The 102,515-nt window shown below is 45.8% G+C and overlaps 5 protein-coding genes across 11 annotated transcripts; 2 read left to right on the top strand and 3 right to left on the bottom strand.

The window, feature by feature from the left end:
• Positions 1–5,295: 5,295 nt before the first annotated feature.
• Positions 5,296–6,348, bottom strand: arl4ca (ADP-ribosylation factor-like 4Ca). The gene has a single exon (XM_029516930.1). It carries the CDS (start codon positions 6,313–6,315, stop codon positions 5,731–5,733), a length of 585 nt encoding a protein of 194 aa, XP_029372790.1. The 5' UTR covers positions 6,316–6,348; the 3' UTR covers positions 5,296–5,730.
• A 1,378-nt stretch (positions 6,349–7,726) lies between these two features.
• Positions 7,727–16,666, bottom strand: LOC115056931 (NACHT, LRR and PYD domains-containing protein 3-like). 5 transcript variants are annotated; one of them, XM_029523735.1, is made up of 13 exons: positions 16,599–16,666; positions 14,678–14,874; positions 14,391–14,585; positions 14,076–14,177; positions 13,341–13,422; positions 12,947–13,175; positions 11,008–12,799; positions 10,484–10,657; positions 10,212–10,385; positions 9,933–10,106; positions 9,337–9,513; positions 9,054–9,100; positions 7,727–8,913 (listed from the first exon to the last, which is right to left on the bottom strand). In XM_029523735.1, the coding sequence occupies exons 3-13, from the start codon at positions 14,498–14,500 to the stop codon at positions 8,387–8,389; spliced, it is 3,588 nt and encodes a 1,195-aa protein (XP_029379595.1). In that variant the 5' UTR covers positions 14,501–14,585; positions 14,678–14,874; positions 16,599–16,666; the 3' UTR covers positions 7,727–8,386. The 5 variants fall into 5 exon arrangements, with proteins under 5 accessions (XP_029379595.1, XP_029379604.1, XP_029379628.1 ...); XM_029523744.1 differs by having other exon boundaries at positions 14,678–14,838; positions 16,599–16,661; XM_029523768.1 differs by lacking the exon at positions 9,933–10,106.
• An 11,313-nt stretch (positions 16,667–27,979) lies between these two features.
• Positions 27,980–44,975, top strand: anos1a (anosmin 1a). Its single transcript, XM_029524806.1, has 14 exons — positions 27,980–28,165; positions 31,711–31,758; positions 37,726–37,791; positions 38,026–38,248; positions 39,185–39,369; positions 39,465–39,594; positions 40,456–40,673; positions 41,108–41,232; positions 41,957–42,081; positions 43,125–43,213; positions 43,301–43,472; positions 43,796–44,040; positions 44,691–44,832; positions 44,923–44,975. Exons 1-14 carry the CDS (start codon positions 27,980–27,982, stop codon positions 44,973–44,975), a joined length of 2,007 nt encoding a protein of 668 aa, XP_029380666.1.
• A 15,896-nt stretch (positions 44,976–60,871) lies between these two features.
• Positions 60,872–70,456, top strand: sts (steroid sulfatase (microsomal), isozyme S). 3 transcript variants are annotated; one of them, XM_029523788.1, is made up of 10 exons: positions 60,872–60,961; positions 61,627–61,796; positions 62,057–62,178; positions 62,273–62,395; positions 62,926–63,337; positions 63,410–63,546; positions 66,671–66,808; positions 67,657–67,816; positions 68,062–68,183; positions 68,266–70,456. In XM_029523788.1, exons 2-10 carry the CDS (start codon positions 61,645–61,647, stop codon positions 68,625–68,627), a joined length of 1,728 nt encoding a protein of 575 aa, XP_029379648.1. In that variant the 5' UTR covers positions 60,872–60,961; positions 61,627–61,644; the 3' UTR covers positions 68,628–70,456. The 3 variants fall into 3 exon arrangements, with proteins under 3 accessions (XP_029379648.1, XP_029379639.1, XP_029379658.1); XM_029523779.1 differs by lacking the exon at positions 60,872–60,961 and adding an exon at positions 61,026–61,183 and having other exon boundaries at positions 68,266–68,627; XM_029523798.1 differs by lacking the exon at positions 60,872–60,961 and having other exon boundaries at positions 61,661–61,796; positions 61,992–62,178.
• Positions 70,457–70,615: 159 nt separating this feature from the next.
• pnpla4 (patatin-like phospholipase domain containing 4) lies at positions 70,616–75,718 on the bottom strand. The gene is made up of 7 exons (XM_029523809.1): positions 75,481–75,718; positions 74,927–75,115; positions 73,904–73,998; positions 73,487–73,622; positions 73,070–73,135; positions 72,722–72,874; positions 70,616–71,412 (listed from the first exon to the last, which is right to left on the bottom strand). The coding sequence occupies exons 2-7, from the start codon at positions 75,104–75,106 to the stop codon at positions 71,281–71,283; spliced, it is 762 nt and encodes a 253-aa protein (XP_029379669.1). The 5' UTR covers positions 75,107–75,115; positions 75,481–75,718; the 3' UTR covers positions 70,616–71,280.
• Positions 75,719–102,515: the final 26,797 nt, after the last annotated feature.

The raw sequence follows: 102,515 nt of genomic DNA, 5'->3' as shown, positions 1-102,515 counted from the left end.
GCCCTCTTTCGATTTATTTGCCGAGACAAATATGCGCTGAAAGGTCACGGGGTCACGAGGTCATCGTTAGCGTCTTCTGTTTTTCTGATCGGTGTTGTGTTGAAAATGGTCTTTTTCTTTTTCAATCTATTTTACAGCATTGAACAGAAGAGCACTTAGCACATTCGAGTCAGGCTGTGCGTGTAGATGTGCGGCCTGATAAAAGCAGCCTCAGCTCAGCCTGATCTCTGAGTTTGGCCTTCCCTGTCCCTGTTTCATCTCCTCCCAGTTTATTTACTCAGCCTTCGCTCCTCTGGCTCCACCTTTTTTCCCCAGAGGATCGAGTTTCTTGAGCACATTACACCAGGTGTGATTACCGAAGGCCGAAACAAACAAAAAAACAGAAAACCTTTGTATTTCTCATGGGTGGCGTCAATGGAGATTTTTTTCCTTTTCCCGAGTGTTCCCGAACTCGTCCTTCGTCTCGGTGTGTTGGCCCCTGTGATGGGCTGCCAACTGTTGACACAACGCGTTCACTCTGTTTACACAAATCACAGCGTGTTAGGCTGAGATTTACGGCCTAAGACGTAGCAGACGGGTCAAAAGGCGCCGCAGAGCCAAAAATGCAGACACTCCCTGCTTTGGCTACTGAAGTTCAACCACTTTCCAGACTGTTAGCCTCTCCTCCCAGAGAGGCAGAATCGAACCAAGTCAATGTAGCAAGTAACACACACACACAAAAAAAAAAAAAAAAGACGACAAACTGGATCGCGTGATCCTGCTGATTGCCAAATTCCCACATGGCGCTGCCATTTGGTGAGGGAAGGGGTCATGTCATTGTTCTGGATAAACTGGAGGATTAAATGATCGTGTCTGGGCTTTTTGACGCACTCTTTGCCGTCATCTTCCGTCTGTGCAGCAAAAACAAACTCCTCGGATATCTGCATGCTCCCAGGCCTGCAGTGCAGAACATGTTAGGAGGAGGGGAGGGGGCTTCTCTGGGTCGAGGTTATCAGTTAACTATCTTCTGTCATCGGCTGGATTCCAAATAAAACTTCTTTGGAAGTGCCTGTCACTCCTTCTCTTTTCCTCCCTCGCGCAGATGTCATATTTCTTCCTGATGCTTTTTTTTTTTTTTTTTTTTAATCTTTTACTTCATCTCTTTTTAAGGAAATGCAGCTTCAACATCCACCGACCTGACTTTTTTTCCGATGATCTCAGCCGTGCCCCAAGCCACGCCTACCAGTTCCAACATCCAATTGTACATGATTTTATTAAAAAAAAAAAAAAAAAATCATTGGCTGTTTTTCATGAAGTTATTAAGTCATCACCAGTTTCTGAACTGCCATTTTGAAGCATCCAGTTTGGACCACCCTCAGCCATTTTGGTTATTTAGAACCAGACGTAACCATATTTGAAAAAGAAGGTGGAGCTTAGCAGGAGTGAGGGATAGATCTGACCTCCCCCCGTGCCCCCGCCACGTGTGGTCCAGCCACACCCCTTTGGCGCAGCCCCTGCTTTCTGATTCCCCTCGAACATCGTGAACATCGTTTCAATAAGTTAACATGTTTTATTGAAAAAGACTTGCAGACTGAGGACCATAAACTCGTCAGGAAAAGAGGAACTGAGCCACTAAGTGGAGTAAAAAGTGAAACTTCTACGCAGCTTGACTTGCTCCTGCAACCGGTGGAGTCTCCACCCGGCTACACCTTACTGATGTCACTTTTTGGAGACAGTCTACGCTGTCGCTGTGGACGTCAAGCTACATCGGCAAAGTGCAAAATGTGAGACCTTTCAGTCTACAATTTGTAGAGGGACACGCCGATTTTTCACTGGAAACATTGTCAGGCCGTAACCCAGCTGAGGGATGCGTCGAGCCGACGGGCCTGAGGCAGTTTTCAACCGCATTTAATGGGGCTGCGGGAGATAAATTCCCTCTGTAAGTACAGCTCACGTGGGCCAAGTGAGGAAAGTATCACTTGCACTTCCCAACTTTTACTTACATGCCAATTAAACACTCAGAACATGAGGAAGATGCGGCGGGAAAATGTGGAGAGTAATTGGAAAAAGTTGCGGACTTGACCCGAGTCTCACACACACACACACACACAGCTGAATATAATTCAAACCATGTTGCTCAGTATTTAAATACATTATGCTGCAATATTGATGTCTATGTGGTGTTTGAGGCATTACATCAGCAGCCTCATAAACAGAAGGCTAAAAGCCCCCCCCCACCCCGAAGAAACCGAAAAGTCAACTCCAAAGTTGCGTGACTAAAATGACAAAGCTAAAGCCCGAAGCCTGAAAGTGCATTCGATTCATTTTTGGAACAACAGCACGAGCAAGCCGCGGGCCAAGTTTTTGTTCGGGAGTCCATCGCGTCATTATTTACGACCGAAAGCACTCAAATCCGGCAGGAAACACACTCCACCACCACGAGATCGAATGCGAATGAGGGCCTAAATCAAACCCGGCTAGAACGGCGGCACGGGGGTGAAATTAGCATTTTAATGGGAAGAGTTCATTTGTGGAGTGGAAGTGATCGTTTTTTGTTTTTTTGTTTTTTTTTTAAACAGAAGCGAGGACACGTTCAGAGACTGGAAACAGCGTTCAGCACTGAATGACGGCTAGTCGCTCAGAATTGGTTTAATCTCCGGCCGGTCCTGATCAGAGGTCTGATTTGTGGATTTTGTGGTTTCAATCATCTGATTTTGGATTAATGCCAATTTCTGTCTTCCTGTCTGCAGAAGCAGACAAGATCAGCGTTTCGCACAGGCAGGACCTGGATCTTAAAACGACACGAGCTTCAAAACCGCAACACAATCAAGGCCCAAGAGCGCGCACAGCAAGCAGCCATTTAAGCTAAATGCGAACACGTCCCCAATTACAGCGGCGTGCATGATCACGTACAATCACGTGTACCATCAACTCACGGGATCAGTGAATAGAGTCCCGACAACTTCTCACTGGATGATCGGTCCAATCTAAATCCTCTTTTGGCGAACCAAACCGATCTTATCAACTATTACACAACAAACCGGGCTCCTGCAACAACAGATTGTGTCTTGTTTTGTTTTGTTGGAAACAAGAGAGGACAGAATGCCGCCGGAGCTGAACCTGTCCATTCGGTTCTCTTATGACACCGCCAGACTGACGAGTTCGGTTTGTGAACGGCCATTTTGAAGCCAGGTGTAGAAATTGGATGTCGCCATCTTTGCGTTCTGCTGTTGTTTTAAAACCAGAAGAAACTACATTTGGAGGAGAAGGTGGAGCGAATTCATCCCTTACTTTAAAGTCCATTTTCGTCTCGAAATGGAACTATAAAAAAAAAATATATATATATCAACATCATTGCAGAATTTTGCCTCAATAAATCAAGTGAGAAGTCAGGGCGTTTTCCCATAGACTTCAATACAATCTGATTTCTTTATAACCTCGAGCTGCCCTTATTGTTATTGCAAAATTGAAGCTCCAGCAACAACCCCTGCACTCAAGCAGAAACGCGGCGCTCATTGTTTTTGGACGGCTGAGGCGCTTAAGGACTATCTGCCATAACACAAAACTCCCGCTCGCAGCCGACCCACACGGAAAACGCACAGAGGAAGAAGGTAGCTGACAGACGGCCTCAACATACAGAGCTGGGCTCGCGTCAGGCTGTGGAAAAGAAAAAGAGATGAAAAAGAGATGAACCCGGAGTTGAAATGGAACATTAATTTGTGCGTTTTTTTTTTTTTTTTATTTATATTTTTTTCCTCCCCTCTTTGACTTGAACTCGTGACCTTTTGTCCTGAAGCCTTCAGATAAGCTAGATATCCAGATAAATCAACAAACAAGCACGTTTTTCATCTTCCGGACAGTTAACCCCCCCCCAACCACCACCATCTCCTCTGTCCAGTGAAATTACACAACGTTTGTATTTTAACTACGAAGAGGATGCCGTAAATCAGTCAACCAGCAGATTTCAGCATTTATGTTTGCGTTAGAAAAAAAAAGAAACCCAACAACCAACCGTTTCGTTTTCAACTGAAGCGCACTAAATACACTGTAAAACTGCCATTTCCCACAACAAACACAACAACAGACTACAGTTGAGTTCAATTAAAAAGAGTTTAATCCCAAAAATACTTTTTTTTTTTTCCCCCTTCTTCTTCTTCTTCTCCACCCCCACCAACATTTTGGCATGTTAATACATCGTTTGGTCTGCTGCATCTGAGATGACTGAAGGGGGCGGAGTTTTGTTGGAAGTCCAACCACCCCCCTTTTTTATATATATATATATATATATATATATTTTTTTTGCGGAGGTCGTAAGTATGGCATGCGGGATCGTTGGCGCACTTTCCAGCCTTTTGAAAATAAAGATCAGGCTCCATTTCAGACACCAAAGTCAAACTGGTGACCTCAGTGACCTCTGTTAGTTTCATCAGAGAGATACGGGCGCCGTTGCGGCCTAACGTTGAAACAGATTTTTTTTTTTTTTTTTTTGGGGGGGGCGGGGGGGGTTGATCGGCGATCATTTTAAGAGCAGCTGAACAGGTTCCGGCCTGTTTGTTTGCAGGGAAGACGTCGGCACTTTCCGGGTAACTTCATTCCTCACGCTTCGCTCGCAGGCCCTTCAACGCGCCGACGGCGTCTCGCCCTCCGCAGATGACATTATCGGACAGAAATTAACGGCCTCGACAATTTATGGATGGATTACTTTTTTGCGTTTCGTATCCGTGAGTCCCTGAATCCTGAAGGAAATAGGATGCATTTATTTATTTATTTATTTATTTTCAGCTACTGCCCTACAAGTATTTGGACTAAACAGTGCGGCTGCGGATGGTTTCCTGACTCTCTGCACATCCAGCTGTGCAAAAAAAAAAAAAAAAAAAAAGGTAAACTAAGGCCAGGCGGTGCTGAGAGCGATCACAACAAAACAAATTGGATGATGTGGCAGTGAAAGTGGTCAGACTTTCTGCTGAATTCTGAAGATCAGAGTCAGCTGTTTGCAGAGCTGAGGGGGGTGGGGGGGGGGCATTTCCTCAAACCACTGCCACTTTGCTATTCCAAATGAAACACATAAGACATGAGCACCTCTGACGGCCTCTGATCAATTAACGGGGAGCCTTTTGTTGACCCACAACACACACAAAAAAAAAACAAAAAAAACAATGAGGGGTGGGGGGGGGGGGGGGGGTCATCTTTGGTGTCAACACCAAGCCTTGTGCATCCCTCATCACATTTACAACAGTCTCACATCTGTGCACAGCACAACCCCGGGGGAGCTCTCCCGGTCAGATATATATATATATATATACACTTTGTATTTTATTTATTTTTTGTTTGTTTAGAAAACAACCTCCGCCTCATGAACCAGTCAGGTTAATCCTGACACACCAGTTTGTGGAGGCAGTGGCCCTCGTATAGAGGCCTTCAACCATCAGAACCCCCTCACTCGTTGGATTGATCTTGTACATTTCTAGATCTGATGGCGAGCGGGCATTTTGTCCCTCTACAACATTCCGGACTCATGGTGATAATACTGATACTTCGAGCTTGTGTGGCGTCACTACACATGTTTTCCCTTCATATATGGAGAGACTTGCAATGATATTTATGCTCCGTGTTTTTTGTTTTTGTTTTTGTTTTTTTTTCCTTTTTAAATCTGCTACTGTATCACTGTAAAAAATAGAATCCATCCTAGAATAGAAGATTTATCAGAGCTTTGTTTGTTTTTGTTTTTGTTTTTTTTTTCTCTTTCTGGCATCACTGCCTCTTCTTCTTTTGCTTCAGGGACTTCCTCCTCTTCACGATCATCTCATACAGCTTGTCCATGCCCTCATCCAGCCCCTCTCCGATGATGGCGCAGGCCGACTGGACGTGGTACGGGGTGGAGGGGCTCAGCTCGGACAGGGCCAGCTGCCTCTCGATCTCCCCGACGTCCAGGGCCCGGGGCAGGTCCTGCTTGTTGGCGATGACCAGCAGCGGGGTCCCCTGGTTCTCGGAGAAGCGGGTGATCTTGTGCAGCTCGGCCCGGGCCTCCTCCAGCCTCTCGGCGTCCACGGAGTCCACGACGTACACGATCCCGTCGGTGCAGCGGCTGTAGGGCTTCCACAGGGGCCGCAGCTTCTCCTGGCCCCCGACGTCCCAGAAGTGGCAGCTGATGCCCCGGGAGGCCCCCGCGCCGCCCAGCCGGATCTTCTCCGTGTTGAAGCCGATGGTGGGCACCGTGTTGACGAACTCGTTGAATTTCAGCCGGTACAGCACGGTGGTCTTGCCCGCGGAGTCCAGCCCGAGCATGACTATGTGCAGGGACTGGAAGGCGGCCAGGTTGGAGAAACTATTGCCCATCTTTGCAGAGGGAGAGCGAGATCGCGCGCGGGAGATGCTTTATTCGTCCCCTGAGAGATCCATAGCTGCTTCTCCCCCGCTCCTCCCCGGTCAGAGTCAAAGCATGAGGTCGAGGAGAAAAAAAAAAAAAAGCGCAGAGACGCCCGATCCAGATCCAAGATCCAAGATCAGCGGCCGTGGAGGGCGCAGCCCCACGTTGCGCGGCGGCACTCCGGCAGCCAGACGGGCCGCAGCATCCCCGGATTCACTCCTCCAGCATCATCATCATCATCATCATCATCCTCAGGAGAGGCGGCGGCAGCAGCAGCAGCAGCAGCAGCATCGGATCCTCCGTGAGTGAAACCCGAATCATCGCGCAGCCGCTTTTCCAGAGAAGCCAAAATATCAAAACCAAATAAAACAGAAATGACGCGTGGCCAAATGTCACATCGCGTCTCTCCGCATCTGCGCAAAGTGCGCAGCCGCTCAAGTGCTCTCTCTCTCTCACACACACACACACACACACACAGTGACGGTGTGTGACGCGTGGACCGGCCTCTAAACGTCGACGCCAGTAAGTCCGCCTCAAATTACGCCAACTGGGGAAAAAAAAAACAACACCCGGACACACTTTCCGGTTTAGGGCGAGGACATTAAAAAAATAAAAGCCTCATCTGCTCTGATCGAAGAAACGTGTTGAAGGAGTTGAAGGAAAGAGCGTCTTATTTTGAAAAGCTACTCATTCGGACCGTTTCCTCTGCGCACCGAGCGGCTGAAACACTGACACCTAAGGGTGAAAGGCCCCAAGCACAGGGTGAACATTTATTTCTAAAAAAAAAAAAAAAAAAAGATATGAACAGGTAATAGGGACTGTCATAAATAAAATAATCTAATATGTTTAATTTTATTTCCTGTCACTTTTCTTTAATTTGTCGCTCTATATTGATGGCTCTTTCGTTTATTCTGTCATGATTCTATAAAGGGGAACTGTTCTGTTGATACTTTTTTCTTTGCGTCGTCAAATCCAAACAAAAACCTGGAAAAAAAAAAACAAAAAACAAAAAACAAACAAAAAAAAAAAAACAGCTTCACAACACTTGCCTCAAATGTGTTGTGTCATATGTGCTGGTTGTGTACGTGAATGTGCTGCGTTGTAACGAGGTCAATTGACCTTTGAGCCAATAATTTGGAGATATAATCGCCGGATTTTTATGCCCATACTAAAGTACATTGTTCCGTTCTGATGTGAATCATCACATCGAACGATCGTTTGGCTTTTACTGAGACTCTGAAAACATTACAGCGCTTAGTTCCTGTACAGAACCGGAAGTACTGAAATCACACCAACCAGCTCAGCTTCAAAATATACGTCTTTCATTAGGGGTTTCAAAATAATACAAAAAATTATTTGGATGCATTTTTTTTATTGATCTTGTGTAAGAGCTCAGTTTTTTTTTTTTTTTTATACAATTAGACTTTGACATTGATTACAATGCTAGAAAAAGGCAACATAATGATCGTCAGGAGTAAAGAGGATAGCAAACTGTAATTTCCTGACTTCTGTCCGCCTGGCACTGTCCTCAAACTATCTAACGAGGCTAAATATTTAAGACACTATATTACTGATGACTTCTCAGGTGATCGGGACATTTACAGGCAGTGTCGTGCTACATATGCACAAGCGAATACGCTAATTTGAAAGTTTGGTATTGTGCTCTGTACAACTTAAGACTACACTTTTTAAAGCGTAATGCAGCATATGATGACGGGATGAGGCTGCTGCTCAAGGTGCCACGATGGAGCAGTGCAAGCCAATTGTTTGTCAGTGTCTTTGGCGTCTCAGCCTTATGTAAAATATTGTTTGTTGTATCTGTTTGTTCCTTTTTTTAACGCTTGTCCTGTGTGCTATTGGCCATTGTGGCCTTAATAAAGTTAATTAAGTATAAATATTTCTTGTTTCCCTTGGAAAGAATTTTGAAAAATGAACAACATACTGTAAATAAGATGTACACTACAATAATATGACATGTAATCATTTTGCATAGCACTTTGTGAGGAAGTGTTTCTAGCTGGAGGAGACGTCACGCTACGTTCAGCACAGAGACACTGAGCCACCAGACCATGCAGCGAACCCAGGATACAGAGGACCAGTGAAATCGGATGTGAAAGTGTGGAGGTGGAGGAGTGAGTCAGAGGAGACTCTGAAGAAGGACAGAGTGCCGACAGAATAGTCCACATACACTGCCACCCTGTTCGAGAAGGAAGGGGACGAGAGGGAAATATCTCTTCTCGCGTTGTTGTGAAAGACAAAGCAGCTGGCATCAGAATAGTACAGACTCCAGGACTGATCGTTTGCTCCAAAGTGGCAGTCGTTTCTGCTTCCTCTCCGTCGGATTCCTCTGTAACTCACTGATATGTAAACACCTCCTGTCCCCTCCGCCTCCCAGTAACTGCGACCTGCCAGACCATCTTTACACAGAAACTGAGGACACTGCTCGAATCTGTCTGGGTGATTGGGGTACGGCTGATTCTCACTGCAATGTGTTGCCTTCTTGTGGTTTTCAGACAGCTTGAGCTTTCTGTTCACAGTGTTCATGTCGATGGTGAGTTCACAGGAGTCTGATGGGAGAGGGAGAGACACAGCGCAGCTGCAGTTAGTGATCCATCATGTGACCCGTAAGTGACAGTTTGTGCACCAGTTCGGAAATGGCTGACTTTGCAGCTTTGTTTTTCATGAATCAAATTAAAAACAAACTTACAGTTCTTCAGAACTGGTCTCGACCATCGGGCTACAGAGGGCATTATCCTGAAAGGAGGAAGGAGTCAGAGTAGCAGTCTCTTCAGAATGCAAATATGGATAGTCCATTTTTGTCACATGCAGTACAAAGTCTTCACTTTTAAAGAAATGACACAGAAATAACCTTACGCAGAAATTGCTGAGAAACCTTGATAACATCACCGAGATCGAAGCACTCGTGCACAAATCTGTCAACAGCTATGACAGAGAAAGTACTTCCAGCTCTTCCTCTTCCTGAGTCATACCTGAGAATCTCCAGTTTGGACTGCCGGTCTGGATTGCTCAGTTGAGCAGACAGAAGTTTCTCTCCTGAGTCTCCTGGTTGATTGTAGCGCAGGTCCAACTCTCTGAGGTTGCAGGGTTTGCTCAGTGCCGAGGCCAGAAAAACAGAGCCTTCCTCTGTGATCAGACAATCTGACAGCCTGCGGACACACAAAATGTCACACAGAGAACCCCCCGTCAATACTTGATGGGGTGTCCTGTTTGTTTTAGTATCCGCGTATTGCTTTCCACTGATATGATAACAGTTGGAGAGCAAACAGATTTCAATGAAATTATAAAATTATTAGTACAAAAAACAAAACGGAAACGTTTTTAAAAACTTGTTGCGAAATCCAACAGCAACAAAAATAATTAAAACACTTCCTATGGTGGATTTATGATGTTTGTTGGATGTATTATGTTGTGTAAATATCTTTGGTCATAAGAAGAACAAGACGGATGTTCTGAGATTCACATTTATGTGGCTCAAGATTGGGTGGCGTTGAAGAATTCTGATAGATGGTCACAAGAGAAATTTTAAAACATTTACCATTCAAAACAAGTAAAAACTTGACCTGACCTGAGAGTGACCAGGGAACAACACTGACTCCCCAATTCGGCAGACAGGAGTTTCACTCCTGAATCCTGCAGGTTGTTGTTACTCAGGTCCAGATCTCTCAGACTAGAGGACTGGGAGCTGAGGACTGAGGACAGAGCTTCACAGCTTCTCTCTGAGAGGTTACAGCCACTCAGCCTGAAGAGGAAATTAGCAACAAGAAGACATAACATCCCCATTCAATAAAATTCATCTTCATTGCTTTGTCCAGACTTAAAGAAGATCATAAATAACTGATCAGACCTGAGAGTTTCCAGTGAACAGTATTCAGTTTCCATTTCAGCAAATAACATCTTCACTCCTGTATCACGGAGGTTGTTGTTACTCAGGTCCAGATCTCTCAGACTAGAGGACTGGGAGCTGAGGACTGAGGACAGAGCATCACAGCTTCTCTCTGAGAGGTTACAGCCACTCAGCCTGAAGAGGAAATTAGCACCAAGGAGACAAATGACATTTAAATTCAATAAAATTCACCTTTGCATGGACCAAAGGCAGTCCTTCGTAACTGTTCTCACCTGAGAGCTTCCAGTGAACAGTATGGACTTTCCAGTCCAGCATAGAGTATCTTCGCCCCTGAATCCTGCAGGTCGTTGTTACTCAGGTCCAGATCTCTCAGACTAGAAGACTGGGAGCCGAGGACTGAGGACAGAGCTTCACAGCTTTTCTCTGAGAGGTTACAGCCACTTAGTCTGATAGGATTACAAAGAATATGAGAATAAATGACAAAACTGGGACGTAATTTGACTTTTTTTTCCCCCCTATTGGAGCCTATTGCTACATTTTGTGAGAAGTTTGTTTGGAAGAATCTGAAAAAGTATGAAGTCTGAAAGAGTCTGGACAATATCTTCCACTTTAAGAAACTACTTTTTTTGGAGAGATAAGACAACAGCAGAGGTAGGCTGTCCTGAGACTGTCTATGTTTTCTAGAAGTCAGACCTCAACCTTATAATTATCTTTATATTGGATCATATTTTTCCCCATCTGTTGGAATGGTACTGGGGTCTATGCAAGGACTACATTCAAGTATCTAGACACTTACAGAACTTTGTTGGAGGCTTTGACCACTGGCAGCAGCCTCAGAAGAGCCTCCTCTGAAGCAGAGTATTTCTTCAGGTCAAACACGTCCAGATCTTCTCCTGATGACAGTAAGATGAAGTTCAGAGCTGACCATTGAGCAGGAGACAGTTTATCTGTGGAGAGACGTCCTGATCTCAGGGACTGTTGGATCTCCTCCACCAGAGAACCATCATTCAGTTCATTCAGACAGTGAAACAGGTTGATGCTTTTCTCAACAGAGGGAGTCTCTCCAATCCTCTTCTTGATGTACTGGACTGTTTCCTGACTGCTGCCTGGAACACTTTCTGTCTCTTTCAGCAGACCTTGTAGCAGAGCCTGATTGGTCTGCAGTGAAAGACCCAAAAGGAAGCGGAGGAACAGGTCCAGGTGTCCATTAGGACTCTGTAAGGCCTTATCCACAGCACACTGGTAGAATTTAGATTTGTCTCCAAACTGTTTAGCCCACAAGGGGGTTGATTTTTTTTCCGACATCAGATTCATCCCACAGTTGATGAAGGTCAGATGGACATGAAGAGCAGCCAGAAACTCCTGAACACTCAGATGGACGAAGCAGAAGACCTTGTCCTGGTACAGCCCTGTCTCCTCTTTGAAGATCTGTGTGAGCACTCCTGAGTAAACTGATGCTGCTCTGATATCGATGCCACACTCTGTCAGGTCTGATTCATAGAAGATCAGGTTTCCTTTCTGCAGCTGCTCAAAAGCCAGTTTTCCCAGAGACTCAATCATCTTCCTGGTCTCTGGACTCCAGTGTGGATCTGACTCAGCTCCTCCATCGTACTTGACCTTCTTCAGTTTGGCTTGAACCACCAGGAAGTGGATGTACATGTCAGTCAGGGTCTTGGGCAGCTCTCCTCCCTCTCTGGTCTTCAACACCTCCTCCAGAACTGTAGCAGTGATCCAGCAGAAGACTGGGATGTGGCACATGATGTGGAGGCTTCGTGAGGTCTTGATGTGGGAGATGATCCTGCTGGCCTGCTCCTCATATCTGAGCCTCTTCCTGAAGTAGTACTCCTTCTGGGGGTCATTGAACCCTCTGACCTCTGTCACCATGTCAACACACTGAGGAGGGATCTGATTGGCTGCTGCAGGTCGTGTGGTTATCCAGAGGCGAGCAGAGGGAAGCAGTTTCCCCCTGATGAGGTTTGTCAGCAGCACGTCCACTGAGGTGGACTCTGTAGGATCAGTCAGGACCTCAGTGTTGTGGAAGTCCAGAGGAAGTCGACACTCATCCAGACCGTCAAAGATGAACACAACCTGGAACTGATCAAAGCTGCAGATTCCTGCTTCTTTGGTTTCAGTAAAGAAGTGATGAACAAGTTCCACCAAGCTGAACTTCTTCTTTTTCAGCACATTCAGCTCTCTGAAGGTGAAGGGGAATGTGAACTCTATGTCCTGGTTGGCTTTGTCTTCAGCCCAGTCCAGAGTGAACTTCTGTGTTAAGACGGTTTTCCCAATGCCAGCCACTCCCTTTGTCATCACTGTTCTGATTGCTTGGTCTCTTCCAGGTGGGGGTTTAAAGATGTCTTCTTGTCTGATGGTTGTTTCTGCTCTGTCCTGTTTCCTGGATGCTGTTTCAATCTGTCTGACCTCATGTTCCTCATTGACCTCTCCAGTCCCTCCCTCTGTGATGTAGAGCTCTGTGTAGATCTGATTCAGAAGGGTTGGGTTTCCTGCTTTAGAGATCCCCTCAAACACACACTGGAACTTCTTCTTCAGCTCAGACTGAAGTTTACTTTTACAAGCTGCAGGAGTTTCTGCAAACAAATGAAATTAAATGTAACCTTAATTTAACAAATTAAATTTAACCTGATTTATTCATCAAATATTAGGGTTGGGGTTAGGTATGTCAATGTGTTAGCGAATGTGGGTCAGTCATATTTCTCCATTATATTAAATCTTACTCCTCTGCAGACAGTCAGCCAGCTTCTCCTGCTTCATCATCCTCAGGAAATTCACTGTGATCGTCTGAAATGCCTCCCCGTTGATCCTCCTCTGTTCTTCATCCTCACTGTCAAACATCTCCTCATACCTCTTCTGACTCTCTGAGGATTCTGGGTAATCTGCAGTCAGATCATTCCAGATCTTCCTCAGCATGTTCTTCACAAAAGCAACAATCTTCTCCTCCAGCATCTGGAACAGAAAACAATATGAATGACAGGACCAAGCCAAAACCATGGATCGGAACATGAGATCCATACTGGACACAAATCTACTGGTCTAAAAGTGCAAAAGTGAGTTGAATCTGAACAAAACAGATGTTACGTTTTAAAAATTGGTTGTAAAACATAAACAAACCATAAATACAGTGTCCAGGTTTGGCATTTCATGCTGCTTGGCAGACTGACCACTGGGAACATCTGAGCTCTCCTGGTCCATGCTGTGGAAGAATCAGGGACAATGAGCTCACGTTATGTTGATCAACGCATTGTCAGACAAGAAGTCAAGGTCCATAAATCTGAGAATCAGCCAGCTCTTTAGAAGGGTAAAGTTCACTTGTCTCACTGAGAATCGCCAAAATCAGACTGCAGCTGTCTATGGCTTACAGGTCAATGTTTGTCTACACTAATCAACTCCTTCAGTGGAGCTGCTCAGCATCCGATCCTATCAGAAGTGTTAAACCTCTCAGACATCAACCGTTGGTTTCTAGGCTGGAGGTGGAGCTGATGAGGAACGAGGGGTGCATTCTTTATCCAGGCGTTTGAGTCGAGATTTATGCCCCCCCCCTCCACCCCCCCACCTCCCAGACTTCTGGCTCTGTTGGTGACCTTTTTGTTTTAGCTGTAAGCTGCTGTCAAATTAAATGTTGCACTTCCATGCTACAGTTGCTTTTGCTGTTTTCTTAGCGCTTTTCTGCAACTATGAATGTGAGAAAAGTAATCTCCATGTTTAAACCTGTTAAAAATGCCTTCCCCCTCCCCCTGCATCACAACATTTTGAAGGACTTTGATTCCAGACATTGTCAGACAACGCAATGCACAAATGAGCTAATTCCTAAAATAAAATGAATCTTACTGTACAATGACAGCTTACGTTAAAACATCCCATTGGTGGGTATCTTTAAAATCGTTAAAAATCTCCATTGACTGATTGCTTTTGAAAGACTGCCAACTGGAAGGGTTCTCTTGCTTGAACCTGCAAGACAAACAGAACTACTAAATATGCATGTTGGATAAAAACAGCTGAAAAATACGTTTTGTTTCTTCATAAATACAATTAACTCCCGGTGTGTAATATCGAAGATTTTTACCTTCCATCAACATATTCTCCAAAATTACGAGGATAGTTTTTCCATTTTTTTCTGGATAAATAAATAACACTTTAATGTTCATGTTAGTATCAGCATACCTCTTTGTGTCTGGGGACTGTCCATTAAAATCAATGTGGATTCCCTTTGAACAACTGCTATGATAGGACTGGCAGCTGAGGGGATAAGAGGACTGCCCTTTAACGTCCATGATGGGTTCGCTTGATCTTTAAAGATGCACTGAACCACAGCTGGGTTCAGATCCAGTAGATGCTAGAATGTGCTGCTGGTCTGGGCTGCAACACAACACACACATACCACTGAGTTTGCATAAAGACATTCTAGTGACGAGCTCTGATAAGAAAAATGGACAGTTTGAGAGCCTCACCTCTGGACTCTGGTCTGGCTCTCATGTTCTTTGCTCAGGGTTCACCTGGTAAACATGCCAGCTCCCTCTGCTAAATGCAGTCAGATGGCATTGAGAAGACAGAGGGATGAAGCTGTACTTGCTGTATTTCCAACATCAGTCCACTAGATGGAACCATCAAGCTGCAGTGAAGTGAAAAGGCTTATGACAGTTTTTGCCTTGAGAAAGGTAGGAGAAGAAATACAGTACCTTAAGAGAAGTTATTAGATGGCATAAGTGATAACTACAACATTTTATGTTTCTGGTTTATATTCAAACGTTCTGATCGGTTAAGGAATACCCTAACCCCAACAAAACCGACCCAAACCAAACCAAAAGCAACACTGTATATTTATCAAATATATTTGGACAAACTAATCACATATAAGGAATACATAAAATAAAAACTAATAACTGTGCAACTACGTTGGTTACGTCAGCCCCCCCCCCCCCAAAAAAAAAAAAATAAAAAAAAAAAATTAAATATCACCGTCGCAATGGTAAATAAACTCTGAATGTAAACAAGAGGAAATATGCTGAGATTGATTTTGTGAGGAGCAAAACTGTCATTTCAAGGAAATAGCGTGTGCATTGAACTGGTGACAATCAAACTTAACTTGATATTAATAAGTGATTTGAAATGATAAAAGTCCTGGTTCTTAGAGTTGCAATGACTGCTCTTCTTGTTTTGGGTTTTTTCTAAACACACCAATTCAGGAAGGAACAGTTTCAGAAAACAAAGGAGAGGGAGTGTTGCCAAGATTTTGTGGAAGTCCCTCTGATCTGAGGGGAAATGAAGCTGTTTCCTTCTGCCTCATATGCAGGGATATACATACATATATTTCATAAAGACATTTTACTGACGAGCTCTGATAAGAATAAAGGACAGAGCGCCTCAGCTCTGGGCTCTGGTCTGGCTCTCATGTTCTTTGCTCAGAGTTCTTATTCTTATTTCATACAAAACCCAGCAGAAGTCATGAGCATCATCATTATTTAAGACTTCACAACAAGACGAATGTTAACAAGTTAACTTTGAATGCAGGATTGAAATTTGTCACAGATGTTGATCCAGAAGCAAAATACACTACCTCAAGAGAAGTTATTAGATGGCATAAGTGATAACTACAACATTTTATGTTTCTGTTTTATATTAAAACTTTCTGATAGGCCAAGGAATACCCTAACCCAAACAAAACCGAAAGCAACACTGTATATAGATAGGATATAGGAATACATAAAATAAAAATCCCCACTTGATGGCTGTTGCAAATGCTAACACTCCAGAAAATATGCAAAACCGTCGACTGACTTTGCTTCTATTGTAAACAACAACAACAACAACAACAAACGGAGCGGCCATTTATTTGACTCCAGTTACACAAACATTACGACAACACTGCACAACTTCTACTGCAACTTTAACTCTAGCTCAGACAACAACAAGCGCTGACGACTGAAGCATGACAATCTGTTTATATTACTTTTCGGGGAGAGATTTTGTTCCTGTTAAGTGCTGATGTTGGCTAAAATCCCTTCCTGTTATTTTCGGGGCAGGCTGCGTCGTAGTCAGCATACAGGAATTCAGCAAAATTACACGATCGCAATTGAATGACATTTTCTTCTTTTAAGAGGAAATGAAAAAAAAAAACAAAAAACCAAACAAACATAAAAACCAAACGTTGTCCTAAAATATTGGATCACATATTGCTTATCGGTTACAGGATCTCGACATACGGATGCATGCAAACGCAACACACAGACATGTTTAAAGCGCCCCTCACGCGACAAACGACAAACACAAACGTGGGACAATAACACGACACAACTCCTTTCGCAGCGCCTACTATGACTCAAACGACGACAGGTGTTAGCAAAAAAAACCAAGAAAATCTGCTGCCATTACCTTCAGCTTCAGAGAAATTATAACTGCGCAGCAATGTTGTTGAGGATGTGACGTCATGTTACTTCAGCCCCACCCCCAAATAAATAAATAAATAAATAAATAATTAAATATCACCGTCGGAATGGGAAATAAACTCTGAATGTAAACAAGAGGAAATATGCTGAGATTGATTTTGTGTCGTGACACAAACGTTGAGCAACAAACGAGCTGTCAATTCAAGGAAATAGAGTGTGAGTTGAACTGGTGACAGTCAAACTTAACTTGATGTCAAATGAAAAAATTAATGATTTGAAATATTAAAAGTCTCAGTTCTTCTTAGAGTTGCAATGACTGCTTTTCTTGTTTTGGGTTTCTTCTAAACACACCTATTCAGGAAGGAACAGTTTAAGAAAACGAAGGAGAGTGAATAATGCCAAGGTTTTGTGGAAGAAACAGTCAGCAACACACATCCTTTTACTTTTTTCTCCTCCATGGTTGTCAAAGTATTTCAAAAACTCAGTTTGCTCGTAACTCCAACCAAAATGCTTCACTTGAATTTGCATTTCTATGTAGAATATTTCTCCAAAAAGAAATCCGGGCTTCTTTCAGTTGTCATAAAACCTTCTGTTGTCCTGTCATTTGATAGTAGGTCGCTTCATCGACTTGACTGCAACAACAATGAAATTTCTCGGAGGCGCCAGATGCTCAGAGAAACATGGGGTCTGTGCACTTCCTCCATATTTTCGAGACATTAGTTGTTTTAAATGCGACCAACTTCGGTCTCCAGAGAACTCTAACAGGGAATATTTCTCCTAAAATAACAATGACAGACGTTGCCTCATGTGCGTAACGCTGAACAACAAATTAACCAGCACACTTACTGAAACTACCATGAATGAATGTCAACAAACACCACCATCTCACCAGAATTTGGAATTTGCTCTTGGCAAATATAAATTAGACGGATGATTCACTGATAAATACACATTTATCGAATATTAATAGCTGTCTTTGTGGCCTCAGAGGCATTTGAAGGATGACTAAAGTATTTAGAACTGAATAAGACTGCTTGACCTACTAAAACCGGGAGTGATTGCGGGATTGCAGCTCGATGATGTAGACCATCCTCGTTGGTTAGCTGTAATAGGAGCAGAGGGGGGGGGGGGTAAAATTACCAGATTGTCAGGAGAATGGGCCATAACGACCTGCCTCCAGCTGTCACTGATACCTGCATGAAGAAAACAAATAAAATCAAAGATTCTGCGCGCGGATTATAAATCGGGGGGAGATGAACGAGGGAAATTACAGTTTGTTTGATTTGAGCTCCAACATGTGGTTAACATGATTGTTTGAAATCAAGTCAAATTCTGTTTATTTATGTAGCGCTAAAATCATCACAGTCACCTCAAGGCGCTTTACATATAGAGCAGGTCTAGACCAAACTCTTTATAGAATTATTTAAAGTTCCAGACAGACAAACGTCTCCATGAGCAAGCACGGTGGCAAGGAAAGCCTCCGATCGTCAAGAACCAGCCCCTCAAAGCACTTGGTGTGAGGGCAAAGGGAAAGTAAACATTTAGGCTGACTTCTTTGGCACTGGGCAGATTGTGGCTGTTCTTTTAAGGGAGGGCTGCTTGGGCCAGTGAGAGATTTAAAATCCTGTTACAGATGGACGATGGTGGGGGCACATGCTTCGAGCACCCTTGCCCTTGTCGTCCATCTGGGCTTACTGCCAGGAGCACCCTCTTCACGTCGTGCTCCTCCACAGTGAGTGGACGGCTGGGGGACCCCGGCGGGGGCAGGATTTGAGTGGTTTGAGTGTTGCTGCGGTGACTCAAAGTGAGCAAAGACACACTCAGGTGCCCTGGAGTAACAGGTCTGGCTGCAAACAAATAGATTAGTTTCTCTGCATCCTCTTGAGACAGGACGTTGGAAGAAGGACTGAGGGACAAAGGACATGACTCCAAGATTCCTAAGAGTGGAGCTGGAGACCAAAATAGTGTTAGTGGTTAGATGCTCAGATAATGCTTCTCTGCGGCGCTTTAAAGTATGAGAACTTCAGTTTTGCCTGGATTTAGAAGTAAAGGAGTCCAGGCTTTTATGTTTTGATGAATTAAAACAAACAAACAAACAAAAACAATAAACTCAGGGTGCGCGGCCTCACTTTCACTTGAACAATCAGTAACACACAGGATTGCCACACGTCCGGTAGCGGGGGTGATACAGAACGTTTCCGGGAATTTTTTTTTGCCTTGCGCAATTCCTCTGCAAAACATTGGCAGCGTGTTACAGCATGCTTTGGGGTTTTTCAAGAACGGGACGCAGTGTGGAGTGAGCAGGGTATAAACATGAACAGCTGATCTCCACACAGAGAAAGAGAATCAGAACTCCTGCAGGAAATTATTTAATTATGCTTCATTTCATGTTTTCATGGTTTCATCTCAGGGGTTTGTTCCCAGGGAGAAGAATAGAAAAATCCTAAATTGAAATATTATGATTAAATACAGTAGACTTACTCTTTGATAAGCCTCACTTCCCGAAGCCCAGCAAGTCAATGAAGAAGTGGGGAAAGTGCGAGGATCAGCTTCCATGTAGATCTGCACACAGAAAACAGAAACCTATCAGCAAACGCCAATCCACAAGTTTAAAAAGCTGTTCAAGTAAATGAATGACAAACAATAATGATCACAAAGACCAGGTCTAAAACACATTTTTAGTGTATTGGCCTTCAATGAAAAGGAAGAACATAATAAATTTTATTCTCGGCAACTAAAAAGATGATTTCGGCTAATTTCGCTTTAGAAAGGTGGGACTGGTCCAAAAATCTTGCTCTCTGCAACTCACCAAATGGAAATGTAGCTTTGCATTCAAATCTTAACAATTTCATCAACAGCGCTTCAACGAAATGACATTTTTCTAAAAGTTTTTTCAGGGTTTAATCATATTTAACAGCAACCGAGTCCTCTGAAAGAGACAAACTATGAAAGCTTTCCAGCTTGCAGTGCTTCTCCTGATCTTCAGCAGCGGTAAGTCTATTTTATTTATTTATTTATTTATTTTTTTAGCATAATTTCACAGTGGAGAATATAATTTTATCTACAAAATCTTATGGAGTTTAATAAATCTAAAACTACCTCAGTCAAAAAACGATGTATTCTGCTGTGACGAGAACGAACGCAGCATTCAGAGTCTCTCAAGAAGACACAGGAAATGGCCGGAGCGAAGGCAGTCAAGTGATTTACTGACTCCAAATCAAACAAATAGGCTGACAGAAAGGAGAGGGATTCTGGCAAATCAGGCAAATCAGTCTCAAATCCCAAATGATGGGGGGAGACTCCAGAAAAGATTGAAGAAATGAGCTGAGACATAATAATAAAGAAACTGGGACAACTTAAGTGTCTACCCAGCAAGATTTGATTTGGGTTATCAATTACTTTTATTCTTTTTATCAGAATTATTAATGAGCATGTAAGTACAAAATATTCAGCTATTTTCAATATTTAGAATGACTTTAAAGACTTTTATCCTATTATCATTGTGATTAAGATTTTTTTGAAGATCATCTACTCCCATTGAAGAAGAATAGTGAGGAATGTCTTGCTTTTTTTTTTTTTTTTTGTTCCCTCATTCAAATGTGTGTCATTGACTGAGTCTGTTTTCCAGCTGTGGCTCTGAGGTGCAACCACTGCATTCCCAGTTCAAGAGGTGCTTGAGAACGCCATTTTAGAGGCCAAAAAGCACACTCATGTCGTCATGTGTCACAGAGATCTGTGCAACTGAGATGTAGCATCAACGTCACCGTGAACTCTGCTCGTCTTCATCACGCTTTCAAGCAATCCACCAACAGCCACTGTGTTTTCTCTGTGGCCTTTTGGATGATCCCGGAGACAAAAATTATTTCCTGTCTCGACCACTGTTGATTATCTTTATAGCTTGGGATAACACTCCATGCCATTTTTTGCTATCTCTTTGTCCCATGTCTTGCCATGCTTCACTGTCTATTAAAATATTGAAAGCAAGAAACGCTCTAAAAGGTCTCTACTTATTAAAGCTTATCGTGTAGTTGAAAGTAGTAAAACAGAAATACATTACTGGCCTAAATGTTTAGTATGTTTCTGGTATTGCTTTTGTTTTGCAGCGTTGAGTCGATAAATTATTAGAGAAGGGGGGTGTGAATTTGTCAACAGGTGGGGCAATACAGGCAGATTCCTCTGTTGCGCCCCCGCAGTCAGTCAAGACAGAAGAAGGGCTGCCTGTCGCGCTCCAAAAGCAAATGCCCTAACTCAACAATGAAAACAAATGTGCCCCGTCATCTGGACATGAGGGATGTTTGTTTTGGAACTTTGTGTTGTTTGCCGAGTCGACTGCGAGCACTTCGTGCGGCGCTCTCATCATTCGTCAGAAGAGAATGAAAAGTGGAAGTCGCTTGGAATGAACTAAACTGTAAAAATGACACACCGGCATCACTCTGTTGTACAATTCACCCCCCCCCCCCCCCCCCCCCGCCTCCTGTTACTCAGTGAGTTGAACAAAATGTTATGCAGTTAACCTCTTTACAAGGTCACGGTGCAGATAAAGCCCTCGCTGTTTTATTTATTTATGTCTCTAAAAACTCTCACCACTGGAAGCACATTTCTCCAAATCAATTCAGATTCATATTTAATTTTATTTAATCACAGAGCACAGAGTGTTAGTTAAGCATACCCAATATTATTTCATACTCCTGAAAAAGCCAGCAGAATAATAGTAATTTGTTTATATACCAGGACGATGCAACACAAACATTCTCAAGTTCCTTGATTCTGACTACAGTTTTTTCTACGGAGGTTTTGTTTGCCCTCATTAAAATAAGTGGCTTTCAGTTTAGTTTACACATACCTGCCTCCATCCGGTCATCCCAAACATATTGATTTTGGATCGTCGGGTGACCCCGGATTCAAAGCAGCCACGTGCACCTTTGGAGGAGAAAGGCCCTCTTCGGCTCTGTCACGGCCTTCAGGATCATCTCGCTCTGGTCCTGGTCCAGGTCCTGGAAGGCAGAGTCGGCATTAGATCAACCAACCACAGTGCAGTACATTTTTAAGGTGCTGCTAGCACATGCATCCACTCAGTGACAATATAAATACATATGATTTATCCTTTATTTCAAGTTCAACTGTGCTTATTTCTCTCCTTTCCTCTCTTGGCCTGACAGCTGGATTGTGACGAGAACCTAGTCCTGCCTCATACCTGACCTCCACCTTCATACGACACGGTACTTTGGAGGCATCTTGGATCATTGCTACATGACAACAGGAAGATCCCAAACAAACATGACACACACACACACACACACACAAGAATCTAATTTCAGTTCAGCAAACCCCCCCTCGGGCTGAAATATATCCCTCTCCATGTTTAAACGGATTCCTTGGAAATTCCTGTATTGCGGCATCAAAGGTAAGTGATGTAAGCCCTGACCAATCACAGCACGGAGAGCAGGCTCATGTGTCTGCTGAGCATGGAGAGAAAAGAGTGTCAATCCAGAGCAAGCAGGCACACGACTTAAACTGAGCATCTGAGCACAAGCCAACAACCGGGCCCTGCGTTTTTACACCGAGGTTAGCGTTTCCTTGGGTAAGCTCGCAGCGCTCACTGCCATGCGAAGCAGTTGAAGAAACTGGATTTTCACTTAACGCCTTCATGCAATTTCAGATATTTGTCGAATATGGACCAGAAAATGAGAGCTGCTGTGTGTGCCATCGTTCTCTTGCTCGCGCTGGATGAAGGTAGGCGCGTTTTTATTCTTTCCTACGTCACTAGATTGGCAGCTTTCGCTTCCAAACCGGTGTGACTTTGGTGGAAAGAAAATGGAAACGTAGATATGCTATGTGTTTTGATGCAACAGCTTGGCTCCACAGATTCACACTCTGACGACATAATTTACAACTTGGACACATACCAGATGCTACAGATGTTTTCCAGCCACAGTCGCACACAACTAAGAAATCCCTTCCTTTAGACTTAGTTGGTGAGGCCTGCTGTTTCATTAGCATATAATTATTTTTCCTCTGTCGCTTCCCTTTGTTATTGCTTCTGTTTGTTGGAAATAAGTTGGATTAAAAATGTACACTTTGCTCGGATTTGCTCAGCAGCTCGTTCTCTCTCTCTGTTTTTGTGTATTTGCGTGTGTGTGTTGGTCCCTAGGCGAGGCGCTGAAGTGTAACTACTGTTTCTCAAAGGGTGGGGATCTGTGCACGCCCACCAGCACTCAGACTTGCTCGGGGTCGGCTAACGCCTGCGCCGCTGTCATCTTTTCAGCCCCGCTGCGTAAGTCTGAAAGATTCTCACCTTTCCTGAATGAATGAGCTCAGTCATAAAAAAAAAAAAAAGAAAAAAGAAAAAAGAAGAAGAAATAAAATCATCAAAGTTGCAGGCAATTGGGAAAAGGTTCTTTTGCAAGTTAATGTGAGGCTGCAATGTGCTGAGCTGTCCAACTTTGGAAAATGCTCCCTTTATTTATTGTGAAGATCTTTGGGGTCCAGCTACACAGAACCAAGTCTGGACTTTTCCTTTCGACAATCAGAGAGAGTGGTACGATGAAATAACATTTATATATATATATGTGTATTTTTCTAGACTCGTCCTTCCGTCAGTGCATGAACATGGCCGTGTGTCAGGGCTACATCAAGACGCCTGGCGTGTTCGCATCATGCTGCACTACTGACCTCTGCAACTGAGCTCGGGACCACCACCACCACCAGCGCCACCCCCCAAGATTTATTCTGTTCAAACTGTTCTCTGTTGGCTTGTTTCACATCAATATGTATTTGATCTCTTGAGATGATGTCCACCTTGTCCCATGTAGGTCCGGTCAGTTCAAGCTTGATGACACTAGATGGCAATAGAGCGCCGTGGCAACATAAAGAATCCATTTTGGCCTCTGCAGCATTTTTTTTCTTTTTTTTTTTTTTTTTTTTAGGAAAGGAGGCTTATTAAAAGACAAATAAAGAAAATGAATGACATTTTGATATCTCAGTTTTGATACCTGCCTCGTGATGAATTTGAACGGCAGGTGCGGCGGCTTATCGCTTATTAAAAGCCAAGCCATTTCAACCTGCAGTTTTAATAATGCATTATCTATCGAGCAGAACATATGCAAATGCATTACAGTTTTCGGTTGCGAGCGGAGATCAGGGGAAATAGAGATAAATGTGCTCTCCTTTGCGAGGGTGGCTGCTCTCTGCTGGCATGCCTCATGAGCTCGGCATGTCACTAAGAGTGATTTAGGCTCCGAAGGATATCGTGCATTAATCTGGAAACCGGATACGTTCAAAAAAGCCTGGCCTCAAAATGTTCTAAAAAAAAATAAAATTATATATATATATAAAAAAGGATGACTACAGCCTAATTAGAAGCGTAGAAATTAAAAGGAGTCAAATCAGTGATGTGTGCAGAGTGATGTGAATATAAAAAAACATGCACCATTGTACACTGCATCTGAAATAATCTGGTAATGAGGCGAATGGGGAAAAAAGTTGCAGGCGCAACGTGTGTAAATGAGATTTCTTTTCAAAAGCACCCTCAGATTAGATTCTTGGTTAATGTCCTCAGAGGAAGAAACACAATCAGATTGTCAGTATTTACCTTTACGCCAGTTCCAGTTCTCCTCCTGGGCTGGAAGACCTGCCGCATGTTTGGTCCCGTTGTACGACTCTGGAATTGAGGTCGGTCTGTCTGTTGTCTTGTTGCTTGATGCTGCAGAATAAATTTGGGACAATTGAAATGCTTCGTTAATGGTGTTGATAGGGAGTTAGAAGTTTTTCTTTCTTTTTTTTTTTTTTTAAAGGGGCAGGCTTGGTTGGTCCCGGTTACAAGGCAGCTACTTTGACCGAAACGATGTAAATGCAAACACAACGGAACCAAAATAAACTATTGTTTGTCATCTTTATGGGCTGGGATTCGGAACACGTCCGTGCTCTGCCCTGGGGATGTAGCCCAGGGCAGGGCTGGAGGGGAAGGTATATCCCATCTGGTCTGTGTCTCTCTCAGGATTCACATCAGGCTTTCAAGCTGCCACAGTGACCAGACGCACAACCTGGAAGGTCCAAATGCAGGACGGTGTATTTTTCCATTTGGTTTGACATAAACAACTTCTCAATGGGAAAAACGTGAAATAAATCAGTTTTGTTTTTTTTTTACTCATGTGCAATCATCTTAACAGATAAGCCACATTGGATGGTATAAAAACTTCCATCAGGACTCTAACTGGAGAGAATGAGCCCCCCCCCCGCTAACTCAGTAAAACCACAGGAAAATGCCCAAACTCCTTCTTTATGAGGTGTATCCCATTAAGTGGGGCTTCCCTTCAGTAACAAGTGCCTGAGAGCGGTGTGGAAATACCATTCAGCTGTCTGCATGGAGCCTGAAGGACCCCACACTGAAAAACTGGGATTCCACCAACTCTCACGCAGAGAGGAAGACACGCACAGAAGCTCACACAAGCATGGGCAGGAGCGGTGGAAAATGTGACGAGAAATCGGATTCCCGCGGGGCCTCTTTAGGAAACTCTAAATACGCCGAGACGCCTCCTGTCCGATATTCATCTGTTCATTTTGTGTATCATCTGTAATAGTTCACCGAAAGGTGGCAATTGTGTGTTACTTCATGCTGCTCTCACGCACAGGCGCAACTTCGAGCTCTTGTTGACGTGGCCGACATCACACGGGTGTCCTTTCGAGAGATCCTCCGACAGGTCAAAGGTCAAGCAACGTCTTACTGTCTTCATTCAGTTTTAGGATGTTGCTCATACCTGGAGGAGTACATGTCACCCTGCAGCTCCACACCGGTGCACCAGCACTAATCTCAAGACTACCGGTGGGAAATTTGGATCTGTTTTTTTTTTTTTTTACTGACTTCTAATCTCAGTAAAATGAACAAATCTTTTTTTTTTTTTTTTTTTTTCCAAGTCATCTTGTGTGCTGTAGCTGAAGAGCAACATGGTTTGCTTCACGTGGCATATAACACACAAGTTTGCTTTTGTTAAACTGTTGAGCACCCTTTTGGGCCATGACTGATCAAGGAAGCGTTCGGCCTGTCATTCAAAAACTCTCATTCTATGATGGCTACTTTAGCCTACCTGGTCACTGAAGGCCCCGTAGTGTAAGGCAAATTAAACATCCATCCCATAGCTGCACGGCTAACGTTAACTTCCATGCTAACGCAGGCTAACACGGCGTTGGCCCCGGCACTGCTGTAACCACGTGAGCAATGAACGAAAGACCCGGTTAGTTATGAGTCGCGAACGAATCGCTCACTCCTCCGCTGAGAACGCGCGGCAGAGAGACCCGTCCGTGAACGAATCTGAGCCGGCGGCGCGCAGGGAGAAAGCGGAGTCAAAATGAACGACCCAGAGGAGTCAGACATCCGCGGATCTGCAGGTCTGACCCTTCAAGATTGAACCGTGTTCGACATTTTGAGAAAAGAGGGGCCCCGGCGAACTGGCACACGCGAGCGAGCACACGATGAGTCAATTACGACGTCATCGTCGTTTTTATTTATTTATTTTTTTATTTATTTGTGAAACGGTGAGGCAGCGGGGCGCTCAGAGGGGATTTTCTCCTTCCCGTTGTGGGAGGACCACCGGAGCATCAGCTCCCCGCGGCTCTGACGACACTCCTCGCTTCCACTCACACCCCGAACAGACGCCAAAATAAATAATAATAGTAATAATAATAATAATAATAATAATAATAAACAAACAGGAAACGCCTCGGGGGTTTGGCCGTTTGGCTCCGCGTCAGCGTGAAATCACCGTGACGTCAACGGCCTCTTCGAAGAGCTGGCGCGGTGAATTCCGACTCCTCTCTGAGTCAGAGGTTACAAATAAATAAATAAATAATAAATAAAGATCCTCAGCTGCTGAGGCTCGTTAGGCTGAAGACGTATAGCGCCCGTTAAACACTGACAGGGAAACACCACAGTTAGGAGTTGCGTTTGCAAAGGCAAAATAACTAACTAACTAAATAAATAATAATAATAAAAAAAAAAGCGGCTGGGAAAGAGAGGGATCTTGTTAAACGCTGCAGGATTCTCCAGCAGTGCGAGCGGGGGCCCCTTGTGCCAGGCTTGAGGGAACCGACAACTCGAGGATCTCTTCAGAGTTTCCAAAACGTCATGCCCCCCCCCCCCCAAACACACACACACACACACACACCCCGGGCGAGGAAAGAAATGAATGATATGTTTGTGGTTACTTTAATAGAGGAGTCCATAAAAATGCTGGTTTTGTAGCTACCAGTGAACGTTACAGCTGGGATTCCCTGGAAAACACCCCCCCCCCCTTTCAAATTAGTTACACTAAGGAGAAAACGCTCACTCTCCTGGAAAAAAAAAAAAAAGAAAGAAAGAAGTAGTTCCACTTGTGTGTAAAAATCACACACTCTCCAACGTAAATGTTTCCTCTGCATTAATAAACCACAGCAAGAGGTGCAACATCTGGACTCGCCGCGAAATTGAGCTACTGGAGATATGCCATGGAGTTTATGAACTATTGTAACATATCTAATTCTAATGTTGGACCAGGACTTTATTTATTTAATTTTTTTTTTGTGATACAGCTTTAAGTAGTCTCCTTAGAGAGGGTTGGCATTGACACCTGCAGGATATGCAGAGCCACCAGTTGACCTTTGGGAGACCTGAGCGGGAGGGAGGCTTGCAGAGCATCTTTTTTCCTGATCTTTGGCCTCGAAGACGACAGTGGAGATGAAAGATGCTTCGTCCAAGCCCAGCTTTGCGGGGGTCAAGACGTGGATGACGAAATAAGCGGCGTCCATCGAGACCACGCGGACGGCAAACCGGAAAAGCCCTGAGATGTCGAAGCGTACGGGACGGACACACCAGGGAGGAAGTGGAGGCCAGGAGCCGTGACTGAGCAGCAGAGGCAGAATCTAATTTGATTTGAACTGGACGGCTGCGAGCACGGCGACCCCTCTGGTGTGTGAAACTGAGGGCCAGACGACCTGCAGGGGGACGAGCCTCATCCCAACGTTTTACTGCAAGATGGATGTGACAGGGATTCAAAAATGATCAATAATGGCGAAATCCCGCGAAAAGCCCCAAATCTGTCACAGCTGCTTTCCCACCAACTCGCAGTGAACTTGAGTCTTTCCATCACATCAGGTGCTGCGGACTCATGCTGGGAGAGCCTCTCAGCATCCTGACCCCAAACTGTGTGTATACGCCTCGATCTCATAGCTCCTCCCTTGGCTATATATAATTTCCAGTTTAGCCGGACTCCCCATCAGATGACAACCCCATTCCTCTCTCAACTAAAAGCCCACCCCCACCCCGCCCCACACACATACATACACACACCCACACACACACACACACGCGCGCACACACAACTGCTGGGAAGAAAGATGCTGTCGTCCCTGTGGATTATTTTCCTGCTCGGCTCCGGCGTGTGCGCCAGGAAGCAGCAGCAGCAGCAGCAGCAGCAGCCGGATGATGACGAGGAGTCGTGGCCGGAGAGCGTCTCCAGGGCGCGGTGCGCGTCCCGGTGCCTCAGCCTGCACAGCGTCGCTGCGCTCTCCCCATCGCTCCAGGTAAGCACCCACACCCCGACACCCAATTTCTTTGGAGGAGGAGGAGGAGAGGGGGGGGGGTCTCAAACTTCCCACAGCCAAGAAAAACAACAAATAAAAACTCCGCAGCTTCTAGCGGGAGGCTTGGGGGGGGGCAATCAGTGAGTAAATGACAGAGACCGCCCAAGGGCCACACGGGAATCTGTCATTTTTTTATTTCCCTGGAAGTCAATTTTGTTCGTCGTTAATTGTTTTGGCTGCCTGATTTGAGTTATTTACTTATTTATTTATTTATTTCTTGGAGAAGAAGCTTAAAAGGAGAAAGACGATGTGAACATACGGCTCAACTAACATCAAATCCAGCGTAAAGAAGATAAGTCTTACAGAAGTGAAGTAAAAGTCATATAAGCGATGGTGGTCATTATTGGAAATGATAAAAAAAAAACAACAAAAAAAAAAAAAAAAAACTTTCTCTTGTTTGCCATCATTTTAGTTTCAGGATTCCTTTTTTTGAAAATACTGAGCTTTTTACTAGAGTGTGAAATATAATAACGTCCATAAAATGTACATTGCTGTTGTCATATTAAGATGTAGAATCCAGTTTTACTTGCTTATGTTTGATAGAAAGGAGACATGCTGAAGGGTTTTTTTTTTTTTTTTTTTTGCTGATAAGGGTCAGAGCAGACTATAAGGCCTGTCAGTGGGATGATATAATTCATTCAGACCACCCCCCCCCCCCCCTCCCCTCCCCCTTCCTGTGTCAGTAACTATCTCTTCACTCACAAACAGACATGCAGAGCAGAGTCCCCTCTGTGCTCCGGGCTCCAGAGTAGCTTCCAAACCACTTAGAGCGATTCAAACTGCGTACTGTGATGGTACAAAGGGAAAAAAAAAAAAAAAAAGAGGGAATCAGACTGAATCACGGCTCAGCCTTGATTATCTATTCTCTGGACTGGACCACAAAGGTGGGCTGCTCCTCAAACGCACAACATCCAAGGCGTCGGTTTGACAGGGGGCACGAGGCGGCGATGCTTTTGTGAGTCAAATCATGAGCTGCTTAAGTGTGAAACCCACTCACGCTGACCTCGTGGATGTGTGGAAGGGGGCTGGGATGGGATGGGGTCAGCGTAGATGTCGTGGTGTCCATGGAGACAATATCTCTGTTGCCACTATAGTTTATTACTCAGGGGAATTAAAAAAAAAAAAGTGATGACTATCTTTGACCCATGAATGGCCCACAGCTGGACAGCCGCCCCCCAGAAGGCTTATGGGCATCTATAGAGCTGGTGGTAAAAAGAAAAAAAAAAACAACCTACTTCTTCCATGTCAAATACATATTATATAGGAAAGACAATGAGCTGATGAGATGTCCGAAATTTCATCACCATCACCATCATCACCATCCCAATAGTTTTTCGGGGGCCTTTTGGGTCATATTTTTGCTTGAACCAAATCTAATTAAGAAAATGAAGAGTGGAAATATTAAATTTGACATTCGCACAGAGCCCCCGCGAGGTTTATAACAGATTAAACTTCCCTGACAAATTCATTTTCGTATCCTTCATAAAAGGCAGCACCAAATAAATGTGCTGGGGGCAGAAGGGGCGGGTTTTTCCTGTGCTTCATGCCCAGCCTTCCCTCAGGCTAACACAGCGAGACACCTGCCACGGTGATATTCACCTGTTTTTAGTGCTTTTGGCGATGGTTGGCCGTTTATTAGGAACACTGGGCCGCAGCGGTCATTAGTCAGCGTCCCTACATGTTATCGCTGCTGCCCGGGCCAGCTCACAGACCTCGGCTCCGCTGAGGCGTAGGCTAATGATCCGCCGAAGTGCTCAGCTCAGTTTGACTTGAGGAAGTTCAAGAGAGAGAGAGAGAGAGAGAGAGAGAGGAAAAGAGCGCTTCGCTTCATCAACACACCCCCGCCCCGCCCGAGGAGACAGTTTAACTCAGCTCTCCATCAATCACGCTCTATTTATTTATTGACAGAGCAAATGTCAGTGTTTGAAAGGCCCCTGCGCTCTCGCCTCTGCCGGCGCATCAAGCGACGCCGACGGCGTGTAACCCTCTGTGTTTCAGGCTGACGGCTCTACCAGCAACTCTGAACAAAAAAGTTTTCAGCAATAAAAAAGGCGATTTAATGTTACGTGACCTAATGTGTCTTTTTGAGCCCGGCTGTCCGAGATGTTACCTTACACCTCATAAAGTATGCCCACCGGGACAGAGACTGCCCCCCTGCACACAACGAACCCACAGGTCGTCCGCACGGAAGCTAATCATGACCCCTGGTTAGGAGTTTGTTGCTAGGCAATGTGACAGGAGCAGAAGTATTACGTGATGAATGATGGAGGCCAGGGGTCGGATAGAGGGGGTCAACAATATGATGCAGGAGAAAGAAAGCAGCTTTTGTCCGGGTTGTAAACACGACGACGACAATTGACCAATCTTAACCCAAGAGGCTAGTTTTCACTCAAACAGCAGCATTTTTGGTCATGTGACGACCAGGAAGGACTCGGGGTGCAGGTAATGAACTTGGCAGGGAAATCAAGGACTGGTGGGGAGAACGAGCAGACTGCCATTAAAGGGAGCTTCAAAACCTGCGAGCAACAGCTGCATAATCAGAGGCTACGACTTGGAAGGGTGGAAGTGGCAAGTGCTGGGCTTCTAAAGCAGCTAGCTCTGGGGGGGGTTAAATAGACTCATGGTCCCCAGACAGTCCTAATCTAGCTATGTCAGTTTATAACCGTAGCCACGGCAACAAAGCGTTGATTTATTTTTGTACCTGCTGTGGGTCGGGGGGTAAACAGCAAACAGGAAGATAGGGTTGGAACAAATGAGCCATCTGGATGTTGACAGGTTGTGTGTAGGCTGATTGTGTTGTACTGGAGACATTAATACCGTTGCGGCCCTCGCACGAATGGTGAAAAAGATCATTAGTTTTTATCACAGTAGATCATCAAGGGTTTTCTGCAGGATCGGCAAACCGTTAAAAAACAATTTTCATTCTTCTTTTCTTTTCGCATAAAAGCCGACGCACGCCTCGAAACCCCCCCGGAAAACCAAGCGTGAACAAAACCCGCCGCTGAAAACAGATCGATTAAAATTCGTTCAGATTTGAACTTACATAATAGGGAGCAACAGGATTGGAAGTGGAGAGACGCACACACGGCTGGTTTTGGTTGCTGTCAGCTGATTTGTCGACAATAATCAATACAAGGACGTGGCCTGAAGGAAGTGTACTTCAGACGAGCGGAGGCGACGTATGAAATGGATTACGGCGGATTTAGTGAAGGAACGCACAAAGTTGGCGCACGCAAACACAAGGCATCCAAAAACCAGGCGTGTCGATTCACCTGTTGTGGCCTGGGCGCGCGATCCTTGACCTGCACTTTAGTTTTCAGCAAACGGCCCTGGGCCTCGCTGCGTTGGAGCCGTGAAGGACAGCGAGCCCCACAAAATGGAGAGGACAAACACCGATTTGTCTTCACACGCACAAGCCAACGCAATATATATGTTCCTCTGCACTTCATTTCAATTAATGTCTCCTTCTATTCTCTCCCCTTCAGAATAACGGATCCCTGGCCTGGTGTCAGAACTATAAACAGTGCGCAAAGGTAGGTGACCAGCGGTGTCCAAACGATCTCTGAATAGTGGATAGACAATAAAAAGGGATGAGTCAGAGGGATGAGGTCAGACCTTTGAGGACTTCTGGGGGAAAAAAAAAAAAAAAAAAAGCACACGCTGTAGGATGTTTCCTACCAACATCTAACCCCCCATTCCTGTCTTGGACTGTCGCACAGCAGACAAAAGTCACAGTGAAAACAAAAAAAAAAAAAGGATGCTGCGTTACCATGACCACCGAGCTGTTACCATCAGTCTTAGCAGCTGCAGCGTTTCTGTTTGTTTCAGTTTTTTCTTTCTTTCAGGCGCCGATTTTGACGTTTGAACTTCAAAAAAAAAAAAAAAAAGAATGAACTCGGCTATTGAGATGTACCCGCAGCGAGTGCAACGCCTTCACGCGCCCGGCGGCTCGGCGCGTTTCGAAAAAAAAAACCGCTCCGCGTCAGTCCGCCGAGCCGGTCGTGAGGGGAGTGAAGGTGTGTTTCGTCTGGTGTCATAAATCAAGCCTGCTTTGTGCGGCCGCGGCCGCGATCGCGTACCTGCCTGGGTGCACATTGGCGCGCACGTGTGTTGTGTTCGTGCCTTTGTTGCAGCCGCTGCAATAAATCACCTCACGTGCACACGGGTGACAGCGCGCGGTGGTTATCACCCACGTCTCAGCTCCGCCATTCATCACCAAACTTGGCCCTTTGCTCTTGGACATCCTATACATCACTGCAGATTCCCAGCTAATAGACCAACACTCGTGAAGCAGGCAGACAATAACGGATGGGACACCTCCCACCCCGCCTCTTCTGAATAATGATATTATGTTCATCCCCTAAAACTTTCCTTGGTTACTTCCACGGAGCGATCGCGCGGATAATTTCACTTCACAGCTGACGTGGCGACCACTGAGACCGGGCGCTTTAAAGAGGTTTGACTTCCCGCAAGGATGATCGTCGTCTCGCGCGGCGGCGGCGGCGGCGATATTAACAGGCCTCAGCCAGCCTCTCACCGTGATGGGTATTTTGCGGTGACAGGTTTGCACATCAGACGTCTCTCCAGCTGCATTATTAAGAGCCGGTAAAGTGTGACATCCGGGCTCTTTAAGGAAAGATCACAGGGAGGAAGTGTTTTTCACGGCAGGGTGGATTAGTTCATGATACCGGGAGCTGCTTCATCTTCAGCAGCGAATCATTCAGGAGTGCTGGTGGTGGTGGTGGGGTGTCACGGGCACTTTGTGAAAATAAAAGCTGCTGAGATTCTTCCATCAGCATCGGCTGATGACAGCTTTTACCTGGATTTGCCTTATCTGGTTCTTAATGGCCCTTTAATTACAAGTCTATGTAGCTGGATTATATAACGGATAAAGGAAGGGCCATTAGCTCGACTCATTAGCTCATACTAAAAATTGAAAAAAAAAAAAAAAAAAAAAAGGAATGAAGAGAAAAGAAAAGAAAAAAAAAAAGCTCTTTAACAACAAAAAACCTCAACACTTCAACAATCAAAGGGCGCGTTTGAATCCTACATAAAACCTATTAGACACAGACACTCATGTACTATCATGGGGAATGTACAGGTTGGCAAAAAAAAAAAACATAAAAACAAACCACAACATCAGAGGAGACCAGGTGAGGACGTAGTCAGCCGCCTAAAGTTCACGAAAGGTCGTATTTTGTCGAATTTGCTGTCGCGAGTGCTATATTATGAAACTTAATCTGCACCCCCCCCCCCCCCAAATCCCACCCAGACAGAGTGTGACACCGCTCCGACTGAATTAGTGATGTGGAAATCCACATTATACTAAAATGTAATTGCCGTCCCGGGTCACTCAGGTAATTCCATCCACTCAGTGCTTTTTATTAGCAGTGTCTCTGCCTGTGATCGTGGTTGTTTTGAAGCCTGGCCATTATTTGAATTCCATTTTTTTTTTTTTTTTTTAAATTAGACGTGAATCTTTGCTTTATTCCGCTCTGTGGGATTCTGATGGATTTGGGTTTGATTTTGCATCCATCAAGGAGCTGGATGACGCACATCGCCCCAGTTGAAAGAAATGAACAAAACAAAAACAAAACTAAATTCTAATGACTCCCTTATTGTATCATATCTTATGCAGGATCATAAACGTGCATCCCCCATCCATCTACTAGTGGCCGCAGTTTCTTCAGCGGCACTGACAGATTTAATTCGGCGTCACGTCTGTCAGCAGTCGGAGAAATAACAGCAACGGCTGAGCTGATCCGCTCTCTTCGCTGGCTTTCGCTGTCTTGTTTAATCAGGATTAACCGTGACATTAGATCATCGGGATCATTCCTCGAAGGGAAATCTAGCTCCCGGTCAGATCAGCGTGGTCCTCCGTCGAGCCTGAGCTTGAAACGGATGAGGAGAAAGCCGCCATGATATGTAAATATAATCATTTCTGGTTCAGTTTCTAATAGCATATAGACAAACAATGAACTGCAACTACAAACCTTTTCTGCACGGACAACCTTTTTTTTTTTTTTTTTTTTTTTTTTTTTTAAAGAAGCTTTCAAACTGAATATGGATTTTTATCCATTCAGGTTAAAACTGCTCAAGAGCTTGGGGTCATGGTGACATGCTCCGACGTCTAAAGGTTCATTTTTATACAGTTTTGCATGACAGGATAACCAAAGTGAATAAAAATCAGATATAGATACAATTTTCTAACCTCTCCTGAAGGCTCAAACATCATCCAGGTGGTAAAATGGAAATACTATTGTGTCTCAAGTTTACTTTTTGACACTTGAAGCTGGCTCGTTATTGACACGTCCCTGCTCCTGAGCTCGGGCGGCCTTATGAAGCCTGTTGACGCTCGCAGCTGGAAGACACTTCACTTTGGCTCGTGACCATTTGGCCGCTCGCGTGTCCTCGCGGAGCTCGGTGGTAATGAGTGCTTGCTAATCCTTCTGTCACTATCTCCTGCAGGCAGACGGCCATTTGCAAGTTGCCAGCGTTGATTAGCAACACGCTCCCACTTAGTCCGGTTCGATTGAGCTCTTAGAAGGGGAAAAAGGAGCGCGAGATAGCGCCGACTGTTGCATCGGCGCCGCAGAGGGGCCGAGGGGTTTGTACGCGGTGACACCAGCGTCTTAGCTCGTGACCTACACAATTGGCACCCGGCGCAGCGCAACGACCTTCTTTCAGCAGCACTTGGCAGCCATTAGTAGACTTCAATACTCCCTACAGCCTTGTCCTGACGTTTGACTGAGAGCCAGACATCTCTTCCCTTCTTCCCTTCCCCTCCGCCATGCCTCGAACTCTCATTTTCAACCCCCCCCCCCCGAAAAAGTATTTGAGAAATTATTTGCTCGCAGTGTCGTTCCATGGGAAAAGCCTGTGGATGTTTAAAAAGCCTGGAACGCTTTCAAAAGACGACGCAAGTAGTTGAAACAGGAAGGCCGAGACAAACGTGGGACCGTTTCCTATCCGAGGGGTTCGTCTGGGCAGCGAATCAAACGGCATCGAGCACCAAAGGAACAGCATTTTGCACGGTCAGCAGAGAAGTTGTTCGCTCCATTATCTCCGGTTGGTCATGGAGGAGGAGGTGCACAACTACTGCCAAACACACACACACACAAAATCAGAGTTGCACGCTGCAGCCAAATAAACACAAGCTATGTCCTGTGACCTGAACAATCACCTCGGATTCCTTACCGGCTCCAATTTGCTCCGAAATTCCTCAGTCGAGACAAAAACCTGAACTAAACTCTGTCGTCTCACCACACATACAGGCTTTCTAAAATCTCCCTGAACCACATCGCAGAGTTCGTCCCGGTCAGATCCATTTGCAGTATAGCCGAGTGGAATGCTTGATTTGAGCCTGAAATGGGGCGGAAAACTAACTGACGCCGAGGTACAATGGGAACGGCACGAGAGTTGGGATGTCAGTTCAGATTAGCGGGCGAGTCGCCCATGTGGGGGCTGGGGGGCGCGGGAGATGGGAGATGGGAGATGGCAGGGCTGGCGGCGGGGAGCTATCAGACGTGCTTCAAGACATTCCTCGTCGTGTGGCAGGACTCGCTGTACTCCGCGTGCACGGCCATCGCTGTCTCTGAATGATGCAGACAGTGGAAAAAGCAGTTTAAAAAAAAAAAAAAAAAAAAATCAGAATACAAAAACCTGTTTAGTGTACGTGGACTCTGATCAAGACAGGGAAAAAAACGCACTTAAACGCAACATTCTTCAGTTTTATGTCGTCTGGTCTCACTTCCCATTGGCTCCCGTGTAAAGACATCTCAAGTTTCCAATAATTTCTGCCGTCTGGTGCACGCTATGGTTTCAATTTCAGGCGTCTACAAAGAGAGCAGAGGAGAAGTTTGAAAAGTTCACTTCATGAGGCGGATCACTGTCCTTACGTGACACTATAGGTGATGAGGGGGTTGTGGGATTTCTTTTATTTTTTTAATATCTATGGCCAATAGAAGATAAATGACAAATTAAAAGTTGACCAAACAATATATACTGATGAAACAATATCAATAGGAAGCATCGAGGGTCAAAGCCTGCAAATGTTTACGCTTCGAGTCTCGTCTGATCTGTTTGCTTTCTGGTTGTGACACACATTTTTATTTTCGTTTTCACAGTTGGACACGAAAGCTCGGCCCCCACTACTGCCAACAGTGTCGCGGTCGCAGAGAGATTTCCAGTGTCATGAATAAAATTACGGCGGCGGTCTTTTCTGACAGCGCTGTTGCGCTCGCAAGGTTAAAGATGCCGCTGCCTCTGGATGTGAGGCAGCGTTCGGACTGCTCCCATCATGCTTTGTGCTGATGCCTTGACACCGCTATCGATTTCCTTTCGCATTTACTCAACCTCCAAGCTGTGGGCGGAATGCTTCAGGACACCGGCGTTCCAGGTGACCCGTAATGGGAGCGCCGAATGATATGAGCATCCGTATTCCCGAGCCCTTCTCTGTTTTTTTTTTTGAGACTAACTTTCAGACAGCTCGCCGTGTCCTTGTGATGCTGCTGTACGTTTCTCCACCCCCTCCCCCTGCTGTTTCTCAGTACAGCATGAAATTACAATCAGTATACACTCGCTCCCCTGGGCTGCCTCTGCTCACCGCATAGAGGACGCTGCTGATAATCAGCGACTTTGCTCAGAAGCAGCCCGAGAGCAGGGTGACATTTGTTCGCTGGCGTGTACTTGCACTTATTGCACCTCATGTTACATTTATGTTCTCCCACGCGGCGTTTGATTGTAATGCACGTCTAGGGTTCTATATTAATACTCGGATAGTAGCAAAGGTCACAAAAGAGATGGGGAGAACAACAGCTCAGGTCCTGTCTTCGGATTGGCTGACTTGGAGATGCCAGAAAAGTGGAGACGTAAAATGACACTGTGAAGGTTTTTGGGGTTCTTCAAAATCACAAATATAGCTCCTTGCTTATGTATGTGAAGAGTCCAGATGGAGTTTAAACGCAGGAACTTTAACTACTGAGCCGCCCGTTATTGCAACCATCAATATGTTTCCTGTTTCGTCTAGGCCAGGAAGTGCAACACTCTTATGTATTATGTCTCTTATCACCGTTAAAAACCAGGCGCGCATTTGTATTGCTCTGTCGGCGACATCACTTGTTCTTTCCAAACTCATAATATTTCAGAAAAGCAACCGCTCATCCGGCGCCGCCACGCCAGATTGTAATCTGACGGATGAAACTCATCTTTCGGCGAATGTCTGCTCGGCGCGTCTGGATTTTAATAATGACACTCGCAGCCTGAGTGATTCATTTTAGCGTGCCGCGGGGAGTTTATTGTTACCTGTGAGAGAGATGTTAAAACGGATGAAATTCTCTGGCTCACTTTATTTATTTATTTTTTTTTGCGGTAAGGGGTGCCGTCTGCCATGTTGGAAGCGTTTGCCTCTTAAGAAGGCCCAGAGAGATTCGCTTTTCGAGATGTTCTCATTCATACCTGACTGGGATTCTCACTCGCACTTGTTGCCTCCAACCCCACAGTGCCTGGAGCCCTGCAAAGATTCCTGGGAGATGAAGAGGAAAAACAACTGCAGAGAGCTATGTGAGGTACGGAAGCTTTTTAGTGTACACGTGGAACAACTTATTATATTAGTATGTTAAAAGGAGCAATATGGAAAGGTTAATTTCAGCAACAACCTTCAGTCTTTCACAAATACCAATCTGTGTACCAGTTGGGCAATCTGCCAGCCAAGCTGCAACCCTCGATCCCCTCATCTTTTGGCCCGCGATAGTTGACGCGACGATGCTAACGCTTCTCCCCTCTCCAAACCCCGCCCGCAGCTGGCGTTTCCCAAGAAGCACTGGGAGTGCGTGACCAGCTGCGAGTTCCTGCAGTCGGTGCAGGCGACCAAGCAGGGCATCTGCCCCCCTCCGGAGCGAGCCAGCGGCTTCGCGGCCGCCTGCGTCGAGAGCTGCGACCGCGACGGGGAGTGCTCGGCTCAGAGGAAGTGCTGCTCCAACGGCTGCGGCCACACCTGCCAGCCTCCCAAGGACCTCTACAAGGGTAAGCGGAGCCAAGAGAACTGAGATGTTCAGCGTGGCGTTATTCAGCCAGTGGCGGGGTGGAAAACCGAGACTAAAATATATATATATATATATATTTGTTTTGCTTTCCAAATGAAACACCTCTTTCTCACAGTTTTATGACACAGAGCTTGAATTCTGCTCGTGTTTTGCCCAAAAACAGGGCAGAAAGTGAGTCACAACTAAAATGCCTGGGCACAAACACACACTGCTGCTGCCAACATACTGACTCAAGCACTAAAGTGAGACTGATTCACCGTTTGAAGTGTCAAACAAATAAATAAATAAAAATCAAAGCATCCTAACTTTTAGAGACAGAGGATGTGGCTACTTCCTGAGTTTTTTTTTTTTTTTTTTTTGCTTTTGCTTCCAGGACTCAGCAAATATGCTCATTATGTTAAAGAATTGAGTTTTTTTTGGTTTGTTTTTTTTTATGCACATTATCAAACTGCAGTGTTTGGGAAGAAAGGCTGAGCCAACCGAATCGTCTGATGAGGTTTAAATGCAGAAATTGCCATGTCACGCTAAAAGATTGTAGATTTGAAGAAGCTTTAACAGAAACTTAAAGCTGCTCTGAACTTCCTGTCAAATTGAATAAGTGTGGTGGCGGCGACTCCGAGTCAGGTTGAGCTTGGCCTGCTCGGGCCTCCATTGCGAAAGGGGGATCAAAGGAAGCCAAGACAAAACCAGCTCCAGAGAGCCTGCAGCATGTGTTCAGGCCTCACTGATGGCCAATTCTTTTCTTCCCACCAGGGTGCTGCGTTAAGCTGTCAATCACAGCAGCCCCAAGAGTCCCTGATCTGACAGAGAGCTGAGATGCAATCAGAATTACAGTCGACGGTTGCCAGTTACTGTCGAGCGTTTAACCCATGATGACCATGTGCGCTTTGTTTGGGGTGGTGGGGGGGGGGAGCAGGTGCCCCGCTGAAGCCGAGGAAGGAGCTGGGCTTCAAGGAGCTCCCGTCCGGTCTGCTGGAGGTGCGCTGGTCTTCCCGCTTTAACATCTCAGCCGAGCCCGTGGTCTACGTCCTGCAGAGGAGGTGGAACTTTGGCATCCAGCCCAGCGAGGTTGCCGCCACCTGCTGGCAGGTGGTCGCACAGGTGAGGCTTGCTCCACCGGAGCGCGGCGTGTTGACGTATCGGACGTCAAGAAAATGAAATAAAGGGGGTTTACTTCCTGGTTGTCTCCACCGCAGACCACAGACCAGGGGGTGAGGCTGTCCGACATCCGGCCCGGACGCTGGTACCAGTTCAGAGTGGCAGCTGTCAACACGCACGGGACCAGAGGTTTCACCACGCCCAGCAGGCACTTCCAGTCCAACAGAGGTCAGATGCTCCTCCGCTGTGTGTGTGTGTGTGTGTGTGAGACGCCATCAGAAGACAGATCGTGCACTGGTTAAATGGCAGCTTAGTTTAAGGATGGCGACCAAATCATGACCCCGGACCGGCAGCCACAGGCTGGATTCGGGATTACTGCGGGATCATGGGATGGATGATTAGCCACTCAGAAAGAGTCAGATCTTCAGATGTCAGGATGAAGCTGGCCCTTTGTTTTCTTCACTGGGCCATGCTGAGCTGTGATTGGTCAGCAGGCGCCTCACTGGCGATATAAAACTGACTTCAGATCCGGACCGGGCTTCGTTTTATTAGCCGGAAGAAGCTGCAGCTGCTGACAACTGAGCTTTGTGAAGTCACACGACAACAAATCTGTGGGGAGGTTTCAAATCTTCATTCAGCGACAGAGGCAAAGGACGGTGATGTCCTCAGGGTCAGAGGTCAGGACCCCAGCTGAACCGTTGGCCGGCTCAGCTCAGCAAAGCTTTTAGACCACCCAGGATTGGACATGAGCTCAGACTTTTAAAATAACTTTTACCACGACGCTTCACAATAAACGCAGAAAATATTGAATTCGTTCACACAATACAGAGAGAGACTGTGAGAAAATAACGAGGAACAACTGAAGTCACGATGAACTCCTCATCTTTGATTTTCAGGAGTTAATCTTGAGCTGAATTTAGCTTATACTGTAGTCAGTAGTCAGTGTCAGAAATAATATCCGAAACGGTAAAATGTCTTCACACAAAAGATCACTACTAAGCGAAGGTGCAGTAGTAACACTGACATGGATCCTTATCATTTGACTACATTGGTGTGTATTAACAATCCCCCCCCCCCCCCTCCACTCAGACCCTGCCAGTCCTCCTGCACCTGCTGAGCTCAGAGTGGCCAACATGAGCTTCGGCCCCGGCAGGGCGGTGTCGGCCACGGTCCAGTGGAGCGTGCCGGACGACCCGGATGTCCCCGTCCACCACTACAAGGTCAGCTGGAGCTGGACCGCGGTCGGACACTCCTCCGCTTCGTCGCTGACCAAGAGGAGGAAAACAGTGAGAGGGGTGAGGACGGTGGCAGGTAGACGAGGACACGCAGGACTCGGTCTCCTGCTGCTTAAAGGCCCGTGTTGTCTAAAGGTGGACGCACGTGCGGTTTCCATTGTGAAATGTGGCACAGTGCTCAGTACACAGAAACACGCTATACAACTATAACTAACCTTTAAAACCTCTAACATTGTGATGTCACAATGACATGGTCACTGCCCCTCACACTTGGAGATACCAAATCCTGCAAGGTTAGAATGGTCGGGGGGGACGTCAGACCCTCAGACAGCGTTTTCGTGTCTGACGTCCTGCAGTGATGCGTGACGTGAAGCGGGCTCAACCTGGACATCGATCGGCTGCTGTTTGGAAAAATGCTGCTGCACGGGAAGTAAAACGCAAGAGGCAAACAAAGTGACGTTTGTGTGTGTGTGTGTGCGTGTGTGTGTGCATGCACACAGGGCCAGGTGGAGCTGGACAGCATGCGGTCCAACAGGAGCTACAGCGTGGAGGTACAGGCTGTGTCCTACTGGGGACAGACTCAGCTCAAAGGCCCCCGAGCCGTGCTGCACTTCACCACCCAGCGCAGTATGTGTCTCTACACAACCAGAGCGCACACTTCGTGCCACATTATTATATCACATCTTCCTGTCTGCAGCATGACTTAAAAATAGTAACTCTGCTAAATGCTTCCTCCTCTTTTCGGACAATACTCAGGTTCTTACAACTTGAATGGTGATTTATATATATATATATATATAAAAAGCACCAGTGGGATTTAAATATCCCCCCCACCACTGCAAATGTTAAATGGCAGATTTTCAGCGCGTAGTATTTTAACTTGTCCCAGCGTTCTTAAAAAAAAAAACAAAAAAAAAAAACACAGGCTGACATTATAAAACAGACACAGAGAGAATAAATCTTCTGAGCAGTCACAGAGATGAAGTTTAACAGCCCCCCCACCACATCTTAAATTTTGGTTCCTAGAGGATGATTCATTCATGTAAACTTGACCATCACATCCGCATAGCACTCGTGACCCCTTGACCTTTGTTCGCCCTTAACAAAAAAAAAAAAAAAAGTCAAAATGCGACTGTGCGTCTGTGCTTTGATTTATGAGGACATTCCTGCCCCCCCCCCCCCGGAGGAGGAGGAGGAGGAGGAGCCACACTGCTGTGCCTTGCAAAATTATTCACATTGTCATTTACTCTGGCAAAGATAAAGTCGAGGTCGGATACAAATTGAACTCGAGCCTTCTCGGGTGTGACGCGCCGAAACTTTCATGCGCAGTTGGTTTCCTGCTGCTCCTAATTAAGTCTTAACCTTCCTGAAGGTGCCGCTTCTGTGCCGAGCAAACCTGCGGGCGACACCCTGGACGTGGGGACGCCGTTCTACCAGGACGGACAGCTCCGTGTCCATGTCTACTGGCAGAGAAGCACCGGTACGTGGCGCACGTTCAGTCTGTAGCGAGGGAGCGGCCATAGGTGAATGAATATGGTCCACCGGCTAATGGTTTACTGTGGTCGGTTTAAGCTTCACCTGAGCTGAACCGAGGAGCACAAATACAGCTATTGCACATAGATACACACACACACACACACACACACAAAAGAGCTTTCTAAAGGCTGATCCTCTGTAATTATGCTGTAGCACAAAGGACGACAGAGGGAGACAAACAGCATTGTGTTCGCACTGAGCTGCTTCCGCTGTTGTTCTCACAATCAGCGAGAACACACAACACGCAGCCGAGAGCTTAAAGGTCACATGGCATCGAAATGCAGAGCGCCGTGTGTTTTGATTGTAGCGCGTGTGCACAAACAGGCTGGCTGAGTTTTCTGAGCCTTACTGCCAAACGTGGCGAGGATACAGCCGAGCAGTTCAGTTCAGGACAACAGAACTGTTGTGAGGAAGGAAAGGTGAGGAAGGAAAGGAGCGGAGGGAAGGGGGGGGGGGGGACATAGTCAGGGAGATAACAGATCCAGAACTAAGCAAGCAATCAGCCCAGGCAGACAAAACAGCGGGGTGATAAGCAGATTGTTTAGACAGAGCAGGTGAGGCAGCAGGTCAAAATGGAATGAAACAGAGCTGCAGGACACGTGACACACACACACACACACACAAAAAAACAAAAAACAAACTCAGGGTCAGGGAGGGAAGGCAGGTTCCTGGGGTCAGTATGAAGACGGCAGGTCAGAGGCAGGCAGGCAGTCGATGACTGAAAAATTAATCTGGAGGAGAGCGCAGGAAAGATTCACCGTGCGGAGCGCAGGCGAGGCCGATTTGGCCGACGGGAGAGGGGGCGTGGCCAGCAGGTATGGCGGTAGAGGAGGGGTGAACAGAGAAATGCACGAAGCCTGTATCCAGATATTCACAAACCGAGCCGTGATGTCACAGCGAAACCTCTCTGCCGCTTTCAAAAAAAAAAATCTCAGCCATCATATATTTCTTTGGCGACTCATTTCCTGTCTCTTGCGGTTTGTGTAGACCCTTCAGTTGAATTCTACAGAATCCAGTGGGGGCCAGAGTACTGCGCGCGCAACCAGACCCGACCCCTGGAGAAGACCAGCACACAGGTAACCCCGGCATCGCCGTTAGTTACCGCGCCGTTCTGGCCTCCGGGTTCAGCAATGACCAGTTTCCTCTGTCTCTGATCGATCCAGGAGAGCTTTGTCAGCCTCTGGGGTTTGCTGTTCGCCTGCAAGTACAAAGTCCTTCTGCAGCCGGTCAGCAAAAAAGGCCGGCCTCTGGCAGAAAGTACCAGTTTCTTCACTCCCTCTTGTGCTGCCATCCAGGCCAAGAGTCCAAAGTCCATAGCCTGCCCCGGAGAGACCGGTGAGATGGCAGGAACCTTGAATTATACGTGAAGCGGTGATAGTGTTTTCACCAAGCTGCATCAATATCAGCGAGTACAGACCGTTATGAATATCCAGGTTAAAGAAAATGACAATGAATTACGTTCAAACGGAAAATATTTTTTCAAACAGCCTGACAAATCATCAGCATGTTCAAGTTAACATGTGGCCTTGGTAGCGTTGCCTCTGGCCTCCTGTGACCTTCCTCATGCCAGTTGTAAATAATGTTGTAACAGTTAGCTCATTATCCCGGCACCTGTCTTCATTTGACCCCCCCCCCCCCCTCCCCCCTTTCCTCAGCAGGCTCCGCCCAGAAGGTCCTGCTCAAGGCGGCCAACCTGACCGCATCCTTCGACGTGCTGGGAAGGAACGTGACGGCCGTCTTCAGCTGGGGCTCGCCCAAGGTGCCGCCCCACCAGCAGATGACCGGCTACCAGGTCACCTGGGCCGAGGTCATCCTCACAAACCGCCACCACGGCGACACCACCAACAACAACAACAACAACCTGCCACACAGCCTCATCTCCCAGTCCCAGATCCTACCCCCGGTTAGTGCCGCTCACGCTGCAGTCACGAAAGTAGGCCAACATAGAAAAACCGGAATAGCCACAGGACCGTAACGGCAAAGGATGTTTTCCTCGTCAGGCTGGAGATGGACGCTGTTGTGCAATTTCATTTGAACAGGAAAAACATATAAGAAGAATATTAAACACGTTGCAGATATTTGATGAGCCATGACTACTTGAAAAACTGATATTTGAGCAAACTGAAAATGTCAAAAACAAAACACACCAAAAAAACAAAACAAAACAAAAAAAAAACCCCAAATTGGTGAATTGGTCTCTTAAGCTTTTATTCAAATTGCAGGCTCTTCAGTGTCACTTCCATTTGGGAAATGTCAATTCGTTTTCAATTTATTTCAGTTTTACAGCGCGGTTTGGTAAAATAGCTTTTTCTGTGTGTGTGTACGTGTGTGTTATTTCCCCCCTCTGGATGAGGTGGTCCGCTGAGTGTAAATGCAGATGCAGATTGGTATTTTCCCTGCAGACAAATCTCAGGGTCCACCGAGCTGCCAAACACTTTGAAAAGCTGTTTAGTCTGCAGCTTCCTTACAATTTCACACAGCTCGAGCATTCTAAGGACTTGTCTTTCTACATCCTCCTCCTCACTTCGCTTATCCCGTCTCTGGATGTCTCAGGATGTCAATGTGCTGGTGGTGTCGGGACTGCGCCCGACCAGCCTCTACAGACTGGAGGTCCTGGCCATCACGGCAGACGGCGAAGGCCCTGCGACCAGCCGGACCTTCCAGACTCCCGGATACCGGAGCGGCCCCAGGCACAGTAAGAAATAGCTCGGGGTGGGGGGGGGGGGTGAAAGAGGCAGCGTCAAATAGCAGCGTCTAATCACGTCTCTCATCTTCCCTCATCCAGAACCCAGGCTGAGGAAGCGTCACCGCGAGCAGCCAATCACAGGGCGCCACTGAACCGAGTCAACCGAACCAAGTCTCCCAACCTCAGGGCGATCGGCGATGGCGCCGGCTCCATTCCTCCAGAACAGCTGCTGCGCGCTCTCAAATACCAACCCCCCCCCCCCCCCCCCCCCCAAAAAAAAAAAAAAAAAAAACTTGCAGCGAAGCTTTACGCGACTTCTTGTTTTCCTTTTTGACTCCAGCTGAGGCAGATTCTCGGCGCTCGTTTGTGACGTGTTAGGTGATTATATGCATGCAGACACCAGTTAGCTACGCCACCGCGGGGCTGGGTGTGCGCGAGGAGCGTCGGCGGCCATCACCTAAGTTCGAAAACTTTTCTTTTTTTTTTTTACCCCCCCCCCAGCTGCCCCTGAAACGCTTTTATGAGATATGATATACTCTAGATTCTTTCCACATCAATATTTCAAACTTTTTTTAAATTTTTTTTTTTATTTTATTGTTATCTCAAAATATTACAATATTTAATTTGGACTCCCGTAGTCTTCCCGTAAGGGATAATCTAAGTAGTGACAATGACACCGAAGGCCGGGGTCAGATTATCTGAGATGGATACGATATGCAGTAAGAAGCGGTGTGAGGCAATATTTGTTTTCTGTTTTTTTTTTGCGTTGCCGCTCTGCGCTCGAGTTCGATACCCAGCCCCCTGAACTCCAACTCCCCTGCCGCATGCCAACACCCTGCTGTTTGTTGTGCTGAGTTGTCGAGCGATTCCTTCAGACCTAAGAGACTTCTGTGTTTGTCTGGAAAATGACACGTAGCACCCCCCCCCCCCCCCACCCTTGTGCTTTGTAAATGCTGTACATACTGTTTGTCTGTATTTATTATTAGTTGTGGTGTATTTGTGTTCGCGTGAGTGTGTACCGGAAAACACTGCACATCTGTACTGTGTGTGTTTGTGTGTGTGTGTGTGTGCACGCTCAGCCTTTTGTAAACCTCTAGAGAGCCTGTACAAAGATGATTTTTACCTTCAGATAAATTTCACGTTGATCTGTGTACAGCCTACTCGCTGTTTAAAGTCTGATTTTTACCGTTCCGTCTTAAGCATTTTGTGTGCGCAGCAGTGACCTTTATGTGCTGAGAGGATTTATAATGACGGCGGAGCCGAAGCTGCGCTCCTGTGAGAGGGTGGGGAGAGGAGGAGGGGGGTGCAGCTATGAGAAACTAATTTTTCCTCCATTATTCCAGAGGTGGTGTACAAACACAATGTTTTGAAGCAACCCCCCCCCCCTTCCGTTCCTGGGGAAATGGTGTGTGGGAATAAGGATGAGTATACTTCTACACATGCTCAGCAAGGATTGCATCATGGTAAATTCCGATGCATGTCAACACACACACACACACACACACACACACACACGCACAAAGACGCTCGGTTGTGATGCTCGACGTATGTAAATGCGCCTCGGGTGACGTACATCTCCGCGATGGAGTATTGTGGCCCGCAGGCTGACAGAGGGCGTTGGGGGTCTGCTGCACACAGATGCTCTGCAGGTAGTGGAGCTGGATGAGGAATAACTCAGCCCGGAGCATAAAAACATGTTTACCGAGGATTTATGACCATTTCAAGGTCCCCCTCCCCATCACCACCACCACCACCACCACCTCCACTCCCTCCACCCCACCAGCCTGAATGTGTTTACCACAGCGGAGCGAGGGACTAAAAGGGAAGCGAGTCGATTTTATCACAGGAAAGTGAGCGAGGAGGGAAAGATGTTCAACATAACTGAAAGAGAATCGCAAGCCTGAGTCGTGGAGTTGCAAAACCGACCAGAAAGCCCAGGAAAAAATTGTTCAAAATAAAGCAGATTCACATTACATGGTGAATAATAAATCACGATTTAAATAGAGACCTTTACAGTTGCTGCTTCCTGAACTGTAAAGCGAAGCCACTATTGAGGAGTCCTAACCTTCGTTCTATCTATTGAAGGCTTTATTGAAGGCTGCAAAAAAAAAAAAAAAAAAAGGCCAGTCAATGTGAGTCTTTAGTTTCAGTCTCTTGTTTCATGTCTCCGATACAACATGATGTTCACTTTGCAGCTGAAGGTTCCCATTTAGAGGGACACAGACCATAAAACAGTTCAGATCCAAGATCACATCAAAAGCAATCACATGACCAAAACGAGAAAAAAAAAACAAAACAAAACAACCTTCAGGCAGTCTTCGACTACGAAGCATTTCCCTCTGAATATGAAAACTGAAACGCTTTGAATTTAAGCTCATGAGCGAAACTTCACGTCCGGTCTTAACTGCTTGAAAGACGTAAAGAGACAAACTTAACAAGTGTGTCACTGTCCAAATAGCTACGGATCTGAGTTTTAGGACTGAATGTGCGTCGCTGTAAAGCGACATACTGGTTCCATTATGGCTGATCGTTGGTCTCGCAGGGGGAGGGCCGAAGAGCTCAAGAGACAGACCGCTTTTTACTCTGGCTCAAAGAAAGAAGAACAGCAAGAAGAATCAAAACAACAACACCAACAACAACAACAACAACAAAAAAAAGCCCCTGCTAATCATTTACATACACTTCCTGGCACGAAGGAACTCCACGTGGAGCTAAGTGAAAGCATTTAAGGTGGTGGTGGAGGCTCGGCTCGGTTGAGGCATCACACGCACACGAATATTTGAAATTTATAGGCGAACGCGAGAGGGCGCTCATAAAACAGTCACAAGGTGAGTGCCCCGGGACACGTGTGCAGGTGTGTCACACCGTTTGGCCGCAACCTTCCTGGGAAAACGTGTCTTTTGTTTGTTTGTTTGTTTGTTTTTTTTTTCTTTTATGAAATATTGCACAACTCCTTCCTCGACGCTCTCAGAGGAGTTGGCCTCAGTTGGGGACTCGTTCGGGCGAGAGGAAGTGGGGGGAAAAAAAAAAAAGAAAAAAAGATTGGACTCTTGATGTGTTTAACATCAAAGCGGTGTGTTATTTTCTCCTTGAAATGGGCCCTATGAAACGTGCGTTTAGAGGAATGGGAATGAGATGGCGGCCTGCTGCGCGCAGCCGGCGCCTGGGCGAGCGGGGACGGGTGTATATGTCGGTTGAGAAACGCATTCTTTTGATTATGACTGCGTGCTTTAATCTGATAGCGCACATCAAGCATCTGTCCTTTCGTTCCCCCTCTCTTGCTCTGCATTCCCGTCGGCTACCATTATTGATGATAACCATATCTGCAACAATCCTCCAGCCGCTGTAATCTATGAAAGGAATTTGTTTTTAGCTTTCCTCACCTTATGATCCTATTGATTATTTGACATGAGGTGCCAACGTCCTGTGCCTCTTTACTTATTTAGCTGCGTTGTGGTGGTTCACAAGGACAAAGAGATTTAATGGCAAATTCTTGGCTCCTAATGAGCCGGAAGACCTTGAAATGGATACATATATAATTTCCCATTTCATTTGATGGACTGTTTTCGTCCTCTGCCACGCTGTTTATCTGTTTGTTTGTTTGTGCCTGTGAGCACGACGTTGTCTGGACACCGAGCTCCGATTATCAGGCCCAGAGTAATGAGGTCTTTTATGTGTGGGTGCGCAAGGCCGGCCGTGTAATGAAGAAATACTTCACACTTTGCTTTGTATCCTTCAAAGGCCCCAATCTACCCCGAGATTCACTGCGCCACGGTAAGGGAAATAATGTCGAAGAACGCCGAGAGGATCCCACGCTGTTAATGATTCCACTCAGCTCAACTCAACAGCTAATGGGAAAATTGTTAAAACCAATGGCCGTGGAGCACCACGATTTAGTGGGGGAATGTTACGTGGGGTTGCCAGACGACAGGGCCCCGACGCCGTTAACAGCTGATGAAGCTAAGCGAAAAACCCTCCGCAGATCTTTTTTGCAATCAGAGTGTCATCAAACATTCCCTTTAAAAGCCAGACAGCGTTGTGGCTGATCAGACAAGTCAGATCTTTGGCTCCGTGGCCCTCAGCAACACCAATCACAACAATAGATGTAGGTTTTATGACACTTAATACCGTCTGGGCCACAGAATCAAAGTTCAAACTGTAGAAATCTGGAGATGGGTGGAGTTTAGGGGGCATGGGGGTTGCAAGGGGTGAGGAGGAAGATGAGATGTTTGATTTGGAGTGAGGGCAACTGGGCAGTTGTCCAAAGGGGGCGCGAATCTGAGCCGCACTAAACCAAAAGAGGCGCGAAGTTGTTAATTTGTTTCGCCTCAGAATGCGCCTCTATGCTGCTCCATGGACGTGATTTCTCTTTTGGTGGCTCAGTAAGTATGTGCCTCGTTATTTAGGAGAGAAAATTTGTCATAGTTTTTTTTTTGTTTTTTTTTTTAAGTAATTTGCCAAGATTGAGCGGGAACCTCGAGGGGCTCGAATGAGGCTTCGCGGAGACCGCGTGGCGTGGAGTGGAGAGCTGGGGTTCTTATACCGGCCTGATTTCTTAATAGGAAGCAGGAAAAAGAACAAGCACACACACAAAAAGCACAGGGAACAGTTGGAAACCCACAGCAGGGCAGTTACAGTGAATTCATTTCTTGGTCATTATGAAACTCGGTCCGGGGGGGGGGAGGTTTTAGCCTGGGTGATGAACAGAGAACGGCAGCACACTCCTCTTGTTTGCGTCAGGTGTAACAAGTGCACCCACCTGGAGAGCTTCCGCTAATTATCCTTTAAACTAATGAAGGAGAGCCATTTCCCCATTGACTTCAGTACAATCTGACTTCTTTTTTTTTATACAATCCAATTAGACAGAACACACGATGTCACCTATTATGTAGGGTTTAGTAGGTGGAGCAATCACACACAGCAGCATTTTATACTATTATTCAGCGGGACGCACCAGATGGTGAAGGTAAATTAGCGCTGAAATTAGCTGAACAGATGGTCAAATTTACACAAAAATAAATAAAAATAAAAAAATAAATAAATTAAAAAAAGGCTCCTGTATTTCAGGAAAATAAACTGTACTGGGGCCGGTACTGGCCCCTGCTACAGCCATGCGATGACGTCAGGTTGTCAACGCGATTGCAAGCCGCGACAGAGGTCTGGCGGCTGTGCTGCGGAAATGTCTTCGCGCGAAGCCACGTGAGGGCGGCGCGCTCCTCTTTTCGTGCAGCCGTGAACTTTGCAGCGCACATTTCTCACTCTCTACGACTTCACAGACTGAAAGAAAGCCAAAAAAAAAAAGCAGCTATCAGATGGAAGTTGCAGTCGTTTCCTCCTGTTACTGTGAAACACGCTGTTAGAGATGATTAACTTCGCTGTCAGCAGCGAAAGCAGACTCTGAGATCAGATCCAGAAATGACTCATCGCTCCTACACTGGAGTGATAACAGTTCACACTCTGATGTTGAACAAAAAAGCGGCAGCAGCAGACTTTCAGGGGCTCAAGGTAGCGCAACCGCGAATTAGCGGCGACGACCTCTCGCCTCTCATCAATATGTTGCGGCGGCGGAAGAGCTGAAGAGCGACGAGTCCGAACGGATCGTCTGCATCACCTCCAGGTGACAAAAGCGCCGGAGTGACAAAAAGAAGACAAAGCGCTACACACTTGGGCCTCCGGCAAATGCTACAGGTCCTTGGCCAGCAGAGCTGATTACAACCTTGGATTCACTGATCTGTGCATTTCTCCTTGAAACAACGCGGGCCTGTATTTCTGTGGCCTCTTTGTTCGACAGCGGCTTTGATTCCCGCTTCCGCTAAGTCAGTTTTCCTCACAGAAAATGAAAGTTCTCCGCTCTTGTTGGTCTCTCGCCTAACCCGTCGACTTAAATAAACGGTGGCATCCTCTTCCCCCTCATCGTCTGCTTCCTTTACACCCGCGCTAAGTGTGGCGTGCTAAGCAGATGGACTGTGAAAAACAGTGTGTGGCGCGCATGTGCGTGTACACACACACACACACACACACACACACACAGTTGCTTGCAGTAATCCCCCCCAAGATCCAAACGGTGGGGTCTTTGAAGAAGTGCTGTCTGGCAGTTTTTCCTAACGCTGATTTGTGTTCGGCGGGCTGTTCCAACATGGCTCCAGCTCCTCGGGGAGTCGCAGAATGACAAGCACAGCGCTGAGAAAAAAAAAAAAAGGGGAAGAGGCCTCACGGAGGAGACTCTGGCGCTGTAATCGATCCTTCTCAGGCTGAATTTTCAGCGTGCACCCGCTTTGAAAATGTTCCAGAAGACTACGATGGTGCAAAACAAAGAGAGAGCGAGTGGGGGGGGGGGTCTCCACATGTGTTTTGGGCTTTGACAGGTTTTTATCACGATGCTTTGCCCTAACTGACACATAAATAGTGAATGAAATGCAGTTTTCTAACATAGATCACAACTCAAAGGATTGTCTCACACACACAAATTGAGTTGTGGGCAGTTTTGTGCGTTTCAGTATGTTGGAAAGTGTCGAAATCCAACTGGTGCAGGAGGAGGGAGACAAACTCCGCGCTTTCAGACTGGCGGGGAGCTACTCCGTCTTTGACCCGGTGCGCGCTGGCATCGGAGCACAAACAGATGGAGGAATTACTAAATGAAAATGACAGCTTCTTGGCGTCAGCATTAAACGGCGCTAGATTTATTCAGTGTTTCGCTAAAAAGCTGTTTAATTATGAGACCGAGGCGTGCGGTTCGTCCGGGGGCCTGTCGCTCCCGCGCGATCACGCGCCGGCCGTGAAAAGCGAGACAGCCGATGGGTCAGAAGGGAGGACACAGCTGCCCTCGTTGCTCCTTCCCAAATATGCTAATGCCGCGTTCTCCTGTAGGTCTGCGAATTACTAACTGTCCGCTTCATTTAGCCTTACTCAGGCCTGTCGGTGGGATTAGAGCATCGGCGCGGCGTTCGTGCGGATTTCATCAGCTCTCATTGTGACTAATACAATTTCCATCAAATCTCAAATGCAAAACATGCCAAGCCATGTTATTGTTGTCGCTTAGGCGGGGATTAAAAGCTCTCTGGGCCCTCCGCACGCTGCACACAGCGGGTGGTTATTTACATTTCTGACGGTCCTCGAACACCACATCAGATCCGCTTGCGGCTGAAGTCTTTATTGACGTGTTCTCGGTGACTGCAGATATTATTGGTCGAAACCGTTAATCACTTGCAGACCTGCAGTATTCAGACTGATAGTCTCAATTAAAGGGATCAATGGAGACCTTTTCAGAGTTTAAGTGTAACTCATCAAACCTAATGATGATTTCGCCCCGTCATCATTCATGTGGCTCCGCGAGGCCGTACGCTGAGCTGAGCAAAAGGCCAATTCCCCCGAATGGCCGAGCCGCCACGTCGATCCTGTTTTGCATTAACGCTTCATTCGTTTCAGACATCCAGAGGAACTTCTAGCTTTTATTCTGCTGACTATTCACGGGCGAAACTGTTCGAAATGTTTAGGACAGGTCTCTGTGTTTTCCAATGAATAAATAAACACAAGAATCATCCATTGTGTCTCTGCTCTAGCTGTGTCCCAGTTCAAGGTTTAGTCCTTCACACCTAAAGTCTGGCCACATCCCAGCGGAAGAATCCTTCAAATGAGTCGCTTCTTTGAGAAATGAGTCCTGAACAACAACAAGAAAAAAAAAGATAGAAAGACGGATTGTTCATGGCCAAACTTTCCCCAAGAGTCAAAAAAAAAAAAAAAAAAAAAAGATTGCCTGGCTCCAGCAGCTAGAAATCATACCGACCCCACGCCCACCCGAGAAGGAGGTTGCTGGTTTGACGCCCACCTCGCTTTCTCTCCACTGTTCCTGTCAAATGGGCAGAAAATATCCAAAAGACAACAAACAAAAAACAGCAATCTGGAATCGAATCGAATTATGCAGGCTAATCATATCATTTTGATGGAAGTCATACACTCGTCAAAGCCAAAATAATAAGCCTACTGCTGCGCCGATATATCCTACGGGCACTCACAGCTTTGCGGCGTCGGCATGGAATGGATTCATGGCGTCGCAGCCACCCAGTTGAACAAATGAAAAGTTGGAATGAAACACATCAGGTTTGTTCATAGAGCGCCAAATCATGACAAAGTTACATCAAGACACTTTACACAAAGAGCCGGTCTAGATCAAACTCTTTATAAAATGAAAATGAAATCGAATATGTCAAATCAACTCGACGCTGACATTCAGCCAGTCGTACTTGTACTTGTTTTTAGACAAAAAGCCACGGCCTTCAGAGTTCACCACAAAAAAGACGTGCAACTACCCTTTGGGTGCAGGGCCGTTGTAGACTGCAGCCCCCGAATTTGGGCTCAGCTAGAGTCCGCGCACACTTCATAGTCGAAGCCGCCAAGGAAACAGGAAGTGCACATTACAGGCTGTTCTCATTCATGACTTTAAAATGCTCCCTGTGGCGTGGGGACAATAACCAGAATGTGTGCACTGAGTAGCCACTGCTCACAAACACACACTGGGGGCAGCACACACCTCACTGACGCATCATAAATTTGTTCACAGCGTCCTGAGGCGCCGAAAGCTGAATGGCATTCCAACCCAAAAGTCTTTGTTGTGAGGTGTTGTGATGCTAACGCGAATTTATTTACAGTTTGCGCGACGACATGGCATCGACAGAGACGTCACTTCACACCCCGCCACCCCATCAGGTGTTAACATGTTCCGATTCTCTCCTCACACTGACTCACACACACACACACACACACACACACTCATCAGGTAGGTGAATGCTGTGCTCTTCCTTTACTTTCTTCAAGCTAATTGAGGAAAATAAAATCAGTGAGGTATGAAATACATTTTTACATCCATTAAATGAGCCCCAGCAGTCAGGATATAAATAGCTCCTGATGTGAGACCCATGAAGGACCACTGCGGCACGTCAGAGCTTTCAATGTGTTTTTTTAACTTTGATGGATTGATAAACTCTGCTCTGACGTTTTCTGCTCTACCTGCCGGCAGGAGCTAAAGATTGAAGGACAGCGCTCGCAGCATTTAGGCTGGAGAAGGGATGAGAGACAGGATGCGATGGCCGGACTCCGCTCTTTCCCTGATCTCCTGCGCCAAAGGCTAAACCTGACACGTTGCGTCACGTCGCCGAAAAAATGATGTCACTTCTTCAACATTAGTTGCAAATGCCCCCCCTCCCCCGCCTGCATGGGAAGAATTGTGCTGCAGGGTTAACACCTGGACTGTTAAGCTGAAGGTTAAATCGTGAAAAAGCTTATGGAGGGCTGCCAAACCAAATCAATGCGAGGAGAAAGTCAAAGAAGCAGTCATCTAATTAGTCTGATTCTGTCTCCTGCGATCTGTGCAATCAAACACGGAGATGGAAGGCTTAATCAAATGCAAATTAGTGCGATCAGAGAAAACAAACTATTGTGATGATTCACTTTCTTTCTGAGTCAAAGGAAAGATATTTTCAGCCGCGTCAGATCTCTGCGCTGAAGTTTCTCTCCAAGACGGAATTTCAAATGTTTCCGCATGCCTGAAAACCCAGAGGGCGCCGAGTTTTGATCAAGTCTGTTTTATTTATTTGTTCTTTTGGTTTCTTTTTGTTTAGTCCCCCCCCCACCCAATCCGCCCTCCCCACCCAATCCACCCTCCCCTTTCGGTTTGCTGCAGAGCTCTGCCGACTCACGTGCGAACCCGCCGTCACATGTACGTTCTGCCCTAATTCTGCTGTCAGATTCGGGGTAAATGCAAACTGCTGCAGGCTGAAGATGCCTTTCATGGCTTTGACCGTGTGTGTGTGTGTGTGTGTGGGGAAGAGAGAGGGAATGGTGAGCGCTTGGTTCAGCAGTGGAGACGCAGAAACCACAGCATGGCCTCAGTTATCACCCTGAAAAAGAGAGCATCTCATGAAATATACATCGGTTTAAGCTAAAGGCGGCGTGCGACCCCGCACCACAGGCTCTACTGGAATGCTGTCTCACAACTCCAGCTAGTATTTTTTTTTTTTTCTCTTCTCTCACCAGTGTTTGATGAAGCTGGAGAAGAAATCAAAAGCCATCAGCCATCTGCTGGAGAAGACACGAGTGATGAGAAGCAAAAGTAAAGAAGTCACAAAGAAAAACTCATCGTCCGACCTCTTTTTCGACTTTATGCCTGTAAATAAGGATTTCTGCATAAAGCAAAGCAGATGTGCTCGGCGTTATTTGGCCTCAATCTTACGTGGACATCTTTTTCAGAGGGGAGGCCTCTCTTCCGATTGGCTGACTGTTTTTTCCCCCCAAGTGATCCAACAAAAACAGGCGAACACTCTCCCCTATCGCCCCTATCATCAAATCGTCGACGTCAAATCTCCAAATATCATCACCGCTTCACTTTTATGTTCACCTTATTGCCCATATCGTCTCCGTGACTGCCTTCGTTCGGCCATCACTTCCCTGCCCCCCCCCCGCTTCGCATTGAAAGTCGCTAAATTGTACGGGTGGGGCGCCGCGAAAATGGCGACTCGTTCTGATCTGAGAGCGAATCAAGCGAATGCCGAGCGGGATCAGTGAGAGCAAGACTCATCTTGTACTGCTCTCGACATGAGCAGATTCAAAACTGATTTGATTTGTCGTTTTTCTTTTTTTTTCTTCCATATTTTATATAAAATACAGGAGAATTGCGTTGAAAGGTCAGAATTGAGGTGAATGTGAGAAGTGAGACGACGGCCATTAAGGGGTGGGGGGGGGGGGCTAGATAATCAGGGCTGCTCTGAAAGTATGCAGGCAGATCAATGCGATCGATACTCTGAGTTCCGCTCAGCAGCATCTGTCACCGCGCTCTGTCAAGCGCCGCGGCCGCCGTTTTAGGCCCGACGGTCGCCTGAGAGCGTCAGCCTCTCCTGACCCCTCCACCCTCCAGACGGACTCCTCATGCCCTTTGGGATTGTTTTACAACACTGCTCCCTGCTGGTGATACCCTCACATTTAACCCCCCGGCACCCAGGAAGTGAACCAAGAGAATCATAATTTATTCTGCAATAAACGTTTTAGTTCACTGATATTTTTATTTATGTGTCACCATTATGTCTCTGTTTTTTCCACACTGTACGTCAAATATGACGTTTGGGTATTGTAATATACATCACTGATAAAAACAAACTGCAGTGGGTGAATATTATTTATTCGAACAAAGTCCAATCTGATCTGGATACAGGAATCGCTCAGTAATGGTGAAGTATTACTGTCTGCTGCGGCTTCCCGTCTCCTGTCTCCTCCTGCTTAATGATGAGCTGCTGCCCCGATCGAGCCCAGCTCTAACTTCTGCCTGTCAAAAACGCTTCAGTTTGACAGCGCTCAGGCGTGTTATAACCCCTCTGAATCGGGGGGTTTTGACCTTATTGGTCTCGTCAAAGTTCGAAATAAAAACATCTCCGCACGGCCACAGGCCGACAAGTTCCCGTCAGACAGAAATGAATGGACGTGTCTGCACTTATTGAAACTGGCTCCCCGTCCATGACTTGAAGTTTATTCACAAACATCAACACACCTCAAGTGGTAACTCTTTTTTTTTTTTTTTTTTTTGTTCATTTGTGGGTTTTTTAAGCATCGGCTACTGTCAGCCTGGCCCGGGCCTCAGTAACGCAGAGCAGTTCTTTTCATGCGGAGGGCTCGGATCGCAGTGGCTCCCTGTGAAATCATCCCTCTCATCATTTATTTCTTGCATGAGACGGTGAAAAGGTTACGTTCCTCCTCAAGTGCTGAAGCGCCCGGTGGAGGCTAGAGGGTTTTTTTTTTTTTTTTTTTTTTTTCCCCCTCTCCACTTCCTGAAGCGATCTCATTTTGCCGCTGCGATGGCACCTTTAATCGGTTTAAAACGCGGCTCACTCTGCTCCTTTTCCCTTGTCCTCCGGGCGATTTAGCAGAAGTAACAACTTTCCAAAAGTTCAATTCAACCTTTTTTTTTTTTTTTTTTTCTCCCCCTTTTCTGACCTTTTCACAGGAAAGCATGAGAAGCAAACACATTTTCGCCCGTCAGTTCAGTTTTACTTCGGACTGGCCTTTACCTCCAAAAAATCTGCGGCTGCATAAAGTCAAGTTTGAGTCGTCTTCTCCATAAGAAAATATCATTATGTCTTTTAAGACTTCTGGAACAAATCAAGGCATTATTTTGACTGGATCACTCCAAAAAAAAAAAAAAAAAACAGCCAGCCAAATCCAGCCTTAATCCTCCCCCCTCCGTTCTATTGTTACCTGAGGATGCATTTTCACCACACCTCAGCTTTCTGAAGAGGATTTAGGAGACAACTTTTAGGAAAACTCGCGCGGCTGTGAGTCGGGGAAAGATCCCAGTCCGCGGCTTAACGCGGAAAAGGTTCACGGGTTCACGACCTGTTCTCACCTCATCCGGTGCTCGTTTCAAGCCAGCTTAAAACACGCTCGGTACATTCCTTGTCGAGGGCACCCTGGAGTCAGGGGCATCACATCTCGGGGAGCCACAAGGCGAAGCGCACTCTTTACCGGGTGATTCCGTTCCGATGGTCGCGCTCGCTCAGCGGGGAACCGTTGAATCGGTGCAGCTCAGTGATCCACGAGGACCCCGCCGCCCAGCTGCTCCTCCACACTGACAGCATTTGCCCACATTTGGGTGCCTGTTAAGAATTCCCCACCTCAAGCAGGATGACACCTCAGGGTGACGGGGTTGAGTCCCCCACAAGAGGAGCTGAAAGACGCGTTGACCCATCTCTATGGCGAACCCGCCCGACACCTGAACGCAAATCCGGACACGTTTACCGCCATCTTTATAGTTCCAGTCATCTAGAAGAAGGGGAAAGCCTTCACCTCCTGACCGAATACAAATGCATTTCCTGACGAACACGGGTCACAAATGCATATGGACTATTCTCCTCTAACCGAGACCATAAACTCGGCATGAAACATTTACTGATATAGCCAGTGAGGAGTGAGGCCATTTTCCCATAGATATCAATACAACTGACCAACTGATCAATATAACTCTTTTTCCAAATCAGTGGAGTCGCCGCCTGATGGTCACGAGATAGAATGCAGGTTTAAGACTAACTACAAGTTCACCTCTGCTGCCCGTCTCATTTTCTTTCTCATGATTGTATGGCTCAGTACAATCTGTCATTATGTCGCGGTTACAGTTCCGACACATCATTGCCATGGATACAATAAAAGCCACATCTCGGCAAGGTTAAGAGGGTGCGTTCAAGTGTGAAAGGAAACGCTGCCCTCCTGTAAGCTTAATTAACCCTCCATCTGCCCCACCCTCCCTCCTGGACCTTTTCACTCAATAAAACAACATCACCACACTTTTCCCTTTGGTTGTGTCATCTTTACTACAATAAGTAGCCGTTGTCTAGCAACAAAACACAAGTACAAGGGAACTGTTCAACCCTGTTGAATAATCATGCCCGTCAGACCTTGATGTTGTGATATTAGCATGTTCATTGGCTGTGTTTTCTAGGTTTGTTTTGTTTGTGTTTTTTTTTTTGCCATCCTCTACATCAACACAACCTGCTGCTTTCAGAGTTATTTTGATTCGGTCTGCCACAAAATAAAAATAAATGATTTTTTTTACTGCCGTGCCTGTGATGCCTGAGTCTTCTCTTACATTGTTCAGTCTTCAGGCAACTCAACCATCATGAGGCCTGAGCTCCATCCTTTTGTGTTAAAGAAGTCTGATATAGGTCTTTGAAGAGGCCTTGGAGGAAGAAAAGGGCTTGAATGGATCAGGTATTACAGATAGGAGAGTTGTGTTTTGAAGCGCTGAGAGCAGTTCGGCGCCACAGAAACCTGTAGGGATTAGACTCTGCTGCGCGTGATGATGGTGATGATGCCTGATGGTCGGCTTTGCAGCAGATGGTTAGCGGCGTTGTCAAGCGCGAATGGTCCGTTATGCGGCGCTTCGAGGCACCAATCGGTCAGCATGGCTGCGAGCGCACATCAACAGCTGCCCATAAGATTATCTGGAGACTCATGCATCATCTATGTTGTGTTACAAACATTCCCTCATCAGCAAGAACAGCGAGTTGAGACTCTGCCACCGGAGCAGATAATTTAACACAAATTGAGCAGGTTGACAAATCAGTGCTTACATTTGTGCTGAATGAGCACAATCAAAGGCAGGATGATAAATTAGTTGGTCTCTTTAAAGGGATTCCTTTGAAAAAAAAAAAAAAAAAAAAAAAAAAAAAGTTGGCATTTGTAGCAGTGAAAGACTTCACAGCATTAAAAATACATGGTTTCCATGGAGACTGTTGATTTACTTCTCTAGCCTTTGAGTCAAAGGTGTTATGCACGCTGGGATGCCAGTAACAATAAATAAGCACACCGTGACCTTGCGAACCATCATTCAAAAACGGAAGGAAAATCTTAACCTAAGGTGTTCTGCAAAACTGGTCCCAGGAAAATTTAGAAACTGTAAATGTTGGGAAGCTGCAGGTTTGAGATTCTTGACAACAACAAAAAAAAAACAAAACAAAACACCAAATGTCTCACCACTTCCTTCACTTCAGAGCACAAAAGGTTCGGAAGAGAAAGGTGTTGAAAAACAAGAAAAAAAAAAAAAAAAAACAAAGGCGTGAATGGCAAGGACACCTGGCTTTTGTGAGGAAAAAAAAATAAAAATTACGGAGGCTTCGCATGACTAAACATTAATTAGCAAATTGGTTTGAAAAGTTACAAATTGTTGATGACTGAAACCTGCAGCGCCGAGGAAAAATTGTGTATGAGTAAAAAGCTTGAATGCATAAATGCAGTCATAAAATTTCATCAAAACTGAATTAATGTGAGGCATCCGGGGGGGGGGGGGGGGGGGGGGCGGCGAAAAGAGGGACTGGAGCATCAGAACTTGTAGTCCTGCCCTTCCCTTTGTTGGTGAAAGTGAAAACTGAACTTTTCAACTTCCCCTGAATGTTCTGATTTGAACTCTCTCCACAGTCAGACTGGCCATCAGGACTGTCGGCCGCTAGACCATGAAAAACAGAAATAAATCAAATCAAATCAATATGGTTTTTTTTTTCTTTTTCCTTTTTTAGGTTTTACTGGCCCCTCTCCATGTGACGCTCCAGCCGGTCCCAAAGGTTAAGTCAGGAGCTGAATTTCTCTCTCAGTGTGACTCTGACTCTTTCCTTCCAGTAAACACACATCAGAGGTTCCCTCCCGTCTTACCTACACTTCATTTTCACTTTTTTTTTTGGGGGGGGGGGGGGGGGGCTCACCACCAACTTTTTCTTTTGCCTGCACAGAAAACCCAAACTACCGATATATATATATGAGGCTTATAGGAACCAGTCTAAATACAGATGGTGCCATTATTCGTTGGCCATTTCGTAATGATCTGCTAAAGCTAAAGAGAGCTTTAAAATGCACGCATAAGCAGGCAGAAAACGCTCACAATCCATCTGTCCCTTTGCTCTGTTGCTCAGATTGATTGAACACAAAGCGCCCACAGCTGAATGACAGTTGGAGACCTTCAGTCTTAGTTGTCAAAGCTCAGTTTAAAAATAAATAAATATATATATATATATATATATATATATATATATATAAAATCTGATAAGAGCCACTGGCCTCTCTTTAATCCTGATGCATACTTTCTTTGATTCTGCAGAATTAGCTTCAGAGATTTATTCCATAGAAATACAGATATTTCAATCGTTAAAGTTTAACGAGTCTCTTTTAAGATGAAGTTAACTTTAAAGATAAAGCTTGTTGTCAGATGTGCAAACCTGAAACTGAGATCACAGCAGTAACAAGGGCAGGGTAGACTTTGTGTTTTCATCTGGTGGCCTATGCTGTGTAATATATATATATATATATATATTTTTTTTTTTTTTTATCCCTGTGATCAAAATATATCGATTATTTTCCCCACAGCTGTGGCGTTTTACCGCTTCAGGTCGCTTTTTATTTTGAAAGTCAGGCCCGGAGGCGCTGCTGTGAATTTTCAGGCGAACTTGACGAGCGGCGATATCGCGAGATTGTTGTCTCGTCGTTCCGGGACATTTGTGAGATTAGTCTTTTTTTTTTTTTTTTCTCCTAACAGAAAAAGTGAAGGTGTGTGGACAAGCTCAGCTGTTCACCGTTTACAAGGGGCACGCGGACAGGTGGTCAACGCCAGTCGCCGGTGAGTGACGTCACGTCGGACCGAGTTTACCCCCTGCGTGAAGTAATTGAGCTGATCAAACATGGGAACTATTTACAAAACTGCTCCGTTTTAATTTATGACGTACTTCAAACTTGACATGCAGCCTGTCAGTCAAACCTGCAGACACTTTTTTTTTTTCTTTTTGGGATTCATTTCATCAGAATCGGGAGTTTTCACGTTTTACGGAAATATAAAGGCAAGGTGTGTTCAGGAAGGCTGGGAGAAAACTGTTTTTTATTCTGTTATATTGATATTCATACGCAGCCACGGGCTTGAGAATAAAAACAGGAGCCGTGGCCGTTTAAAAAAAAAAACAAAACAAAACAAAAAAAAAAACAACAAAAAAACAAAAACTGAACTTCCAAGAACTGGTTGTAGTCGAGTCCAAAGTCTTGAGTCCATCACATGGTGAGGAGAATGGATCAATTCGTAAAATCATTAATCAATGAGGACTCGGCGTGAAAGTCGTCCACACAGCACTAAATTACATTTTATTCACAGGAGGCTGTATTACAAAGAAACTATCTTTATCATGCTGATGTTGGTTGCAGCGGAGCTTATTTTAACTACTGTAGTGTCAATTGACTAAAAAATATCAGGTGGACAGGATGAACACGGGTCACATGCTGCCTCTCCTTCTCCAGGGTCTCCACTCCGACAACATGGAGTCCACATTCCCTCTGCAGCTGCTGTTGCTGCTCTCAGGCGTGAGCTGTGTCTCTCTTCAGGAAAGCAGGAAGCCCAATTTTGTTCTGATGATGGTGGACGATATGGGGATAGGAGACCTGGGTTGCTATGGCAACAAAACCCTAAGGTAAAACCCAATTTGGCTGCTCTCGTTGCAGCTCAACTGGAAACAATTGCCCCAAGATATCAGGCCCCAAGCACCAGAACCCTGCTTATAACTAGGCTTTGCCGAGGTTCCAAAATATCTGAATTAGGTAGCATGTGGGTGAAAGTGGAAGATGTTCTGATTGGTCCTGTTCTCTCCTTGTTTACCTCCAAACAGTATGACAAACAAAGCCTTTGACGGCGTGATGCGCCTTGTGACTGGTGATGAATTGTGATTTCCAGGACTCCCAACATTGACCGACTGGCAGAGGAAGGGGTGAGGCTGACCCAGCACATCGCCGCAGCGAGCCTCTGCACCCCCAGCAGGGCGGCGTTCCTCACCGGACGCTACCCGATACGATCAGGCCAGTCCGGAGACGCCAACAATTTGCAATTATTTAACACATAGGTTTTAATGAGATAGGCTCACGTACACTTTTTCTCGATGTTTGTAAACAGGCATGGTCGGTGACAGCAGACCTGGCACCTTCATCTTCAACGCGGCCTCTGGAGGTCTCCCTTGCCAAGAGCTGACCTTTGCCAAGATCGCCGAACGACAAGGCTACGAGACGGCTCTCATAGGTACGCTTGTCCACGCCCGGTGATGGGAGACAGGTGTCTTTTCGCTGCTGACAGCAGCTTTAAAGTCACAGCTTCAGAGTGAGCATTTGTATGTTCAGCGTGGAAAAGCTGCGTCACTCAAGGAGTCAGGTTGAGGAGCTTAGTCTTGGTAAAAGCTCGGTTAGAGTCCAATAGATTTGATTAATAGGTTTCTGTATCCATGTCCCTTTCTTCTACTCGTACTACCTCGCCCTCCAAGGGCACGCATTTTAAATGTCCCATTATTAGGGCGTAGCTAATACCATGATTGACAGACTGCACTTGAAAAGGTCATGCCATGTCAAAATTAAATGATTCTTGATTGACTTTGTGACTCTAAATCCAAGTCTCAGTCAAAGTTTTATCATTCCTAATTTTGATGAATTTGGAGCAGACAGGGGCAAGCCCAACAGACGTGCAGGTGTACAGCTAAAAACCTCTTTCAGCACTTTCAGTTCAGATTTTTTTTTTTTTTTTCCTTTCTTTCTTTGCAAATATCTCCTCGGTCCCAGGAAAATGGCACCTGGGACTAAACTGTGAGCGTGGCGACGATCACTGCCACCATCCCAGAGTGCACGGCTTCGGTTATTTCTTCGGGATCCCCCTGACCAACATGCGGGACTGCCAGCCCGGACACGGTACCGTGTTCCAGTTTCACAAGTATCTGCCATACAGGACCCTGGCTCTGGTCGTGGTTACGTCAGCCGTACTCCACTACAGCGGCGTCATCGGCATCCGGCGGGGGCTGGTCCTGGGTCTACTGCTCCTGCTGCTCCTGGTCTCGGGCCTGCTCGCGGGGTTCATCGTGGTCATCCCGTACTTGAACTGTATCCTGATGAGGGATCACGGAATCGTGGAGCAGCCTTTCACGTCTGAAAACCTGACGCTGAGGATGACCCGTGAGGCAGTGGACTTCATAGAGAGGTACAACGTCAGAAAACTCGCTGCCCGCTCTGTGTGACGCTGGCATTTAAACTGCACTTCCTGGTTCTGCAGGAACACGGCGCGGCCCTTCCTGCTCTACTTCTCCTTCATCCAAGTGCACACGGCCATGTTCGCGTCTGCGGCGTTCAGGGGAACGAGCCGTCACGGCGTCTACGGAGACGCTGTCCACGAGGTCGACTGGAGTGTCGGTAGGTCAGCAGAGTTAAGCTTTACTGGTGTCCTCCTGTGCATCTGTGATTGTCAGTAAAAATTCCAAAATCCATATTCTGGCAGGAAGAAACCCTGACCTTGTTGGGAGCTCTTTTCACCAGCACATTAATCATTATTAACGGCCCACGGATATTTGGCGGCGTTTCTCTTTATGTGGGATTCAGGGAAAACAAACCTAATTCTGGTCTGCACATAAAATTTGTTGACTATGACGAGTAACGCTTCACTAGTAGCTGAAGAGTAGGATGAACTGGTCGGCGCGGTGCTTGGATCAAACCGTCTTTGCAGTGAATGAAAAAGCCAATTCACAGACATGACACACACACACACCCAAAAAAAAAATAAAAAAGAGAGAGAGAGAGCTACAGCGCTAGAGCCGTGGGTGATGAACAGATTGTAGAGAGGTATGGCTGAGAGGTACAACACACACACACACAGCCGTAGTAATGATGGTTTTGTTCTGCCACTTCTGTTTTTTCTTTTTGTTTGTTTTTAAAAAGCAAAAGTGGGACCATCAAGCGACGGCGATGATGATCCTTAAAGTCTAATACATCATTAAAGTAGCAATTTGTTGAAACCGGCCGTAGTTCTAACTTGATTATTTCCTTGGCAAACATTTTCCTTATGGTCTCTGTTTTTGGGATCAGAGTGCCACACACACACACACACACACAGAGCTCACTTTACTCACTCTTAACTTGCTTAGTATTCTCTATCCTTTTGTTGAACCTTTGTATGAGAGGTAGGTTCACTTCAAGTACCTCCGCTACTCCCTCATTATTAGAAAGCTTTCATCGAAGTCGCCCACTTTCTCTCTGCTCTAATTGCTGTTGAGTCTCGAGGACAGCCTGCACGACAACACCCCACAATGGACTGAATGTTTTGGGGGGTGGGGGCTGTTTTCCTAATGAACATGTAATTACCCCAATTATTTTTGCTCGAGGAGTATTGTGTCAGCACAAAGGAGGGCAGCAGTAATTGCTTTGTGTTCTGCTCGCGGAGTGGAAAATACATGCTGTTTTCCCTTTTCTTTGAGACTCTGCAGCTTGAACACATCATCGTCATACTTATAGGAAATCGTGTTTGATCAAATTATTACTGATCGCCTGACCTCTGAGTTCAAGCTTCCTGCACTTTGCTGCTTGCAATATGAGGTGACGCACATCAACACCGGCTACACAATCCTGCAGCTAACTCAGCTCTCAGAACCTTGCTGGTGAGCTGGTAGAGACCAAAAACTGAGGCAACACTGGACTCACATGAATCACATTTGTGCTCCAGGGCTGTAAAGTGAAGTCACTGCTGAAGTCCCTTAAACCTGCAGTGGTAGCCGATAAAGCAGGGTGTGCGCCTCATTGTCGTACCAGAAAGGGCAACCTGCCAGACAACACAGGCAAAACAACAGGACAACAACATGGTAACACATTTACTGTCACAAATTTCTATTGGCCACCGTTTTCACTCTGGTGCATGGCGGAAACCAACCAACTACTGACACCAACGCTGTAGAGAGAGTGAGTTAAGGCTGAAGTGAAGAGAGACGTCTTTCCCTTAAAAACACAGATAATTGTAAGGACAGCTGATTCTCCTCCAGGTGACACTGCTCTGGAGCCGGTAATGTAGCTTGATCCTTGAAGCCTTTCGTATAGGGAGAGAGTTCAAATCGATTTCTAAACATACCAGGAAGCTGAAACATGACTCAGGTTTTATCTCGGCACTTCACTTATAAAATCCCCACTCACACACAAATCGCTTCGCTCCCTTTTCCCTTTTCATTGTATGCATTATGAACCAGCTGCTGCGATGATGCAGACAAACAGAAAGGTGTGGAGCTGGCAACTCATCTGGAGTGACAGCCCTTCTTTACTCTCACTGGATCTGATAAACATAACCACAAATGCCTCTGTGCTTCGCCTTCATCCACATCACAACTGCCCCCCCCCCCCGCCACCACCACCAACCCATGAATTATTTCCAGTTTCTACTGTTAAAAAAAAAAAAAAAAAATCAGATAATATTATTTCTGTATATGACAAAAAGGCGGTGTTCCCAGTTTCTATCAGTCTGGGGCACAACTACACACCGAGTTTTTGTGTGTGCATGTCAGTGACAGGACAAGCATTGATTAATCAGTGACAGCTGTCTTCTGATTGCCTGCTTGCATCATCGTGTGTTGTACTGCCCTCTGATGGTGGCAGCAGGGGGTTGTCTCAGCAGCTAGCTTGACTTTAACGGGCGTGTCATCCAGTCGGACATCCAGTGTGAAGTGAAGCCAATGCTGAAGAGCCTCAAACCTGCAATCCACCTGATAACCATCAGGGGGCGGCTCCGCTGGTTATATTGCATGGGGGGGGGGGTCGTCAGCATTTTCCAAAATCACTATGCTCTCAGTCTTTCGTTTCAAGTGTTCTGTCTCGATATTAATTTTGGGGTGATGGATGGAGCAGAGTATGGATGAGGGGCGGGGCTACCCTGTGATTGACAGAGCGTACGGCACAATGAGGGGAGAGTGCAGAGCAGCTCGGCTCCACCCTCTCCTCCAAAATGGGTCCCTATGAATTTCAGCCATCAACACACAGGCTGGGTTTGAGCCAGAGCTCCAAGCAGAGGTGGTAGCACCATTCTCTTGAGGACAATCCTCGAAATTTGTCAGGTGACAAGCTGTAGCCGGCGAATGCTTGTCAAGCGGGCTCTTATGCCTCCACTGCTCTGACACATTGCAGCATGTTGCGCTATTATTACTTAACTAGTCCATTCCGCCTAAGTGCAAAGAGGCAGCAGCAAGTAGTCAAGCAAATGACACGGCAATTAATGTATATATATATATATATTTTTTTTATTGGTTTGAGTTGTCACTTTGAACATGCGACAATGAGGAGGGTTAGCATGCAAGCGCTTTTAATAACTCGAGACTGGAGGCGTAGGTGGTTCTCTGTCTCTTCTCGTTTCTCTGTAAAAGCACATAATCCTTCTCCTTGTGCTCTCTGTGTGTTTTATATATAGATATAGATACACACACACACACACACACACACAAAGACACAGAAACAGTGCATGTATAAGAGATGTGTGCCGACTCCTGAGGATGCTGTCTGTTCTCAGGTCAGATCATCCAGGCTCTGGACAGACTCGGACTGAGAGACAAGACTCTTGTTTACCTCACCTCGGACCAGGGGGCTCACCTCGAGGAGATCTCTGCCCGAGGGGAGGTCCACAGAGGGTGGAATGGGATTTATAAAGGTACTTTGAGGAAACACACACACACACACACTAAAAATACATTCTCCCCGTGAGAGGAAGTGCTGGAGCAGCAGCAGAGGAGAGCAGTAATTGGACTTCTATATGCAACGTGCGAACACAAACTGACCTCCATGGCTGCCTGAACCGCTGCTCGATTCAAAATGCCCAAATAACTTCAGTAAAGTACAATTCGCCACTCCACAATATTATCATCACATATTATACGTTGCAACCGCGGAAATGTGTTAAATAAATCTAATCCAGGCTCACTAGCTGCAGAAATGTATCGCGGACAATATCTGGAGAACAACTTCACAGAAAATCGAGCACAGAAAATTACTATACATATTACAGTAGGCATTTTAGATTAAAAGGCAGACCTCCATGTGTTCTTTGATCATAAATCAGGTCTACGGTTCCGTGTTAACACTGTGAGGGTATGAACAGGCAGAGAGAAATGCACACAGGCTGTATTGAGAAACTGAGCCTTAAAACCAGCAGCCAGGACTGTGGTGGTGGGGGGGGGGGCCCTATGTGATGTCACAACAAAGCCCAGCGTATATTTCTTGTTCTTAAAACCACAAATACGCTCTCTTATGGATCAGCAACACTTCAATTGAAGTCTCTTGAGGTTTTTGTTTCATTTTTCAACTCACAGCCAACAACCAATTGGACGCATATTAGATATGTTCACGTTGTCCCTTTTTTTTTATTTATTTATTTTTTAAGTCTACCACTCTCAAATAATGCTGTTTAATCTCTGCCGGTCTTCCTAATCCGGTTATTAATGTAGTTTGTGCTAACGGAGCTGGGTCAGAGCCGTGTTCCTCTCTTTTAAATCCGAGCAGCAGGGAAATCCACGAACTGGGAGGGAGGGATCCGGGTCCCGGGAATCCTCAGCTGGCCGGGAACAATCCCCACCGGCGCCCAGGTGGACGAGCCCACCAGCAACATGGACCTGTTTCCTACAGTTGTGCGTCTGAGTGGAGCGTCTGTCCCAGAGGACAGGTGAGACGGTGAGGCAGGATCACCCCCTCCTTCCCCCACTTCTCGACATGCCAGTCAAACTCAGTGCAGCCTGAAATCTGGGTCACAGTCGAAGAAGAGAGTCTGAGTGATTCACTGGGCTCGGGATCTGAGCAGAGGACTTGTGTACTAATGAAGGGGGGGTATTAGGGTAATCCGAGGGCTTTGATCAGGGGTCCTGCTTGTGTCAAGAGTTTCACCGCGCGTCTCTGTCTTCTGGTCTCCAGGGAGATCGACGGTCACGACCTCATGGATCTGCTTCAGGGACGAGTCCAGCGGTCCGAGCACGAGTTCCTGTTCCACTACTGCAACGCCTACCTGAACGCGGTCAGGTGGCACCCCCGCAACAGTGAGTCAGCCATGTTGTGCACCAAACTCTGTTGATGCGCTGTCAAAAAAATACTGGCATGCATTCATTTGAATTTCCTCAGGCAGCTTAGCGTGGAAAGCCTTTTACTTCACACCGAACTTCTACCCAGAGAGCGAGGCGGCCTGCTTCCACACGCACGTTTGCTTCTGCACGCCGGACCACGTGACCTACCACGACCCTCCGCTGCTCTTTGATCTGTCGAGGGACCCGTCGGAGAGAACGCCGCTCACTCCGGACTCCGAGCCGGCCTTTCACGCCGTCCTGGCTGCCATGGAGGAGGCTGCCGACAGGCACCGGAGCTCGGTTGAGCCGGTGGAGCACCAGATGTCTGCGGGGAAGCTGCTGTGGAAACCGTGGCTGCAGCCCTGCTGCTCCACCGTGGGGCAGCTCTGTCAGTGTCCACAAGACCAGCAGGACCAGTAAGAGTGAGGACAGTAAACTCATCACATCTGTGACCTCAGCACAACTTCCATAACTCCATGAGGCTTCCATACAGACTCATAATAAAAAGTTAACCGGGCAACATTATGTAGATGATGTTGCTTCATCCTATGTCTCTTGTAATGTCTGATGTGTGACGTAAAAAGGTTATCTTCAGACGTTCTGAAACCCGAGTTGGGGGAATGAAAGAGCGTTTCAAGTTGAATTCAGAATATTCAGTCTTCTTAAACCAAGCGTTTCTTAGATCTTTTAGAAGATCCAACAACAACAACAAAAAAAAAAAAAATCATTCAGCAATTTTTATTTATTTATTTATTTAAACACACTCAGATCAACCTCAGTTCGCTGCTTTGTTTACTGTAGTCCTTGCTGGAGCCATCAGGAGTGTACATATGACGCGGCCTCTTATCTCACCGTGGAAAAGAACAAACGCCGACACTGGGCACGTCAGTGGAACGTCTGCAGTCTGAACTGAATCCGTTTCGCCTCCCCCGTCAAACGCGAATAAAACTGTGACGCTCAGCCGAACGTGTCTGACAGCTGCTGAGTGCTGCATCCCTGTCTGCGTCTGATCAGCATCATTAAAAGCAAGAGCCGTTTCCTTGCTGCACCACCGTCAGGACCTCCTGTCCCTCGCTTTTTCCTGCTCCCATCATCCAGCCTTTCTGTTCCGTGTCCTCTTTATCGTGAAAGTAAATGAATATTCCATTGTCACGCGGCTGTGCACCGTGCTCTTGATTCTCTTGAGTTATCCTCGATCAGGCTGTAACTCCCAGCGCTCACCTGTGTAATGATGCAAACCGGCACATCCTGTCTCTAAAAGACCCTGAAGTACGAGTCCTTCCTTTCACTGTTCTGAGCGAATTTCTCTGGATCAGGCTGCTCCAGCTCCAGCTGATTTAAAATGCTTTGATGCGATTAGGTTTTAATTTATGATTCAGTGCGACATAAATAACCTATCAACATAAGAGCTTCCAAAGAGCAGCGAAGAGCAAACATCCCTCTGAACAGTTATACATAATACAGTGTAGAGAATAATCACCGAGTAGCTGATCACGTTGTGGAGCCTCTGCTGCAGAGTAAACGTTATTTAGCGCTCGGGCCCACAGGACACGCGGGACTGTGTTTGCAGTGTGGGTGCTGGATGTTTATTAGCTTCGGCTCTCAACCTGCTGGATGTGTTTGCCCGCAGCACTGCAGCTCAACAGGGGCGTCTACTGTAGTAATGTAGTTACAGGCCGCAATTGCATTCCCCCAAAATAAGTTCAGACGTGGGCCGGTGCACTGGGAGACGAATGAGTTGCGTACACGCCAGCGCCATGGGGTGGGGATCTGTTAACGCAGCGTTTGTGAATGACTCTGTAAAAGTGCACGGCGCGGTGTTTCACACGGCCAAGCGTTGGCCGACACATCAGCAGTTTGCGACATGCTTATCGGAGAGGGAACACATTGCAGGTGCATGCACCTTTTTCAAGCGCCACACAGTGAAAAGTCGGCGGCTGCATAATTACGCTTACAATCCTTTGGCTGGCCCCTTTCCAGACAGCAGCCCCCCCCCCAGTGCTTCATTACTGAGAGGGAATTTTCCCCAACAAGACGAGGGGAATCTCCTGCCCCGGTAGGAAGACTAATTTAAGGGAAGACTTAATTGTGCCTCATTAGGAGAACCAGAGGCTTACATAAGATCACTGGAGAAACAGAGTGTGCGTGTATTTCTTTCTCGGTTTAAAGACTTAAGTTTCTTTTGTTTATAATGCTCCAGAATATCAGATGTTCAGAGACAGGTGTAAAACATTAATGGCCTTGTTCCTTAAAAAAAAAAAAAAACAACAACAAAAAAAACTAACTTTTTTTTTTTTTTTTTAATAATTTGATAAAAAGAAAAAGAATCATTTAAAAATATTTATTGAATTTCTTTTCAGTTTTAAACGTTACAACTCACAAAAAACGTGACCTACTGTAAAAAAAAAAAAAAAATTGAAATAAATAAAATCAGTAAAAGCTAAATCATGCAGGTTTGAAGTTCCTCCTGCAGAGCTTCTAAAGCCTCCAGCTGGGAAACCATTTCAGCATTACGGGGGATTCTGGGAGCTAAAGTCCAGGTCTATGTTGGACGTGCAGGAACCAGCACCGCAGCAGTCGCTGATGCGTTTTGAGGAAATGAATCTGAGACCTGTGGCGCATCAACACAGGCCACCGTCCTCCGTCGACAGCAGGCAGCCAGTAACCCCGCTACAGCGGAGAAGCCTGGAGGGATGGTCCGGCACTTCAAAGGCGGGCTCTCCAGTCTCAGCTGCCGAGGAAAAGCTCCCGACGTCGACGCCTGTGGCATGCTCTTCCTGTGAAGTGCTGCGATAGCCAATAATCCGCCTCCTGCTCCCAGCTGAGGAAATGAAATGCATCCATGGAAAATGGATGAAGAGTACCCTCACCGGAGGGCTTTTCATCGTGTTCAGCTGCCGCCGCAGAGACGGATCTGTGATTGACATCAAATATCTGATTGGAGCTCAAATCGACACACACTTCATGCTCCACTTGGCAAAAAGTGAGTGAGTCAATGGTGTGATTTGTAAGGCAGAAAAAAAAAAAAAAAATAGAAATTCCTCTCTCTGTGACCGATACGCTGCTAGTTCCATCAGATTGTCCACGCTTCTTTCTGCAAGAACCTCACAGCGTCGTCGAACCCTTCCTCGCACAGAGCCCGCAAGCAGCTGGTGGAGGGAGGAAACAGAGCCTGGTTTAGACGCCGGATGTTCTCCGCAGAGAACTGGGGGGACAGAGGAGAACGTTTCATCAACATCAATGAAGCTGGAAGCCACTGACAGCATTTATTTATTCACATCAGAGACTCTGGCACATGAGCCAGAAACCTAGCAGCTGCCATTAGCCCCATCGTCTCTTCTGGCCGTGTAGATTTATGTTTCTGGCTTAAAGGGCCAGTTTACTTAAAAACACTCCATCTTCCTGTTTGCTGATGGACTTGCATTTGATTCTGTTCTCAGTGAGTCAAGATGAGGGCGAAAATAATGTAACCGGTAAGACAGGTGTGAGCATTTCTCAGACTTTTGATGATTTCACTTGATCAACGTAAAACTTTGACCTGCTTTATTTAAAAAAAAAAAACACAAAAAAAAAAAAACCAAAGAGATCTACCAAAGTCAAGGCAAGTTTGCATACCAGTCACTCTACAACCGCTCATAATATCAGGAAGCGCGAGTGTAAATGACCCTGCGATGGACTGACGACCTGCTCCAAAGTCAGCTCCAGCCCTGAAACTCGCCTCCCACCCCCCCCCCGCATCCAGATGGTCCGACGGTGTTTGTGGGCAGCGCGTGACACTGCCAAAACAAACTCTCAGCAGCGCTCATTCATGTGGAATGCTGTTAGCGAGGTGACCTCTGTGAGGCAGAAGAATAATGTCATGTATCATGAGTCCGGACACATCTAGAGCATCCAGCTGCTCGCTGCAGCGCCAACTCTGTCTCCGTCACACGCTCTGTTCCCTCCCGAGCTTACACAGAGTTCAAGGAAACGTAAAAAAAAAAACAAACAAAAAAAAAACCTTCTTGTTTTCAGGAGGAGACTTAAGAGCCACACACAGAGAATTAAGATGCTGAGAGTCTAACACGCTGTTGGTTTGGGTCATTTGATTTCGGTGGTTTTTTTAACGGCCATTGATTATCAATTGCCGTCAATGATCGACTCGACAATGTGCTGCAGCATCAAGTTGTGTGAAGCCGGCGGCTGATTGATTTGTTTAGCTGGCTACCTGAGGCAACGTCTCAGCACCCTCGGGACACGTCCCACCTGAGCAGGTGTCTTTAGCAGCTGTGCTGATGTTCGCTAACCAACAAGTCATCGCTCCTGCTAATGAGGCTAACGATCAACTGCGGAAGATTTGTATCCCTGATGGCGCTTATTGATAAACAGCAAACAGTCTACCGCCCGATTTAACAAACCATTCAATGCCAGCCCCCACCCCCCCGACTTTTTCAAGTCCCCCGACCCCGACAACAATGCAAACATGAGGGAAATATATCGCTCGACTTAGACCGGTTTGATGATTCGGTTCTTACCATAATATTCATGTTGGCCAGCCGGAGTTGAGTGCTGAGGCGCCCTCTGTGGACGGGACACACATCCTGCAGTCCAGCGAAGGGGGACACGGTGATGGTCCGTCCCAGGGGCAGAATGGGCAGGCTGTCGGTGAACCCTCCGTCGATCCACGTCTAAACACAAAGAGAGTCAGCCCTCTGAAAAAGACTTGCCACGAGCTTCAAGAAATACATTATATTTCACCAAATATGGGACTTCTTTTTTCGGATTTCTCCTGGAGGTGCAGGAAATACTGTGAATGAGTCGGATTTTTGTGTTTTCATAGCACAACCAGCTTTATAGTCGGTGACAAGTGGACTTTTCCTTACCTGTCCCCTAAACTCCACGGGCCTGAGTCCAGCGTATACAGGAACAAAGCAGCTGGCCAGCAGAGCCTGGACAAGAAGACAGGGGAAAGAGGAAAACATTTTCGCTGAGCTCTTTAATACTCTCTAGTTTTGAGTTCAGTTTGACTCTCTATTTCCTGTTTCGCCCATAAACTGTACAGAAAAATGGACGCCGGCTCTTTATGGTCCTCTTAAATGCAATGTGATTGTTATGCCATTGACATTAGAGGGAAATAGTCCATGAAACAGGGGATGGATTCGCATGGGGCTACCCTGTGATTGACAGACTGCACCTCCTACGGCAACCTGCCTGGCAATTTTTCACTTTAAGCTCAATAAAACCCTTCAAAGAAGATGACGATGACGATGACATTGTATTTCTGGAGTGAAGCTGTGTACCTGTATGAGATCGTCCCTGGACGTGAACCGGGACACAATGCGGTTCCTGCCACTTTTGGAGTGCGTTATGGAGATGTGGAGGCGGTCAGAGGCCAGACTGTGAGCATCGGCGGGCAGGATCTCCTCGATCCCCTCCCTGGAGAAGAACCAAACACTCGTGATGTCCGCGAAACGCAGGTATTATTGCTTGCTCTCGAACACAAACTATCAAAGGATGCACCAGGACAGTGTTTTAGAAACTGAGTGTAGGAAAACACACACTGACTGAAACAGCTGCAGCTTCCCTGTAAAGGATCAGTTCCACTAGACAGCAGATGGTTCATTGGCTATACTTTACTCTGGCTTAATTACGGGACAGAGACACGTCACGGTGCGCGTTAAGCAGCTGCTTTTTAATACACCTGCTTGAGTGATTACCGTAGCGTGAGCATGAAGTTGTATCCTGGCGTGACGGCTCCGAACCGTTGTGCTCGCACGCTGTCGGCAAACCTGTACGTGAAGTCCTTACAGTGCTGGAAGAGAAGGAGACAAACAGAGATGACATCATCCCTCACGCAGGCCCAGATCATGCTGGCGTCGGGGCTGATGTGGCACAAAAAAGGAAATTGCAGGGGTCACTGGCAACAAGTTACGGTTGCAAGCATAAAAAAAATAAATAAATAAAATCTTGAAAACAATGCCTGTTTTAAGAACTGTGCTCAGCATTTGAATGAGTTGCAATGTCTGATTTCTTCCATTCCGATAAATATTATATGTTATATGTAAACATTTTTAGATGATATAGGTAATTAGCTAACAGGTGTAAATTTAACATTTAAAAATGTACTTTGTCTACTCCAAATATTCTCTGAAGATGGATTTCTCAGTTACTCAGTCTCTCCTATTAGACGTCCTCACTAATGAATAAGTGCATGCTCCTACTTAAGTGTTGCGTGTTTCCTAGGCTTGCTGTCAGTTATTGTTTTGTTTTTTTTTTTTTGTTTTTTTTAACTGCGTCATGGTTCTGATTTCTGGTTCATCTGCTCCAGGACATATCCTGTACCAGATACTGTAAAAGCTCGTGTTGGAATCAGAAGAGCGGAGAGGAACATCCGTCTTCAAAGTTTAAAAAAAAAAAAAAAAAGAAAAAAAAGACAAATCACAAATTCACAAATCAATCTCTTTCAAAATTTGGAATCTCTCCGCTTGTCGACACAAAATGGTTCAGATTTTATATATACATAAAGCTCATCTTTATTAAGCCTGCAAAATATTCATTTAAAATCCGCATTACTCCTCATATCTTATCTTTAGTTCCTAGTTTATGTACGAATGTATTTTAAATGTCAAAACTGATAGTTTCTGTGGATCTTACAAGCTTGTGAAACCGTCAGCACTAAAAGCAGATATAACAATGGCAATTTAACACATATAAACTGACTATGGAGGTGGACACTCTACCTCTAACTTGTCAGGAGCTGTGATCATGACAGCAGCTGCCAGGGCCCCACCCGAGGCTCCCGCACAAGCCCTGAGGGAGCCCAACAGCTTGTCCCCATGGTGGAGAAAGGCCCCCAAGGCACCCAAGTGGTAGATCCCCAGGAATCCGCTCGCAGCAAAGGACAAATTCAGGACTGCCATCCTCAATCCCTGCACAAAACAGGACGAGGGGTTGAAAATGGTCTCACTTAGGATTCACAAGCTCAAATCTGAATCACTTCTCTTATAATGTGGGTTTTGACTGATCCTCTTTCTGCATGATGTTCACCTGGCCCCCAGTCCCTCTGTGATCTGGATTTGTGTCTGCAGGTGATTCATCGCTTTAAGGCTTTCATTCATTCATTGACATCAGGCGGAGCAAGTAAGTTTGTAAAGTGTCAGCATTAAAGACACTTTGATGAATACAGATTCAAACTGTTTATTCGGGTCTTTCTCAATAGCATAGTTGAAATGAATCGGAATCGACACATATTTAAGAAATAATGGGTGACGTGTGAGAAATGCTCGTTGCATACTTGCGTGTTCGTGACTCATAGCACCAGCAGGCTAACGCGACGCTAGCTAACGTTAGCTGCGGAGCGGAAGAGCACCGGAAGCACCGTGTTGAAGTCCCGAAAACCCGAACTGAACCACTGCCGGTTGTTCGTGTGAACGAGTCGAGAAAAGTACAGTCATAGCTTATACCATCGAATGTAAAACTTTCCATCTAACAACAATAACAACAACCAAAAAAAAAATCGCTCCGGAGCTACATACGACGGGCTACCGGAAAGTAAACAGCACCACTTCCGCTCGCACCTTTCAAATTAAAACCCAAAGCACCAGCCGAGCGAATAACGTCTAACACTGTGTGGCTTTTACTTTGCTTGCTGATTTTATGCCACTAATTAAATAGCAATTGAGTATTGGAAGACATTTGCAGATGAATAATTTCAAAATCAAATAACAGACATGGCCCTCCTGGTAGTCCCCCTCCCCAAGTTTATGAGCAATCAGAGCCAGTTAGATCAGATTTATTTAAAGTTTCAGCATCTTATCAGGTATCTGAGATTTAAGAGCAGATCAGCAGTGTGTACTCAGCACAGGATAATTATGTTTATATTATATCTTTGCAGATGATTGACATTTCTGGTGCATAAGTTTTTTTTTTTTTTTTTTTTCCAGGACAGGTCAGACTCTGAGAAAGCTGTTCAGGAAACTCACAGATCTATTTATGCATATCCTCTGCAGCTACCTCTGCTTTTTCTAGCACTCTCAAGTACCCGACTCCACACACACACACACACACACACACACACACACACACACACACACCTACCAACCTTCCCCTCACCCCATCAATCACAACAGACGAGGCCTAATTTCATGTTAGCTGGAGCTTTCCAGCAGCTCCTTTTGTGCCCGATTCCTGATTTGATGCACTTTTCAACATCTCAGTATGCTTGTGGAAATTGACTTTGGCTGTATTTTTCGAAGCGCAGAAACATTCTCACTGTGCACACGCAAAAGAAGAAGAAGAAAAAAGAAAAAAGGTGGATTCATAACACTGCCTATGTAAGAGAATCAGAATTGTCCTAAATTAACAGCTTGCTGTTTCCGATACGCAAAATGCCGTGGCCCCATTTCTCAATGCAAGGGAACGAGTATGATGAACAAAGGAGTGAAGAAGCTAAGAGAGGGAGAGAAAAGCCAAAAGCAAAACAACTTCACAACTGCAAAATTGGAGCAACAGTTTCAGAGCAGTAAATAAGAAAAAGGCACAAAGTGCCTCTTCTGGGGTGTTGATGATAAAATGGTAAATGTTGCATCCCCTTAGATATGGAGTGTGGCTCGGGTAAAAAAAAAAAAAATAGAATGAAACAGGCAGATAACAAGGGCCGCATGATCTGTTGACCTAAAATAACTACGGTTATGGGACAGATGCTGATGAATGATTAATGAGGGTGACCGTCCAGCTTGAGGCTGTTAATTAAATCCGTAGCTGTAATTATCTGTGAGTAACCTTACATTTCATTAAAATGGACACACCTAGGCAAAAAAAAAAAACACACTTCAAAATCTGAATTATAGGCCCGGATGATGCCGGAGTGGACGACGATCCGCCAGCGACCTGTCACTACCAGCTGGACAGGAACAGATTTAAGACACAATTAGAGGGGGAAGGCGGACGGTTGCGACAATGGATTGCTGCAACACTGATTAATACCGTCAAACAATGTCTGCTGTCAGAGTTCTGCTTCTCTGGCTTCATTCTTCTGCTCCAGGTACAGTAAGATGCTCCGGCCATGAACCGGGACAGGAGTTTTTATAGTAGCTGCTATGACATTTAAATCAAGACTCCCGGTTAGTTAATGCAGTAGTTCAATTGATTTTTAAACGTCTCCGAGCATATTTAATTCATGGAATTTTAATATGCGTTTAATCCAAAAGTGCACGTCGAGGTTTTCCAAGACGGAAAGGATTCTCACACGTGGCTGATTCGGGTAAGAAAAATAACCCGGCTCCCAAACATTTCTGTGCAAACCATCCTCATACGGTGAGGCCCACAAATTTTTTTTCTTTTATTTTTCCCACGATTGTGTTTGATGCACTTATTTATCTGCTGACTCCGTTGCCTTTGGGATGAGTGCAGTCAGGTTTTATTAGCTCATTCAGCCACTGTAGCGACATGCTGGCGAATTGTTCTGCACAAACGAGGAGTGACTCCTGCCTGCCTGCCCGCCCGCCCCCCCCCCCCCCGCCAGCTGACGCATCAGACCTCCTGAGATCTAATTGCTGCATCTTCTTGACAACACATTACAACTTGTTCGTCTCCAGCTGCCTGGCAACCGCACAGAAACACAAGAGCCCAATTAAACGTCTGATGCGGCGGAGGCTTTTGTGCGAGGGAAGGCCCAAGGTTTTTGGATGGTAACAAAGCACGTACCTCGCACAGCCGCGGCTGCTCGTAAAACCACGAGGAAGGTCGCCTTTTGTGCCGAAACTGTCTCGTGTAATGAAAGAAAACAGTGGATAAAGATCATCCTGAATGCTGTGCCTTCAAGCCGAAAAAAAAAAAAAAGAAGAAAAAAAGATGGAGTCAAACTCCTTCCACAGGAAGTCTAATAGTCTTGTCATACAATAACCCAAATAATAAATCAGATTCCACTTTTATTATTAGCCCTACTTTGTTGTTTTCTTGCCTAAAGCGCTGTCCCCGAAGTGCAATTCTTCTTCTGCTCCTTCTTCGGTCAGCATTTATTTCCCATGGACCCCCCCCCTTACCATCTGAATCCTCTGCACATTGCTCTCGCCTTGCTTTCCTGGCACATCAGCACAAATTCCCCACTCCTTTAGTGTTGCTTATGATTATGTATAGCCTAAAGTGGATTAGGTAGGTTACACTGTGGTGGAAGAAGAAGAAGAAGAAGAAGGAGGAGGAGGAGGAGGCGGTGGTGTTGCTGCTGCTGAGCGGATGAAGTGACGGAGGGAGGACGAAGCTTTGTTTGCTGAAGGACAAACTGATTGTCTTCAGATCACCAAGCGGAGGAGCGTGAACTTGGATAAAAGACTCTAAGACTGATAAAGACTGATATTTAAGCACAATGGAGGACAATTAATGCAAAAGGAAACGCCGCAAAACACAATGACAAAAATCGAAAGTTTTACGTTTACAGTTTCACACACACCAATGTAAAATGAGTTTGAGGTTCTTTGTTGTGAACCAATCAAAAAATGGAGTGGCCCTTTGCTAACTTTTCTAAACCCCCCCCCCCCCCCCCGCCCATTGACTTTTAATTATCTTTAAATCAGTTTGTAATCAAGATTTATATTTATAATTATTTTTGCCTCGCCATATTTACTTTAACTTGCTCAGCTGGTCGAGGCAATGAGTGTGCGTTATTGCAGTAGCTTAACAACAGCGACGAGGTCAAGGTTTATTTGGCGCCGTTTGCGTGTTTGTCAGGGAGCGGACGATATCGTCAAGCAAAAATAATCTGCAACAGTTCGTCCTGTAAGTGGCAGGGGCGTTCAAGATGCACGTCAGAGGGAGGTCACAAACGAGGGCAGGCCTATTGCCGCCATCTTCAATAATTGGTTGTTAAGAATCATCACCTTTAACCTAAACCTAATCAGGCGATGTGTGTTGTTGCAGTCACCATGGCGACAGAGGCAGATACTCCTCTTGGACGGAGAGATGGATAGATCCCCCCCCCCCCTCCCCCACCACCTTTTATGTTAAGCACGATATTCATCTGTATATTCAATAATAATTAAGTTGTCTCTCGCTCCGGATGATACACAATAAAGAACCGGTCAGCAACGAAGACGCAACGTACAACTGCTCCCGTCTTCTCTGCATCTCCTTCTTTCACAGACGAAGATGAGGAGAGACAGTCTCATTATCCACTCGTTAAAAACCTCTCCGACTCTTGATGTATTCTTGACATAGTTCACAGTTTTATTGCTCAGCTGCAAAAAAGCCCCCCCCCCCCTTGTCACACCTTCTCACCAAAACGCTTGCGCGTTTATCTGAAAAGCTAATAAATAGATTTCCCCTCGCTGCCCCTCAGATATCCATTTCGGTATCACCCCCAATAATCTATGATCAGCTAAGAGTCCCTGCTTGTGCTGGAGGTTTCCCGACAGTCCGCTGCTGGTCAGCGTGCTGTTGTTATGAGCGGAGGCAGTGCGGTGTGAGAGGAGATTATTTAACAGTTCATAAAACCTGCCTCACGGAGCCTCCAAGCAGCTGCTGACTCGTCGAAAACTCTGCTAGTTTGGGAGTTTGGATGAAACTTTGTTGTTTTGGGGTTAGTTTTTTTTTTTTTTTTTTTTTAAGTCTTGCAACGTCTGACTGGCTTCCGCCCCTTGCTTCCACTTCCACAGGAAACAATGAGCGCCACATTAATCTGCAGGCGCCAAAATATCTGCATATGTTCAATTGACTGCAAAAAACTCCTCCACTTATAGTAACTTTTAAGAGTTTTTTATCGTGACTTTTTAAAAATTCTGATGTGACTAAAGCTCAAAGGCATGACTAACTCAGAGTGTGGCCTCTTTGATCAACTCTGCTGATGTGCGTGTCTGAATATGACCTTTTGCCCACATTCATAATAATAAAAATAACTTGCCTTTTCTGCTTGGGTTGTGCGATAATTATATTTTCAGACGTGTACGGACCTTTCTTGTTTTTCTTCCTGGGTGTGAACTGATTTTATTTTAAATGGACATTGATCGTTCGGCCTACAAACCTGAAGAGAAACTGCAAAATTGACAGCATTGTTGTCGAGGCGTACGTAGAAGAAGGGGCCAAAACATCTCGAAGATGTTTATCCGTCTAAAAGGTCAGGGATACACCAGTTTAAGGCGGAAAGAATGTCCCGTGACGCAGCCTTAAGGCGAGGTCAATATGCCAATATTGTCATTAGTGCGTTGTTTTCTCTCTCTCTTCATTACTTTTCCGCTGAAAGTGTCTTCAGGGAAGTTGTAGCCGAGCATCCGAGCTCCTGGCCACGTCGATCCTGGCTCTTTGTCAGGACAATGACGGATGGACCCGGAGCGACATTAACCTGACTCCTTCGGCATTGTACTAAAGCAGCAGAGGTCAAGATCGCAACGCTTTAGCATTGAGCTGTGATTTAATTATCCCCCCCGCTCCCCCCCCCCCCCCGCCTTGATAAAGGAGATGGCCCTAATTCAGCGGAAAGCCTTTGGCGACGAAGCTTAACTGCAGGAGAAAGCGCATGTGTGGGACACACTCTCATCCCAGAGATCCATGAAATCCATGGATAAAAGAAATGCAGAAGTCCAATTTCAGATATCAGAGTCATTATCCTGAGCAAAGTTATAATTAGGAGGCACTTTCGGAAAATATGATGGAAGGAACATTATCTGAGCTCCATCCACTGTGAGGAGTGGGTCGAATGTTTTCTGGGTTTTGTGAGGAAACGGGGAAGGGGTAATTATACTTCTGCGCTGATAAAGGCCTGAAGACTTTTTTTTTTTTTTTTTTTTGGGAGGTGCAGCTCGAGGAGAAAGTAAACTCACCCCCTCCTTCTCCCTCCACAGATCGACACAAATGCAACTGGAAAGACATCGCAAGGTCACGCAGATAAAGTAAATCTGTTAAAAGATCAAATAGTTCCTGTAGATCAGGAGGGGGGGTTAAAAAAAAAAAAAAAACAGACAAAACGCGGAAGCCGAGGCGATAGACTGTGGGGGGGGGGGATCAAAGTGAAATTGAAAGCGGAGCAGAGAGAGAGCTGCGAGGCTGAGGGCGAGATGCTGGGATAGCATGTGGTTATAAGAGAAGTGTTAAAAAAAAAAAAAAAAAGGGGAGTCAAAATAAAAAATAAAAACTGGGACGTGACAGAGGAGACGAGCGGTGACGGCTTGTTGAAAGGCCATTGGGGGCAATCACATGAACGCCGCGCAAACATGTACCTGTCACATCTCTGCTCATCGCATACGATTCGTATAGTCGGAAGCCTTTTCTACACAGCCCAGCTCCTCAGAGTCTAATTAAAGATTAGTTACTGACAGACAACTGCGGAGGGAGGGGGAGGGGGGGCAGCAGATTTGATTGAATTACAAATGAGTTTAGGCTAAAGTGGTGGCACAATTACATCGATCTGAAAAGGAGGAGCTCTTCTTGCATCTCCTCGGGAAAACAGAGGACAGACTATTTTAAGGTGGGGGGGGGATTGGATATCATTCAGGAAGGAGGAAGGAGGGAAAAACTGTGATTGCGATTCTGGGAGCGGACGCTCAGGCAGGCTGTGGTATCACATTTGAGCCCAAGTTGAAACTCAATCGCTTTCAGCAATAGGGCAGGTTTAGTTGAAAGAAGAAGAATGAGGGGGGGGGGGGAGAAAAAGGTATAAAAGTTTTTGGGGTTTTGGTGTAATTGGACAACTTTTGCCCCGCCGCCCCCAAAGCTGGCAGGACTGCACTGGCATCCAAAATCCTCAACTCTGGGAACACGGCAACAAATAACCCGAGCCTCTGCGTCGAACCCACGAGTCCCTCCTCCGATCGCCATCTGTTGGAAATGCTCGTTTACAAAAAGCACTCGCACCTGGTTTGTGCGACCTGTATCTCGATCCATCAAGCAGGCTATTAATTGAAATTCTAATTATCTCCATTCTGGCCGTAGTGCGACGGGCCCGACATATTGAAATGGGTCGGAGGCAGTGGAGCTGCCAACAGGAGCTGTGTCCTGGGGGGGTCACGTTGATGTCACCCGGTTAAAGATGAGTTCAAATTACACGTCACGTCCTTCGCCGTGAGCGCCCCAATGAGGGAAATGCCTTCCGATGGTCACGTCTGAGATGCAGATAGCACACAGCGTCCCATTGTAAACTTTTATTATGAATGCTGTGGCTGGACTTCAACGTAAAACTAAGGAATGATATCAAAAAAAGATTTTTGTTTTTGTTTGTTGAGTGTCTAGACTTGTAGATCTTATCTTCCCACCAGGGATATAATTTTGCTTTAACAGGCATAGTATGTTCCTGCTGTTACGGATAAAATTATAAACATCAAATCAGGATGGCCATGAATTATTGCTACTCGCCAAACCTTGAAGCTAGTTACAAGGCTAGTATGTGTGTGTGTGTGTGCTGTGTTTTCTCTCTGATTAAATATTAATCTTTTGTTCCCAAAATAAAGCTGAAAATCCATCTCTGGATTGGGAGAAAAAGACAGCATGTTGCTCCCTCCCAAATCTAATCAATGACTACATTCGAACTTTTTGCAGGCTTTTATATATATATATACATATATATATATAAAAACCTTTTTATGCAGCTGGTCTGGACGTTTCGCCGTAACATAGGCACAAAGGTCAAAAAAAAAAAAAAAAAGAGGGACTGACCTTCAATCTGCGGAAAATCCACTTTTAAACGTGTGGCGATCGATAAACCAATTTCAGATCTCATTTTCTCAGAGAGGGGCGAAAAACATTTTGCAATTTCTGCTATTCAGAGGACATTTAGTTTTCAACTTTAATACTGTCCTTTCCGCCAAAAGTAGGTTGGCCTTTTAAAGGAGCTATGTAGCTACGTATAACTTTTGCTATTGCGACAGTAGTCGTCGAGCAATGCTAGCCGTGCTAACCAGCTAGCCCACTGGGGTGAGCAATCGGAAGCAGCGGGGGTGGGGAGTTGGACTGGATTGTATGTATTAGATGCGAATGTAGCAAGAAAAGCCTCTGGGCCTCCAAACTCTAGAATCAGCGAAGCTGACGGAAAAAAAAAAAAAAAATCGCGGGGACTGAATATCTGAAACGGACCACACATTCCCACCGAAGGTCACCGAAGATCAGCGGTTTTGTTAGCGCAAGAATAAAAATAAAGAAAGAAAGAAAGAGAAAAAGAAAATCGCGGCAGACCAAGGACCTTAATGCCAGCGCCAGTCTTTCACAGACACACACAAAAACTGTTACCTGGGATGCAATATACACAAAAATAATAACTGGATGACATACCCAGATGAAATAAGGTTTGTTTGGTTGTTTTTATACGTGCACCCTCTGTAAATGCTTAAAGCTATGAGAGACTATAACTAGATATTTGCTCCATATAACTACTCTGTGGGGGGGGGGGGGGGGGGGGGAGGTGTGCTTCTGTAGAGATGGAAAAAGCCCTGCGGCAAGACAATCATACGAGCGCGTTTGTCCGTTTGTATTTACATCTTCTCTTTCACGTGTCGGAGGGTTGACGCTAATTTCGCTCAAACGTGCGCATACCCTGAACGCCAGCAGCCATCCCAGGGGAGGTGAGATTGCCTCGCTACAGGTGAGAGTTCCCCAACTAAGCTGCGCAGCAGAAGGTGTGCGGGTTGAATATTATTTACGATGAAGCAGGTGGGAAGTGCGTGTGTGGGTTCCAATCAGCTGCTGTCACGTTTTTTTGTCGGCGCGTCTAATTTTCAACAAAGGGGGGCAGGGGGTCCTTTTTTTTTTTTTTTTTTTCCCCCCCTTTCCCCTTTTGCATTACACACAACACGCATAAAAACATTTCATGCTTGTACGCTGCAGGGCAGGCAAGTCTCTCCGGAGACAGATGCCGTGTCCTGACTAATTTGAACAACGCACAAAACCGATTATAAACAGGAGGGCCGTGAGGCATTCCGCTTTCAATTTCGATGCTCGATCGCGGCGCGACAGCAAGGAAGCAGCGGCGAGGCCCTCCCCCCGACCCCACCGCCACCTCGGAGCCCAGCGTGTAAAGGATGATCAATACCGAGAGGCGTCGGCGGGGACTGACACGAGCCATTCCAAAGCGCTTTGTTTGGGCCCCTGGTCAAAGTGGGGATGCTCTCCTGATAATTCCATTGATCACAGTCCGCCTGGAAATGCTGAGCAGGGAAGCCTGCATAATTAGCTCCAGCAGTCATTAGAAGTGGCTGGGGACACAAAGAGCACATTTCAAAACCTCCGAGCCGATTGTCGAGCTGATTGAAATGCGTGCTGCATTTTTCAGGCTGACATTAGACTTACTGTAAGCCTCGAGTTTGTGACTTTGGTGCATTCTGACGGGCGGCTCGTTAAATTAGTCTCTGACCGCGCTTTGTTTTTTTTTTTTTTATTAACGGCATAAACTCTAGTTAGTCACCGAGGTTTCCACCATTCGCCACGTAGGGGAGATAAAGTTCAATCAGTGTTTTAGAACAGTCGGTCGGGCCAGTTAGCATCCCTGGATCCAGTCAGGATTTACCGACGATGTGAATAAACAAACCTTTTTGGAAAAAAACGGGATTTAAAAAAAAAAATGGTGAAAGTCAAGAGAACATTGCTGTTTAAATGAGAAACTGAATTGAGATCCGTCTCTTTCAGCAGCTGCACGGCTTTCTGCTCTCGACAATAAACCACTCTGTTTGATATGGATTCCGGCTGATAATTTGCACTTTCTAAATACACATTGATTTTTGTCAAGCTGTTTGTTGCTACGAAACCACAATGTGTGCTCCGGCTGTGTACATGACTCCACGGGATAGAGAGGCACGCAGCTGCGGGGGGGGGGGGGGGGGGGGGGGGGGGTGATAGCCAGATAAAAATGATCCATCACATTTAGTACAGTTTCTCTTTCCCTTCTTAATGAGGCGCTTTCTTTTATTACGATTATTATTTTTCACATTTAAACGCAAAATTTTCGCATAAACCGCTGAAGTGATCCAACAGGCGCCGGGGGTTGCAAGCAGTTCCGGAATAAAGCAGCGGGACGCCTTTTCAACAAAGCGAAGTGCAGCCGCCATTGGAGAAAGTCATGTGTTTTGCGTGTTGGTGGAACGCATCAATGAACTGCAACGGCCAAGTGTTGACATCCAAAAAAATACCATATGATTGTGGAGGGGTGGGGGCGTGGCTAAGGGTGGCGACTTGTGCTGTGACATCATAGGCCTTTTCAGGCCTCGTTTCTCTGGACCGCACTTAACAGTATTAATATTAACACAGATCTGCTTTACGACCCACAAACACACGGAGGCCTCACTTCCTTAAAATACATCCAATAAAACGCAATTTCTGTTTTCACAGAGTTGCTTTTGAACAGATCACGAGGTCGCCGAAACGTAATGATTCTCACGTTGGCCAGAGGATTAAAAAAAAAAGCTTTGCCCTCGTCAACCTGGACTCCCTTTCCGACACACGTGAATATGAACGCCCGATTTAAATCGTGGAAGTGACGGAACGCCTGGCCGTGCGCCGCTCTCTGTAGTGACGCCAACTTTCTAAAGCGAGATGATTAAATTCTCTGTTTTGTCCCCCCCCCAGGAGCTGTGATGTATAGGGCCAACCGCCGGCGTTCCCCTCCAGGCTCTAGCTGGCTCTCAGGCACCGACCCAGTCTGACTGTTATTATTTAGCAACTTACAAAAGTTCCAATTAAATTGCTCAAGTGTGTATTTCATGCACACGATAAAGCAGAGCTTTTTTTTTTTTTTTTCTCCCCCCTCTCTCTCCACTCCCAGAGAAATAGCAGTCGGTTTGTGGCAACTCGAGATAATTGCACAATTTTGAAGGTTACAGTAACGCGTATAGAATATTATCATTACAGCACATCAGCCCTTTGGTGGATTCCCACCTACGGCCTGCCTCGCTCTGAATGGCAGTTTTGCATCGTCGGCTCGGCGGGGAAATAAGCGGCGGTCGGACTGTGTCAGATTTCTGCTTCATATTTGCTTTGTAATAAATAAAGAAAAGCAGAGATACTGACTGATTAATGCTTCCTTTCAACTACAAACTTCTGGAAAACCCTCAACAGAGGCTGCCGGGACTCCAGCGGAGGAGAATAAAGGCGATCTTAAGAGAAGTTGCTCTCAGGTCCAGAATTGGCGGTATTCAGTTCAATGAAACTCTTGAGACACAAGCAGTTCACACACAACTGTTTGTGTTTCAAGAGTTTGATTGAACAGACTATGACCTGGGCAGTTTTCAAATCCAAGTGGAGCACTGTGACTGGCCAGAGTTTTGAAAAACGCCACGTCCACTATCATCCACTATGAAGGTAACTCCTACAACGCTCGGAATATTTACATCCAACAAACAGGAGAGGTAGGGAAGAGTTGAAAGAAAGAAAAAAAAAAAGGCTAAACAGGCTAAAGATGCTGCTAATGTTGCGCCAAAGCGGGCGCAAAAGTTAAATTTTAACGGCACGATAACGGAACATTGAACTGACCTTAGCCCCTCCTGCGTATTCACGAGAGTAAACGCGGAGAGTTAATCGGCCAAACGTTGAATTGTATTCTTCAGCCAAGCTGCAACCTTGGAAGTCTTCTGTGCAGAGAAACACAAACTGAATGGCAAGTGATATCTTTTTTTTTTTTTTTTAAACCGTGTCGATGATTAGGAGAGAAATTTGTCCAAATAAGTCTTACGATTCATCTGGTAGATACTGTCGCGCAGATATTAATATTGTCGCGAATGAACCACCAGGTCTCTCTCTTCACTCCCCCGACACCAAAAAAAAAACTTATCCCGGGGTGTGTTTTTTTTTTTTTTTTTTCGTGACATTGCTGTGTCAGAGCTCAATGTAGATGCCCTTTTTCCTCTCACTTCTTCACGCCCTCCCGTTCCTCCGTGAATCCAACCTGAAAAGGTTAGGTCACCGTTCTGTAAAAGTCAAACCGCCACTCAGTGTTGTAGTTTTCTTAAAAAAAATAAGGAAGAAGAAGGAAAAAAAAAAAAAAAAGGGCATTTGGCTTGACACGATTTCGTTTTACTCTGCCGGTTGATATATTACCGTTTCTGTACAGCAGAGGTGTGTTTGTGTGCGTGTGTTAGTCAGGGTGAAGTTTCTCCTCTACTCCTCCAAGCACCTTGTTGTTAGCCGCAACATCGAAGCAACAGCCGCGGTCAACTTGCCGCACAACTCGAGCACTCAAAGATCCAACCTGCTACAATATCAATATCAATCAATATTTGCAATCAGTATTTACTGAATATCAATATTTTGTGTCCAATTTTTTATACCCAGAATTAATTCTCATTCATTTTTAATGAATATTCAGTCCAAACAAGCTGGCCTCTTTTGTCAGTACCATTGTTATTGGGCAAATAAAAAAAAAAAAAAAAAAAAAAAAGTGAAGCCGACGAGGTTGTGCGTCAAGAGAGATGAGAGCCAATTAACATGCTGGCTCGCTCGCTCGTAGTCAGGGGGTGTGAATCGTAATAAGTCCAAATGGCAGATGACAGAAAACCTTCGGTTCGCAGGAGTCCAAATGCGATCGAACCACAGCAGCTTTGAAGAAAATGATTTTGATATGAATTGCTTCATTATGCCCATTTAAAAGACGGCTGCATCGTGAAGCGAGGGGGATAATTGGGACAATTAGAACTGAATGTTAACGGGAAAATGAATATTTGGCTCTCCTTTGTCACACGCCGACGGTGAAGTAAGAGTAGAAACCATGCAAGTTGGATAAGTAAAGCCCGCCTCTTGACCTTGTTTTGACATCCGCGGCTAATGGATGCGTTCGTGCGCCCGGCGTGGAAATCGTACCTCGCGCTTATTCAGCAGCTGTGTGAGCTCCGTATATAGTTACGTCCAACCACCTGTATAATCACGTGTGTTGGGTAATTCAGGTGCCTGCGAAGATGGTCACATTTTGTCTTTTGAGCCATGCAGAGAAAAAGAAAAAAAAGAACAGCTAAATGGAACCCAGCCATCATTTATATGAATATTTATACGTGTGCGTTTCCTGTCGGAGCTAAACTGACCCCTTGAAGTCTAGACTTGTGTTGTTGTTTTTTTTTCGTTGGGGGAGAAATTTACATTTTGCTGACATTTGTTCCCTCTCCGTCCGTCCTTCAGCATTAAAAGGAGATCTTAATCCATTAAGTTATGGGATACGCTTTCTCTTCTCCTCTGATATTTTCAGGATCTCGAGCAGACTTCTTTATTTCGGAGCGGGGGGTCTTTTTCAGCGCGGCGGTTGTCTGGATGGTGTCTCAATGTTCCTTTTGGACTTGAAAGGCTTTTGAAACACGACCGCGGGGCCCTTTGTGTGGACGTCTTTTCAGCCAGTTTGTAGATAACGGCTGCTCCTGCATCCTTCAAGGAGGTGCAGACAGTAGTCATTATACATGAGAGAACAGGCAAAGGGGGGGGGGGGGGGGGGTGATGTCATTTTATTAACTATTGTTTTGGATTTTAGGGAAGATGCATAGATTTGTCCGTGTGGGGGAGTGTGCTCGGTGTTTGTGGAGTGTGTATAAGCGGTCTGAATTACATCTGATGCGTAGGTGTGTCCTCTGAGACGCCGAGCTGTATTTTTTTATTTATTTATTTATTTATTTATTTATTTTTGCTTTTTCCCAAAGAGGGGAGCTCGAGGAGGACGGAAGCATGCGGTCCCGTCTGCCGTCATGTGGGGGAGCAGTTGCTCTGCTGCTTTTCATTCAGCCCTCCCTGCACAAATCCTCAGAAACCTTGCTCTGAAATAGATGTTGCCTCAGTCCCCGTCAGCCACCGTAATACAATCACTTATCTAAGAGATGTTACTGACATCTATCTACGCAGTAGATGTGGTTTTTTTTTTTTGGGGGGGGGCAGCTGACATAAAATTTTCCCAGGGCGTCGCGGGCTGCTGCGGGGGGAAACCGTCCGCATCTCGAGCCGGAGACCCTGCGCACCTTGTCAAGGTGGATGGATTTGCAAAGAGGGGAAAAAAACAAAAACAAAAAACAGCAACAGAAAAAAAAAAAAAAAAAAAAAAAAAAAGACGGGAAGGGCGGTCGCGGCTGGTGGCGGGTTGCCGCATTGTGCTCCTGGAAAAGAGGTCATCTTGTCTTTTTCTTTCCCCCCCCCCCTCTCTTTTTGCTTTCTGCCATCTATTTTCAGCCTTCCCCGCTCCGCACTGATCTGGGTAGTTATCACCCAGGGATTATACAGCAACTTGATCCATTATTCATGACTCAGCAAATGTAATAACACTTCCTCCAGGGGAGGGGGTGCAACCACCACTTTTTTTTTTTTTTTTTTAAAGGGTGTTTATATTCCCAGAAGTCTCCATTATGAGCCCATTATGGAGGTTGGGGAACGCCGCACGTCTGTTATGAAGTGCGGGTTCCAGCTGTTTTGCCGCCACGCTGAAGCGGGCCCGGTTCCGCGTGCCGTTCAGCGCTGGAGCTTGTTGCCTCTTTGTTGCGCGCTGCGGTGTGAAACAGGCTTTGACACTTTCAGGTGAGACGCCCTCCCCTGTTTTTTTTATTTATTTTTTTTCAACTCCACAACAGAGGAGTAATGTTGTGGCGAGGCGAGACGACCGAGCCTCAGATAATAATTGATCATCAGACTCGAGCGACTCATCGGGCTGACGCACGCACATGCATATTTGCCAGGGACAAACATGAATCACAACGCTGAGCGCTGGGCCTTGTCGTCTTTGCTGTGTCATGCTGCTGTTTTTTTTTTTTTTTTTGAGCTTTTGCCACATCTGACAATCATAACGACGGCTGCAGAGTTGATCTCAGTCTCGTTTTGGAAAGCAGAATTGTGAACGACCTCGGTTGCATTATGGGCCTGGATGTTGACCCTTTTTTTTTCAATTTTTTTTTTTTCATACGTTAAGGGGAATTGTACTCATCAGTAAATATAAAATTCCGCCTGCTTATATTAACGCGTTTGGTTTCCTTTGGTGGATATTATTTACATATGTGTTGCGCGAGGCTTTTACTTTGTTGAGACCATGACTGAAAAAGCACCACCATTCACCTGGACTATTAGCAATGCCATAAACCATCACAGCACTCAGACTGAACAATAGCTGTGCTCCCTTTTAAAGACATCATTGAGAAAGGCTGAGGAAAAATTGAACAGTCGGGGGACAAAATGGATTCATCACTTGCTCTCTGTGAATTTTACAGGAAAGGTGAAGCTGCAAAAGTGAGGAAGAAAGATCACAACGACTGGAAGCTCAAATTTCTGGGTTATGTTTCCTCTTGGTGTTTTTATCGTCACAATGCGATTTTTCGACATGTTCAACCTACAGGAAGCGAATCATCCCGCTGGTTGGAGCGCGACGGAGGAAGTCGGCGGAAAAAAGGCGCGCAGGGTTAACGCCGGCGCCGTCCGGGAAACGAGGGAGACGGAGGAAAGTGCTGGCCCTGGCTTGAAAGCCAGCCTTTTCAGGTGGGGGGGGTGGGGAGAGTAATGAGGCACATTAACGACGGCTGCAGATAAAACAGAGTGTATCCGATCTCTTTGAGGAGTGCTGAGCTGCCGATCTGAGATGCAAGATAAAAACCCCAGCAGGTGCTCCGATTAGGACATGGGAGGGGCGTGTGCGCGCCTCTTCTGGTCTCTAATGAGGTCAGATCATCTCCGACCACGAGAGCCTTGAACCGGCAGCAAAGACGAACTTCCCTCAAACCAATCGACCTGCCGATGGTTGAATTCCAAAACACACAGTGACGCGCGGTTATTAAAAGAGGGGGGGGAAAAAAAAAAAAAAAAAAAAAAAAAAAAAAAGCAGGTTTTTTCAAATTGAGGAAAATCACTTTGGGCTTTGAGGATACGCACAGCGGGAGAAACTCAAGGACAAAGTTTAAGTGTCTCGCTGCGTTACTTTCACACTTCCCCCCCCTCCCCCCCTTCAAATGGCCACTCAGGTGCAGACGTCCATCTTTTTAATTGAGGTCAAGGGGAAGACAGCGAAATGACGAGTGTTCCCGTTTAATACAATGGTGCATCGAAGTGGAGTCGTGACTTCTTCTGAATATCGACAAAGCCAAAATGCTTTTTTTTTTTGGTGACACACCAAATAAAACAAAAAAGAACAAAAAAAACCCAAAAAACTACAACAATACAGGCGACTTGACAGGAAATCTTCAAATATTGGTCAAGCGGGCGGATTTACATATTTTCTCATTAGCCTTTATTTAATTAAACTCACATTAAATTCATACTCCGCCCCCCCCCCCCCGACTGGTCAACAAGGTCACACTCAGCTGCGGCATATGGTTTCGACTGTGATGGCACATTAACCGTCATCGTCACGGTGTCTAATCAGCCGCAGGTTATGATGATATGCAATTATGTATGGACTGGAGCTGTTTGGCGGGTTTTTTTTTTTTTTCCCCCGTTTTCTTTCTCATTAGCAGAGCGAGCTTCACTCCCACACACGATCTGTATGCACACAGTCGCGTTATCGAGTCGGAGGTGACACCGGCATGCTAATTAGCGAGGTGGTCTTTAAACTATTATTGATGTTTTAGTAATCGTTACTGTGCTTTGATTTTAGGCCTTGTCAAAAAAAAAAAAAAAAAAAAAAAAGCGCTGCCGAGGATGTTTTTTTTTTTTTTTCTTTTTTCTTTCCTCCTTCCCCTGCCACCGAACGTAGACGAATCCCGCTGAGCCATGATCGAAGCCCTAATTCATGCAAACTACGGCGATGGCCTCCCCTTAATTACCCCAATCTCAACAGTCAATTAACTTTCATCTTGCCATGCTACCATCTTTTGCTCATTGTCGCGCTTAATGTCGCCGTTCGGGTGCGGTGGATGTTCAAGTGGCAGAAGACGAGTGCGACGCTCGTGCCCCCACCTCCAGGGTTAGCATCTCTGGAGGATTGTGGCAGGAAGAAAAACTGACAGTGAGGAATCACAGGGCAGCCTAAATAGAAGGCCTGCAGGGCTCCCACATATCAATAATGAGGGATGAGCTGCTGCATTCATCTGCTCCATCTGGTGGGGGGGGGGGGGGGGGTTTGGATCTGGATACGAACCCCTCAGATTTCACACGGGATGCTCGGGCTTACGGTCCACCCCGTCTTTCTCTCCTCGTTGCGTTTGAGTAAATGCATAAATCACGGACCTTTCGAAGTTATTCCCTTAAACTCCTCCCCCCAGATGCGCCGACTCCATTTCTCCGTGTATTCATCTTTTCCTATCGCACCTACCGCTGTTCTGTGCGTTTCGCCGCCCATCTGAGGTGCGATGTGAGAGTCAGATGCCCGAGTGTTTGCCGCCGCCGCCGCACATGAGCGAGTGACAAACGTGTCGATGAGTAGGTCACATCGTTGTGGTGGCGTGATGTACTTGTTGCCGTCAGCATCACTTGTCGGCTGCTGAAGCCAACAAACACTCACATCTACATCTACCTTTGGACACATGCATACTCTTTCAGACATCGGAACCGACCAGGGACGTAATTTGGGGGTAGGGTTGGGTGGGACATGTCCCCTGCAATTTTTTACTGTCCAAAAACAAGGTTAAAACAGTTCAAGCACTAGGACCAAGCGGAAAATGGCCGCTCAAGCTGAAGCCCGTTTCCCTTTAGGCCGCACACAAGCTCATCGATTGGCTCTGCCGTTTCTTGCTCACGTGTGATTGGCCATCTGGTTGTGAACAGCGCCTGGACTTGAACGCCGGCTTTCGGCTCGACGGCCAGGAGACTATGTTTATCTGCCACTGTAAGTTGTTAAAGATGTCGGTTCTGCCTGCGTCACGTCAGCAAGTCGGATTTTAATAGCAGAGGTTTCATTTTGAAATCAAAATTTCGGACAACTGAAACATTGTAAAGCTCGAAATAACTTCTGTAACCTCCTAAATCTCTCCCGAAACCACCTACAGGGCTACAGGAGGAATCCCAACTGACGACTAGAATGTCCTAGATGTCCACCGCAGCCACCTCCTACACCAAGACCAGGACCCCACAGGGCTGCGCCCAGCCGTCGCTCATATGGATTACCGACTCCCTGACCTTTTCGACCGTCAGCGAAAAAAAACTTGTAACTTCATTGAGTCCAAATGAAAAATGAAAGAGGGAGAGACCAGACAAATCGACTGCGTCAACTTTTTATGCTGCACCTGTCGCGCAGCGGCCTCTGGCTCGACGGAACCGTCAGAAACTGACTCCACCGAGACGAGGAACTGCACATCGGCCCTGTGGAATTATTCTTTTTTTTTTTGTTTTTTGTTTTTTTTAAATCAGGCAGATGCTGCGCAGCGTCAGGCGCTGTGCCGGAAATGCCGTGCTACTGTCGCTACTTCACGGGGCGAACGCTACTTAAAAAAAAAACAAAAACAACAACAACAAAAGAAAAGAAAAAAAAAAAACCACAACAAAGACATTAACGACAGTTGTATGGCCAAAATAAGTGGCACTCCGTTCACATGGTGGGGGGGAGATCACTCGTTTGTTGCTAAACATGTGGTGCCTCTCAAACGAGCAGTTCAATAAAAAAAAAAAAAAGTTATTTATTTCAACTCTTGCATCTCATTGTGACATCTTTCAATTCAAACAAAAAACGCCCAGCCAACGGGAAAAGAACATTCTAGGCTGAATGTGTCTAAAATTGCGTTGGCCATATTAAAATAATTCATGACGTTTTGTTGGGGGGGGGGACAGCCACTTTTTTTTTTGATTTTATGGACCTTTTGAGGATTGAAAGGAGTGAAAAATTTATTAAATTTACCGAGATGAATCCCCAGACATCAACTTTTTTTTTTTTTTTTTATCCACAACAAGGTCCGGACTCACTTGTCCCATCCAGGAAACTTACCGTCACCTCTTCAATTGGTGGAAAAAAAAAAAAAAAAAAAAAAAAGGGGAAATTGTGTCACTGCTCCATGCCGCTCTATTGGCACTGAGATGCAGACCTGACATGTGACACGCTGTGCAGAGATAGAAAAACAGGCCTGCTGTTTGTGTAAATATGATGGCATCGGTCCCCGGGATTTGGCAGACGGAATTATTATTATTATTTTTTTTTTTTTTCCTGCCGTAAACAAGGTGAAATGGCAGCAGGCAGCAGTGAACTTGTCCTGATGAACAGATGCCGCTTCATCGCCACTGTCTCACAACCGCAGACGACCGGGGCTCATCCAAACGAAATGTAGCTGCAGCCTGATAAGAGCGGGATCTTTTTCTCTGTGGAGGACTTTGTCTCATTAAACCATCTGAGATGAAATCAGGAGCGGACACGATGTCTGTTTTTTTTTTTTTTTTTTTTCCTCTCCTTTCTTTCTTTTTCACAAAGAAGCCCCAGCTTTAGAGCTCCTGGTTGTCGAGTCGCCCAAATCGTCCGCTTAAAATTCCCCCACTAAATACGCGGTTGGCCTGTGTGCACCACGGAGCTCTTTCAGGTCCAGAAAACGACAAATCCGATGTCATCTCCAGAACTTCACTGCTCATTTCGACCATAAACGGGGCCCAGAGAGTTTCCTGTCAGTCAGCGCTTTCTGCTAATTTTTCCACGACGTTCAATATCTGGCAGTTTAGAGAGCGCGTTAACATTTTGCAGCGAAGGCGCTGATTCACCGGCTGCGAGGCGCAACTTCAGCAACTGCTAGAACGCCTTCGATAGAGCAGACATTCGCAGATGTGCCACCGACGGCACATTCAGTTTAAGGGCTGAAAGAGAAAAGAAGAATCCTTTTTTTTTTTTTTTTTCCCCCAAATAGGGCCACTATAGAACTGTCCTAACCGTCACATCCTGCTTTTGGTCATTCCAAACCTTTTTTTTTTGTTTTGTTTTGTTTTTTTTTGGGAGGGGGGGGGGGGGCGAAAGGCCACTCAGACCTCATCGAGTTAGAAAAAAAAAAAAAAAGGAGGTTGGGGGGGGCGACACTACTACAAGTCATGTCAGCCGGCATTCGCTGCTGACGGAGGAGTGGAATAAGTGATAGATGGATGGATGCTGATCAGAGATGGTATTTGGCGGGAGCAAAATCATAAATCTTCACTCCCCCCCCCCCCCCCCGCTCCTTTTCAATAATCACAGCATGTTATCCATCAACGGCCACAAAACGCTCACAGCCTGCAGACTGTATCAACACATTAAGACACTGTTTACTTGCAGAAGCCGTGATTGAGCGACTTTTAGTTCTGGCACTGATAGACATGTGACTTTCACAATTTCCAGAAGGCAGAAAAGAGCACCCCCCCCCACCCCCGCCACCTTCCTCCCCGTCTGTGACAACAGGAGGATTAGAAAAACTGGCGGAATACGGTCGAGTGGATTCACAGGAAGTGAACCTTTTGCCACTTCCTGGATTCTCCGCTGACGGAAAAGGAGAAACAAAATTTCGGATTCTAAGAAGAAGAAGAGCTGAATGCGCCGCTCAGCTATTGTCTACTCTTTCTTGCCTTCACAAGAAACTCTGGAGGAATGCAGGAATGTCTTTATTTATTTATTTTTAGCTCACGTCTGTCTGAGCTTTAACGGGGGGAAAAAAAAACTAATTAAAAGGCTTTAAGGGATTACACCTGATTGTTGGTTGAGCACATGTGCAAATATTGGTTTCCGGGGGGGAACTGGGCTTGTTTTGAATTAAATTAAAAAAAAAAAAAGGAGACATTAGCGACCCGTTCTCTGCAATAGAATAAGGCGACGTCCTTGAAATGAAGCTCCACCCACGCACACTCGTAGCCGTGCGGCTACTGTGCTGAATCGCGCCCTCGACTCCTTTAGCGAGCAAAAATGGCGGTCAAAGGTCAGCGGAACCGACATCTCCCTGTGTGATCCAGACTATTATAATCTAAATGTACACAGGCTGAACTAGAATATGGAATATAAAGTCCAGAATAGTTGGTCTGAGCTGCTTCTTTCAGATATATAAATGAGAGAGAGACAGAAGAAAGAACAGAAACATGGCAACGCAATCTCAAAACCCACGTGGCCCAGTTGGAGATGAACCAGACGCGAGGTGAAAATAAAGAAAGCTGCGGGTGAGACATCACCAGCAGGAGCCACCGGCGCCGGAATGGACTCTCGCTCGGGTTCCCGCTGTGAAAGAGAACGAGAAGGTTCCGCTGCTGGAAAGGTCACGAGTAAAGAGTTCGGGCCCCCCTCCTCCCGGGAGTTGGCGGAATCAAACCAACGGCCTTCCAGAGCCGCAGGATGACTTTCGACGGTTAACTACGAGCTGCTTGGAGCGCCGAAGACAATACGCCTTCCTCACTCAGACACTGATACTCTGTCAGACAAATGTATTCAAGGTTTTGTGTTAATGTATTTGTCATTTTGCTTTTTTTTTTTTTTTCCCCACCTGCTTTTCTAGTCTGGCACATCAAGACTGGGGGGGGGGGGGGTCGTCAACAAAAATGCACAACTCCAGCGATCATTGAAACCGGTTTTGAAAAGAAAAAATTAAATAAATAAATAAATAATTTATGGACAGCCTGAATCTAAATTGGAAATTTCAGCCACATTTGTTTGTTTTTTTTTTTTTTCTTTAAAGCAGCAGATGAACATCCCCATAAATCCATGGGAGCGGAAGAGCGTTTAATTTTTATTTATTTTGTCGCCGTCGTTCAATGCTGGCAGAAGTCAAATTGTATTGAAGCCTATTGGAAAATGGCCCTGTTTCACCCTTCATTTTTTTTTTACCTTAGAAGAAGTTTGTCCTCATGGGGTCATGACCTCAGATTCAAATCCTGAATGAACAGAGCTCCAAGCAGAATTCCATCTTCTCCATCCCAATATGGTTTCTTTTGCTGTTAGATAAAAAGCACAACTAAACATTACTGACGTCCAAATTACGATTATTTATTTATTTTTTTTTACAAATAGAAATTATCTGAATTCTCTGTGGTCGCCCTCAGATAGTGTGAGAAACGTGAAAGAGGAGATCTTAAGAAAGGCAGCTCTGCTCGGGGCGTCAGTGTTAGTTTGATGTTTCATGTTTCAAATCCTCTTTTTCCACCTTGGTGGGTTTATTTATTTATTTATTTTTTTGGCTCTGTATTGAGACCAGATGAAGGATTTGAGTCTCTGGACATCTGGATTCTGAGCTCTCGGAGAAATAAAGCTGAGTAAAGGTTTGACGGCGTCCAGTTTTGAGTACAAAAAAAAAAAAAAAAAAAAAAAAAAATCAATCTATCAATCTACAATATTCCAAATAGTTAGTGACTTTTTGAATTCATCGTTTCTGCTGCATAACCCCAAAACTGACATGTGGACCAATCCGTCACAGGACGAACTAGAACTTCGTGCCACTTCAGATAACGGTGGCGACGTGCTGCGCGGTTGTCGCTATTAAGATGGCGTTTCTGATGCCTCTTATCGCCGGCTTCTCGCTAAATGTTTCCGCAGGCTCTCTGAGAGCTCGCTCGCTCTGCCCGTCTCTTGCTGTGGGTTTCTTTTTTTTTTTTTTTTTTTTTAAATCACAAATCCACTTTCTTTTTATGTAATATATGCAAATTGGAGGCCATGCGGCGGAAATGTGTTTAATTGCAGAATTCATGCCATGAGAGTCATATCTCTTCGGACCTTTAGTAAAGTGTCTGGCGTAAAAAGCAAGTGTTTCTTTCAAGACAACATCATTTTCAGCGGCCAAATTCCTTGAGACGCGCTCCATTTGGGATGCTGAGTTTTACCGCGGGGCCTTTGTGTTTCGTAATTCATTAATAAATGGACTTCCTGCGACTCGGGCAGAGCTTAATGTGGAATATTTCTCCTGCTCTCTGTATCTAAACTCTCCATGAAAATGAGAATTCTGGGAGATACGGAAAAGCATAATTCAGCTCCAGCTGTTAATTACAATCTGTGTAATGAGTTCCTCCAGCTTCTTTCGCTTCTGCTGAGGTGTCCAAGGAGGCTTTGTCCTAGATTCTTCAAATCAGAGGAAACGGCGGGAGCGGCATAATGAAAGTGAGAAGGCTGTGGAGGCGGCAGGGTCTCATAACCATTATTGTTAGATCTTTCTCTCTCAGTATAACTGCTGGTGGATGAGAAACTAAAAGAAGATTTTTTTTCTGCCCGTGATGTCAAATAAAGACAAAAAAAACTGCAAAGCAACAAAACCAAAAAAACACTCTGAACACATGAAATGGTGGCAACTCATCTCTGCTTGAGCCCGATAGCTCTGGGCTGCATATAGCTGCTTGTTGATTGCGGCGAAGTTGCATCGTGGGTAAAGTGGCGGCCAAATTTTGGAAAGCAAGGAGAAAAAAAAAAAAAAAGAAGCGTCTGAAGGGTCGGCTGATTGTTTTCCGACTTATCCACTGAAATATTAATAGATTCCTGGCAAACATTCAGAGAGCGCAAAGCGGATGCTTTGTTGTGACATCACAAAGTTGTCCTGACAGCCAGTTTTAATGCTCTTTAAAGATTAAAATATAAAGATACAGCTATTTAAAGATGAAGAAGAGCAAGGTGAGCACGGGGGAAGTAACGCGACCGAGACGGCACGACTCCCTTCATGTTGTTATTCTTAATCGTCAACCCGAGATGAGCCGGGCTAAAAAGCGGGGTCCACATCCGGCCCGGGAAACTGAAATGTAACACAAGTTAAAAAAAAAAAAAAAAAAGAATAAACAACAAAAACCTAAATGAGCGAGCAAACCAAAGCAGTTCTTTCCTTCCGACATCCAGCAAAGCTAACTCGGCGAACTTAGCGTAGCCAGACGAAACAGTAAAAAACTAATAAAAAATTTAATACTTCAAGTCAGTTGCTCGCTTTACTAAAAAAAATAAACAAACAAACAAACAAACAAAAAAACCAGAAAGAAGACCAATGTGACCCTGCAGCTACCTGGAAATGATTGACAAGACGTTTAATTTCCAAATTTAATTTTTTGTCAATTTGTCGCCGTTCATGAAGGCGGTGGTCAAAGAGTTTTGGCGGCTCCAGGCAGGTTTTATCTGGTGGTTATCGCGCCGCAGACGATTCTTTTAAAGTTGCCGGCCCCTGACCTGACCAATCAATCCGTCAAATATAACCCAGCGATTCGAGAAGAACGCACAATGTGAGTCGCCGCACGTGCCGCCGTGGATCAAGTGTGGGGCTCTGTTGCCAGCGAAAGAATACTTGGCCGGCATTAAACGTTGAAACACTGAGCCGCGAGCTCGGGCGGAATTCGCTGTGGCAGAGACAGGTCCTTTTCCAGAAACCACAGCGGAGGCTTTTTGGCGAAAAAGAAAAGTTGAAGCCGTTCAAATGAAACGAGTAGCTGGTGTCAAGTTTAAGTGGCTCGGTTTAAAGTTTAGGCCGATGCAGCACATCGACAAATTGCCTCCTCTCTCTCTCTCTCTCAGCACAGACGCTGGCTATGTCACGTAGAAGTTAGCAAGAGAAGAGGGCTGCTCACCGCCCGCCCCCCCCAAATATAAAAAAAAAAAAGGTCATGACACTCCGCCCTACCGAGGCCTGAAGTACATGAGAGCTCTTTTGACTAAAAGTGGGAGACAGATTGAAAGCCTGAATAGCCACAAAGAAAAGAGCCAAGTCAGTCACGAAGATTGTATTGATTTCAGCTTCCCTCCCACACGACTGGGATTTAAAAAAAAAAAAGAGAGAGAGAGAGAGAGAGAGAAATGCTGCTGTGTGTCGATAATATGTACAAGAGCGGCGAGGACGGTAAATATTTTGCCGCCGGAGGCAAGGCGAGGTCAACCTGTGCTGTTTTTCTGAAACTCTTTGTGAATTTGACTCTTGACTCTTAAATATGTATATATATATTTCCCCCCCCCCCCTTCACTTGAATCTCTGCTAGATTGAAAATTAAAGACGCCATTTCCATTTTTCTTCTTTTCGTATGGACATTTCCATTAAGTTCTACTTACTAAGACATAAATCTGTGAAGTGATTTGCAGCAGATGGGCGCTTCGTTAATGCAGTTAGTTGAAGGCAGACGTGGAAAAGAGAAGAAAGGAAGGGAAGGGAAGTGGACTTCTCTTCTTCTATTGTGAGGCTGATTTGTCTATTTTAAATTTCTTCTTTCTCCAGACGCGCTCATTCGACGTTTCTGTTAAGTTTTTTTTTTTTTCCTGGCTTCAGTACCCCATTTAGAGATTTTGCTGCTTTTGGTCTGAACAACGCGCTTTCTCCATTTTCCGTCATTATAACAATAGGCCAGAATCACTTTAAAACAGCTTCATGTCTGGAGAAAAAAAAAAAAAAAAAAAAAAAAAAAGATCTGATGTCTTTGACTTGTTAAAATTCCATCCGAAACAGAGAGGGCATCGCCAAGTTGCTGCCCAAGGGCTCTTTATCTCAAATGTCATGGAGACAATCGGCTTGGAGTTCATCGATTATAAAATAATTTGTCAACACAACTTAGAGTTTTTAAACTTTAGCAAAAACGCAGTTCCTGAAACTCTGCAACTTTTTTTTCCCCCCCACACACACAAAACACAAAGCAACATATATCTCTTGCAAAAAGTAACCACTACATTCAAAACTGTCAACATTTACTGAAAAAAATAAACAAAAAAAAAAAAAAAATTCACACGCAAATACGGAACAGAACTGGTTTACTCTCGATACTCAACTGAAGACTGCACGAACGACGACGACGACAACAAAAACACAGCACAGTCCACTAAAGGGCAAACCTGACTCTTATTTAAGGTGGTCTGGTTTCTGTGTAGTTCTCTCTGTACACGACTGGCCAAGACAGGAGACGTGAACCTTTGAGACCGCCACAGCGCTGGGGGGAGCCTGAGGGGAAGATAATAATGGGCCGTACAATTTAAAAACCATTTAAAGCATTCACCATGATAGAACATAGTCCGATTTCACTCAACCATCAGTCGAGGACGTGTTAAAATGAGTGGAGTCTAGCTTTGCTGTGATGGAGAACCTTAGAAGCTGCTGAAGGGCTCCTGTTGGACTTTTGTCATGCGCGACAGTTACAGTAACACAAGCCGACTTGCCCCTCCCAATATTATAAAATGGTGGCCGGCAAAACGTTGCCGTTGCTAGTCGGCCGTGTCGCCGTTTTAAGGAACCTTATGCGTCGCAGCTTGTGATTTTGGATGATCACAGCTATCGCGGCCTTCTTCCTTCGGGCTGATCTTTATGGGGGTATTATTTACCCAGAAGCCCGTTCTGCAAGGAGCGCTCCCCGCGTACCGCCTCGGGGGCCTGCTGGATGTTGATGGATTGCATTGAAAAAAAAAAAAAAAACCACGTGGCTCGTTGTAAATATGATTTATCTGAAGTAAACGCGCCACAGAAAGGTGGCATTGTGCTGAATTATTCCTGACGGGATGAGCACGGCAATCGCGCCGCTTGTGGTACTTGCTCCGGTGGGCAAGCGCTCCGAGCGCTTCATGCATCCCAATCGCTCCAGAATACATTAATATCATCCGCCGAGTTCTCCCGTGGCGACGGTGGAAATGATACATTTTCATGAGAAGATCAGAGGGGAAGCAGAGCACGGAACACGCAGCGTTGCAGCCTGATGAATTTTCACACCATTCCAGATTAAAAGTTTAATGGGAAAGAAGAGCCGAGGATTTGGGGGGGGGGGGGGGTTGTGTGACGAGGCCCCCACGTTCGCCTGCAGTCCTCCCCACTGCCGCCGCCGAGCTTCTGACTTTACTCTTCAAAACTGGGATTCACAAGATTATGACCGCCCCCCCCCCTCCCCCAATACGTCTTTGATCATCCAGCGGCTGAATCAGACCCTGACAGAGCTAATCAGATGTTTTCCTGGCTACAACTGCTACACACACACACACACATGCTACAACACATCACAAGATACAATCAAGTCCAATCCGGAGAGACTGATGATTTATTTGTTGCCCTTGAACACAGTAGATTTCTTGCAAAAAAGGTTCCCTCTCCTTTGAAACATCCACCTGAAGGCTTTCGACGACCGGTTGCGGCCCAAGCGCCGTCTCTCGACCTTCCCGCGGCCTTTCTCTCCCTGCTCTGCTCCCGCGACGCGCCGATTTTAGCATTTTAGGCCCTCGATATCTAACGAAAACACAAATCCCCGCATCGCCGCATCTCCCGTCCTCTCTTCGGACCGGCTGGATGATGCCTGCGAGGCGTTCGGTAAAAATGTGGTCAATATCAGCCCTGCAATGGTGGATGGTGCGGTCCAGTTTCTGAATACAAGCCGCGCTCCCAATATTGACACAGAGCGTCGACTTGCCAGATAATCATAGAAGTCATTGACTAAAGATCTATCTTTAGACTACACTGTGCGGGACATTTAAGGTAGTCTTGAATATCTCTGAATGCAAAGACGCAAAAAAAGGGGGGGGATTTAGCACTGATGTCATGTGACTGTGTTTTATTTATATATATATGCTGTAGGCTATGGACTGCGCAGCAGCTCGAGGCAAACCCTGAGAAAAGATGATGGAACCTTTGCATTACAGTCAGC

The sequence above is a fragment of the Echeneis naucrates genome, chromosome 2 (genome assembly GCF_900963305.1).
Source record: "Echeneis naucrates chromosome 2, fEcheNa1.1, whole genome shotgun sequence".
NCBI lineage: Eukaryota > Metazoa > Chordata > Actinopteri > Carangiformes > Echeneidae > Echeneis > Echeneis naucrates.
Note: the sequence above shows the minus strand (reverse complement) of the source record. Positions and strands in the feature narration are given on the sequence as shown.

What these genes read in the sequence shown, in the direction of transcription:
- sts (XM_029523788.1), top strand. Translation starts at nt 61,645, where the DNA reads ATGGAGTCCACATTCCCTCTGCAGCTGCTGTTGCTGCTCTCAGGCGTG. An exon ending in CTACGAGACGGCTCTCATAG is followed by an intron (nt 62,396 to 62,925) that starts GTACGCTTGTCC and finishes CCTCGGTCCCAG; the next exon opens with GAAAATGGCACCTGGGACTA. An exon ending in GCAGTGGACTTCATAGAGAG is followed by an intron (nt 63,338 to 63,409) that starts GTACAACGTCAG and finishes CTGGTTCTGCAG; the next exon opens with GAACACGGCGCGGCCCTTCC.
- pnpla4 (XM_029523809.1), bottom strand. Translation starts at nt 75,106, where the DNA reads ATGGCAGTCCTGAATTTGTCCTTTGCTGCGAGCGGATTCCTGGGGATC. An exon ending in CCGTGGAGTTTAGGGGACAG is followed by an intron (nt 72,875 to 73,069) that starts GTAAGGAAAAGT and finishes CTTTGTGTTTAG; the next exon opens with ACGTGGATCGACGGAGGGTT. An exon ending in TGGCCAACATGAATATTATG is followed by an intron (nt 71,413 to 72,721) that starts GTAAGAACCGAA and finishes CTGTCCCCCCAG; the next exon opens with TTCTCTGCGGAGAACATCCG.
- arl4ca (XM_029516930.1), bottom strand. Translation starts at nt 6,315, where the DNA reads ATGGGCAATAGTTTCTCCAACCTGGCCGCCTTCCAGTCCCTGCACATA.
- LOC115056931 (XM_029523735.1), bottom strand. Translation starts at nt 14,500, where the DNA reads ATGGACGTTAAAGGGCAGTCCTCTTATCCCCTCAGCTGCCAGTCCTAT. An exon ending in TGTTCACTGGAAGCTCTCAG is followed by an intron (nt 10,386 to 10,483) that starts GTGAGAACAGTT and finishes TTTCCTCTTCAG; the next exon opens with GCTGAGTGGCTGTAACCTCT. An exon ending in TCCAAACTGGAGATTCTCAG is followed by an intron (nt 9,101 to 9,336) that starts GTATGACTCAGG and finishes TCCTCCTTTCAG; the next exon opens with GATAATGCCCTCTGTAGCCC.
- anos1a (XM_029524806.1), top strand. Translation starts at nt 27,980, where the DNA reads ATGCTGTCGTCCCTGTGGATTATTTTCCTGCTCGGCTCCGGCGTGTGC. An exon ending in GCTGGCAGGTGGTCGCACAG is followed by an intron (nt 39,370 to 39,464) that starts GTGAGGCTTGCT and finishes TCTCCACCGCAG; the next exon opens with ACCACAGACCAGGGGGTGAG. An exon ending in CCGGAGCGGCCCCAGGCACA is followed by an intron (nt 44,833 to 44,922) that starts GTAAGAAATAGC and finishes TCCCTCATCCAG; the next exon opens with AACCCAGGCTGAGGAAGCGT.